This window comes from Carex rostrata, chromosome 12 (assembly GCF_964058835.1).
Source record: "Carex rostrata chromosome 12, lpCarRost1.2, whole genome shotgun sequence".
Lineage (NCBI taxonomy): Eukaryota > Viridiplantae > Streptophyta > Magnoliopsida > Poales > Cyperaceae > Carex > Carex rostrata.
In genome coordinates, this window is record NC_135929.1 from 1,895,367 (window position 1) to 2,038,219 (window position 142,853).

The window sequence follows — 142,853 nt, forward strand, 5'->3', positions numbered from 1 at the left end:
TCATGGTTCAAAGAGGAGGGTTCCACTGCCTCCACTGTGCCTCCATATCTAAACCATTCATCAACAGGCTTGATCAACGGACCGGATTAAAAAATTAATCAGTGCTCTTCCCCTTCCAATTCACCTCCAGTTTCCCTCTCTCTCTGTCTCTCTTCAAATTGTCTCCAGTTCACCTCCATTTCGCACCTCTCCGTCATCGCTCTTTCCCTTCCCCACCACATCCCGACCCACGCTCCCCCCGGCACCCCTTCGCACCTCATCCAACACCCCAAGAGCCCCTCCGCGACGAAAACTAACTTCTCTACTGGTTAGCGTCTCTCTCTCATTTGAAAATTTTATGAATTAGAGATGATGCAATTTGAGACCCGCTGATTTGAAAATGTTCTTTGTATTTTATAACTTTCTTGATTGTTTTTGTTGAATATGCTAAAAATTACCTAAATTTCCAAGTTGTTACCAGTTGGTACTAGTTCATACCAGTGACAGTAACTACATTTCATGACTTAATATTGATTTTAACACTTGGAACTTAGAAAATTTGGACTTAGTTATCATATGAAATGTTGGATGTTTTTGCCATACATAATACAAATATGTCAGTATTGATTTGTACCTTTATTAATGTTTAAGGACCCAGTCAAATTTATCCTTGAACAGAATTATAAATTAACATGATAATTCAAGAAAAACCAGGGAAAGAGAAAAAAAGAGCAATAGAAAAACAATGATTTGAAGCAGGGCAACAAATTAGGTTGGCTTTGTGAAAATTGTTTATAAGCATATTGATTTGTACCTTTGGACCCAGATTTAATTTCTTTGTTCTTCTGATAACTATTTCATTTGTTCCAGATGAGGGATAAGTGTTGTGCTGGCTTTCATGAAAGACAGAGAAATGTTAGCCCAGTTTGTCGCACTGGACTCCAACCAGATGGCATGTGCGTGTGTCGTGCCTTTTCAAGTGTTGAAGCAAGTATTTCAAGGATCGTCATGGTAACTGATGCTCTATTTGAGGTTTGTGCCTCATTTATTTATTTTTGTCAAATTTCTGTTTTTGTGCCTGAAATAAGCCTTAATACCTAAAAAATTGCCAACAAAGAGTATTTTAAAAAGAAAAGGAAAGAAAAAAAATTGATATGATACAGCTTGAAATGTTGCATCTTCGTTCTCTGACTAGCATCCAATTATTCAAATAATATGAATTGGAAAACCTATACAAGAAGAGGGATCGAAGCTTTTGTCACTTTTCATTTAAACAAAACTAAACATTGGGATCATTTATTAAATTTTTTAATTTTGTGTATAGAAACGATCATGGCACGTGGACCTTTTTCTGATGGACATTAATAAACCAGGAAAAACAACACGTTATAGTTAACAAAAGTTTCAAACTCTTGAATAATGTTTATATTGGAGAACACATCCAATGGTTGGGCTATATAACTCAGGAAAAAGGAAGGAAAAATTATGAATTTGAGATGCAAAAGTTACTTCAAGACTTGGCACGATGAGCTGTTGGCATTTGATTCCTCGTCATAGTTCAAACATAGTATGTTTTAAATTTCCAATGGAACATATTCTCACTCCACAAGGAAAAATAACGACTGAGTGAAAAGGAAAATATTTTTTCTGAAGTTAACATGGCAGCAAGTTGTGCTTATGCTAGAACCTAGAATGCTCAGATTAATTTTCCATCTAAAATTTTCACTAACACACTGTAAAGAGAAAGCAGAAAAAGCAAATGAGAATTGCTAACCTGTAGCTCACTTGAATGTTCTTGGAGAATCTTAGCAGCACCTAGCAACATGGCAACATGGGAATCATGTCCACAAGCATGCATCTTTCCTGGAACTTTGCTTTTGTGTGCCCATTCCACACCCTCCTGTTTATCCAAATTCCAGAATTCAGAGAAGCCTTTCTAAAGAATTATTTATTGGAAAAGGTAAGCTTTACAGGAAATTGACATTTACTACTCCATATATGTGTGTGAGATTTATATATTGATCAAGCATATGTGATTGGTGGATGCACACTAAGAAAAATTTAAACAATCCCTATGTTCACTACAAAAAGTATTCAAATTGTACTTCTCCTTTGACACCTCACAAATATAACAAACGAATAAATCCATACTTGCAATTGTGACACCCCCCCAACTTATATAAGCTTCTTAGGATGACATGTCAGCACAATTCTACCTTCCATAACGAGTCACGAGTAATGATATCCAAGTGAACCAATAACCTAGTACGAATAGTGCTAGTGCAAGCATATGATTAACTTTACACCGAATTACCATGTGTCAATAGCAATTACTACTAAAATATACATACAATAGCCTCTTGTTGAACCACCTAACAACAATTATCATAATCCTTGGCAATTAAAATCAGAATGATTTAATTACTCAAACAACCATTGAAATATCAGTACAATTAATTCCATCATCATTTGATGACATAATTCCAAGCTGCTTATGCCTACAAAATAGCAAATCTTGTCCTAGATGTACCAAATATAGCTTTTCTCAGCTATGTCAAGAGCAAAGAAGCCAAAATATATTTCAAATTAATTACGAAATGAAGTTGATCTTTTGGAGTTAGATACAGTACAAGGTACATCAATGAACGAAGTTGATATTTTGGAGTTAGATACTGTACAAGGTACATCAGTGAATGTAAGGCCAAACTAGAGGGAAGAGGTTGTTGAAACTTCAAACCAAAAGATCAAAAGCCGAGTTCAAATTCTTCCCCTCTTGGAAACTAAGTTGAAAAGCTGGATCACTTTGAGAACCCGATTTACATCAATCTACCATAATAAAAAAATAAATTTGATGCAAAAATGATTAACGAAAAGGAGGCTAGACCTGAATTGGGAGAGCGTCCATATCAGCTCTCAAACCGACAAAAGGAGGCTTCCCAGTTCCAATAAATCCAACAATTCCAGTAACAGCGTAAGGATGCTTGTACACGATTCCCATAGAATCGAGCTCATTTCTGATAAGCTCGCTAGTTGCGAATTCTTCGTATCCAAGCTCCGGATTCTCGTGCAGACGTCTCCTTATGCCAACCATCCAATCCATGAACTCCGGCTCCTTCGCTCGCTCGAGAAGCATACTCGAACAATTTGTAGAATCGAAGAGAACCGAAACGACAAACAGAAGAAGCAAGAGATGCTTGGAGAAATCCATGGCGGATACCTTTTTTCTCCTCTCGGTTCTACAAATGGAGAGAGATGAAAGTGAAGCAGGTGTCGCGACTGGCGAGATTTATAGCAATGCTAATCGCATTTTTCTTCTCCGGTTCAAAATAATTTGGAGGCTTTATTTATTTTTTTATCAGTATCCAACGGTGAGGATTACTGATCGGGTACATAATTTTCTAAAGATTGTCGCGAATTTATAATAACTGGAGTAGGAGACTGAGTAATAAGAAGGAGAGAGAGGGTCGGCTGATGAAAAACGAAAAGCTGCGATAGCACGTGATGTGCACCCGAGATGGTACGTTGGATTGAATCACGTTTTAAAGGAGCAGTGTGACAATCATTCGTTGGGCTTCTCGATATTTATCAAGAGAAAGCGGATGAGACTGCTCTTCTTCTACTTCCATAAAAGTAAATAATAATTACTGTAATGGATGCAACATGGCTACTATGTCCTAAGTTTCACTCAAAAAAAAAAATTCTATAAAAGTAGGTTTTTATTTTTTCTTCATTGTAATTATTTAAATATTTTTATCGGTTTATATTTGAGAACAATGTTGTAAATAATGGCATGCGCTCGTCGAACAGACAGGGTAACATCAATGTCAAGTGATTAATCGAAAATAATCAACTGATTAGTCAGAAAAATTTATAATAGTTTAATCATTGTCAACGACTAATCGGCTGATTAAATGGCCTAAACAACTGTTTCTTACAACACTATTTGAGAGTGCAGATTTGATCAGTTTATACCGAATTTTTTTCACAGCTACAATGTAAAATTGCTAATATAAATCGAGTGTTCACAACTTCACATTGAGGACATATTATATTGTTCAATTCAATGATTTTTTTTTTGTCAATCAACACTGAAAATCAAAGTTTTGACAAAAAAAAATTAAATATGTCATCTTATGTGAAGTTGCGGACACCCAATTTATATCCGTAATTTCACGTTGTTACCATGTCAAAAATAAAATTCTAATCAAATCATAATTATTTGATTTAATATTTTTTTAGTTGTATATTTAATAATTTCGGTATTTTAAAAATCATACAACTCATATTGAATGGTCCATATCTAATTTGATAAGATCAGTTACTTTATTCCAAATTCTTACAATCAATGAATTAGAATTCATAATTTGAAGAAAATTACTAACTTGGAATGTTAGATTGTTTTTAGTTGAGAATCAATATTAGGTTTAGTAAAAAAAAGACAATATTTTTCGAATTTTTTTTTGCGAGTATTAAATAATTAAATAACTTATCGTCAACCTTTGCATAAAAAAATATGAGTGAGTCTATGGTACTATGCATATTACGATTTGGCCCGTAATATGGCTCAATATTCAATTTTTCAAAATCCTAACGGTCGATCCGAACCGTTCATCTTGTTCTCCATATTAATATGTGTTTGGAGACCAAATTTTACATTATTTGAAATTTGTTTACTATTTTTTTAAATTTATTGAAAATCACTGTTTTTGGATGGTCCAGAATTTTCAGATCAAGTGATTTTCTAAATATCTAAAAAAATAGTAAAAAAATTTCAAAAAATGTAAAATTTGGTTTACAAACACATATTAAATATGGAGAACAAGATGAACAGTTTGAATCGATCATTAAGATTTTGAAAACTCAAATATTGAGCCGTAGTACGGACCAACCCGTGATATGCATAGTACCATAGACTCACTCAAAAAAGATTGTCTTAGTTTTTTTGTCTTTGACTTTGCTATATCTTTCATTTATTATATATAGCGATGCAACTACTTTTTGAAACTAGTAGACATAACAAATGAATACAAAAATACAATTCACTAACAAATTCATCCTTGAAAGTGACTCATGAGTCATCATGGAAGAAAAGAAGGATAGAATTAGTTGGCCACTAAAAAAATAACAAATTAAAAATTAATATCATAGAAAGGGACTTCCGATCTCGATCAACATGAAATTCGATAATTGGAATTAATTGAATTTTTTTATAATATATTATTTGATTTTTTTTTTAATTTTTATTCAAATTTAAAAAATAAAATTATGGAGGCATTTTTGATTATTTAGACACAACATTTATTAGATTTGAGTTAATTTAAAATTTAATTGGTGATTCATTGCAATCATAAAGTCATTACAACTACCCTTGAAAATCTTCAAATGTATGGCTTTCGTCTCAGATAATCAATATAAAATATTAATTTTATAATAGCAAGTGAACATTTAATTTAAATAAAGCTATCACCTTAAATATATAATCGAGTTATATATATATATTTTGAAATGATAATATCAATTATGTTAGCTATCGAGGCCTATCAATTATTGCGCACTAAAAAAATGCGCATTTATTTATCGGTACTAGTGTACTAGTTTGACATGTCTCTTTCATGCCAATTGACGCTAATCCTCCAATTAAATACGCCTTTTCAAATAAGCTTTTAAGTTTTAACCTAATTAGTCCTTTTCAATAAGCGCTTATTAATTAAATGCAAAGCTCATGTATTGGTAGGAAACAAAATAATTGGGTTCAACCTAGGGGTGTAAACGGATAGGATAATATCCGATTTCGTCCGAATCCGAATCCGAAAAAGTATTTAAATTATCCGATCTGTATCTGTATCTGTATCCGAAAAATTATAACGGATACGGATACCGTAAGATCACTATCCGATCCGTATCCGACCGTTTACACTCCTAGTTCAACCTAATGTTTTTTTTTTCTTTTCCCATTATTAATTAATCTTAGTTCTTTTGTCTTCTCTCTTTAAGGACTAACGAAATTAACTTATTATTAATTGTAATTTAATTTATAATATTTTTTGTTATATAAAAATAAATTTAGAATATTTGATCAATAAAAATAATCCTTAGTATAACAAAATTGTAAAAAAAATACATATTTATATTTATTTCAAGCAAATTAAAAATCGTTAATTATTAATTTTCCGGTTTTTGATATTGAGACTGGAATTTTTTTTTTCGGTTTGAGTAGTTTCCAAAATACCATTCCGAGTTGGTTATTTTTTGAAATTTAATTTATATTTTGAATATAAATAAAAAAATCGGCGTTTTGACAGACCAAAATGATTTTATATCAATTTTATTTTTCAAAATCCGCACGGGCCGGGCCTCATAGTTGGGGCGGGCCTCACAAATAAATTTAGTATTTATTGTTTGATTAGATTTTCATCAAACAACAAATCACAAGTGCAAATGGATATTGTTAAATAAAGAATTCTCAGAACTTGTAAAGTGAATGCAAATGAACTATTTAAGTTTCAGTAAATTTATTTTTTAATTAACAAAATCAAATAAAAATGAGAACCTCTTTCTCAAGATTTCATTATATATTTGTTTTATTTTTTTCCTGTTTTGATCAGAATAATTAATGACTTATATGTATTAATTAGAATAATTTTTTTGTATTAGCTTAATTATTTTGATACATATTTTTTAGAGTTCCATATTTGCAAAGATGAATAAAGAAGTAATTTTATAAAATTAAAACAAAAGATATCAAAGTTACCTCAAATTTTCAACTAGTAAGGATGGCAAATATTCACTTATTCATTATTTCTCATATTACAATACAAAATTTAAAAAATCTCTATTTATAAGTCACAAACTATAAATGAAAAACCAATAGTAATAAAGAAATGAATACCAATAATAATGAAGAAATGAAAGAAAATTCATATTTATATTATTCATATAACAATATTAGTATTTTATCCGAACCTATTTTTTTTTTTGTTAACTTTCTAATCTATTATTACGATGAGGAGAGAGGAGAAAAGAATATTAATCTAAACCGGTGTTAGACTGATTAATTGATCAATTAGTCGTTGATGGTGATCAAAACTTATAATTTTTTCGACTGATTATTTTCAATTATAACTAATTATTTTCGATTAATCGTTTGACGGTACCCAATCAATCTGACGACCGCATACTATTATTTACAACACTGATCTAAACAGTTGACGGTGATTTATCTCGGTGCATTTAACACAAAATTATAGGTTTGTTGAGTCATACTTTGAGTTACTTTTAAGAAACCACTGAAAAGTAGGCCCCGCATAATTTAATTGAATTATGACAATTTGTTAAATTTTGGTACTCATAACTCGCTCATTTTCAACTCGCTTAAATTCGCTCATTAACAACTCACTCATTTACTTAATGAGCCGAGCATTAGCATACCCTAACTCGTTCATTAGTGACTTCCACTTTTCTCCATTTTACAATTCGGGAATTTTTGTTCTTTCGGAGGACCAGATTTATAAATAAAACATTACAGGGACGCACACGAAGTTTCTTAAAAATATTTGTCAAATTTTCGTAGAAACATGTTCGTGGTTTTAATTTGTCAATTTTGTTCATCCTCTTCTTCCTTCTCCGACAAATTCACAATCTCGCTCTCGTCCTTTCTAGAAGCCTTCGTCCATCTCCCTACTTTTCCTCCGATCGTACAACGAACCGTAAGAATACCTTCTCGCTTTTTAATGTCTCAAGTTTTCTCTAATTTTTGTTTCATAGTTATTTTATCCGGTGAGGTCTTGATACCTCGATGAAATTTGTACAATTAATCTGATTCTATTTTTTTTCGATCTAGTTTCCCTCCGATATTAAGATCTAAGTAAATTCAATATAAGCGAGGAAGATGAGCGAGGTATTTGAAAGGTACGAGCGCCAGTACTGCGAGATCTCCGCCTCTCTGTCGCGCAAATGCACAACTGCTGCCGCTCTTCAAGGAGGTAAGGGGAATTGTGTGTAGCTTGAATCTCCATTAATGATTTTTTTTCGATACGAATTCATATTTGATTTTTTTTTTTTTTGATAAAGAATTCATATTTGAATTTTGCACCTATTGAAATGATGTTTGCTTGATTGAGCAGAGCAAAAGAAGCAAAAGGTCAATGAAATTAAATCAGGACTTGACGATGCTGAATCATTGGTAATAACCTCTTTAACGAGTTTCTATTTCAAGTTATTTGGAATTATGTTGACTCACAATCATTCTGAATTCGACCCTAGGTTTTGATCATAACTAAAATTTCGTCAAACCTGAAGGATTGTTTGCTGAACTTTTTATTCTCCTCGGTTGCTCATCTTTTATTTTTTGAGCAAGTCAAGTTCCTTTATTTGTAAAATATGCAAATGTACCCTTTTTTTGTTATCCTCATCTCTCTCGTTCCCATTTCTCGGTTAACATCTGATGGAAAAGTGAGAGGGGGTAGAGAAATTAAGGTGCTTGCTGGAAAGCTGACAAGGAGAATAGAAAGAGTTAGAGGTAAAGGGAGTGGGAAGGGGAGCGGGGGGGGGGGGGGGGGGGGGGGGGGGGGGGGGGAGAAAGAGTCACAGAGTAATGGAGAGAAATGAAGAGAAGTTAATTTCTTGCTTCTTTGAAGAAAATAGAAGTTCAGTAAGAGGGAGTATTAATCATAGTTGAGTTACCAAATTATGACCTGTGTAAAATTTTAGAGCATAATTGTATTTAGGACTCCAGGAAAAGAAAGAGCGAAAAAAGAAAAGAGCTCCCTAGGCAGCCACCTCTCCTCTCCTCTTCCAACACACCTCTACTTTCAATCCACTCCTCTGTCACTTCTTCTAGGCTTCTCTTCTGACAAAGTGCCTCCTCTCTCTCTCGCCTCTACCTTGAGAGGAGAGGAGAATGAGAGAGAGGGGAGGAACCGGAGCCGAGAGTGCGGTATCGTCGGAGGTCGGAGCGTTGAGTCGTAGCCATCTCGATTGGAGCACGGGTGAGTAGAACCGGTCGTCGTAGCGCACCGGTGGTCGAAAAAGCGGATCCGGTCGTAGAGAGCGATAGGGAAATGTAATAGGGTAATTACGAGTGTATATAAGTGAGATTAGAGTTATTTAGAGTAGTTTGGAGGATTTTGTGAGAATAAAGAGTGGATATAGGTTTAGAGTCATTTGACTAGTTGTAAGTTCGTTTTTTTTTAATCAATGGAATTGTTAGTTGGCACTTAAAGCCACTGACCATAAAAAAAAGAAAAAATTTAGAGCACACCCAGGAAACTGAATCTGATTTAACTTTATTTGGTTACTTTGATTAAGATCACTCATGTTGCAGATCATACCTCCTGAGAGCTACTATACTAATTTCAAATTATCTTTGCTTGCATTTGACTGGACATGAAAATATGTTAAACATTTGAAAAGATTAAGATTTGTTTTGTAAAATACAGATCAGGAAAATGGACCTGGAGGCAAGAAGCCTTCAACCAAGTGTTAGAGCTGGCCTATTGGCAAAGCTTAGAGAGTACAAATCTGACCTGAACAATTTGAAAAGCGAGCTTAAACGCATCTCTACTGTTGTCCCCAAGCCAGGTGCAAGAGAGGATTTGTTGGAATCTGGAATGTCAGATACTTTGGCGGTACATTAATAAACCTCTCTTCAGAATGCCATTTTTTATATTTTTCATTTCACATTCTTTAACTTTCTATTATTAATTGAAAAAAAAAAAACAATTAAGAAAATCTGTTACCTGTTTTTTCATTGGTATGCTGCTGGTACTTGAAGATAAGATAATATGTTTGGGAAATATGAATTTCATTATTTTATTGGACCTTGCATGTATCCACTTTTGCTTACTCAAACCTACACTAAGCAAGCAATGTTTTAACTAGTTAACCACTGAACCTAATACCCACACAAATTTAATTAGCCTCCGGCCACAGTCGCAGTTTTTACGGTAGTTCCATCCCTCCAAACTGACCCATACTCCTGTCCTCAAGCCACCACTCAAAACCCTAGTCCTAATTGGCCTTAGCCACCATCATCCGCTTTTACGGCAATGGCACTGCACCTACTGTTACCTGCCCTTGCTCCTACCCTCCTAGCATCCCTCCATAGCACATCTTACATTATGCTCTTGAATTCACCATACCTCACCCATCACGTCCTACTACCACGCCCTCCCCCCAAAATCCTACTAAATAGTTGCATGAAACCACAACCTTAGCCTCAAGCTGATGCTCTCCTCATGCAATTACTTGGCAACACAGCTTCTGGTGTTAGCCTAAACCCTAATACCAGCCTCACATGTTTCAAACCCAATACACAGCTCGTGAGCACCACCTCGAATCAAGGGTCCTCCCATTTATGACATTGCAGATCTAGGGTTTGTCTCTTCTTTGATTCTCTCATCGGGCTCTTTTATCACCCCCTGCCAGAAGCGAACAAGTGTCCTCTCCATTACTGTAAAAGATTCCCTTCACTTTACGGTTTGAGATTAACTCCCAACCGCTTTGGGATTCGGGCTAGCGCAGGGGGACAGTATTATTGGGCTTTGTGATTCGTGTCAAGTTAAAAAGAACGGTCCAGATCCAGTAATTTTAAAAGATTCCCTATTACGGTACCAGGGAGGATCTGAATTCGCCAGAAGCACTGCAGTAGTTTCTCAAATTTGACAGTTCTGGCATGCCATTGACAATTATGACTTATGAGTGAACCCATCTACTGGAAACTGCTTCCGTCTTTCAGTTTAATTAGGATTTCTTGGGACATTTATTGTGTGCTTGTATTTTCCATCTCAATTCTTTTTTTTTTTCTTCGTTTCTAATTTACTTCTGCTTTTTTCTTTTCTCGTAGCTCTTTTTTTCTAATGAAAATTATAGTAGGCATATTGCCTGCTACTTCAAAAAAAGAAGAAAAAAAAATCATTAATATGGAAAGCCCAACTTTTGCATTTAATCCTTCAGTAGCGGCACCAACCATCATGATGAGGACAACTTTACCGGCAAAAACTGTTTCCATTATGTATGGATATTATTTTCTATAGATTAAATGTATTTTCTGTGATGAAAAAAAATGTAGGCATCACAAGATCAGAGATCGAGGCTTTTAATGACAACTGAGAGGTTGGGGCAGTCAACTGATAGAATAAGGGAGAGTAGAAGAACAATGCTTGAGACCGAGGATCTTGGAGTGTCTATTCTTCAAGACCTCCACCAACAGAGGCAATCTCTCCTCCATGCGCACAGCAATGTATGCCTTCTTACTCTTTCATCTCTCTCTCTCTCTCTCTCTGTTTAACTGCTACTTTAATTTTTATTCTTTCCTCAATTCTATAAAAAATTTGGTCATGCGCAAAGATTGAACAATGACTGATCAGTGGTTACTGGATAATATTTGTAGCTTCATGGGGTTGATGATAACGTAGGAAAAAGCAAGAGGATACTTGCTGCCATGTCAAAGAGAATGGACAAAAACAAATGGATTATTGGTGGTATCATCGTTGCTCTCATTATAGCCATCCTAATCATTCTTTATTTCAAGTTCTTTCATTGAGGAAAAACTTGTGGTTTGCTTTGATTGTAAGACCTATAAAGTGCTTTTTACGATTTTCTTTGTGTTTATCTGAGTTGGAAGAGTGCTGTGTATATTGGTTTTCCTTTTTAACTGGATTATTTCATTACTTGTTTTCTACATGTAAACCTCGAGGGGGTCATTTAAGACAAACTCCCTAAAAAAAACATTGTGTATTTGAGCTGTTTAAATAACCATCTCTTACATATATTTGGTATTTCATTTATTTGAGGGGACCTTTTCATATTTATAATCAACTCCTGCCATGACTACTTCCTCAAAACAAAATTATTTATCGTAACATCTATATTATTGAGCACATAAATTTAGAAAAGAATACCGAGTGAATCTGACAATATTGAGCACATAAATTTAGAAAATTGGATATAGCATACTCTTGCTGTCTCGCACTGGAGTCTGGACACAATACCAAAACTGTATTCACTATTCTGAAGCAAACTTGAACCCAAAGTGGCCATAAACACGCACAATTTGTAGGTGACACGTTGATTGCCCCCCTGCACAGGTTCTATCTCATCCTTTATAACTTTTAAGCTTTGATTTTATTTCCAGACAAAGCACCACAAATGGCTCCATATCTGCTACAAAAATTCTGGCAACATGTCGATCATTCAAGAACTCACCGCGTATCACAAATTGGATGATCTGGAGAAAATAGGATTGCACTAAAAAGTTCAATAATGTAGGAAACACGCTATTAAAGCTAATCATCATCATACATTACAAATTTAGGTGAGACAAGTGCAAAGGCAAAATATAGAGAACCCAATAGATACCTTCACTTAATTACAAGAGAGGTGAGAGACAATTCCAAAACATAGAAAGTGACCATGTGATTAAGAAAATATAATTGCTGATGCAAAATCTCATTAAAAGCAAACAGTCAGAGACAATTCCAAAACATTGCATCAATACAGTGTTTTCTTCATCATTCATCATACAGGCATTTCAACAAAGAAAGTGAGGAACTGGTAGTAGTGGTTCAATCACAGGAAAATAGAAAGTATGCATGAAATGCTTGGTCAGGTATAGTTTGTTCCTTCCCTTTTGTTGAATTGTGGGAAGCCTTCCTTCACCTATAAACTGCCCGGGCACCATCTCCCGACTTCTTCACCTATAAATAACAAGTAAACAATAATATAAAAATTAATAATTTGTATCTCCTTGTAGAGCTGTAGTTGTATCTTTGTTTAACATTGCATGTACACTAACATGAATGAATTACTTAAAATAAATGAAAAAAATAGATTGGTAAGTTCAATTAAGGAACCCCAAAAACACATTTGTGGAGGAAAAGAGAACGATAGCAGAAACAAAGTATACAAACAATGTTTGATTTATGTAAGATACCAGTCACGAGTCGGCCTTAACCAATAATGCCACAATTTCTGTATCACAGTCATTTGCAAAATATTAATTGATTGGTACTTGAAGGAATACAGAAATCATTCGACCGATTTCCACCCTAGTAATACCATTTTGTACATACTGGGTACTGAGCGGGACAGATACAGTTAATTAAAAGTCGTACCACTTTGAAGACAGACTTGAGATTGGAAACGCCAACAGGGCACTCCGACTTCTCGTCATAATCACAAAACTCCCCTTCTGACAAATCCATCTCAAATGTCGTCTCACCGTTCTTCTGAGAAAACATAAACAAATAATTGCAATCATATGCAAAGAGTAAAACAAAACAAATTTGAACTGAAAGACTAGGGAAATATACAGATTCAGCCATCCAGCCATCAGCGAAGGAGAACTCAACAGGTTCAAAACCTCGGCAGTCGAAGATCATGAGGCGTGTGTAAAGATCACTCTGCCCCTGAATTTCCGTCAATGGTTTTCCCTGCCCAGGTATCATCTGTATTGTTCCATCTCTGCTGCACAACTTGCACTAACAGAATATAAAACAAAAATCAAATTAATTTGTTCATATTAAACAAAGATAATAATCTGCCAAGTGAACATTTATAAAACTAAGAGACAAGGATCAGCCTACAGACTAGATCAATTTACTAGCATAAATGTTACATGAATAGGTATTGGATAAAAGAAAAATGAAAAAAAAAATCTCATTAATCTCAGTAACCTGAATGAAATTATTAAACTAAAACGGTGTAACTCACTTAAAAATTAGTCAATTTTACCTCGAAAGAACCTAAAAAACTAAGAAGGATACACTAGTTCTTAAATTTATAGCCCAAATCGTGGTCATGAACATATGAGGCTTCAGCACAAAAATTATTAACGAAAACAACCCCCTTTTTGCCACTAAACACAAAGGTAAAGTAAAAACTGTAACAGGATTTTCTCCAAATAAAGTTCAATAAACCTTCTGAACCAAATTTGCAGTTCCTCTTCCATGTGGGAGAGGCACTTCTTCGGACAACGCCAACCAAGTCGGTTTCTGGCTAATCTCACCACAATTCTCGCATTTGAGCTGTTCCACGATCAGACAGAGAAAATCGGGGTGAGTAGGAAAAAGACACGAGAAAATTGAATCGATTAAAAATAAAAAAATCGCACCATCAGATACCTTGAAGTAGTAAGTAAAATTGGGATCGTCGCAACCGCCACGTGGCTGGAGATTTGTTAGTCCGTCAAGCTCCGCCGAAAATTCAAGGGCGTAGTACACCATTGCTGGTTCTCGGTTTTTTTTCTGTTCTTTTTTCTTTGTCAAATGACCCGCAATAATGCACGAGCTTTGGTTCAACCGTCCAAGAAGAGAATCCGTATGCTCCCAGGTACCTGAATGAGTACAATTAGTTTAGATTAACTCCCAGCCGAGCGATTGAAATTCGGTACCTATTTAGATATAGTGGTCTCTTTCAAGATCCGTGCCAAGTTAAAACGGATGATTTAGATCTAATTGTAAGCACTCAGGTATTACACTGAACTGAATTGGGACAAGTCCGTAAAGGGTCAAAAAGAGAAACCAGATTAACCAGATTGATTAAACAGGCTTGCCGATTGCCGATTGCCGATTGCCGATTCTCGATTCTTTTCATCCATAACCTGAAAGTAAACGAAATTAAACCTATATCGAGCAGTAGTGTTCTAATATATTGTTTTTAATTTTAAAGTCTTATTAAATCATCTATTTTTCCATTTTTAAACGAAATTAAACCTATATCGAGCAGTAGTGTTCTAATATATTGCCGATTGCCGATTAAACAGTCTCTATTTTTTTTTTACTTTCTCCATTTTTCCATCTTCTCTCTTCAAAATCATCTCTCTCCTCTGTTACGCATGGCCGCCTGCTACAAGTTGGTTAAGGCAGTGATGAATTCTAATTTCCTTCTTTCCGTTCGAACAACTATGCGGATTTTGGCAACAATTTTGGTGATTTACCAAATTAGGTGTTGTTTTCCATCACTCGGTAAGATGATTGTCAACCATTTTTCCCTTTCTTTCTTTTTTCAGATTTTTTGTGGGAAAATTGGCAAATTATTTGCATTTCAGTTAGTTGATGATGATCGATCAGGAAAAATTGGTCCTGAGAAACCAAGATCTTCACTTTGTGTATCAATGTAAGTGTGCTCCTAAATTTTACAATGCTTATTGCAATCCAAACTCTATTAATCAGATATCATTGGCCAATTAAGTCGTCTGGAATCGGGTCTATCAGACAATTTGAACAGAAAAATAGACCAGCCAGTGCATTGTGCACTAAAAGAGAATTCATTAAAGCAGCTTTAGTAACATTTAACAAACTCTAAAAGCATCAAATCTCAAGTATAATAAAGATGTCTAATCATTATAAAAAAAATTGTCTTGACTGGATACATGAGAACCAGATCCATATCAACAGCTTCCAAAAGATGAAATAAATCAATTGCAGATGTCATCACACTGTAAAAGTACAGATGGATTTATCACACTGTAAAAGCATGAAATCTTAAGTAAACCAAAGTTGTCTACTCATTGTAGAAAAAAAAAAGGTACTTAATTTAACTGGATTTGCAATTTGTTACTGTTGGTTTTAGATGAAATCCGTAAATTTCACTCTTCCTATGATATATATATCATTGTTGGTGGGTTCAAACTAAAAGTTCCTCAGGTCACCCTCTTGCTAGACTTATGTTTCATATATATATATATTTTTTTTATGTTCTCTGCATCACACATATTATTATTGAAAATTAGCAACAGCCTTATTAAAATTTAAAATGTTATTGTTAAACTACATTTTCTTTGAAAAATGTGCATATACAAATTAATGGATAGTAAAAGAGACTAATTGAGCAGAAAAAAGTGATAGGAAAGCAAATTAATTTGGTTGTCCTTACATTTATTTTAAATACTAAGTAATTGTTTTATTCATTTATTAATTTATTAATTTATTATGTGTGGTTGAAGGGATTATGTTTTGTTCACTATTCTCAAAGGGAGTCAACATTAGATGTTAAAAAGCAAGAGAATGAATTTGAGGTAATCAATTATTATTTTTTAAGTTTCATTTCTTTTATAATCAGTACAGCCAACAATGAAATTATAAATGAAGAAGACAATACACTATTTGTTGAATATAGTCTCGTAAACACCAAGTAATCCTTGCTTATATGTTTTCTACACTAGGTTTTTTTTTTCTTTATTTGCATGTTTGTGTGTGTGTTTCTTTGTAACAAAAATAAGTGTGCGTAACACTCTCTTTGCACTTGAAACTGTCATGTTTTATTATATTTCAAATGCGAGAAAAAAAATAGTACTTCATCTGTCATTGAACCAAAATGACCTCTATTTTTGGAAGGAGTCTTTTATTTTATTTTTCTTTCTATATTCATTGCACAACAGTAACAACACACAATTAAAGGTAAATGCTCTTAGAATTGAATATTGATTGCCAAATTTAAGGAAAATATTGAAGCTTAATTGAAGTGTTCATCTAAACTAAAAAGTCAATTTGATATTTTTTTTTATGTTAACAACTTGACATGTGTTGTATTAAACTCTTGCCAGACAATCAGTTGATCCATCAGGTATAGTCTTACACGTGTTTTTCATTAGTATTCATTTTTCATTTGCATTCATTTGATTAACCTGTGTGGATTTGTAAAGGCATTTAGATATGTGGTGTCCGTGGAGGTAGCATCAATGGCTCTTTTCCTTAACTTCTTTTCAGCCTCAAAAGGAGTCTCAATCGAAGCTTTGGATTTGTGCATTTTTCATCTCATGAGGTGAAGGTGTCTTATTTATTTAAATTTTCAACATGCTTTCCAAAGCTTAATTATCAAAATACATTCTTCAAGCCATGGTAATTACAAATAAGTCCTGTTTAATAAGGTGAATATTGGAATAAGGCCACTTAGTATATGTTTGTCTGCAAAATTAGAAAATAATATGCATACCTTTTCCATTTAGTTCAAAGGACTTGGCCCTCTGTCATTCTTTCTTCGAAGGCAATAAGGGAAGAAACAAATATTATTCTGGCAGAAAAGTACATTATTCATAGTTAACAGAGTATGTAGGTCATGGATAGTGTTAGTTTATGTAAATAAATAAAATATTGTATTGTATGTACTATGTTTTATTTTTGCTTACCATCTGCATTGTTTTTCTTATACTTCATTGTATATTAGGTACTATGTTTTTCTTCCCTATACTTTTATCTCCATTATCATCGTCGTTCAATTAATTAAAATAAAAAGTATCATTGCCGAAGCAAAGTGAGGCATTCAACTAGTTAAACTATATGCTAAATTAATTTAAAAATTTATAATTTTTACATGTAAACACATAAGTGAAGTTGATCAATTTTAACAATTTGAATTTACCATTTGAAATAAAAAAAATACGTTTTGAAGTTAAACTCACTAAGATACTTAAAAACACCCTAGTTCTACTCAACCTATATCATCAAAATTCAAAAAAATATCACGACCCTTGAATAACTTTGAAATTCAACGGACAATGGGTAAAATTGTTTCTTAGTTCTACCAGTTTCTTTATTTTTTTCGGTTGAAAACCCTTAAGCAATTGCATTGATATAAAAAGTTACAAATTAGCTGTTACATAAGATTAGACAACTAGTGTTTATGAAAATATATAGCTAAAAAAAACTAAAAATGCACAGGGAAAGGCAAAGAGGTCCACAGTAGGTTGTTCCACCTCTTAAATAACACGCACGTCTGCACCGCCTCATCGGTCATGAGTAGCCCTAAGATAATGAGAAGTAAATTGTCCGACAAATTACTTACGTAAGTGCAAGTGATGACCAGAACTAAAGACTAATAAAAATGATGAATTGTAACAAATGTTTTTCTGTTCAATTACATTTCCTAATCATCCATTACACACACACACGCATATAACATATAACATATAACATATAACATATAACATATAAGAAATGCTTTAATTAAGTACATGCATCTATATGATGTACATATGATTCATCGGGTATTTATTAAAAACATGAAGTAACATAAAAGTTTTAAGTTCAAATTCAGAAGTGGAGATCAAGGTGGAGAAGGTGGATAAAGCACAAGAGCAGCAAGCAAGCACAAGAGGCTCAAGAGGTACAAGAGGAGCAAGCACAAGAGCTGGAGAAGGCACAAGAGGTAGAGAAGGCAGATAGAATAGGCACAAGAGGAGCAAGCTTACGAGCAGTACATAAATTAAGTAGTAACATCTCTTTCACTCATATATATATGCTACTAACAAAATCGAACATTGCACCACCTGAGGGCAATGATTATTCTCCTCCTGATGATGATCAATTAATCTGCCTGTTTAGCTAGGAAAATAAATCATGTTTTGGATTTTGTTATCAGTGATGGTGATTAATATGTGTTTGTTTAGGAACAACAACTCTGTTTTGGATTTTTTTTTATCAGTGATATCTAGCTAGGGAGTTCTTAATTTTGTAACTACTCTTGTATGAGTTGAATACAACTTGCATGTATTAATTATATATATGATACAATTAATTATTTCTGTTTATATTAATTTTCTATTCATATTAGCTTGTATGATTTTATATTATTTCTTGGTATCTACTATTGTGTGTTTTTTTAATATAAAAGGATGGATATATAATATATATATGTACGAGGGCTAGACCCTAATAAAAGCACAATTAAAAAATATATCCACATAAATTACCAATGGCTCAAAATTAGTTAGTAACAGATGACATAGCTAAAATAATAAAGAGACCTGCCAAATGCCAACGCAGTAAAACAAATGGTGTTAAGTGACATCTGCCGTAGGAGATAACATTAAACCCTAAACAGCGTCAAATATCAAACATCGTATGTAGGATCGCCATCGGTTCATTACCAAAGTAGATTTGATGGTGCTTCTACATTAAACAACTTATTTAATGTCCGGAAAACTATTACTCCCATCGGTTCCTAACTTTTGCAACCGATGGCGTTGGAGTTGAATGCCATCGGTTTCAGCTGATGACATATGTGTGTTCATTTCCTATCGAGGCGATAAGCAACGGTTTGGAATCCGATGACAGAACACAATTTCAACCGATATAGAAGTGTTTTTCTCTAGTAGTGTTAGAATTGTCATGAATGTGCTGGAATTCTCTAGAAGTCATATTATGGTCTTCTAGGTTGTCTTGAAAGATGAAAAACGTGCGTAGAAAATAGAGAGAGTTTATGAGAGAATTAAATGTCATTTAGTAATATTAGAGTGCTTAGAAAGTTCCTATGAGTTTATATAATGTGTAAGGAGTCTTTTGAATGTAAGAGAGTAATAGAATATTGATAATAAAATTAAATTTTCTGCTATAGAGTGTTATATCTTCCACTACTAAATATATTAAGTATTGTCTCTATATTAAATCGATCCTATCAAAATTAACTTGGTCACGGTACTGTACGATACGAGACCAAAATCACAGTGTGTTAATCACGGCACGACATGTTTTTTCCACTCTATCCAACGGGCCTCATATTTTTTCGAAATCACCAAAAACTATGGTATTTGTTTTATGCTAGGAACAAAAAATTCAGCAATTCTCGTATATCATTTCATTTATTCATTATTTTTTTTTGAATAGAACTAGGGTGTTTCTAAGTTCACCAATTTTTTTGTGAATTCAACTCTAAAATTTATCATATTAACTTTAGATGATGAATCCGATCCGTTAAGACCATCTATCTTATGACTTATGAGTGATACGTCTACATGCAAAAATTTTAAACTTCCGAATTAATTTAGTATAAAGTCAAACGATCAAAATTAGAAGGTTTATCAATTTCAATACATTCATGCTTTTGTTATACTAGTTACACCACTAATTGCTCGAAAACTGAAAATAAATGCGATTAAAAGTAAATAGATGAGTTTAGAGAAATTTGACACGTGTGATGATAGCGGAGTTCGGCAAAACAAAGGCCTACGTCTCCGGGGCGTCACAACCTCTTCTAGGTGCGCCTTTCTATACCCAACGAGAAATGTTTACAACTTGTGAATTGATGAGCCCTTACAACCAAGGGAAGTCACACGACCAACTAGAGATGAGAGCCGGCGAGCCCTTACAACCAAGGAAAGTCACACGGACAACTCAAGAAGAGAACGAAGTTTCTAAATCAATGTTCGCAAGAGAAACACTCAAAAGCTCACTCTAACCTAATATAACTCAAGATTAGTGAAGTGGATTTGAGATTGTTTAAGGGATATTGAAGTTTTAAGCTCTCACAATAATGGAGGAACTCAAGCTCACAGAGATCTGGCTTTTTGAAATTTGGGGCGGCTGAGTTCAAGTGGGGAAGAGACCTCACAACTCTATTTATAGAGACAGCTTCAGAAAGAGCAATTTGACTGAAAATGTTACAGACGTTTGTTAAAACGTTACAACGTTTTAGTTCAAAATACGATTTAGGGTTTTTAATTTTCTGTGAGCTCAGTAAAACGTTACCAACAATTGTAAAACGTTATGTAACGTTTTGCACTGTAAAAACTTGATCAAAATCAGGAATTTCTAAAGTTTGAAAATTAATTAAAACGTTACAGCGATAACTTTTTAAAACGTTACCACCTTTTTAAAACGTTACAACAATGTTTTCGATTTCTTTGACTTTGATCGAGTTGTTTCATAGCATTTTCTTAAGGTATAATAGTTATAAAGTTTTACAAACATTACCAACGTTTTTATCCTGTTGAAACAACATCAGAAACACTTTACCAACTTTAAAATATTACAAATTAAATTCTTAATAAATATCTTCATGATTTCTTCAGTTCAAGCATTCTACATTACAATTTCAATTCGGCTTGAACCTATATAATTCTAAAATAGAAGAAATCGTAAAATTCAATAATTGTATGTTTTGCAAATTAGTCAAATAGACGAAAAAGATTATTGTTAGAACAACAGTTTTGAATGTTTTATTTACCCCATGACTATATACAAAATTAATTCGAAAATTTTAAAATTTTGTATGTAAAAGTATCACTCGTAAGATAGATAGGTTTCAACAGTTCAATTTCGTCATTTAATGCTAATTCAATTAGTATTAGAGTTGAGTACACAAAAAAACTTGTGTACTTAGGAACACCCTACGTATACTCAATTTTTTTCAGCTTTGTGTTTTTGTTCCAACTTAAAGGAGTTGTTCGGCAAGGCTTCCTTAAGCCTCCTCAAGACTAAATGAGTCTCCTTTAGCTTCCTGAGTCGCTTAATTATGCCGAACACCGGTTCCTTAGTACGGATTAAGATTACCTCCTTTAGCCTCCTTTTGCCCGGATCTTAATTCTCTGCCCGGGTCTTAAGGCACCTCTACCCATTCCTTTAGCCACCTTAGCTATCACTCATGAATTAAGACAACCGGACATCGGTTCCTTAAGCTTCCTTAAGACTTAATCCTAACTAGGATTAAGAGGTGTTGCCGAACAGTTTGCAACCACTTTTTTTTGGAGAAATGCTACTTCGCTTGTCATCTGATGCCTTCCGGTCAAAATTAAAGTGCACATGCAATTGTAAATAGAATATACAATCTTGATGGTAATTAGTTTTAATTTTCCAAATGCAATTGTTTATTTTCCCCTGCTCCTAATGAACCAATGATGAATATTTTTATGGATATCATTTTTCCGTGTTCCTTTTAATTAGTTGCTGATTAATTGATAATTTTTTCTTACTTATCCTAATTGGAACATACTTCTTATGAATTTTTTAATAATTACAATATTGTTTCAAAGTATAGCTTTCACAAATCCAAGTTAATCTCCATCATAAACAAATTCGGAAAGTTTTTTTTTTTTTGGTAAATATTCGGAAAGTTAACTCATAGGAAGCATAGTCACAAGATTCGCAAATAATTTTTTTTTTGTGATGTCAAATCGAACGTCGAATTATTCGGTTGACCGAACTTTAACCGAATTAAATCCGAATAATTTACAAATTTTACAAATTTTATTAAATTTTTTATTCGAATAATTCTGAATCATTTCTGAATTATATCCTAATTATTCCCGAATCACCAATTTTTAATCAAATTGTACCGAATCTGAATAATTCACTTATTCACTATTACACAGAGACACGTGCATTGCACGAAATTGTGCACCGCAGGGGTTACAAAGTTCAAAATGCATCATCTTTGGCTTATAAATACTCGAGAAGACATCATTCATTCACTCTCTCAGCATTTAATTTAATTTTAAGGTTTCTCTGTCCTTTCTCTGAGCTCTTTCCTTCTCCGTTGCTCCTCTTCAGTTATTCAAACTCACCTCCCTCAAAACTGTAGCTAACTCTCCACCGGAAAAGCGAGATGGTGTATTATGGACTTGAGATCACGGCAAATCTCATCGGCCTTGACAGCCTCCAGCCACGTGGCGGAGTGGACGACCCTAACCACCCGTATTTCATCAAGGTACGTCTAGATCTCATATCACGCTTTTCTGTTTTTGATCTGTTTTAGGGGCTTTTTCTTCTAATTCATGATCCTTGATTTCTTTCGTATGAACAGCTCCAGTGTGAAAACTGTGGGGAAATCGGCCCGAGGTTTTCTTGCGTGATGCTCTCTCGAGAGATACCTCCCCCCAATAGAAAAGGAAAAGTGAATATGATTCAGAAGGTATGTTACTCTATTTCATACAGATTTATGCATTGCTTCAGTATTTCTAAGTTCATTTATGTATTTAATGGAAATATAAGTATTGTTTTTGCATATATGTCACTGGATCCGATTTCTCTTTGTTAGTTAAACTTGTTTCTCATCCGATCAAGTATAAAAACGGGGAATTGATTAACGGATGAGTTTATCTTTATTTTTTTTAGTCTTTTGGATAAAGGTAGCTGTTTCTTTTGTACTTATTGAATTTTCTTTACAAACAGAGCAGCTTTTTCTTTTATTATTTCTTGAATTTTCTTGACATAACAAAGCCAAAAACCTGACCATTGCATATCTGGGTTCAAAATGTTAAATCACATAAAAGGAAAAAGTAAAATAAGGGTTAAATTTAACAGGTGAAGCCTACTATAAACGTGCACTAAATGTACTTTTATCTTCTCTGATTAAGTAATACTGTGATAGTTAGTCTTCTTTTTCTGGCCAATTTGGGTAAATTTTCTTTAAAAGCCACTTGTATGTTGTATGAATACCTAATCTGTTTCTGAGACTGTGTGATAATTTTCTTGAAGATATGTGCATAACTTTTCAATCAACTTTGTGCTAGGCAAAAAGTAATGGTTGAGAGCTCTACATATCTTGTTAACTTCTTAGATTACTTGAGAGCATTTTTGGTCCATCTGCAAGCATTTCTTTGTAGAATAATTAGTTCTGAATTTATTCTTTATACTGAATTTTGTGATAGTCTACTTACAAGTAATGTTAATTTTGATAGCTTTTTATTGGTATGTTATTGTAGAATTTGCCGGCCAAATTTTTAAATTTATGTTGTATTGGTTCAAATTCAGAGCTTATTGAGTGTGTTGTCAATCAACCCAATATGGCACTAACCAATGAATAGTCTAATCTTTTAAGTCATAATTCTTTGTTTTCTTAGTGCCAGCTGTGTGATAGAGTTGGGACGGTCAAGATGATTTCTGGCCATGGAAAGCCATTGACCCGTGCTTTGGGAGAAAGTAGTAGATATGCTCAAATTATGGTATTTGAATGTCATGGATTAGCACCTGTTGAGTTCTCATTCGGTGATAGATGGAAAGCTCAATCAGTTAGTATTTCTATTTTCATATGTTATACCAATTTATTGTTGGTTTATTTAGTTCTGTTTGGTGGATGTTGCTTGGAATCTAGTTTATTAATGAATTGGCTTTGGATTTTTGAATGAAACATATTGTTGTCTGGAATCTGAGAAAAAGACAATTCTATAGGTTGTACTGGTGCAAATTAACCAGAATGTCTACCAAATTGGTTTTGTCCTTTACCTCCTCATATCCTAAATTCCTTGTTTTCTTTATATTCAGTGTGGGAATAATTGGACTATGTTCTTAGATTCTTATCAGTGCAGTATTCTTGAATTTTTATTCCATTCTAGTCTGTCATAAGTTTTATGCTTACATTTATTTGTATATTGTTTTAGAGCAAGGCTTTATGGGAAATAGATTTGTCAGAAGGGGAATTTCATAGTGATGATGAGAGAGTTCATTTGACTGGTCTCAAGGCTAAATTCGAAGTGGTATGCTTTCGTTAACTTTCTTTCAGACCAAGTACTGGTACAGTATACTACGTACTGTCATTGAAATTGATGTTGTTAGTATGTCAACGATTATTGTTTCAGTCAGTAATGGTGGCTGATATTTCATCAAGAAAATTATCAACATAGAATTGCTTAAAGTTTCTTTTCCTCCTTTTTTGGCTTGTGTTTCTGTGGCTTCCTTCAATGAAGTTTACAGCATCTCTGTCTTCTCTTGTAGTCTTCTTCATATTTCAAATTAAGTTGCCAAAATGTTATATTTCTTACAGGAATTCTCTTTGTCATGAAAGTGTAGACAATAATGATTTAAATATGTATTGTACGTAGGTGAAATGCTTATGCAGGTGCCACTAAACCTACTATTCCTATGTCCATCCTTGGTGAATAACGAGGGCTCCATACAATACATCAGTGCACATGAAAATACTAGCATGGCGTTTACCTCTTTCCTTATAACGTCTCTTATTTTCTGTTTAGCATATCTCACTATTATTATAAAACTTCTGGCTTAATCTTTTTTGTCAATATTCTGTTTTGATTAATAAATATAGTGACAATATACACTCCAGTTGTATTCTGCAATTTTACAATTCCGTGAGATATGTACTGGTACTCTATGCATCTTAGGTTAGACAGTTAAAAGTTCTTTCTTATCTCCTTGTGCTCTCTGTTTTTGCAGATTTATTCTTGGACAATGCATTTCTTTTCTTCTTCTTCTTTTTCTTTTTTTAGAAGCTTGACAGTAGCTGTCAAGATTAAATTATAAAAAAACACTTACAAACATTCATTATATCAGAAAAATAAATCTACTCGTAATCTGTTATCAATCTAGCAGCATAATATAAAAGTTTACTCCCTATGTTCTAGCAATATTTACTCCACATTGCCGATCAAATAGTTTAAACCATAGTCATGCATCTTAGATCAAATAGTTTTAAGATCTTGCTCTCCTCGTGCTCCTTTGTCGGTTCGGATTAAATTGATAGCTTTCAATTCATGTTTACTTGATGCATTTATCAAGTAAATACGATAGTTCTTTTTCTTGATTCAAATGGACTTGATAGCTTTCAATTCATGTTTGCTTGAGAGTCTTGCTCTAAAACAAATCTATTTTCCATAAACTCTTGCTCTAAAACAACATACAAATAAATGTAAGCATAAAAATTATGTAGACTAGGATGGCATAAAAATGCAAGAATACTGCACTGATAAGTGATAAGAGTCTGACAACCCAGTCCAATTATTTGCCCCACTGAATTTAAAAAAAAAAAAAGAAATTTAGGATATGAGGAGGTAAAAGACAACCAATTTGATAGGCATTCTGGTTAATTTGCACCAGTACAACCCATAGAATTGTCTTTTCACAGATTCCAGACAACAATGCTTAATTCAAAAATCCAGAGCCAACTCATTAATAAACTAGATTCCAAGCAAACAACAACTAAACAGAACTGAATAAACCAACAATAAATTGGTATAATATATGAAAATTGTAATACTAACTGATTGAGCTTTCCATCTATCATTAAATGAGAACTCAACACGTGCTAATCCATGGCATTCAAATACCATAATTTGAGCACATCAAACTTTCTTTTAAAGCACGGGTCAATGGCTTTCCCTAGCCGGAACTCTGTCACACCAGTCGCAACTTTCTTTTAATTTGCACCAGTCGCAACTCTATCACACAGCTTGCACTAAGAAAACATAGTAACAACAAAACAAAGAACTATAACTTAAAAGATTAGACTTTTCATTGGTTAGTGCCCATATCAGGGCAACTGACAACACACTCATAAGCTCTAAATCTGAACAACATAAATTTAAAAAATTTGGCTGGCAAATTCTACAATTGTATAAGCTACCAATTTCTGCTAAATGAGCCGGGCCGGCTCATGGGCTTTGAGCTGGGCTCTTGAATGGGTCAAATTGAGCTGAGCTCAATTCGAGCTAGGCCCGAACTCGGCTCGAACTCGAAATAAATCTCCGTTTCTCTTACCGAGTCGATCTGATCCGAGCCGAGCCGAGCTATGAGCTGAACCTTTCCTTCCTTCACTTCTCCCTGTCGCACCTGAGCTCGCTTTCTCGCTCTCCAATTTCGTCGCTCTCTCGCTCTTCAGTCTCCATCTGCTCTCTCGCTCTGTCGCTCTCCAGTTTCAATCTCCTCTCTTCTCTCAGGTGCTCTCTCTCTCTCTCTCTCTCTCTCTCTCTCTGAGCTGTTTAAATTGGATAGAAAACCATGATACTGATACTTATTTTATTTTGTGGGTTTTGTTAAATTACGATTAGGTTTTATTTTGTGGGTTTTTCTTAATTGAACTGGTACCATGATACTGGTACTTTAATTGTTGAAGTGATACTGGTACTTTTAAGTTTTAAGTCATATAAATTTACACAGTAAAGAAGTCGCTGGCACCTGAATGTCTTGCTGAACTGGCATTGATTGATCCTAAACGTCTTGCTGAAGGCGCTGGCACCATGATACTGGTACTTTTAATTTACTTTATTTATTAAGGTTTTGTAGATTATCGTAGCTATGGCTTTGACTTCTTTTTATGAAGGATTGAATTATGATGTAATTGCTTTTCTTATCTGGTCTTTCTATCTAATTCAGGGTTTCTTATGTTCTGGGGGCTCATTTCATAAACTTTTCACATGAACTGGTACCATGATACTGGTACTATAGACCTTGCTGAGTTGCTGTGCCTAACTTAGAGCTTATGACTATGTTGTTAACTTCCATGTATTATGAAAGAGAATTAGGGCATCAGCTGCTACTGTTTCATCGTCTGTTGATATTTATACCGACACCAAGCAGATTTTCTGGATAAACCTAGGTATGACGTGAAAACTTAAAGAGTTTATGAATCATATAGTTTTAATTGCTAAATTAAATTGGCTGTATTTTTAGGATTCTTGCAAATCTCCATTCTTATATTATGCACGTAGTTGTCCTGATCCGCTAACAGTTGAGATTGAAAGATGAATTTTCGAATTGAATATCAACCCTCCAATCACTTAATATGTCTTCTTTTGATTATGTACATCTATTTTATGTGTAGAAGTTTACATTTAATTAAAAACATGCTTGCCACACAGACTGTTACATGGTTTATCACATTAAAATAGAATAAATCCTTAGCAATTTGTTTCCTTATTTCTCCTTACACAGCTATCTTATATTATTCCAATTAAATTATTTCCTTATTGGGGGAGCATACCATCCTTGCTTCCTTAAATCCGCCATAAATTATATTATGTGAGAGAGATAACATGTTCAGAGAAATTAAGTATTCTTTGTTCAAATATTTAGTTTATTTAGATAAAAATTGGAATCGAGTCTCTCAATTGAAGATATTTAATTTGATTCGCTAATTGAGTTTCGAACATATAAACAAACTTTCACACGAAGCGCTATTATAAATGTAAATTATAAATTATGCATGAAGATGTGAATATGGTCATAATGAGGAAGTTAATAATTGAAATTTTTCATAATTTATATCATATGAACTAAAAAATATGGAAAGTGTCAGGGGTTAATATGCAAAAAATCTCAGTTAACAACTTCACATTCTCTTTATGTTGTATTAAATTGCAATGTATTATGTATATACAATATTTATCATCATGATCCTATTATTTAATGCAAAGTGAATACAGTTGTGAAATTTAATCACCAAAAATATCATGTGGAGAATCCGAAAGATGTTTAAAGGAGGAATAAAATAAATTATATATAAAATTTAAAAAGGCTACTGAATCAGAATCATGGGGAATGGTAGTGAACCTTTTATGGGTGGTTTGGTAGAGATTTTGTTTGATCTTTTTTCTTTTGAGGAAAAAAATGTCTAGAAATTAAGTCATAGACTCATATGGTCATCACCAGAGAGATGCAGAAATAGCAAACAATTATTTATTAATACATAAGAATCGTATAGTAATTAATTTAATTTTACTTATCTCCATTCTTATATTATGTATGTAGTTGTCCTGATCCGTCAACAGCTGAGATTGAAAGATTAATTTTTGAATTGAATATTAGCCGTCTAATCACATAATCTGCATTCTTTTGATTGAAGACATCTATTTTATAGTTTCGATAATGAAAATTGAAACAATCATATATTTTTCAGATTTTGTTTAGGACTACTATATCTTTGTGAATAGATGAATAAAAGATTTTGTGCTAGTATGAATAATTATATCTTTCCGATCTGCAGAGAAAATGAAGAATATCTAGAACTTTCGTTTAGAAAAATGATATATAGAGAAATTTTCATTGTTAAAATAATTTCCATCAAGAATATATATATAGAGAAAATCTTTATTTGAATTATTTAATCATATATTTTTTTTAATTTTGTCCAGATCATTTCTCCTCTAAATCATTTAATGACTTATCTTGCTTGTGGAGAAAATTAGATATTAAATTGCAATGATACTTCAAGATTTTTTTTTCATGTTATATTTGATTTTTTTTTTTAATTTGTTGTTGTTTTTATTGTTATTTATTATTTGTATTTTTTTATTTGTGTCTTTTATTTTCATTTAAATTTTTAAATTTTTTTTATGAATGTCAAATAAAAAGGTCTCTTCATATTCTATTCAATTTTATAATGTCCCGTTGCAACGCACGGGCACGATACTAGTAGACTGTTAGCTGCTCGGTCAAAAGAAAGAAATATAAAGTACACAAGTGAATTGGAGGGGAAGGTGCTAACCCTTCAGACCGAGGCTACTACTCTCTGCGCTCAACTTACCCTTTTACAGGTGCCCCCCCATTGCTCTATTTATTTCTGATGCATTCTGGCATTTCAGAATTCTGAATGACTCGTTTAAATTTCATGCTTTGTAGCTAAAATTGTTTTATAGGTCTCATTTATATCATGGTTTGATGTTCTAATTAAACGATGTCATGATTTAATACCAACACTTTCAGTATTGGATCTATTTACATAAAAGTTCTATATGATTGATAACAGGTACAGATAGTATATAATAGCTATAACTGATATATATATATATATATATATATATATAGGAATATGCTAGCATGCTATGCATAGCATAGAGCCCCTCCATGCAACGCTTTGGATTTCGACTTTTCAAAATCCTAACGGTCGATCCGAACCGTTCATCTTGTTCTCCATATTAATATGTGTTTGGGAACCAAATTTTACATTTTTTGGAATTTCTTTACTATTTCTTTAGATTTATTGAAAATCGCTGTTTTCAGCAAATCTGGACCATAAAAAAACAGCGATTTTCAATAAATCTAAAGAAATAGTAAAGAAATTCCAAAAAATGTAAAATTTGGTCCCCAAACACATATTAATATGGAGAACAAGATGAACGGTTCGGATCGACCGTTAAGATTTTGAAAAGTCAAAATCCAATGCGTTGCATGGAGGGACTCTATGCTATGCATAGCATGCTAGCATATTCCATATATATATTATTCTCTCCCTATATAGAGAGAGAGAGAGAGAGATCCTGTCAACCGTTCAAAACAGTAGAGTGCCCATCCCCCTCCCTTCTGGTGGCTTCCCTACTACCACCATCCCAATTACCGTAAAAACTGAGAAATCAATGCTCTCTAAACCTATGCACCTTCTTATTCAGCTTCCAATGCTTTTTTACACCTTCTGTTGTTCTTCTATCCACCTCTGAGGCTCTGATGCAGTTGAAATAAAGGTTGCTGGGTTAAAGAGGCTCTGTAGGTTTATTCTTAGTTTTAGCATAAATTGGTACTGGTACCTACTTTCATGCCCATGTAATTGATAGTATATTGAAAAAAAGTGAATTTTAATAGGCACTCACAATCACACATCTAATTCGATGTAGGTCTTGGCTCTACTAGGTGTGATACCAATTTTGTTTCTTGAAGAGGATTTGGCAAGTCATCATGAACTGGTAGCTTCCCGTTCATATTCCAGAGCTGGAATTGAGTTTTTTTCAATGTTTTTCTCTTCAGTTTGGGGCTATGTTTGATACTATCAGAATCCTTCTGAAAAGTTTGCACTATGCTTGAGTTGAATTAGATGTCAGAAATGGTCCAAGGAACTTTTGCTCTTCACTGTTTTCAAGTTTTTTTATGTTTTTGTTTATTTTCTTTACTGTTACATTTATGTGATTTAAATTGTTTGCTTCTTGGGATTTGAGTTTAGGGGCACATATTAGGAAATTTGAGCATGTTGATTCTCATGGATTTTAATTAACATTTGATTTGTAATGTGAAGATTGCTGAATTATGGAGAAGTTATTAGTTAATTTTTATTGTGCTGTGAAAAGTTAAAGTCACGCAGCCTTCAGCCCTTCAATCAAGCAGCTATTTTTATTGTTTATCGCTACATATAAGCCAGGAGCCGAGTTTTTATTGTTTATCGCTACATATAAATTAAATGAAAATCAGTGACTTATTCATAACTCACGGGCCACGGGCCGAGTTTTGGATCGAGCTGAGTTCGGGCCGAGCCGAGTCCAGGACCGAGTCAAGTTTTTAAAATTAAATTTTCAAAGAATATAGAGGGTGGTTACAATGCCTTGTGTTTTTTATGTCCTATACATCATGTTACACATCATGTTACACATTTTGTATTTTCGTTTTTAAAGTTTAGACAATTGATCTGAATTGTTCAACATAATCTCTTATATTAAATTGTGCTTGGAGAACAAATTTTATATATTTTTAGATAGGTATAAAATTACTGGATTTGGGTGGTCCGAGTAGATTTATAATATTGTATAAATTAAGTTTGAAAGGTCCGAGTAGATTTTATGTTTTCCATGGGCGATCGTTTAGCAATTTATATGTAGGAAACCAATTTTATCCCTTGTTATAAAAAAAAAACACCCGAACAGATTTATAAGAAAAAACACCCGAACAGGTTCTAAATAAGACTATATTCAGCTCTGAAATCCCACAGGTTTCTATCACCACCATGCATCTCAACACACTCAAATTTTTGCAAACTTCAGCACACATAATCACATCCAAAACAAAGTAATTACTAATTTCAAATTAAGATGGTCGAAGAGAAACAAAACAAGTATTTTTCACTGAAAGCCTCCGATTAAGATACCTCAAGTACCACCAGTGCAGCACTGGTTTCATACACACGCAAAAACATATTCAGTTTGAAACATTTAGCACCAAGGCTGACAAAGCAGAATTACCGGCAAAAACAAGGAATTTTTTGGTGGACAATGTAGTGTAACATATATACAACTGCAACCCTAATAGATGTGTGTCAAGTAGAAAGGTTTATAATTCTCCTTAGCATCTCAAATGCTCTCACCTGTAAGTTACTGATGGACGGCACCAATTTGAACATAACTTGTTCACCTATCATATATATCAAGGAATTAGAAGAAATTACTGCCGAGAATATTAAACAATAAAATGCAATTTAACATGAAGGAACATTTAGTTCTGTGAACACACTTCAAAAGAAATTCAATTTACCAATGGCAGGAAAAGGCAGCAAATCAATTCTGAAAATGTCATGCAATTCACCGAATCCACTATGATTTGTGTTGTAATTAAGAAAATGTACCAACATATAATAACCAACCAGGGATATTTTGAGCTAGTTCATCCTATGCTCAGAAGATAACTAAATCCATTTAACCAGCATAAAATGGGACCAAACAATAATAATGAGTGAAAAGTGTACCACTCTGAAGAAGGACCTAAGGTTGGAGACAGAAACAGCACAGTTACCATCCTCATCGTAATCAGCAAACTCCCCTCTAGACAAATCTATCTCAAATGTTGTCTTACTTCTTGTCTGAGAGCAAGAGCACATAAAATAAGTGCCAGGTTCAGTAAATGCCCAAATGATATTTGAAATACAAGAATAAGTTCAGCTCTAAGAAATGATTCGAAAGAACAGTATTCATTCTGGCTGATAGGTCATTTTGTCATTTAATTCCAACAATGTTTGAGAACTTAAAAATAGCATGAATGACGTGCGCACATTAATGCGGAGAGAACATTTCATTCTCAGAAATAATATAGTGATAAGACAAAATGGATCTACTCACTGAATAAAGGATATTAGAAGATTGTATATATAAAACAAAGTTCTCCTTAAATAGATCAATTAACCAAAAACTACAAACAGTTGTTTCATTGTTTGTTATTAATTTGTGGTAAATGCAGAGCTAAAATGTAAAGGGTAAAAATATGCATGTAATGAATGCCATAAGATTCAAGAGTATTCCCTACTTGTTAGGAACGGATCAAGTATATATAAATCCAATTCATACAAGCAGGTCATTAAGCATCATATACGATTAAATGAAAGAGAAAATATTTCAAGTAAAAGAAGTACAGATTCAGCTTTCCATTGACCACCGAAGGAGAACTCAACAGGTGACAACCCATGGCAGTCAAATATCACAAGTTGTACATGCTGATGGTTTTGCCCATGAAATTCAGTCAATGGTTTGCCCTGGCCAGAGATTATCTCAACTGTTCCTTCTCTGTCACACAGCTTGCACTAAAACAAAATATAATTCACAAATTGGAAACAGAGATCCATATCAGGCTATCAGCTCAAGGACAAGGGACAATTTTTTACATAATTACATATAATTTACAAATATCAGAAGACCAACCTCATTTAGTATTAGTAATTTAGTATGAATCCTAAAAGAACGTAAAAGTAAATTATGACAAAATAGACAGCATGACTGCATTAGTTCATAGTCTTAAAGAAGGACATTATATAACCTTAATTTAGAAGCAAATACAACTAAAAATGTAATTAGTCTACGAAAAATCTAGTAATAAAAGTTTTCTATCTGCCTAAAGAACCCCTCTCTATGCCATTATTCTAGAACTCTACACACATAAAAGTAATTCTTTATTTTTAACAGAAAAAAAAAGTGCTTTAGTTAATAAATTCAACGGCTTTAGAGATTTATCAGTGGATGAACTCGGTGTGAGCCATTTTATGTGTTTTTCATATATTGTAATTACATATAGAATAGGAACTTTGTAATTAAACTTTTTTATCAATACAATTGTTGGCATTCCACCAACCTTCAAAAAAAAAAAATAACAGAAAAAAAGTATTGCTATAAATTGAACATGGAAAAATGGGTAGGAATTCATTGAATGAATTAACTTGATAAGTTGATAGTTGAAAAAAGGGACATATATACATCCCATTTCCTCCCGAAATTTTTAAATATACCATTATACAAAAAAAAAAAAACCAAACCACCACTTTCTCTCAAAATTTCGAATTTTGACATGGCCGCATTCCCAAAATGCGACCACCTTTTTTTTTTTTTTTTTTTTTTGCTTTTTTCTCTTCTTTGTGCAGTTCAATTTGAATGGAAAAAAAAAACAGGGTGGCCGCATCCCCTAGATGCGGCCCAAAAGGAGGTGGCCACACCTGGGGGATGCGGCCATGTCAAAAATCGAAATTTTCAGAAGTTGTGGTTGTTTGGTTTATTTTTTTTGAAAGTATGGTATATTTAAAAATTTCGGCATTTCCTCTATTGATTGGTTATGTGTTAGTACTCATTTAATTTTGAGTGTCATTTCATATCTCATTGAAAACTGTCCAATGTGAACTGTTGTAAATGTTAAAACCGTTTGATTAATGATAAAAGTCGTTGCATCAAATTTCATCGTTTTATTTGCATGACATATGAATAATAGAGATTACATTCTAAATGTTGGATTTAATAGTGGCAAGTTATATTTGACGATTCTCAAGATTATTAAATTAATTCATTTTTGTTTTTGTTTTTTTAGTGTTATAAATTAATTCATTGTTATCCTACCCTTAAAATGTTAGTCAATCTGACTTGACAGACCTAAAAAGAAAGAGAGTGAATCAAAGCAACAATTCCTACTAACTGCTAAGGATAAAATAAAGCTAATTTGGATCCAGTACTAAGACACAGAATGTCCTGTTTCTAGTGTACGAGGAAATAGATATAAAATTGGAAAGAAAATAGATGCATACATAGAAAAAAAAGAGTCTAATATACCTTCTGAATCATTTGCACGGTCCCTCTTCCATTTGGAAGAGGCACCTGTTCTGACAGGCTTACGCAAGAAGGTTTCTTGCTTATTTCCCCGCAGTTCTCACACTTAAGCTGTTTCACAATAAAAATGTAGAATCAGAACTAAAAAGACTTGATGGATACATACAAGATTAAAAAGAAAGAATCAAAGCAGAAAAACCAGATCTACGCATACCTTGAATAAGTACGGATGATCGGGGTCGTCGAAACCATTGCGTGGCTGGAGGTTGGTGAGTCCCTCGAGCTCCGCCGTGATGAAAAGCGCAACATACACCATTTCTTTATAATTCGATTAAGGTTTAGCGTTTTAAGAAGCCGAGAGAGATGGAGTAGAACGCGAAATGCAAAATGCGAAATGAGAGGGCTTTGGAGATCGAGGAGGAAAATAAAGGAACCAGTCCGGTGTGAGGGAGAGAGCGAAGTGCTTTTGGGTGTTTGCATACAAAAAGAAGTTTTTTTTGCTTTCTGTTTCTCATGCGGTGTAGAATTCCGTGTAGCAAATCTCTGTCAAACGGTTACGGGTAAGATTGAGTGAGATTTTGGAGAATGCTGACCGTCAGATCTCATTTGACACGTCATGGAGCGAACAAGAACTGTACGATCGGAATCCAACGAACAATCTATTCTTATATCTAAAACCGCCATTCAAAATAGCCCCATCTCGTCCCAATCTTCCTTTTTTATTTGCCTGAGAGAAAACCCGTAGGCAATCTCCTCCTCGACGTTTGCGTCTCAATTTGTTTCGATTCTTTCTTCTACAACTCCAATCTCTCCTTGATCTGATTATTCTATTTAGCGCGGTACGCTCTCTCTCTCTCTCTCTCTCACTGTAGGGTTTTGATTTTAGATCCGGTCATCTAATTTGGTGCCTAATGTCCCTTGTATTCGAGTAATTACTTTTATTCGATATCGTATGCATATTTCAATTTAGTTTCAGTCATTGTTGTGCATGTTCCTATTTCTTGTTTTCTAATTATATTGTAGTTTATTTTGCATATTTTCGCCAGATCTGTCACTAGTTTATAGATCGAGGAGATTTCTGGATTATTGTTGATTAGAATTAGGCATACTCTAGCTGTTTACTGCTATTGCAATCTTTTTCTTTTGTGTTTTCAAATCTATTTTTCCTTTTCAGACAAAAAAGAATTAATCGAAGGGAAAGATGGTAGCCAATGGAGAAGCGCCAGCTAGGGGGAGTGCAGCAGCCACAGCAGGCATGCGCAGGCGCAGGACAACTGGCGGTGGGTCCGGCACGTCAGCCAGTGGTGCGAGCACCATGCTCCAGTTTTACGCAGACGAGACCGCTGGGCGCAAGATGTCGCCTAACACGGTCCTCATTATGAGCATCGGCTTTATTGCCATTGTTGCTGTTCTTCATGTGTTCGGCAAGCTTTACCGCTAGACTAGTGCTGTTTATTTGATTTTTGGAGGGTAAGAAGTAAACTAATAATATATTTCAAGTTTTGTTGAATGCTTTCTTGACCAGAGTTCTAGTTTTGAGCAAGGGTTGGGAATTGGGATAGATTGAAATTGATATTGACAAGGAGTTTGTTACCTATGATTTTGCTTAACTTTGAGAATATATTTTTCTCAGCCTAATTTGGTAAATCGGAATATTTACTAGAATTCGGAACATTTTTTGGTAGATACACAACAGGGAATGTAATCAAATAAAGCATGCGGGTTTTATGTACTAGAATTTGGAATATTATAGAGATCGATTTATTCAAAAGAATCAATTTTCCACAAATGTGGTTCAATTGAATAGGATTATGTTCGTAAGATTCACAATTGTGCTTGTTACGTGAATTATTCGCAAATAAAATAGTAAAAAAAATGCAATTTCTGTTGTGAGGGTTTCTTGGGGTTTTTTTTTTTGCTTTCTTATGGTATCAAATTATTTTCGAATTATATTCAAATTGTTTCTAAATTATGAATTTTTTTATTCTGCCAAACTAAATTCAAACTATTCATTTGTCATTATGGATACACAAAATTATAAATATGTTGGAATTTCGGATATGAAGTCAATTGGTGATGTTGTTTTGAACATCTAGATCATTTTTTTTATTCTTTTGAGAAAACATCAGAGGTCAAGCTCTCACAAAAACCTCAAAAACAAAACAGCTCGCTTTCGCTGTTATACTTTTCTAACAAGATCAATAAAATTTTCCTCAAAAAATCAATAAAAATTGTACGCCCAGGTTCATCTGCCTATGAAAAGATCTGATTATTTCCTTTAAAAAAGAAACCGATCCAGTTATTCCAAATCACGTGATAATACCAAGGTTAATTTTAGGTGAAATTGGTTAAATTACATATATTTTTATATTTCCTGTTGCAGGGAAATGCATTCAAAATTTCAAGTCAAAGGTCTAGAAAAGAGTACGAGGGAGACTGGGAGACTTATGTATTGTCTTCAAACGTTAAAAATAATCATCAACATATATTTTAGAATTTTTACTATATTTAAATAAAAAAGTTTATTAACAACAACAATTAAGTCTTTAAGTCTTTAGTCTCAAACAATTGTGATGGAATACAAATGAAAATTAAACGAAGTCCCAAAACTAAAATAATAATAATAATAATAATAATAATAATAACAACAACAACAACAATAACAATAGTAAAAATATAATAATAATGTCAATAATAATTGTAATAGTACTATAATAATACTAGCTATATTATGTCTACAATATAAATCGTAAGGGCTACACTCCCAAGTCCTATGTCTTTGACCACAAAATGTTAACTTTTACGCGCTCTTGTCTGAAACTATCTCTTTGAATAAATTACATTAATTCAAGTCCCATTTTACTGTTTCCTTTTACGTCAATTTTGACTGACCTTTGCCTCTCCTTATACTTTCGATACGACTTATAATTTCAGTACGCATCCGTGCCTCGGGTAGGGGTGCAAAAAGAACGGATATTATCCATTAGATCCAAATCCGTATCTAGATTTTTGCAGATTTGAATAGTTAGATACGGATAATTTGCGGATGCAGATACGGATATAATTTATATAGATATAGATACGGATACAGATACAATTTTAATTTCAGAAATGAATACGAATTCAGATACATATAATTATCTGTGTCCGCAAATTTTGATTTGACAGATATCCGTTAACCCATTTAGAGGTTTTCCCAAAACTCCACTTTTCTCGTCAAAGATTTTTTGAGTAAAAATGAGAGTCTTGCCCACATTTATATTAAGAAAAAAAAAGGTTCCATTACATTGAACAACGTATATTAGAAAAATGAAAAGCACCTATTGATAATTTGAAATATAGAAAGTTTATTTTTTCTTTTGCTTTAGGAATGTTATGGTTTCAATTAAACTTTTTTTACAATAAAGAAAGAGGAAAATTAGATTTCATTTCCAGAACCTACGACGTGATATACTCTGATCTGCTGATATATACAATGTTTAACGTCTTACAGTTTTCCAAAAAAAAGTCTATAGCAATGCTACAATTTTCGATTTCGATTGATAAATCTTTATTTAAATTCGTATTCAACACCTCAAAAAGATTTTTACTTGATGAGTTATTTATATTTGAATTTATGAGTGTTGATATTTCGTAGGTAAAGTATATATTTGTAATGACAAAATAAATTTAACATTAGAAAAATAATTGTTGTCCAGATTATATATCTTTTATGTACCTTTTCTAATAAGAAAAATAATAGTTGAAAAAAAATAATTTAATTTGTTACAATGTATGAATTATATTTGTAACACCGTGAACTTTTAAAATTCAGATTGAATTAAAATAATAAGTGGTTAAATCGAATAATATATATATACGTATATATTAAATTAGTGACGTGGATGGTGAACAATAATTATACGATTAATTGTGTTAAGAAAGAGGAGCAATAGGTGTTATATAAATCATTTAATCAATATCGAACAAGTGGGGGGTTTATTTTGCAAAAAATACCACTTACAAGTGGGGCCCCTTGTCATTCTTTTCTTCCCCTCCTTCCTTTCCTTTCCTGCGCCCCCACCCTTTCCTTTTCTTCTTCTTTTCCTTTGTTTCCGCCAAGAGAGAAAGAACGAGAGAGAGAGAGAGAGAGTGAGAGAGAGACACCCCGGTGACCGTTTTGCCCGAAAACCGAGATTTAAGAAGAGGAGCTCAAATCTCGCACATCCATCCGTTCCATTGGTAATTTCCGTTTCTATTTCTCTCTCATTTCTCGATTCCGTGTTTTTAGGGTTTCGGTGAAAACCCGTAGAATCGTACCAAATTGATTATTCCGTGCCTTTGTTGTTTATATAGTGTAAATTGACTGATTCCGTGTTCCAAAGTGCAACCAAATTCCAATTTACGGATTTTTCCTAAAAAAATTGATTTGAGGGTTTAAATTGTAAAAATGCCGAAATTTAATAAATTGACCTATGTATAGATCCTAACGAGCACGGCTAGCGGGATTGACGAGCTTACCGAGTCGCGAGATCGCGGACCCTCTACGTGCCCTACGTAACCAGGTGCGGGGGTTCACGGGATCTGTTTTGGGGTTTATTCGTAGAACTAAATAACGGTGCATATTATTATATTATGTTGATTGCTTGATTTAAATAAACTGTGCATAGCATGTTGAATCTCTGATTGAAAGCATTTGTTGCCGCATTGCATTAATTGTGATATTAGTGAAATTGAATTGTATAACTGTTATGATTCTCATGTTGGTACGGTTTATCGATTGTGATCTGTCGTTTTGAATAAGTGAGTGGAACCACAGTATGACTTGGATTGATTGTGTGAAGTGAACAGTGTATCATAGTGGAAAGTCTAGCTAGCTACTAGACTTTCATCCAGGACCCTTATGCGCATCTGGAGAATGGCCCTAGTGAACCCAGTACCGGTTGGGTAAGGGAAGTGCAGTGTAATTTTAGGTAGAACTGTGGTTCAGTGATTCAGGGAAAGTGTCAGTGATTTCTTTTTGAGAAAAGTGATATTCTGTTGCATATTCGCGGAATATGCCCGTGTTTATTTTAAGTGATGAATTGATGAGATTGTATGACTTGAAACCAGAAAATAGAACTGTTAAGCCGGAGGTGATCGATAGTTGATATCTGTACCTCATAACCAGACTTATATATATTATATCTGTGAAACCAAATCTTTCTGGAAAATTCGTTGATTGATGTTGATGAGATGTGAATTGAAATCCGTTTGAATCTATTCCCGGTACATGTGCATTTATTATTACTGGTAAATGAATAAATAGATGCCCTATTGCTAGTGTATTTAGTTCTGGTGATGGATTTCGCACAAATCCAGTAGCCCTTTAAATTCCGCACTGAGAAAACGGATGACAGGTTTTCTCACCCCCTCCCCTCGGGGAATTTTTCCCTTTGAATTGATATGTGCAGGTAAACGCGAGTGAAGTGGGACTCGGGCTCGACACGTGAGTTTAGGCCGGGCTAATAGGTTATGCCAAACCCTTTTATGTCCATTTTGAATGTGTAGTTGAACCCGTAGTCGGTTATTTTGATGTATAGGTTATTATCGAACCGTATTATGTTATAAAACCCTAACGGTATGTTTTAAATAGTTGTTATGATTTAAATGTTGAAATTGCATTTAATGTCATTAAAAGGGTCCAGTGAATGGGGAGTAATTGTTTAAGTATACGGGGATTTGATCGGGTTTGAAAACGGGGTGAAATTCCACGAAAATGGGCAAAGGAATGAAAAACAGTACTCTTATTGCGGGCCGCAATAACCCTATTGCGGGCCGCAATGAGAGCAGACAGAGGGAAGTTCGCAGGCTGACTTCCAACCAGGTCATTGAGGGCCGCAATAACTTTATTGCGGGCCGCAATAACTTTATTGCGGGCCACAATGAATGGAGTCAGAGGCAGTTTGCAGAGGCTGGAAATTTTGGGAAGGGTTGCGGGCCGCAACAGCCCTATTGCGGGCCGCAATGGGTTCCCAAAAATACTGTTTTGGGTATAACTTAGCCAAATTAAATCGGTTTTGAACCAAACTTGTTTTAAATCAAATCATATGATAATTTGACTAATCTGGGCCGTCGGTTAAAGGATTTTTATGCCATTTGACTTCTTTGAAATCAAATTTTCCGGGCTCTATTGAGCGGTGCTTCGTAACCTCAGACAACGCTCGCAGGGGGCTGCCGCCCCCCTGCCACCCCCCGCATACTAATAGAATCAGGCCCACCCACATAAACATATATCAATATATATATATATATATCTGTATGAACAAAACCGCATTTTAAAACGAAACTGCGCGACCCCCTGTCCCGGGGTGTGACAATATTCGTGTCCGTATTTGTATCCATTTATATTCGATCCATATTCATATCCGTTTAATATCCAATCCGTATCCATATTTAAAAAATAAAAATGAATACACATATGATTTTACCACTATCCAATTCGTATCCAATCCGTTTGCATCTCTAACCTCGGAAGGTCACCATTGAAAAAATATATTTTTTTTTAAATATGGGTTGGAATCATCCAACACATTTCAAACCTCTATGTATTAATATACATAATTTACTCACTTTGTGGGTTTCAAACCGATAAACTCTTACATATGAGCTATGTGCCTTTGTTACTAGACCGAAAATAAATTCTTTCATCATGAAAAATGTTTAAACCATGTCAAATGGTATTATACAAACTTCTCTTCGATCAGTACATGCTATCCAAGAAGAGAAAAGGTTCTTGTCCACAGAAGACTGTCCACGGTTTGTCCACAGCACATCACCTTATCCATTTTAACTTGTTTTAACGGACTCCGGTCCGGACTGTAACTTTATCTGATTTTCATTTACGCCATTTATGGTAATCCCAATCCCCTCTCACGCTCTCCCTCTCCTTCAGTAGAGATGTCCTCCCTCCTCTCATGCGCTCTCCCTCTCCTTTCACCTGCTCCGCCACCCCGCGACGTGCCCTTCAAATCCTCTCTCTGTCCTCTTCTTTCCGTGACTCTCCAATCCTGCTCCTCACTCACAAATTCCAAACAATCGCTACCACATCAAGTTCTTCCACCAGATCTAGATCCGATGACTATGATGAGATGAGACGAGATCACGATCAGCTCCAAGTCCATTGTTTGATCAGGCAACCGTGTCATCGTTGTGCCATTGTTTGATCAAGCAACCGTGTCATCGCTGAACCGATGGATCAACTGATTTTTGTGTGGTGAACAGATTTTTGTTGAACAGATGATGGATGTATGTATAGATTTAGAAATTTTACAGTATACATGGTATTATTTTATGACTTATATTTTGAAATTTTACAGTATACATGATTCTTTACAGGTTGTAGTTTAAGCTGAAATGTAGCATTTTTTACATTTTTATCTTACAGTATACATGGTATTATTTTATGATTTAGATTTAGAAATTTTACAGTATACAAAATTCAATTGAAAATTTTACTGTATACAAGATTCAATTTTACAGTATACAAGATTCAATTTTACAGTATACAAGATTCGAAAATTTTACTGTATACAAGATTCAATTTTACAGTATACAAGATTCAACCCAGTGCAGACACTAATAACTAACTCTAACTGCCAATAACCACTAATAACTAACTCTAACTGCCAATAACTTCCTATAACTGCAATTTCCGAAAGTACAGTTTGAAAGTATATTTCTTTTCTCATTGCAATCTTTTTCTAACTATCATGGGACCACTTCAAATAGTTGCTGGATGTTTTATGATTAACTGATATATTTTATGTGATATATTGTATAATTATACAGCATGTAGAAGTAATTTTACAGTATTCGCGCAAGTCAAAGCTGTGGACAAATGGTGGACAAAAGGCTGTAGACAATTAGACGCTTCCTAAACTTTTATATTTTTATGCTAATATTTGAATCTGAGATCTATATTTATCGGTTTTCTCCCTCATCTTAAATTATTGTATTGCCGTATTCGTATCATATTCGATATGATATCCATATCCATATCTATGCACATAGATAGTCATAGACAAACAATAAACACATGTCCATTTCATTGAAAAGATAATTATTCCATCTGATTTCCAAAAAAAGAAAAAGAAAAAAAAAACTCCAACAAGGAGAGTAATTATCTATGAACACTCTTAATTGTACAACGAAATATGTTATCGGTAAAACTTTATTAGTTTTTTACATCATCTAAGCCCACTGGTTATTATAACAACCGGAATTTTTAATTAAAATAAATGGCAGGATTAATAAGATTAAAATAAATCAAACAATTTCTGATAAATAAAATCACAATCATAATGGGATCCAATCCGTGTTGATCCTAGTCCTAAGTTTTATTAACACTGAATGAATATTTAATCCAATTATCATATCTTAATAATAAGGTAAAATACCATCAAACTCTAGTTAATCCAATTCAAAGATGAATTTCCTCATTTGGTAAGGTAAAATAAAAGAAAATAAAAGAAACAGCATAAATAAACTGATTATGTAAAATCGTTTGGAGAAGAAAAATATACATATTGGTTTCGGGAAAATTAATTTCATATCCACTGTGATGATGGCAAAATATTTATATCGATCTCAATTATCCATCATATATATCCTCACACAAATCTTACATAAAAAAGAAGAAGAAGAAAATGATCATAATTTCTTCATTTTCAGCATGTGGCATCACGCTATTTTTTTTGTATCACGTTACATAATTAAGTAACGACATATTTATCTCGTCATATCACATATTTAAAAAACTAACTATATCATCTATTCATATTTAATATGCAACAGAGTTCAACATTTTCTTTAGAAATTAGATCACTCCGCACTTAATTGAATAATTGATTTGATCATGCCAATTGGACCGAGTAAATGGTTTCGATACTTCTATTTTTTGAGATAAAAAAAAAACCTCATCATTATTTTCTGACAAAAGGATTTTTAAAGTTCAAAACAAATTGAACGATGTTTTCTGTGTGAGAGCAATTTTCTTAAATATTTTGAAGGTTGTACTCTATAGGAGTACAACTAGGGTGTTCTTAAGCTCACCAAAGTGTTTGGTGAGCTTGACTCCAAAACTCGTCAAATCGGTTTCAAATGACGAATCCGAATCGTTGGAACCCGTCTATTTTACGTGTAATGCATCTACATGTGAAATTTTTTAACTTTCGAATTAGTTTAGTATAAAGTCAATTGGTCAAAATTAGAAGGTTAATAAATTAATTTTAGTGCATTCATTTTTTGAACATGTTTTGACCGCTTGACTTTATACTAAACTAATTCGAAAGTTTAAAAATTTCACATGTAGACGCATCTCACGTAGAATAGGCGGGTTCCAACGGTTCGGATTCGTCATTTGAAACCGATTTGACGGATTTTGGAGTCAAGCTCACCAAACACTTTGGTGAGCTTAAGAACACCCTAGTTCTACTCTACTCTATAGATTATGTTTGCTGTCAGGAACGATGGTAATAGAATGTTACTACAGTTTCTGTCAGACAATTTTTGTTTTGTATAGAAAATAATAAAAAAATAAGAGAGAAATATTCAAAGTGTATTTGTAAATTTTTATTGATAAAAAGATCGGTACTGATTTCACTGATTAAAAAAACTCAATGTTAGAATTAGTACTAATTTTACTAATCATTCATCCTTCTAATATATTTAAAATTTAAGATAATTTATATATTTCATAAAAAAAATAGCAGTGAAAATAAAAGTAATAATAAAGGATGCTGATAATTATCCCCGCACTCCCATTCCCGCATTTACCCCCCTCCCCCCCCCCCCCCCCCCCCCCCCCCCATTAACTTCCATAACTACCATGGGGGACCATAAAAACTTCAGCACTGGTTTTTTCTTTTTTTACTAAAGTATTAATACTTATGTATATAAGTATTTATCTCTAAGAACGAAAGTATTTAAACCAATAAGGTAAAATTTTTTTATATAAATAATTGTCTCTCCAAACAAATCTCAAACCACATGGAGGACCATTCACATTTTTAGAGGTGAGTTTTTTTTTTATCTCATTTCAATCTCGTCCACATTTCTGACGATATATGAGGAATTTTGCAAATCTAAAATCACGGACGTTTTCTACATAATTTTCTTTTTCAAATGAGATCCATGATGACATACTTTTGGGCACGTCATTACACATGCATTTATACCTCATTGTGCAAGTATTTATACTTATACTTGCAAATATTTTTTACATATGACAGTGACTGACATATAAAATAATTAATATCAAGTATTACAAGTATTTATACTTATACACTAGAGTGTTTATATCTATGTAAAAAATACTTGAATAAGCACCCTTTATACATTTATCATGATGAATATTTTTTTATATAGATAAATAATTAGTGGGAACCATAGTACAACTTCTAATTTTAAAAGTGTTTAAATAATTAGTGGGGACCATAATATAGCATTTCTAAATTGTAGTTGTGGAGATGGAGGAGGGATAGGAGTGTGGGGATGAATATAATTATTCAATAATAAAACAACTAAGATAGAATCGGTGAAATTAGTATCGATGCTATTTAGATCGGTAAATCTTCTACTGATACTTTTATCTATGAAAATTTAATTAGATCGGTAAATCTTCTACGGATACTCTTTCTGTTTTTCTCTTTTTTTTTACTATTTTCTATAAAACAAAAAATTATCGTTCCTGATTGATAACTAGATAAAAATGGCAAATGGTAAATGGTAAATGGAGAATGATGGATTCATGATTTTTATTAGATGAGGAAAAAAATAATGAATGGAATTTAAATAGTTAAATTGAGTTTAAATCTATTAACTAATTGATAACTAGATAAAAAAATATATATATAATATTATGATCTCTAATTATTACCAATCTGAATTCAAAGAATTTATTCTAATTTTAATCTTAAATTATTGGGACCGACTAAAATCATTGTTGGCCACTGCAGGACCATCTCTGTTGAATATAAAACTGAATCACAGAAGCGCATATGAACCAACAACGTGAGAGTGTCACCGATTTGGTTCTCCCAAAATAGCAAGGCTCTTTAGAGAGCCTCATTTGTTCTGCATTCTATAAAGTTCTCTCACACTCTTATCTAATGGGATCATGAGAGATGAATTCAAAATAGCCTTGTATTATAGGGACCAAATCATAATATGCATCCCAGGACACCCTTAGCTGTCTAATTTGTTAATTATTCAATTCAACCCATTATAAAATTGAATATTACCTCTTAAGTGCTACACATTAAAGATTAACACCCTATATAACACATTAATGTTCAATAAATATAAACCGCATATGATCATTTTTAATTAAGTATAAAATTAATAGTATACAATACATAATTATTTTACATATTAGTCCAACCTTGAATTATCCAGTAATGAGAAATAATCCGGATCCTCTATATTACTTCACCGATTGAGGTTTAATCCGGACTGTTCGATTAGAGTCCGGCTCAAGCCATTGATATATAAATACATTTAAGATTCGTGCTAATATATAACGAACGGACAGGATTTAAATTTTAAAAATAATTTGGTGAGGTAACCTGGGTGATATGAATTCCGGAAGAGTATCCTCTCCAATGCGTAAAAGATTTCCTTCACTTTACGGTTTGAGATTTACTGTCATACGCTTTGAGATTCGAGCTAGCACAGGAGCAGTGTTATTTGTGGTTTGAGATTCGTGCAAAGTTAAAAGGACGTTCCGGATCCACTAATTCTAAAGGATTCCTTATTACGGTACCGAGGAGGAGGAAGTAAATTCATGAATTCCACTCATATAGCAGAGCATCATCACACCACCTTTCAATCAATCTGTCGCTCTCACCTCAGTTTCTTGCATTTCAAGTCGAAACTCAAGACTCAAAATGAAACCAAAAGATGGCAAAAAGTATCGGAAAAAGGAGAAACCTGCGCCACGCTGGAGCAACGCGCCGAAGGAGAAGTCTCCAACTGAGGTAACGATTGAGAAAGACAACCCCAATGTGGATCTTAACGAGTGGTATTCAGTCTTGATTCTTCACGTGGGAAGCCACCTCATCGAGGTCACCTCCACTTCAGATGAGTCTCGCGCTGCCACGTGGATCACTGAGAAGCTCCAGGAGCAACGCCGCCTTCGCCGAAGTGGCGGGCCCCAAGTGGTGAGCCTCTGCGCTTTCAAGGGTGTTTCCTATAGTAAGAGGAGCTGGAGCATCAACATCAAGGGTCCCACAGGCCACCCCAACCATCCATCAAACCCATACCTTGCGATCAGTATCTGCCTTGGTGGGTCCCACGTTCTCTTGTACCGCCATCACGGCTACGATGGCAACAGCTTTTCAATTAAGCCACTGGAGCATCTTGTGGATGACAAGAAGGTGGTAGTGGTCGGAATGCCGATCAAAGATATCGCCAAGAAATTACAAGATCAGTGCGGGTTGCGGGTATGTGTTTGATTCTGTCATATTAATTTGCTTAATTCTTTATGAAAACTTTCATTGCCTGCTGTTGTAAAGATCAAGATTATTCTTTGAATTCTGATCCAAAATACTTGGATTGGCGTATTAGCGTTAGTATATAATATAACTCACCTAAATAAACAGTTCTGCTTCAATTGAGCACCAATTGGTACTTCTAAGCTAGTCATTCATCCAGACTGTGGTTTATTAAATTATGCCTGTAACTATTTCAATTCATCGTTATAGTTTGTTCTATGTTTAAGACACGCACCTATATATATTCATGCAATTCAATTATATAATGCACTTTTGTGTGTTATGTCAACATATTCTCAATTTAACTGTAACCATTTCTGATGATTCATGATTAACTCTGTATCAGTTCAGCTGACACAAGTAACAATGAAGTAATCTATGTAAAATTACAGATTAGATGTCCAGTGGATCTAAGATTGCTGATAGCTGGTGCCTATGGGAAAGATTCCCTGAGAGATGATCTGGTACTGGAGGAGATGGCCAGGATACCACTGGAGGGTATTCGACTGGAGAAGAAGCCAGCCAGGGTAGTCGAGGCCGACTGGAGCTCTGACAATTATAATATTCATGAGGAACAGGAATTGGAGCTGATCAAGTATGCGGCTAGAGATGCATTTATCTCCTATGAGATTGCTGCCATGTGCATCCAAAAGACTGGGTTGCCCTCTGAGGCTCGCTCCTGCTGACGACTTTAGCTTGTTTTCGTTATTAGACATTAGTATGTGAATCATAGTGCAAAAGGTTTAGGATCTAATTCTCTGCATAGAGTTATGTTCTTGTAGTTTTGGGGTGAAATTTGGATTAGTGAACTTGAGTTTTTAGGTTTGGATTTAGTTCGGTACAGTTTGCCAAGGAAAGCTCTAATTCATAAGGCGTGAAATAAAGATGCATTATGTATCATGCTGCTAGTTGGGTGTTTTCTTGTTAAATCCTTTTTTGTAAGAAGATTCAGTTTTATGATCTTGTTACCCCAAGCTTTATGATACTTTTTCCTTGTTACGACAACTTTCAACTTTCAATTCATGGTAGATTGTCACATGCTGATACAAGAATAGTTCTTCCTTGTTGAAGTAAATGCAAGGAAGATAGTTCTTTCTTGTTTCTTTTAGTAATAAGGCCCGCAGGCAGATACTTGCAACAGAAAACCCAAATGATAATTCTTTCTTGTAATAAATCAACAATGCAGAATTAAAGCCTGCGATTCAGTACTACGTTCTAAAAGGGTATTTATCGATTGCTCTGTTTGAAAGCCTTTTTTACATCTTTTGGAATGGATTCTAGCTGGACCAACAGATGTGAGCTAGTGAATTCTCAGTCTTATGATACCTTGTTTGAAGTTTTTCTATTTTTTAAAAGTGCATAATATTTACACATAATAATACATACTGAGATGAAAGTGTATGTAGGAGCTAATTCTATCAGAAACAATCAATATAAGAAAATACACATTTGTCCAAACTTTTCAATTGTTTAAAAGAAAAATATCCAATTAGGGCCCCGTTCAACCCAAATAAACCTTAATAAATTATCAATTTTGGAATTAGGTTCCAATTTGACCCAGTTAAGCCTGAATTAGGCACAATCTAAACATGATACTGGTGGCATTAAGTTTCACATTACTATAGGCTTCATATGCGATCGTCAAGGCTGTGGTTGAAAGGGAGCGCTGTGATCAGCGATCCTTGTTCGCCTTGCCTAGTCTCACAATTCCTCGCTGGGGCACTGGATGGATCAATGGAGAGTGCGAGTGCAAAAGCAGGGGAGCGAGGAGAGCGCGAGTGATAGAGTTAAGAAAAAACGCAGAATAAGTAAAAGAGCAACCATAGGTGGATTAATTTACGCCAGCGTAAACATTTCTTTACTCCATCTTATTCCATCGGATGTTATTCTTGTTTGGCAGCTTAACTGCGGAATAAAGGACTTATTCCGCCAGTTCAGAAGCACAGTTAAGGAGCAACCCAAACAAGGCCACTAGCATTAGCTCATTCTCTGTTTTTCCCGGTGTCTGAAATGGCACTTCATTTTTCTACGTACACTCACTTCACTTGCTTGCATTTTTGCATCCCAAGCCCCAATATGCAACCAAAGATTCAGAAATTAAAGATTTCAAAAGGATTCACGCTAAACCACCTTGGAGAAGAAGGCGTCACTTGCTTCATGAAATGCTGTTTCTCCCTATTTGTAGTGTCTTTCATGAAATATAATTAACCTCTCGCAATTTATTGCTATTATACACACACACACATAGAGGTTGGCTAATATCAAAACTTTTGTTCAAGAGTGGTACAACCAATTGGTTTTTCAATTTTCAAAGTTCAAGCAGTCAATCAAAACAGTTAGATGTAGATTTTACATTTTTTGAAATTCTTTTACTTATTATTAAGCCAGTTTTTAAATCACTGATTTTAATAAACAGTGAAAAATTTCTGAATCATTGAAAACAATGATTTTATAAATGATTTAATAAATAGTAAAAAAATTCAAAAAATATTAAATTTGGTCTCCAATAGAGGTGTTCATTGGATCCGGTTTAATCGGTTTTGAACCAAACCTAACCGAATTAGTTCAGATTAAACAGTTCGGTTTTTTCGGTTTAAAGGATCGGTTCGGTTGATTTTTCAATAAGTTTGGTTCGGTTCGGTTTTAAAAATCCCAAGAACCGAACCGAACTTTTTTTTTCTTATTAGCGTAACTTGATTCATGTGATCATGTTCCTGTGTAAGTTTGTAACTTAGAGAGGGGTTCGGCGCACCAAGCCACCAAATAAACTTAGCGACTCGTATGTTGTATCTCCATAACCTAATCTAGACATAGCCGACAACAGTACACAACCCGTCCTCTCTCTCTCTGGCGAAGTCGCGCTGGTGCATGCGGCTGCTGGTCAAGCATATGAGTTTATCTGTGAGAATTTATCTGTTGAGTTTACCTTCATTTGGGACAAAATTTAAAGTTTATTTTACAAGCATATGAAGCTATGACAATACTTTGTTGTACATGGTAGTTTATGTTGGTTACTGTTTAATTTTTTATCTGATGCTTTTGTTATGATATACAAAGGATCGATGATGGAACAGTCGAGAGAAGGCAAGTAGATAGTTTTTTCTATGCCACAACAGATGCTGATGATGTCATGTAGCTAGTTTTAGAATTGTTTTTTTTTTTAGCTCTTTTGGCAATTTGGCATTGTAATATTATTTGGAGACTATTTTAAAATAATAATTGGTATACATTATACTTGTATTCTATGTTTGTACACCATAAACATGTAAAATGTGTTGCACCGAAATAAAGTTTTGTAATTGTCACTTTGTCAGTGTATGCAATTGAACATTTTTATGATTATAAAACATTGAAAAAAAGTTCGGTTTGAACCGAACAAACCAAACTAAAAGTTTGGATCGGTTCGGTTCGGTTGATCCACTAAAACGGTTCGGTTAAGTTCTATTTTTAAAACCGAAATAAAAGTTTGGATTGCATGGAACCGAACCGATGAACACCCCTAGTCTCCAAGTACATTTTATTATAGATTGAATGTTGAACGGTTTGAATCGACTGTTTAAACTTTGAAAATGTAAAACCCAAAGCATTTGTTCCACGGTCTAGGAACAAACATTTTGATATTAGCCAATCTCTTCCCAATTTCCCACTGAAAATATGTCTCATTGCTACACCAATTTCTGGATTTTGATCGTGTCATTGGAGTTTTTAGATAGCAGTATCCATCATAATTTTTCAAATCTCATTCGAGTTAATTCAGATATCTCAATTTTATAGAAACTTTGTGATTTTCCTCGTTATGAAAAAGACAATGTGTTAGATAACAGAACCAATTCAAAGGTCAGAACACCAAATTTCTGGCCTGCCCTCTGGTTAAATTAATCAGACTCTGGTTATTGAAATAATATTTTAGTAAATTAGATGTATTATAAAGAAAATAAGATAATTTATAAATATAAATTAAGAAAATCGAGAATCAATTTAACGACTGGAACATTATTTTATGTTTAGGCTTGTGGGATATTTCAAATTAGATCTCTTGATCTATCTTTATTCCTAAAAAACAATGAATTGAAAAAGTTTTACTGTTTATCCTCCTTTTTGTAAATAATAGAAAGCAATACTCAGAATCAGTGTTTTAAAATGCGGTTTTGCTCATGCATGCGGAAGGCTACTGTATACCGCATATGCGGTATGTGGACGCATATGTGGATTTTCATGCAGATTTATATATGCGGATTTTAAAATAAAAATTCACTTATATATATATATATATATAGAGAGAGAGAGAGATGGGCTATGGTGCATTGCAATGCATAGGCCATAGTGTGCATTGGACCATAAATCACCGATTCAAAGTCCAAATGACCGATCCAAACCGTTCATCTTGTTCTCCATATTAATATGTGCTTGGAGACCAAATTTTATATTTTTTGGAAGTTTTTTACTATTTATTAAGCCACTTTGAAAATCGCTGATCCAACGGTGACTTCTGATTTTACTGTTCCAAACAGTCACCGTTGGATCAGCGATTTTCAAAGTGGCTTAATAAATAGTAAAAAACTTCCAAAAAATATAAAATTTGGTCTCCAAGCACATATTAATATGGAGAACAAGATGAACGGTTTGGATCGGTCATTTGGACTTTGAATCGGTGATTTATGGTCCAATGCACACCATGGCCTATGCATTGCAATGCACCATAGCCCATCTCTCTCTCTCTCTCTCTCTCTCTCTCTCTCTCTATATATATATATATATATATATATATATATATATATATATATATAGAGGTAGGCTAATAAACAATCGATTGTTCCTAGCCTCCTGTGCAACCAAGTCGTTTTTGAATTTCTAAAATCCAAATGATCGATCCAAACCGTTAGATGTGATCTCCATATTAAAAGGTGCTAGGAGACCAAATTTTACATATTTTGGATTTTTTTTACTATTTATTAAGCCACTTTGAAAATCGCTGATCCAACGGTAGCTTCTGATTTTACTATTTGGTTAAGCCACCGTTGGATCAGCGATTTTCAAAGTGGCTTAATAAATAGTAAAAAAATTCCAAAAAATGTAAAATTTGGTCTCCTAGCACATTTTAATATGGAGATCACATCTAACGGTTTGGATCGATCATTTGGACTTTAAAAATCGAAAAATGACTTGGTTGCACGGGAGGCTAGGAACAATCAATTGTTTATTAGCCTACCTATATATATATATAGAGAGAGAGAGATGGGCTACGGTGAGTTGCAAAGTAAAACACATTTCTACTTCACGCCGTATTTTTATTTTGAAAGTCCAAACGACCGATCCGAACCGTTAGATGTTTAATCCATATTAAAATGTGCTTGGAGACCAAATTTTATATTTTTTGGAATTTGTTTACTATTTATTAAGCATTTTTGAAAATTGCTGTTTTGCTATGAACAGTGAAAAACAGTAAAATTTTCTGGACCATCAGATCAGCGACTTTCAAAATTTCTTAATAAATAGTAAACAAATTCCAAAAAATGTAAAATTTGGTCTCCAAGTACATTTCAATATGGAGAAGAAGATGAACGGTTCGGATCGACGTTTTGAGCTTTAAAATCGCAAAATATGAGCGTGAAGTAAAATAGTCGTTTTACTTCGCAACTCACCGTAGCCCATCTCATATATACATATATATGAGGAGGGTTCAAATGCACCCAAATTTTTGTGCACCTAAATTCACCCTATCTTTCAAATCGTTTTTCTCTGTTTTCAAAGTCCGAATAGTCAATCCGAACCGTTAGATGCGATCTATATATTAAGATGTGCTTGGAGACCAAATTTTACATTTTTTGGAATTTTTTTACTATTTATTAAGCCACTTTGAAAATCACTGATTTTACATTTTCTGGACCATTGGATCAGCGATTTTCAAAGTGGCTTAATAAATAGTAAAAAAATTCCAAAAAATATAAAATTTGGTCTCCAAGCACATCTTAATATATAGATCGCATCTAACGGTTCGGATTGACTATTCGGACTTTGAAAACAGAGAAAAACGATTTGAAAGATAGAGTAAATTTAGGTGCACAAAAATTTGGGTGCATTTGAACCCTCCTCATATATATGTTTAAAATCTTAAAGCATGTGGTTTCGTCTACACTTCGCTGACAGTTGTACTGTCTCCATTTGGTGTTCTTTATTCCTGTCAAACATAAATGGTCAGGAACATTGCCATACAAAGACGTTAGTTCAGAATTTGATGTTGCCTAGGATACGAAGAAAGAAAATTGGATATTTTTTTGTTTCAAAGTTCTAAAAAACAGCTAAAACATGTTATAAGATAAATAAATAAATAAAACTATTTTGAAATTATCAGCTTAACGCATGCTTAAAACTTTGTGCTATATTTATATTTAGAATAAAAGAGCGTTCTATAGAGCTTTTGATGAGCTTATAAACTCGTCTTCATTCCGCAATAGTTGGTGTATCGGTGTAAATCATATAAATCCAAAAGAAACCCAACCTCAAAAGGTTTCAGAACATAAATCAGGACAAATTACAAGCTTTATATCTTTGTTTATATAATAACCTTACTAGCAACATTTCTATAATAATCCTTATTACTTCCAAGTTCAAATTTACAGAGCGAAGCAACAATAAACTCCTAGAATTACCTTCTCTAGAGAGAAGCCTTAATGTTCTCAGATAACCATCTAACCTCTCCTCAATCTTTACCTCAGTCAAAACAGGTTCAGGATAAACTTTCATCAAATTCGTTAACCCACAAAAGATTACATACCAGTGAAACTATATACTATATTTACATTTGGACAGACCAAAAGACATTACATTAAAAAAGCTAAATTAATCCTCAAAAAGAAAACAAAAAACAAAAATAGGTACTACTGCACCTAACATTAACTCCTCAGCTAGTCCCATTGCTATATATAAATTACTGAAGCTGCCTTACCTCAATCAAACTCATGTGTCAATTCTGTTTCCTCTCTTTCTGTATCGACTGAAAGATCCTTGCAGCCGACTGTGTGGCCAGCTGCGGGTTGTGTGGGACCACCTTGATGACACGTGTTGTAGCACCACCACTTGGCGACGGTTTTGGCAAGAAGGCATCTGTTGAGGCAGACCTCATTTGAAAGAGGGGTAAAGCATCCCCTCTATCAAAAGGACTACTTGCTGTACTCCCTTGTAAGTCACTATCTTTAGATGCACGGACCCACATGCAACCCGAAAATGCATCACTTTTCAACTCAGCCATGTTGCATGAGCTGCGTGATTGTTGCTCAACATATACCGGCCCATTGTTCTTTGATGCAACTATGTGGCTCACCTGCTCGACAGCTGAGGTTGACATGACTGGAGTAGGGATCATACCCGGGTTTTGGTTCATGACTTGCATGCCAAACGGTGGGAAGTAATTTGGAAGGCCAACCGCAGCCATGTTCTGAGGTGGGTGAGATGGTACTGGAACTGGCATGGGCATCGGTACACCATAACCTGAATTAAAGAAATCGCCAGTTGCAGTGGGAATAGGTACTGGAGTTGCACAACCAGGAAAAAAGGGTGAAATGAAGCTACCAGCTGGAGGGTAGTGCCCGGCGTAGGGCCCCGAGTAGGGTTTGTATACCAGTCCTTCTGAGGGGGACATTACTGGAACAAGCCATTGGTTGGGAGCGGGTGGAAGGCAACTGGAGTTGCTTGGTTTGTTTTCAGGAGGAGCCATAGGAAACGCCACAGGATTGACAGCAGCAGTGGATCGGACCTGATTGTGGTCGGGTGCCTCCTCATGAGAAGGGACAGGCTCTTGGTTGCTGGTGTTGTTTTCTAGAGCAACAACTACAGTCTCCGAAGAATACTCAGGTATGTTCTTGATCATCTGTGACTCATCTGTGTATTTGCTTCCCTGTGACCGTGCAATCAAGTTTGATCCAATGGCCGGAACAGGTTTAATGGGTGCAGGTAGCTTCTTCCCGAGTAGTGAATCACTCTGTAGAAGGACATGGGGTGATGCTGCGATCAACTGCTGAACCTGATTTAAATTAAAAGGGTTAATATAGTGGTACAGATTTAAAACTATTTCTTACTTTCTTTGATAAAATGATGAAAAAACTCACTTTAATCAATCTGTGCAGCTCAAATAATTGCACTGCAAAAACCCGCTGCTGGCTGTACATATTTATTACAAATATCAGTTGCATATACCAAGAATTGAATACGACAAATATTAATGACAATTGACAAAGAAGACTTCAAGGATCATGAGGCCCGACTAAATGGGGCATATCATATAACTGAAATATACCAGATAACTGACCAAAGAAAACCATATTGGCTCTCAGTTCTTTTTTTTCTTTTCCCTTTTTTTTTTCATGAAATGGGGCTCAATTGAGATTTTGGAAAAATGAAGAATTGACCATTGGAGAAGTAGCCAACCACAGATATACAAATAAAAAAAGATCATATGACCATTGAAAGGACGAGAGTCAAGGAGAAGTAAATTGACTTAGCAAGGCCACTTACTTGACAATAAGGCGCCTGGCTTTCCAAAAAGTTTTGTGACCAATAGCACTGACCACATCATCTGGGGAGATACTTATCCCCAGCATCGTCTCCTCCATAAATCCGTCATGCAATGCCTCCAGTTCCTCTCTGTCTCTCCGCTCCTTTCCCTCCCCCTTCTCTCTCTCTGAATTCAAACAACCCTCACCTTTCTCCAAAATCTTAGTATTTATATTACTATTCTCAGAAGAAAACTTAGGCAAGGTCATGAACTTTTTTGCAGACTTGTCCCCAGATTCCTGACCCAGTAATACCTTTTCTGTGGTTTGTTTTTGCTTGAAAATAGTAGGCACCATAAAATCATCATCTTCTACTGGTTTTTTGCTACATGAATCCCTTCTAGAAGCTTCATTTGCCCGGGTGGAGCTTGAATCGGGGGCAATGCTATGTTTACTTGAGGAAAGCACTTCTCTTCTGACAAGTTTTATTGGTCTTCTCTCTGCATCCGTTCCAGCTGGGGATGGGTGTGGTGCATCAGTTGACTGAAGGTTGACTTTGTCAGAGGAATGAGCAGCTGTGTGCATAGAGGAAAGCACTTCTCTTCTGACAAGTTTTATTGGTCTTCTCTCTGCATCCGTTCCAGCTGGGGATGGGTGTGGTGCATCAGTTGACTGAAGGTTGACTTTGTCAGAGGAATGAGCAGCTGTGTGCATAGAGGAAAGCACTTCTCTTCTGACAAGTTTTATTGGTCTTCTCTCTGCATCCGTTCCAGCTGGGGATGGGTGTGGTGCATCAGTTGACTGAAGGTTGACTTTGTCAGAGGAATGAGCAGCTGTGTGCATAGGAACATTGAAGGAAGAGAAAAAGGGCCTTTCTTTATTACCACCTCCCTGCTTTACCAATAACCAAGATTAAACATTCCTATAAAAAGATTGCTGACTACTACAAAAGACATGGAAAACAGAAACAAAACAAAAATTCTGACATGGTGCTAATATCAAAGAAAAGGCATATTAGGTATAGCTCCATAAAACTAAACATGTGGAACCACCCTTCCTGGAAGAAAAATTTGGAATCGTTCAGTTTTTCATGATTGTCAGCAAACAACAAAGGTGAGATGCTTCATATTCTTCTATTAACAAGATGCACAGCCATGCCAGCGATGCTAACTTCAGAATATTTCTAATTATTTTTATGTTTTAGCATGTTTCCATATTTAAGAAAAAGTTGACATCTGAATAAATACAATTAACGTTAGAAATGAAAGAGGCTCCAGTTCATACGAATTGGAAGGGACCAGGAGATAACCTAATTAGAAGATTAAACACAAAAATTTCAACATTGCAACCATTTCCTTCCTATTCTATTCCAGTTCTTGTCATTCTTACCCACCTCAAATACTTAATTCTTACAAATAATTGATACATAGCTACTAAGCAAAATAGTAAAAGCTGCCGTGGAACGCTTACTTTTCTTTGACTAGCTATTTACATAAAATTTGCAAAATACTTACCATCATTGAATCTGTGGTTTTGTTTTTCTATTTACCCCACAAAGGATCCAATTATGGCATATCTCAAATCTAACCACCACGAAGCTATGTTAGAGCCGTCAGCAAAACACTCAAAAATAAAACAAATACCGTCCATGCACCTGTCTCCCAAAAAGGAAAATCTTCCGTTAATCTTGAGAGAAAGCATGCATTTTTGGGAGAACTAAATAAGCAAACCAAACCAGGGTGAGATGAAGACTTCAGCATCAATCAAAACTTGAAAATTCTACCACGGTAGCCTAATAAGCGTGTAAAATCAAATTCAGCACTCAAAAAAATAATACAATTTTCTCCACAGCACGCACCTGGCTCGAAGAATTGGAAGGGTCTAAATTGCCTCCTTTCTGCTGAGGCCGAGTTGAAGACGAAGTGCTTGAATTAAACCTCTGAGAGGGCACACTGAGCTGTTCATATAGCGCCATTTTGTTGCGAGGTGGGGCCCGCGGGCCCCCTTTATTGGCATCATTGACATGTAGTCTTGGAAACATTGGCCCCATGGCCTTACTCTCTTCCTCTTTACCTCTCATCCCGCACCGCCTATTTCAGAACTCCCTCGGCACAAAACGATATCGTAGTATTCAAAATTCCAGCGGTTTGGTATGGGGATTCGACCACTAAGGCCCAAAGCGATGAAACCCTAGTTGGTTACACCGAATATGAACAAATCGATAATAAATACTGAACGTAAAACACCAAACTCGGTAGATATTTGACCTGTGCCAATTTGCAACACTCGATTTTTAGTCAAAAGCAGGAGGTGATGAGATAAAATTCAGAGACAAGAAAAGGTGTAGGAAAAAGGTAAAAACCTATGGAAGTCTGATTGATCCGTTCTCTGAATTGTGATGGAATCGATAGAGAAAAAAGAAGCAAATATCTGAAGAATCAGTACAGAGAAAGAGCCAGTGAGAAGGCGGAGAAAGATAGATTCGGTGAGGAGAGAACCAACAGAGAGCCCCGCTTTCTCTCTCTCTCTTCCCCTCTCTCTTGAGGCTCCAGATCCTAATCCACAGGGAACAGCGATTTCAAACATTTCCTTGAACCCGGAGTCAAATATTTAATGTATATCTGTGAAGAGTTTAGAGAAGGATGTTCTCCTGCGGAAGAACAGGATTTGGTTGCTTCCAAGTTCTAGCTTTGGTCAGTGAAATGAACCATGTTTATTTGATCTGTTCTTGAGAAGAAAAAAAAGGCAAAAAGTGCTGTTGTGGGTCCATTGCATTTGGATCCTCTTTGAGAAATTATTGTTGATACGGGTAGTCTATCATTTAATTCACACACCAAATTACAAAGAAATAACTAAACTTGAATTATGCTATTATATTCATTTAACTTCATGCTTCTATTAAATCTAAAATATTTCTCATTTTAATGAGTATTCAAAAAATTATTATTATATATAAACGAAAATTTCACTATAACATTAATTTATAAACATAAATATCTAAGGTGCAGAATTTATCAAATAAACTTAAACATTGACTTAAAAGCTAATGGATTATGCTTCAAGATGAATTATATATTACATAAATTAATGAAAATTAATGTAACTTAAACATTGACTTAAAAGAAACTTTAATCATAACATTTTATCTCATAAAATAAAATAGTTATACAAATAGTCTCTAAAGTATTACTCGTTTATCATTTTAATCTTTAAAATTTCAAATATATCATTTTCATTATTCTAAGTATCATTTATTATTATTCTGAATTTTTTTTAGTTTCTAGAGTAATATGCCGTCCCTTCAAATATTTTTTTAATTTAGAGAAAATTGGTTATTTGTCACTTCAAAACCATCAAATTGTAAAAATGTCATCCCGAAATTTGAAATTGTAAAAATGTCACTCCACTCTTCATTAATTTGTAATTTTGTCACTCCAAATAATTAATAACTAAAATACCCTCCTTTCTTCTCCTGCCTCCTCTTCTTCTCATGTTTCGAACTGGAGCCTCCAGTTGAGGCAATTTCGGAATTGCCAGCCCCATCCCCGACCTTCTCTATAATTCCAATGAACTAGCAATTTCTGTATAAGCTTAACTTCTCATTGCCAATGTTTCATTTAATTCTTGTATTGTTTTTCCACAGACAAAATTGCATGGTAGAATCTGAGTTGCATGTCTATGAATTTTTTACATGATTTTAGAGAGAAGTATGAATTTACCAAAAATATGGTTTATATTTCTTAATGAGAATTGATGAATTGTTGGACTTTCTGAAAAGTTATAAATCTCTTTAAATTAAATTAGATTATGGGATTTGGTGTAAATTTAGTATGGGATTTGGTGGCAGGACAAAATATTTATAAATTAGTAAAAAATTTAGAATGGATTGTAAAAGAAGGGTTCTTCGTTGATATATGCATTTATTGCAGTTTGATCAAGGCTTTTTGTTGGAAGGGTTCTTGTCGGAACACTGAGATTTATACACTCTGTTATATTCTTAACATACTTCTCAAATCAGATGATTGTAGGAGCTATACTGACTACTGAGTACCAAGGTATGTTGACTGGTATAGTGGCATAGTTCTAGTACCGATATTAGTGTACTGGTACTAGTCATCAACTACTTAACTGTGTAGTACTTAGTGTTGGAATCTTTGTGTTATTATAACTAGAAGATTTTTTTTTTGTACAGGTCTATTGCACTTTAGGTCTCTCATAAATCTTGCCGAACACTCAAGAGATGTCATAAGACAATGATTGTGATGTTAGTGTTGGAACCTTTATGTTAGTTTGTCGAGCATCCCTCCTAACACTTAACAAGATTGGTTTCAATGTAATTGTTTTGTTGTTGATAATTTTTATCCTTGTTGTTTACTTGTGAGTTATTATGACATTCAAAGATAGGACCAAATTTTGTTTGATAATTTTGTGCTATCATGAACATAATTATTTGCTTCGGATTACTAACACCTCTCATTGATATATGGTACTCCAATGTTATCAGTATCAGCGATATGGTGAAAAAGAGCAGCATATTTTTTTTTCTGAATTGTTGTTAATCTAATATTAATTTTATTAAAAAGCAAGCATCACACTACTGTTTATTTCTCAAAAATATTTAAATTGTACTCAAGGAAAACATAAAAGCACCATCAAAGAAAAAAAAATGTAATGTATGAACATATAACTTGTAACCTATATGAACATAAAAGTAATAATTTTACAATTTAAGTCATAGTACTGAAGCAAAACTGAAACAAGTCCAGAACATTTTCTGAAGTATGAAGAAAATAGTAGTTCAACATTTCTTTAAAAAAATAGCAATCTGAGAGACTCAGAAAATAATTTCAAAGCCTTTCAAGGCATTCGTCTTCAATTTTATAGTGATAACAACGAATTACATCAATTACATACCAAGCACTACAAGTGAGTCATTATCGAAACACGGCATAAAATAAATAAATTATTTTTGCAGATTGAGAGTAACAAATTGCTTCGCATTGTAACTCATACAAAAAACCCTGAAAATAGAGAAAAGAAGAAAAATGTCAAAATCAGAAAGAAAAAAAATGTCAAAACAAGCAAATAGGTTTTCAACTGGAATGTTAATAAATATCCAGAAGTCAAAAACATCATCCGGCTACTTTGAGTATTCATAATTCCTAAAAACTAGTAATAATTCCAATAAAACTCAATTTTATTATTTTCTCTTGGTAGCAGTACTCCAAGTTTTCAACTGAACTCAAACTATGTCCGAATTCCGATTAAGGCTTGACCCTGTTAGTTGGCTGCAAGTGCCATTAGCTCCTCAATAAGCCTTGATTTTTTCTAAAATTTTGCAGACTGAAAATAACACCAGAAATTTGAGTTTAGAAGGCAAACCTTACTGATTGCTTACTCAATTCAATTTTCCCGTTCACATAATTCTTTGTGCTCCTTTGTATTCCTTTGTATTTTCAATTTTGTATAATAATTTTTGCATGAATAATAGAACTTGGAAGTTCAAGGGCAACTCAGATTGTTGAAAACTTTGATAGAAGAGAAATGTTTGTAAAGTTAGTCATTCAAATTATGAAACTAAGTAGCGACAATATAGTCTGTATAAGATTTGAAGAAAAGTGGTATTTAAATTAATTAGGAGAGAGCTTAAACCAGTAAAGTCGGAAAAAAAGTGGAACCAGTAACAAAGTGGCTGAGAGAGGAGTTCGTCACTGGTCAGTCGCCTTTGCCTCTGTCGCTAGAGAAGAGATCAGGGAGATGGTGCCGCCACCGCTCTCTCTCTCTCTCTCTCTTTAGGTTTTCGCGTGAGGAAGAGAAGGTCGGGGATGGGGCTGGGAGTTCCGAAATTGCCTCAACTGGAGGCTCTAGTTCGTAACATTTTACTTAGGAGAAGAAGAAGAGGCAGGAGAAGAAGAGGAGGAGACGAAGGGAGGGTATTTTAGTAATTAATTATTAGAAGTGACAAAATTACAAATTAATTAAATTTGAAGTGACATTTTTACAATTTCAAATTTCGGGATGATATTTTTACAATTTGAAGGTTTTAGAGTGGCAAATAACCAATGTTTCCTTTAATTTAAATAATTATAGACTATAAAAATTAATTATATATATAAATTATATTAAGTGGCTTCGTTTAAATTACTAATCAATAGATTTTACAAGCAATAGAAGAAGAACCTCTTACCCCGATTATTAAATGCAGGCCAGGATTATAGGATAAACCACGTCGGTCTTAGGGTTGCTTTTATAAAACCAGTGTACGGTGGGGATTGTGTTGCGTGGCCTTATCTGACGGAAAGATCTTGCCACGCCACTTCGCCTTGTTGATAGCTGGATTCGGCGAGATTTTATTTGCAACTTTTGCTGTCGTGGCAATATTTGGTACAGGGAAAGGACGATTGCGACAGCCGTGGGAATTCTATCAATTCGAGAAAATGGAGACGTCCTTTCAATGTTTAAATTGAGAGATATGACTCTGTGATGACTGATGAGTGATGAATATTCCAGACTAGCACCTCGTTATCACCTTTCTGGAAGAAATGGAGACATCTCTGACGACTTGTCGACTCATTAATAGGCTTTATTTATTTCTTTTTTCTTTGAGGGAATTTAATTGGTTTCTTATGGCTCTGAGAGCGAGTGCGTATCCTCTGAGATATCTCAACTTTTGCGTGACCGACGTGTCCGGTGTCTATTCGGAGGTGATGTAGGGGTCAGTATTATGTGTGCTTTGAGATTCTTGTATAACGTATTTAAACGGTTAAGATTTTTCATAAAGTCACGCAAAGTTTGAGATATCTCAGAGGATACGAATTTTCTGAGAGCTACGTTACGTAGATCCTAGCGATTTGGGACTAACGGATATCGGATCGATTTTGGGTGCACTTTTGGATGATTCGTTTTCACAAAAATTTATAAGAACCATGTTGTCATTTGATTTCGGTCTAAAGGATTTTTTTTTTTTTATGATCCGAATTGTCAGTTTTGATACGGGGTGTTTTTACAAATCTTCATGTAAATTAAATTAGTTTTTTTTTGCATGAAAGTACCTTCTACTAAAATAGCAATTCGGTACATAAAAAAAATGACTTTGGACTAAAATGGTAGTTCAGTTTTTATGATTTTTGTAAAAATAAAACTAATCAAGTTGGTTTGGTGATTTGTTTTTTAATTATGGTTTCTAAAAGGATTCACACTTTTGTTTGATTCACTTTATGATCCGTAAATGTGTAATTTGTATGAATATTGAAGTAGCGTGCACATATTATGAAGCGAATTGGACAAAAGCATTGTCCATCGAATCCAAAATTAGTGTGATTTCCATTGGACCCAAATCACTAGGGTCGATCCATATCGTCTGCTCCGATTAATATTTGTATGAATTCTAATCGGACGGTTTAGATTTAAAATATAAATATTTGTTATATGAATTCATAGGTAGTATTTCGAATTTTGCTTAAAAATTAATTACTGAAGAATTATTAAAATTAAATGACATAATTGGCATAAGGGATTTTATATTTACTAGAATTATGGTTACAAATTTACAGGTAACTTTTTTAAATATTAAAAGATCTATAAAATGAACAATAGTATGATAAATTGTGTGAGAATTTTTATTGAAAAAATATAAAAGAGCTATATTATTTTAAGGAAGCGTCTAATTGTCCACAGCTTTTTGTTCACCATTTGTCCACAGCTTTGACTTGCGCGAATACTGTAAAATTACTTCTACATGCTGTATAATTATACAATATATCACATAAAATATATCAGTTAATCACAAACATCTAGCAACTATTTGAAGTGATCCCATGATAGTTAGAAAAAAGTTTGCAACTTGCACAACAGGACAAAATAAATGTACTTTCAAACTGTACTTTCAGAAATTACAGTTATAGGAAGTTATTGGCAGTTAGAGTCAGTTATTAGCAGTTATTGGCAGTTAGAGTTAATTATTTCCGTCCGCACTGGATTGAATCTTGTATACTGTAAAATTGAGTTAATTATTACCGTCCGCACTGGGTTGAATCTTGTATACTGTAAAATTGAATCTTGTATACTGTAAAATTGAATTTTGTATACTGTAAAATTGAATCTTGTATACTGTAAAATTGAATCTTGTATACAGTAAAATTTTCAATTGAATCTTATATACTGTAAAATTGAATCTTCTACACAGTAAAATTTACAATTGAATCTTGTATACTGTAAAATTGAATCAGCAGAACTGTAAAATTAAATCTTGTATACAATAGAACTTTCAATTGAATCTTGTATATTGTAAAAATTAAATTTTGTATGCAGTAAAATTTTCAATTGAATCTTGCATACTGTAAAATATATACTGTAAAATTGAATCTCGTATACTGCAAAATTTTCAAATAATACTGTAAATTTTCAATTGAATCTTGTATATTGTAAAAAGACAGTTAGATGAGAGTGGATAAGATTGTGGACAAATGGTGGACAAAACATAATGGACAGAAACATTTTCTCTTATTTTAAAGCTTATTTGCAGCTTAGGTACATCACGAAAGAAAAATATGAAAATACATGAAGCGTTCAATAAAAATAAAAATAAAACAAGATTGAAAATATGAGTATGTAGAAGCGGAAGCAGAATTTGAAAACTAAATCGTTTTTAGGGTAAAAAATGGCTGGTATCTTTTGCATCTCATCGTATCTTACATTATTTATCTCTATTTTTAAAATCCAACAATTACTTAATAGAATATTAAAATGTGCTTGGAAATTAACTTTTATAATTTTTGAAATTTTTATTATTTTTTTAAGTAGATACACAATAATTTTGTATATATCTAAAAAAGAGTAAACAATTTCTAAAAGATATAAAATTTGATCAACAAGCATATTAAAATATGAAATAATTTTAAGCAGTTCGAATCAATTGTTCGGACTTTAAACATAGAGATAAAAAATGCAATGCACTGTTAGAGATGGAAGATACAAAGTATTTGAACTATTCTCATCATTTTTAAGTGTAAGAATAACAAAAGGAAAATCTAATTCAAAAGTTTTTATTTTGGCAACCAATTTTAATTCTGCCGAGAATAATATAACAATTTGGCATAAAAAAATTAATTTATTGGGTAAACGATTAAAGGTAGATCTTACTGATTATGACTAATACGACGGTCTTACAATTTAGACTCCGTCAAATATTACACATGAGCGGTTATTACAAATGTAGCCCGAAATTTTTATTTGTAGCACAAAAAAAAAAAAATTGTAGATTTGAGGGATTTTCACATTTATTCGAGCTGCACAGCCAATATGTTGCTCCCCATAAATAGGCCGCAGATTGGTTGTGCAGCCCGGGTAAATATGCAAATCCTCAAATCTATAGTGTTTTGTTTTATTTTATTATGTTTTATTTTTAAAAAAATCGACAAATGTAGCCGTGCCTTCAAACTAGAGGTGTCGATGGATATGATACGGATATGATAGAATCATTTTTATATCCATTATCCTTAAGAATTGACTATATTTATCTCCATTCTTATATTATGCACGTAGATGTCTTGATCCGTCAATGACTATGATTGAAAGATGAAATTTCGGATTTAATATCAGTCCTCTAATCAAATAATATGTCTTATTTTGATTAAATGTATCTTTTTTGCGTGTAAAAATGGAGGTCAAGCCTCCAAGTTCCATTAATCAGACACAAGTAGTGTCAATTTTACAAGGTGAAAGTTTGAAATGACAATTGTAAGAAAATACTAAAAACTAACTCTTGCTTCTTTTTTATTCTAAGTAGGCTTCATGAATTTTAACAGTTGATTTGACCCATGAAGTTATTATTTTTTTTTTTGAAAACTTGGTAGTAGCTGCCAAGGTTCGTAAGGAGGAATCAAACTCTTGACTTTTGGATATAACAACTCTAGAATATTTTTCTAGTCAATTGTGCTACCTCTCTTTTCTCTCCATGAAGTTATTGTTGGGTTGCATTTCCTCGAGACACATTATTGTTTTTGTTTCTGGGGTAACTTTTTGTTTCCTATAATTATAATTTTTTGTGAATCCACATTTTAGAGGAATGCTGATCGTAATGTGAAGTTTCAAATGGGACGCTGTCTAGTTCTCTGATTTGAGTGTTGAGTTTTCAAACTCAAACTCAATTATCTAAAATCAGTCTGGGATTGTGACAGTCTAAGGAGTTGGAATGAAGAGAAAAAAAACTAGGTGGAAGAGAGAGAGAACTGGGCAGCAGGGAGAAGTACCAGGAAAGGGACATAAAGGGGGAGATGGCCTGAAGGGGAGGAAGATAGGAAGCGTGTCATCTGCAGAGTTTTTCCGTGCGGAACTGTGCGAAGCTTTTAGTCTGGTCCGTTCGTTTCAAATCGGACGGATCAGATCAGATCTTGTCCGAATTTAACAAAAATTCAAAATTTGCAGAACTTTTAATCCGGTCCGTCCGATCTGAAATGAACAGACCAGATTAAAAGCTCCGCAGGGAAAAACTCCGCAGAGGATATCATTTGGAGGAAGATAAAGAGTGGAGGAAAAAGAGGGAGAATTATTGATGGACAGTATTGAAGAAGGGGCAAAATAGTACATTTAACTTGTGTTTAATATTAAATTATATTTTTAAGTTATAATATTCAGACATGGGTATATTTATAAATTTGTGAAGTTAAGATGGGGAAATAACTAATATTTCAATTTAGATGGAAAAATATTTAATTGAACAAGTTATGATGGGTATATATCTAAATTTCTCTAAATTCAAATATCAATTTGTCTTGTTGAGTTGCTTAACGAGTCATGAGTCAACTCGATTGAGCACGTGTTAAGTTTTCAACTCGTATTGCTTTTTTAGTTCAAGTTAACTCACTCATTAATTTAATAACCTGAGCACTGGCATATTTCAACTCGCTCGAACATAGTTTATTAACAGTCCTAACTACATTTTTATTATACTAATTTTTTTATAAAAAATTAATGTGAAGATCAAGTCTACATGTTCCATTAATACGAACACTAAATATATCAAAGGTTATATGATAAGACTGAAAGAAAAAAATTAAACAAAAGAAGAAAATAGAACAAAGTGTCAACAAAACTATTATATTGAACATTACCGACATTTTTATTTTTATCCAATTTTTAAAATATTTTAATAAAAATAACCAGGGTTTTGAAATTTTTTTAAAAATACCCAAAGTGCAGAAAAATTCTGCACTTTCGAATTTTTATTTGGGAGTGCAGATTATATTTCATTCCAATATTGAATAGCTTACTAAGTAACATATTTGGGCTGCAAATGCTCATAACGCAGCAAATGCAGTAGAAAATGAGCGAGTTATGGCAGAGGCAAGTGGATCGCAAGGGTCGCGGCGAAGCATAGCAAGAAGCCGTACAACTGACCATGAAAGTGCAAATACGATGTTTAGGGAGGCAATGAGAGAAGTACTGGCAGGAGGAGAGGCGATTGGGATGCAAGGGCCTTTAGGTACTACCCAGCGAAGGAGCACATCTCAAGTTGGAAGGAGGAGCACATCTGGCGCAAGACCATCTGGTACAGCACACCATCAGGAAAATGCAGTGCAACTAGCTAGAAGGAGCACATCTGGCGTAGGACCATCTGGTACAGCACACCAGTAAGAAGAAGCAGTGCAACCAGCTAGAAGGAGCACATCATCATGGGGATCTGGTCGGTTTATGGGAATGCATTTTAACTTGAGTCGTAGAAAGTCGTAGAAATTAACTTGCGAGTTGCGATCTATTTCAAAGTGTTGAGAACTTATTTAATTAGATCAACTTTATTTTGTGAACAATTTTCATTTTGAGGTTTGTATGAACTTTATTTGTATGTGTCGACAGCTCACAATTTCATTATGAGCCCAACTTTATTTTTTACCGTCTCGTAGTGATTTATTATGTTGCAAATTGTTAGTATTTTATTATGTTGCATTTTTTTTAATTATTATTTTTTAAATAAATTCTAAACGAGGAGGATGGACAGTAACAATCGAGGAAAAAGCGAGCAAAAAAAATAGCATGGGCATTTGCAAAAAGTTTAGAAAGGACTGTCCGAAATGTGTGCAGATAGATGAATTTTTTAACCGGAATGACATTTTAATGATGATTTTGTAGAAAACCCCTACGGCTATGGATTGAGAAAAAAAAATTGATGTAGAGACGCCTACGGCTAAGACTAAGACTAAGATTAAGATTAGCACATCGTCTGTTGTTACTGACCCGAATTCGTCAACCTCGGACGATGACTTTGTTCCATGTACGTTCAAGGCTCATTGTAAGAAATAGTATATTGTTTAGTTCGTTTGGAATTTAGTTTAATTTATATTTGGAGATTATGTTGTTCAGTTTGTTTGAAATTTAAATTAGTTTGAGTTGTTAAGTTAGAGGTTTGTATGAACTTTATTTGTACATCTGGTAAACATAGCAAAACATCTCAAAAAATTATAAAAATTGACCGACGTGCAGTCTTGACATCATAGAACAAGGCTGTGAAGTTTCATATAAAATCTCAAACAAGATAGTGAGATACCGGCTCTCAAAAATTGCCTGAACTGCTGAAGGAGTGCTTCTGAGCCCAAGTTTTCACCTCTGGTAAACATAGCAAAATATCTCCAAAAATCGTGAAAATTGACCGACATGCAGTCTTGACATCATAGAACAAGACTGTAAAATTTCATACAACAGATCGTGAGATATTATCTCTCAAAAATTGCCCGAACTGCTGAATGATTTTATTCTGAACCCAACTTTGCACCTCTGGTTAACATAGCAAAACAACTTCAAAAATCATGAAAGTTGACCGACATGTTGTCTTGACATCGTAGAACAAGACCGTGAAGTTTCATTAGAAAATCTCAAAACAGATCGTGAGATATCATCTCTCAAAAATTGCCCGAACTGCTGAAGGAGTGCTTCTGTTCCTGGCAAAAACAGGGGCCGAAACCAATGTGCAGAAAAGCCTATGGTTCGGCCAGAGAGAAAACAGACTGTTCCTGGCCAAAACAGGGGCCGAAACCAATGTGCAGAAAAGCCTATGGTTCGACCAAAGCCAAAACAGGCTGTTCCTGGCCAAAACAGAGGGAGAAATAATTTATTTTTGTTATTTTTAAACCATATTAATTGCAATGCAAAAAAAGGAGGTTGATTTAAAAACGCCTATTTATAATGCAAAAAAAAAAACGCCGGGCCACAGAAAAATTCCGCAGTTTGAGTATTTTTAAATTTTTCTCAAAATCCTGATTATTTTTATTAAAATATTTTAAAAATAGAGTAAAAATAAAAATGTCGTTGAACATTATAAGATATTTTTACTGTTCTACACTTTAGTTAATAAAAAAAGTAAAGTTAAAATATTTACATAAATAAGTCGAAGCAGCAGAGTCTTACAGACATACCTTCTAGAATCTTTATTTTTGTGCGCGCAGTGCACTCTTTTAAAAAGAAGAAAAAAAAAAAAGAAAAATTGGAAGATTATTCCATGACAAAAAAAAATGGAAATAAAGCCAGACGATTCTGTGGCCCCGCACGGCTGAGAGGTGCCCAATTCCCAAACCACATGACCCCTAAAATAGGCATGTAATGCTGTTTAAAGGATAAAGGAACGAAATTTTTTTTTCAAAAAAAAGATGACATGTACCCAAATACCCAATTATTAGGAGCTTCGTAAAATCATGCCTAGATCCGAATATCATCAATCTGGTTTCTTCATAAGTCAATTGCTTTTATCAATCCGATTGAAGGCATGATCGAAGTTGATCCGAACCTGAGAATAATATTAGGCTCTGTTCGACCGCATTCCTGTTCCCGTGGTAAAAAAAAATTCAGTTCACGAAAACAGTACTTTTCAGTTCAATTCTTGTGCCTATGCATATTCTCAATTGGAGGCCGAACATGGCCTTAATATGGTTTGCAACTAAATAAAATAGTAATTTCAAATTTCATTTAGATGATATTATCTGAGGTGGTTAATTAAAAAAAATGAAAAACAATATAAGTGATTTTCTGTTTGAATGGAAATAAATAAAATGTTGAAGTTTTGATAAAGAAAAATTCAATGATAAAAACTTAACTATATGCATTCAAATTTTGAAGGATTATCTTGTTCCGTAAAGAATCTCAATAACAATTGTGTGTGACATTTTCATCCCAAATTAGTCTAAAAGTAAAATGCCTCTATGTCATCTTCTAACATTATTATTTTCGAAAACCTTGATAGAGGTTGTGAAGTCTTAAGCGAAAATTAAACTCTTAAATCTTTGGATAACTAATAGTTTTAGAACTTTTTAGTCAATTATGCTACAGCAAAGTCACTCTACAATGAAATGATTAAACAGGTGATATGTTACATACATGATCTACATTGCTCGCATATTTAATTCCTCAATTTATATCATTCCTTGTCGTGTAATTAATTATGCATGGAAAATCATTTTTTTTTTCTTTTGAAAAGGGAGGCAAATAGCTACGAGCTCCAATATTAGATGAACGGAAATTTATTTAATTTATACCGAACTTTTTCGTTCAGCCCAATAATGAAAATTGTAAAAGAAAGCCCAACTCATTTGTGTCGCCATTCCAGCCCGTGTGCACCACCTCATCTTCTCTCGTCTCTCTCGATTTTCAGTCTTTGAGAGAGAGAAAACCTAACCCTAGAACATTAACCAAACGAGACGAGAAAGAGACGAGACGACCGTGGCTTCCCTTTGGTAGCCGTTGCGGAGCATCTAGACCAGATAAGATAACTTGCCCGTTGACTTTACAGCTCCCCCGGTCCGATCCGATTTGATCGGGAGAGAGAGAGAGACACGACCCATTGAAATAGAATCAACCTGTTTGTCTCTAGGTAACCTTCGCCGTTCTTCTTGATTTGTGCCTTGATATGGTTATGATGCCATGAGGCCATGCTATGGAATTTGTTTTAAATTAGTGCCAGTTAGTGGCTTATGCTTTGAACGCTTGATTATACGGGTAGGAAAAGCGAATGGTATCTTGAAAATTGGTTTCGTTCAGTATGTCCACGATTTATGTGGAATTGAATGTTTAGTGGATCAATTGTTGTTATGATTGGATACGGACTCGGTTTTGACAGGTCAATTGCTTTCTACTCTTCAGTTCAGTCAGTGGTATTATCCTATTCATGTTAGATGTGTATTTCAAGTTAGTATTGGCTTGGTTGTGTATTTCATGTTAGTATTGGCCTGGTTGTGTTATTTATAGTTGGGAATGTAATCCTTTAATTCGAGTAGTTGTCAGTTTTGACCTTATGTTGCCCTGCTCCATCTTTATTGAAATATGGTTCTATGTGTGTTGATGTTGATGTACTATCTCTCTATTGAGCACAGAAGTAATAATTGTAATAAATCCTTTCTACCTTTGGAAAAATAGGAAGAAGAAGAAGGTAATTTAGCAACTGTGGCAGAGGTGGTGTGCTATAAAGTACTATACCATAATACCAGTAGGTCAATACAGAATGATCAGTGAAATTTTACACATTCTGGTTTGGCAGCATAGAATATTTTGTGCTTTATCTTTCTTCCATAAAAAATGCTTTGAACTATTTTGGCTTGTAGGATTCTATGGATTCTCCCAGAAGTGATGCATCAACAGATAAGGTTGAGACGGGGCCTTTGTTTCGTAAACCTTCAAGCGATACAGCTAATAGAACATATCGTCGACCCACTCATGTATCTCAGTCAGATTCATCCTCTTCAGATGGTAAGCTTCTAACCAGTAGCTGTTTTTATTATCTGGTTTTATCTATTTATTTTTTCATATTCTCCTGTAATAGTCACAAGATCTCTTATGTTTGGTCCTTTTGTGTACAAGCAGATAACAATGAGCATGAAAGAAGCCACAATGCTACTTCTCAGAAGGACAGTGCCAAGGTGGGATCAAATGACCAGATGAGAAATGATGAAGAAAGGGAGGTAGAGAGGAGACGGTCGTATAGCCGTAGTGACAAGTATCATGACAGATATGCTGATAAATATTCTTACCGTGAATCTAGAAGACGGGAAGATAAAGATCATAGGAGAAGGGATGTTAGGTATGGTGAGGAGAGTGGTAGGAACTATGCAAGGTCTTCTCGCTCTGAGAAGTCGGACAATTCGGATAATAAAGACAGGATCAAGGATAGAGAAAAGGAGCATGAAAGATACACTAGCAGAAGGAAAGATGTGGATTCAGGCAGAGACCATTACTCTAGAGAGAGAGATAACAGGGAATTCTTTGATGACAAACGGGGCTTGCATAGGAGCCCCGAAAGGTATGATAAGAATGAAAAAATGAAGGAGAAGAACAGGTACAGGGAAACTGATGAGGGAGAAATAGAGGGGGTCGACAGAAGGAAACAATATCGAAGGGAAAATGAAAATCGCAAGTGGTCTGAGCCAGCAAGTTCATTTGGCCGTGACGAGAAACGGAGGGAGACAAAGTTCTCTAAACCTGGTTAGTTCATTCTCATCTCAAACATTGTGTGCGTGTTACACAAAGGGATTTTGAACGGGTCTAACCAAGGTTTTTAAATTCTGAAGGATATGTTCTCACTACAAGTTATTATGTTAAGTTGATAGTTATCACGGTGTTAGTCTTGACATTAGAATATGATTTCACCTTCATTTTCTTGCTTTTCTATGTTTTGTTGCTCCTATTTGGCTTATGTACTTGGTTGTACAAAAAATTGTCTGATGTAAACCTTTAGTGAGCATACTACAAACAATAATTTGCAATTTATTTTATTGTACAGCTGAGACTAATGTGGAGGAAAAGGCGGGAAGTTCAAAGCAGGTGACAGAGGCATCTAAAGACAGACATGATCATGCATTACCAGCCTCTACAGTAGAAATGCAAGCTGGAGTTGGTACTGATCTCAATGCAGCAAAATTTGCAGCAATGAAAGCTGCTGAATTTGGTAGGTTCTTTGTGTAAATTAACATATCACCACTTTATGATGCATCTTTGTTGATTATATAAATCTATTTGATTGTAAACTGCAGTGAATAAAAACATTGGAGGTGGTGCTGTTGGTGGACCACTAACCACTGAGCAAAAGAAGAAGCTTCTTTGGGGAAACAAGAAGAACGAATCTGCTGGACCAGAGGTAAATTTAACTCTTTCTTGTTGTCTGTTGTGCAAGACATACAATCTAAGTGATTTTCTGCTGCTTTGTTCTTTTGCCTTGTATTCATTTCAGACGGTAAAAAATTGGAATAATCTGTTTACGGACCGTGAACGCCAGGAGAAATTCAACAAACTCATGGTTAGTTCCTTGTCCCTCCCTTACTCTTATTTTTTTACTATCTGGTAATTTAGTTAAGTGGAAAATGTTATTTAGATGACCAGATAGATTTGATGTACATTTCCTCTAAATATTATTTGGAGTTGTACCGGTTACTAACACGTTTTTAGAATCTGAGGATGCCTTGGTACATATGGCCTGATGTAGGGTGTGAAGAGCAATGTGGCTCCAGAGAAGGAAGGAAATCAGCAAGGAAAGAGCAGAGAGGAGTTGGATATGGACTTGGAGAAGCAATACACTGCTGGCCTTCGCCGCAGAGATGGCCGAACTGTTGGGCTTGGGCTGTAGTACTTTTCTTCATGTACCTACCACAAACTTCTCTAGTTGTTGGATCTAATTATTTGTTGTTTTATATTTTGGATTCGAGTAGTATCTGTCTTGAGAGAGGTTTGTTGGATTGGCTTGAAATTACCTTTTGTGCGCTTGTAATAGTTCTAAGCAAAACCTTGCATCTTAATATCAAAGGAAATGGTTTTATGACTAATATATATCCTCTAAAACCTGAAGCACTTTTTTAATTTGAGCAACTTCAATATATGTCACTGAAACAGATGAAATGATGTGTCATCGTAATTGGTAACATGGAGCTTTGTTAATTTGAAAAAAAAAACTCTTACAAGGAAAATAATTTAGAATGCATGTTTGTCGGAACTTCCATTTGACTGAACCAGCAGTGTTTCTTGTATTTCCTTTTTTGTGTCAGATTAGCCATTCAGATGATTCCGAACCATAATTTTCGTTATCAATTTAAAAATATTCAGGTCATTTTTTTTAAATGATTAGTTTCGTCATATTACACTCTGATCAGAATAAGAGGTTTCTCGCTCAAATGAGAAATGGATACGGAAGTCTTGCTCGTCGCCTGAATGGATCGGAAGTCTCAAAGATTGATGATTTGATTTGGTGGGATTTGAGAGGGGATATCCCTCCAGCTAAATCATGGGAAAGTTGAAGGTATTTGGCGACAAAAAATTTCGCTGAGGTAAAATTACGCATCAGTCTTCGTCATTGTTTCTTTTGCATTGCTGCCTTATCGTCATCATGAGAGTAGCTGCGGGTCTTGGCTGAGGAAGTTGTGGCTGAAGGGAAAGAAGAAGAGGCAGAGGAAGAGTTGAAGTGCAAGACTACTCGAATAGCTGGGGGTTTATGAGAGTAGTTGCAGGTCTTGGCTGAGGAAGTTGTGGCTGAAGGGAAAGAAGAAGAGGCAGAGGAAGAGTTGAAGTGCAAGACTACTCGAATAGCTGGGGGTTTATGAGAGTAGTTGCAGGTCTCGGCTGAGGTAAGTTGTGGCTGAAGGGAAAGAAGAAGAGGCAGAGGAAGAGTTGAAGCGCAGGCCTTCCCGAGTAGCTGGGGGTTTCAGCTTCGCTTTTGTCTTTGCTTAGAGTTTCAGTTTCACCCAGTCTTCTGAGGGCCTTTGCTTGGTTCCAGTTTCTTCCTCAAGTTCTAAAAAGTTAGTCCCTTTACCCATCATTTTCCGCTGCTGGGAGCGCCTCTTGGGAAGAAAGGAATGGGAAGAAATGGGCCCAAAACTCACTAATTCCCATAAAAAAAATAACCATCCGAACATGGCCTTGATAAAAAGAAAACTCAAATTATATCATGATTAATTGTTCAGTTAAGTTAGAGAGGTCCGGAGTCGAATGGCGATCTGCAAAATCAGTGATATAGCTATGGTCTTAACAAGGCAATTCTTCCAAGGATGGCGTTCAGACTATTTTTATTTTTTTATTTTATTTTTTTGACGGAATTCATGAACTATAGTCCGAAATGGACACCATAGTTTATGGCGTTTTGCCTACGAAATGAGATATTTCCATTTTATTCCGACTTCTTTAAATTTATTTTTATACTTCCGGTTAGTAAAAAAATCGGGTAAATGAGTATCATTCTCTGATAATAGAAGGTTGTCACTTCTTCAAAAGGGTAATAAAAAGGTGCGACAAATCTAATGCACTTAATTGTGTATTTACAGGATTGAATTATGAATATAAGGTTTGAGCAGCTGGGCTTAGGTTACTTATATCCCTTCTGTGCCCAGTTCAGTCCCTTAAAATCATATACTCATCTAGTTTTACCTTCATTTAAAAATAAACTTAGCTGAACCACCTTGACCATTAAAATTGTCTTAAAGAAGCAGCTGAAAACTTATATTTAACTTCATCAAATGAGAGCTAACATACAACTAGAATCATATTAAAGCATATAGTATCTTTTTCAATATAGTAGCAAACTCTTAACCTAAAAAAGGAAAGAAAAAGAAACTAGCAACAGTGTGCTTTCTACTAAAATAATTAATTATATGTATATGTGGATGCTTAAACTTCCAGTATTTTGCCTTGAATAAGAGCTTTGGCTCTTCTAACCTCATCTGGTCGACCAATTATGAAAACCTATCAAGAAATTCAACAAATTTAATATAAAACACCCATAGTTCTGAAATTCCGCTAAAAATGTGTTACACATTGTATTCCTAAATTCAAGTATCATTCATTTTCTCTTACATTAATGAAAAGTTCATGTATCATTCATTTTCTGTTCCGGTAATGAAAATTTGATCATTACATTTTGGTACAGAAGAGAATTAACTAACAGCATTTAAATTTTAGGAAACCTTGGGTTGTTTGTATAAATGTTAAATAAGAGGAGGAGAGAGCAAATTTACCTTCTTTGCGATACCCTCAGCGAAAATTTTTGCTCTAGAAATGAAAAAATAATAATAATCAGACCATAAAAATATCGTGATAGTTGCATAATGTTAGATAGAATATTTGATTAGTATATCAATGCATACTTGGAAGATTGCCTGACAGACCGTACAAAGGAACCTTTCTTGCCTATTACAGGTCCCATTCTGTGAGATGGTATGTTTAGCATTGATAGGATCTCCCTTTCAGGTATCTGTTCAGCGCCTATTTCATATGTGAAAGGCATTTATTTATGTTAATCAGTATAATAATAACTGGAGAGAAAAATATACAATATCAACTTGCATCTGAAAACCTGGAATCAGGCTAAGAGGTGGCCAATCTGCATTAGTGTCGTCTAAACAATAACAGCGGCAATAAAGTGCACCACGAACGAATACACGCGATAGAGATTGGTTCGACAACTTGTGTACCATTTTTTGATAGATAGACAGTAGAAATCTGACATCATCAGTGGCGGATTTTATCATAATCTCTGACAATGGCCTACGGATCCAGAACGAAGGGTCCTAATATAGCATAAAATTAATCATAATTAGCATATGAAATAAAGAGTTAATTAAAGACCATCTTCCGAAGAAGATGTCAAATCAATTTCATAAAATAAATTGAATAACAAAAATAAATTATGTAAGTAAAAAACTAACCTGTCTTAGGAGATCGCGAACTTGTTCCTTCTCATGGTATGACACTCCTATAATAAATACATTAGTACTATTTTATGAGATAATTATTCTGTCAAAGATTGATTTTTTTTATCAAAGGAAAAGCAATAATAATATAATAAAAACATAGTCTATAGACTTACCACAATAGCGAGGATCAGCAAGAACAGCAACAAAAGACGTAGTCGTCTTCTACTCGTTTTATCCGACCTTCTTGTTCCTCAATTATACTATATGCAACCTGTGTTGTCATACATACATACAAAAAGAAGTAAGAGAGAATTTAGAAGGAACTACAATTAGGAATAAATATTCTCTCTGTCCTAAGTTTTCGAGCTTAATTACCTGAGTATCCATAACATTGTTTAGCTTGATGCCAAACTGAAAATACAAAGCCTGCAAATTCCCATGAGATATATATGATTGTTACAACATATATAAATTAAATTATATATATAGAGAGAGAGAGAGAGAGAACAAATATCACTAGAATTAAGTGTACAATTACTTGCCTCGCTATCTTTCTTACAATCATGAATTACTTTGGTAACATAGTTTGACTCAAGTGCTGGTTTGCATGCTTCCATGACTGCTGCACCACCGCCAATTGCATCAACTATGTCTATTGCATCAGAAAGTGCAAGCTGAAAGCACAAAACAATATACAAAATACAAAAAAATATTTAAATATTGAATTGACCTTTTCATTTCTCCCTTAAAAATAATCCCTACCAGTATTCTCATGTAGATTACCTGCATGATGCAAAGAGTGCCATAACGGGACAGGTTAACGCCTTCACAGTCAAGGCCAATAACAAGTTGGTTCTCTGGTGAAGGTTTTAGAAATTCAACCGGGAGTTGAGATTGTTGTGTAACTATGTAAATCGGCACTGCTGTGAAGTTGTTACCACCTAATAGAAGAATAAAATAGAATTCATAAGTTCTGATAGGTTCATGCCTTCTATAGACCGGATACCAGAATTAATTATTTTGAGATAATTTATGATAGCAATTCATCATATTCTTCAGTTTGCTTTTTATCAAGGCAATTTTAATCCAGAAATCCGGTTTACACTACACTAACATGCCAATTTAGCTTTATTTTGATAAAAAATAGCATTTGTAAAATTAAAGAGCTCTATTAGTCTCTGCTTCCACCAAAATTTCACTGATACAGCTGATCAGAGATACAATATATAATAATTTAGAGAGTACATAAATACATAACTATATAGAAAATTCTTCCTTCAACGTTGATTTATATTACCTTTAAAATCAATACAAACAAGAATACAATAAAGGAACTGCCAAATTAAGGAAATAAAACTAGAGAAGGTGATCTCATTATTAACCTGAGGTAATGGATGAACGAGGCTGAGACTGGTTTAGGAAAGATGTGTGTGGATTGGAATTAGATGCATCCATCCTTCAATCAATCCAAATCTAATAGGGACTGCAGGTGGCAGGAAGAAGAAACGAAGATGCTCAAGTGCTAAGTTTCATTTACAATTGCTTGTATTTATATATTACTGCTAGTTGCAAGATGGAATGCATTGTAATTAATAATCAATTAATGAATTAGCAATCCGAAGCACTCAGTCCGCACACTTCCCCTGTGAGATCATATCGTGACTTTTGATTATCTATTGCTGATTCTAAAATTTTTAATATTATGTAATAATTGTGAAAAAAATGTAAAAAAAAAAGATGTACCAGTAAACTTTGTAAACCATAAAGTAGAAGAAATTAGTGTTATTTAAATAAAAAAAAATCTGTTGCGTTAGTTACTACTTTGATCGGTTAAATTCTAAATTCATAGTTACAAATATCCGCCGAATTTTTCATGCAAAAATTATCCTAATTAGCATAATAGCGCATTAAATCTCTGCAAGTGTTGGCCAGTACTAAAGAATAATAAAATAATAATTGTGAAGATAAAACTGTCTAAAAATATTCCCTCGGAAAGATGCCGACGGAACACGACCATGTAATAGATGTGAAATTAAGTACATGCAATCAGGAAAATAGATGGAGATACGAATTTAATATTTAACAGATTTTATGATTTTCTTTATAATTTTGTACTTCTTTGCGGTCTGGTTTCTCAAAATATGAATAAAATCTAAAAATAGATGGAAAATCTGAAAGTATGAATAAAAATTGAAAGTTCTTTCACTTTCTTTTTGTTCTGCCATTAGCATTAGTTTTTTCTGATTCTCGTAATTTTTATTTTTAAAATCTAAAAAAGAAACAAGCAGCTTTATGGTTAGTTCATATTGATGAAAAATGGTATAAAGAACAAAGTTATGTAGACTTATTTCGTTGGTTCATGAAAAATTGTATATACATAAATTTTTATTTACATTTGCAAATTTAGAATAAGAATTACAAATTTATAGATGTCAAAATATGACAAAAATATATTATTATTATTATTATTATTATCTTTTAAATTACAAATGTTGTTGTTGTTTATTTAATCAGATTCATATAAAATACGGTGCTCGAACTCTTTTTGAAATTTGCAGATTCTGGAATAAAATTGAATTCGTCATCTACTTGGAAAAAAATGATTGTATGATATTACTTCATTTTGGATGTTAGAAAATATTATTACTTTATGTTAATCAATACCTAAAGATATATTTTTTATTTTTAGAAATTAAAAAAAATCAAATTATCGAAAATACAATAGATAATTGAAATTTTTTGTCGATAAATGGATGGAACCGAATAATGTTGGTTCCATTGAGGACTGGCCACCGTGATTTTTCATTTTATGGAATCTCAATGGTTTAGTCCTAATACTCTTCAAAATTTCTGTATCGTTACAACTTCCAGAAATTACTAGAATCAGATTATTGATTTGTTCTAAGTAGATATTAAATGAAATCAAACTATTAATTTGATCGAAAAAAAAACAATCCATTTCTTCTTGATTTTCTTCATCCAACCGGTCAAATTTTTTCATGTGTGAATATCAACTATAAATAGCTGGATGAGAAAAAAGAGGTTCGCTTTTCAAATTAATTCTTAAAAAAAAAATTAGAGAAAAAAGAGAATTAAATATTGTGTGAAATATCTACGAACTCCGTTAGCTCTAGAAAACTCCGTAGGCGACTCAAAATACGATTTTAAGAGTCGCTAACAACAACCTCAGTTCCTTAGCCCCGTCCTGTCCCGCTTTCCTCTCCTACCCCGTCTTATTACATCTGAACAGATGCTTCCGTTTAATAGATTTGGTCACTAGTCCTCGCTCCGTCTCACTCTATCTGAGTAAGTGCTTTTATCAAACAGATTTTACCACCTCTCTTTGATCCACCCGTCTCCATTCGAGCAGTTGCTTCTGTCTGATAGATCTGGCTACCGCTTTTCGCTCCATCTCATCGATTTTCCGGGTTCATATGGAGGTGTGTGAATTCGCCCCACCTCTGCCATAGTCTATATAATAGCTACATATAAATAAGATACGAATTTATGTTTGATGACAACGACGATGATGATGCTGATGATGCACTGTTGCTATCTCCATGCTCCTCTCTCCCTTCTTCCTTCTTCTGATCTTCTTCCTTGGTGTTTCTACAGACTCCATCTGAGTAAGAATGCTCCGTTGGATACTCCTGACTCGCCTTGATTCACTACTACAAAAAAACATTTTTGCCATTGCTTTTTTACCATCGGATGTGCTTCCGCACAGATGGTATACGTCATGAGTGACAGCACTGTAATTACGTTGAACCTTTTACCATCTGTTATGAAAAAAAAATCGATGGCGTTGATACATCCCCTCCTGACCTTCTCCATTGCCATTGGTTAGTTTTGTTCAACAGTTGATAAAAAATAACACTACACTATCGGTTGAAATAACCAACCGATGGTGTTGATGAATCTATCTTTGCCAACAGTTGGTTCATTAAGTAGATGGTATTGGCTAGATCAACACCAACTGTTTATTGTATTGAACATACAACATTGATATGAAAAATATTTGTGAAAAATTAGGTTTTGACGCAATTATTGACGAGACAACGTTGATACAAAAAATATCGAATTTTACCAAGTGTCTCGCTCTCTCCCTCCTCACACTGCCCGAAATCATTTCCTCTCAGCCGCCTTCTCTAAAGGTGTGCTCTAATTGAAGGTACGCGAAGGGAAGGGAGGAGGAAAATACTGTGCGGAGGAGAAGAGATCGCCATACTGTATCTGACCGACGGTCCTCTCCTACTTCAGAAGGAGAGAATTGAAGAGGTAGCGGAGGGTAGGCGGTACTGTGCGGAGGAGAAGAGAGAAGATTGCCATGCTTTGTTTTGGCCAGATCTGTACCCCCGATTTAGGTATAAAAATACTGTTCGGAGGGTTGGCTACCTCCGTCGCCCCTTCCTTCCCTTCCCTTTAGTGAGGCGTTATCCTCTGCGTTCTGGAGCACAGCCTAAAGAGAAGCGGCTAGGGTTAAATAAGTGAACTTGGGAGAAAGAGATGAATCGGTTCTTTGTCTGAGAAGAGGAAATGGATTTGGGCTGCCTACTCAAGGAGAGTGGAACTAGAGAAAAGAGAGGTGGTTCTTTGTCTAAGAGAGTAGAGTAAAAGAGAGGGGAAAGAGAGAGATTCGATGGTGCCATCAGGAAGAGAGATTTAAGATTCTAATTGTGCAAGCCAAAACTCATCAAACCCTTCATCGCCATGAGACCAGTTCACGAGAAGGAGGCGACGCTAGTGTTTGAAAAGCTGTTCAAATTTTTCGGATCGAAACTCAAGCACATCATTGAGCGATCCACTGTGGAGGGGCCCAGTCCGAGCCGATAACACATGAATTGTGTCTACCACGCTGTCGAGTCTCAAGTTGAAAGTTGGGTAAACTTTAACAAAGAACTAACTCCAAATCCAACAAGATGGTAATTTGTTTGTTATTGCGTGTTTTTTTTTTGTTCTGATTTTGATATGGAGTTAATTTATTAACCTTCTAATTTTGACCAATTGACTTTATACTAAATTAATTCGAATGTTTAAAATTTTCACATGTAGACGCATCACTCGTAAAGTAGACAGGTTTCAACGGTTCGGGTTCGTCATTTGAAACCGATTTGATGGGTTTTAGAATTAAGCTCACCAAACACTTTGGTGAGCTTAAGAACACCCTAGTTCTACTCAGGTATTTGCAACACTATTTCAACAGTTAAAATTTTTGTTTACCTATGCATCCAATTCAGCACCAAAGTGAACAGATATCAGCGAGGCCTTCTTTACCATCTTCAGGATATATTTGATGTCACAAAGATAAGATTGCTAAATGCAAGGCAATGGAGCTTAGTAATATAATAACTAAGGTTGCTAAATGAATTAGAAACTTCTTTAATTAAACAGGGTCTGAAATTGCTAACCTTGACATCGGACATCACTTTTCTTTTGCTATTGGCATTGTCACTGAGAAGGTACATATTTCAATTCCAAATTAGCTAAACCAGTTAGGGAAATCTATAGAATTTGTTAAATACAGTTAGAAAAATCTATAGAATTTGTCAAATTAGCTAAACCAGTTAGGCTATATTCAGGGAAATACAAATATCTCAATGGAAATCAAAATTAGTTTCATTTACCTACTCCGAAGAGATGAAACTAAGAAATTAGCAAACATACTAGACTCAATTTATTTTTCATTGACACACCCATTATCTTGAGATTCTGTGCAACCAATAACTCTCTTACTTTAGGTATTGTTGCTAGTATATCTTGGACCTCCTACAATAAGACAATACAAAACATTCAAATTTCGAGTAATATCAAAAACTACATATAACTGAGCTAGTTAGCATAGTGACTTACCAGAATAGAGAACTATAAATTATGGTTAGTAAAATTTACTTCACATAGTGTATGAATGAAAAAAATAAAGAGAAAGCAAGAAAAAATTCCTTTAGATGAAAAATGAAACAGTACACAAAATGCAAATATGCTATACTCTAGGTAAAACTAACAATAATTGATTATGTTAGGGCCGAGAATGGCCATCAAGATGTTGGCTTGATTTTCGAGAAGAGAAGAGAAGGGGGGAGAACTTGACTTCATCATCGACCTATTCGAGCTCTAAGCACAAGAACCTAATTTGCAACTATTGCAGGAAGAAAGGACACATCAAGGCCGACTGTTTCAAGCTCAAGAATAAACAGAAGGTGGACCAAGGTGATAGTTCTTCAGGCTAAAATCGGTCACTAACCAATTGGTATCAGAGCCAGGTTCGTTGCCGGCAGTTGTTCGGTGATTCCAGGGCAATTCCGCTGCTGCTGTTGAGGGTTTTCAGATTCGCATCTGTGCATCGCGTGAGAAAATCAGGCGTACAAATTTTCTTGTGCGCACCTGTGCTTCGCTTCAAGGCGCATCAAACCTATGATCCGCGACTCTACACCAGGCTTCTCCTTTGGCGCTCCCTTCCTGCACCACGCAAAGACCAAGGCTTGTCTCCGTTTCTGATTTTTCTCTTGAGCCGCGCATATACCGCCGTGAGTTGATATCTGTAAGCCAAAACTTCTCCTAATTATTTGTCCTGAAACCAAAGTTTTATATTAAGTTTGACGTTGACTCTCTTTGTCAAATTCAGCAACTTCAATTTTTGTTGAATTGAAATTTGTCAAACTTGGATTTTATTTTGGGAGGTTTCGGTGATTGAAGAAATTTTGATAATTCGGAGATTTGTTCATTTAGGGTTGAAAATTTGAATCGAGATGTCGACCAAATTTGATATTGAGAAATTCGATGACACAAGTAGTTTTGTGCTTTGGCAAGTTCGGATGAAGGCGATATTGTCCAATTTAGGCGTAAAGGCCACAATTTCGGGTAGGCCTAAGGAGTTGGAAAGAGAGGCTAAAAATAAAGATTGAGAGATTATGAATGACAAACCTCTCTCGACTATCCAATTGTGTTTGAGTGATTCAACTCTTCAAAAAATCCTTTCAGAGACTACAATAGCTGATGCATGAAAGAAGTTAGAGGGGATCTATATGCGAAAATCGGTCACTAACCGGTTGCGTTTGAAGCAAAGGTTCCATTCTTTCAAGATGGCAGAAGGTACATCCGTTAATGTCCATATTTCAGAATATACCGCACTTCTCAATGACATGGAGAGAATTGGTATCAAGGTGGACGATGAGGATAAAGCTATGGTTCTATTGTGTTCGCTGACTAAGTCTTATCAAGGGTTTAAGGAAACCATGCTTTATAGCAAGGAATCAATCGCCTTTGAGGATGTGAAAAACAATTTGTTGGTCAAGTCCAACATCGATAGTGATTTGTTAAGGGCCGAGAATGGCCATCAAGATGTTGGCTTGATTGTCGAGAAGAGAAGAGAAATGGGGGAGAACTTGACTTCATCATCGACCTATTCGAGCTCTAAGCACAAGAACCTAATTTGCAACTATTGCAGGAAGAAATGACACATCAAGGCCGACTTTTTGAAGCTCAAGAATAAACAGAAGACGGACCAAGGTGATAGTTCTTCAGGCTATGCTAATTTAGTTGAAATTCAAGTTGATGATGTGCTTTAGGGGTTTATTTTGGGGTTTTGTTTCAGGATGAGATTTCAAGTCAAAGGGAGGATTGTTATGTATGCCTCTCATCTCATCATATATTTTCATTAGGCTTGATTTAGCATGATGTTAGGAATAGTAGGCCATGTTTGGCAGGCTATATTAAGGAGGAAGAATTAGTATTTTAGTATAGGGTATTTTAGGATATGTCATTTATAGTATCTCTTTTTAGAGATTTATGTTGCTATAAATTATGTCATTTGTACTCTATGTAAGAAAGAAGTTCAAGGAATACAATTAAGCTTCCTCATAATATTGTTTCTCTTATTTCTTGCCTCTCCTTCATCGAAACCCTAACAGATTCCTTACCTATAGCTTCACAAATTGTCAATATATGGCATGTTCAAAAAATTTCAATTTCAGATTGATCCATAACTGTAGATGGCAGTAACAGTCATCTAATATTGTTAAAAGACTTTGATTTAAGAACAATTAAGCAATGAAACACCCGACTGTGCAATTAATCATCAATTCAATCCAAATTCTTACTAAATACTAGAATGATTTAAAATAATGCCACTAAGTTTAAAAACTAATGCAAAAATCTTATAAAAAATATACCTCAGCTGTTAACTCAATTAAACCCTAGATCAGCCTAATTGCCCCCATATCATCTAAAATTATTTTTTAAAGTATTTCCAAAGTATTAACTCCATATCAAATTCAGAACAAAAAAAAACACGCAATAACAAACAAATTACCATCTTGTTGGATTTGGAGTTAGTTCTTTGTTAAAGTTTACCCAACTTTCAACTTGAGACTCGACAGCGTGGTAGACACAATTCATGTGTTATCGACTGGGACTGGGCCCCTCCACAGTGGATCGCTCAATGATGTGCTTGAGTTTCGATCCGAAAAATTTGAACAACTTTTCAAACACTAGCGTCGCCTCCTTCTCGTGAACTGGTCTCATGGCGATGAAGGGTTTGATGAGTTTTGGCTTGCACAGTTAGAATCTTAAATCTCTCTTCCTGATGGCACCATCGAATCTCTCTCTTTCCCCTCTCTTTTACTCTACTCTCTTAGACAAAGAACCACCTCTCTTTTCTCTAGTTCCACTCTCCTTGAGTAGGCAGCCCAAATCCATTTCCTCTTCTCAGACAAAGAACCGATTCATCTCTTTCTCCCAAGTTCACTTATTTAACCCTAGCCGCTTCTCTTTAGGCTGTGCTCCAGAACGCAGAGGATAACGCCTCACTAAAGGGAAGGGAAGGAAGGGGCGACGGAGGTAGCCAACCCTCCGAACAGTATTTTTATCCCTAAATCGGGGGTACAAATCTGGCCAAAAAAAAGCATGGCAATCTTCTCTCTTCTCCTCCGCACAGTACCGCCTACCCTCCGCTACCTCTTCAATTCTCTCCTTCTGAAGTAGGAGAGGACCGTCGGTCAGATACAGTATGGCGATCTCTTCTCCTCCGCACAGTATTTTCCTCCTCCCTTCCCTTCGCGTACCTTCAATTAGAGCACACCTTTAGAGAAGGCGGCTGAGAGGAAATGATTTCGGGCAGTGTGAGGAGGGAGAGAGCGAGACACTTGGTAAAATTCGATATTTTTCGTATCAACGTTGTCTCGTCAATAATTGCGTCAAAACCTAATTTTTCACAAATATTTTTCATATCAATGTTGTATGTTCAATACAATAAACAGTTGGTGTTGATCTAGCCAATACCATCTACTTAATGAACCAACGGTTGGCAAAGATAGATTCATCAACACCATCGGTTGGTTATTTCAACCGATAGTGTAGTGTTATTTTTTATCAACTGTTGAACAAAACTAACCAATGGCAATGGAGAAGGTCAGGAGGGGATGTATCAACGCCATCGATTTTTTTTTCATAACAGATGGTAAAAGGTTCAACGTAATTACAGTGCTGTCACTCATGACGTATACCATCTGTGCTGAAGCACATCCGATGGTAAAAAAGCAATGGCAAAAATGTTTTTTTGTAGTAGTGAATCAAGGCGAGTCAGGAGTATCCAACGGAGCATTCTTACTCAGATGGAGTCTGTAGAAACACAAAGGAAGAAGATCAGAAGAAGGAAGAAGAAGGGAGAGAGGAGCATGGAGATAGCAATAGTGCATCATCAGCATCATCATCGTCGTTGTCATCAAACATAAACTCGTATCTTATTTATATGTAGCTATTATATAGACTATGGCAGAGGTGGGGCGAATTCACACACCTCCATATGAACCCGGAGAATCGATGAGATGGAGCGAAAAGCGGTAGCCAGATCTATCAGACAGAAGTAACTGCTCGAATGGAGACGGGTGGATCAAAGAGAGGTGGTAAAATCTGTTTGATAAAAACACTTACTCAGATAGAGTGAGACGGAGCGAGGACTAGTGACCAAATCTATTAAACGGAAGCATCTGTTCAGATGTAATAAGACGGGGTAGGAGAGGAAAGCGGGATAGGACGGGGCTAAGGAACTGAGGTTGTTGTTAGCGACTCTTAAAATCGTCTTTTGAGTCGCCTACGGAGTTTTCTAGAGCTAACGGAGTTCGTAGATATTTCACACAATATTTAATTCTCTTTTTTCTCTAATTTTTTTTTAAGAATTAATTTGAAAAGCGAACCTCTTTTTTCTCATCCAGCTATTTATAGTTGATATTCACACATGAAAAAATTTGACCGGTTGGATGAAGAAAATCAAGAAGAAATGGATTGTTTTTTTTTCGATCAAATAGATGAGATCAAATTAATAGTTTGATTTCATTTAATATCTACTTAGAACAAATCAATAATCCGATTCTAGTAATTTCTGGAAGTTGTAACGATACAGAAATTTTGAAGAGTATTAGGACCAAACCATTGAGATTCCATAAAATGAAAAATCACGGTGGCCAGTCCTCAATGGAACCAATGGTTCCATCCATTTATCGAAATTTTTTATCAATTATCTATTGTATTTTCGATAATTTGATTTTTTAAATTTCTAAAAATAAAAAAATATATCTTTAGGTTTTGATTAACATAAAGTAATAATATTTTCTAACATCCAAAATGAAGTAATATCATACAATTATTTTTTTCCAAGTAGATGACGAATTCAATTTTATTCCAGAATCTGCAAATTTCAAAAAGAGTTCGAGCACCGTATTTTATATGAATCTGATTAAATAAACAACAACAACAACATTTGTAATTTAAAAAATAATAATAATAATAATAATAATAATAATAATATATTTTTGTTTGACATCTATAAATTTGTAATTCTTATTCTAAATTTGCAAATGTAAATAAAAATTTATGTATATACAATTTTTCATGAACCAACGAAATAAGTCTACATAACTTTGTTCTTTATACCATTTTTCATCAATATGAACTAACCATAAAGCTGCTTGTTTCTTTTTTAGATTTTAAAAATAAAAATTACGAGAATCAGAAAAAACTAATGCTAATGGCAGAACAAAAAGAAAGTGAAAGAACTTTCAATTTTTATTCATACTTTCAGATTTTCCATCTATTTTTAGATTTTATTCATATTTTGAGAAACCAGACCGCAAAGAAGTACAAAATTATAAAGAAAATCATAAAATCTGTTAAATATTAAATTCGTATCTCCATCTATTTTCCTGATTGCATGTACTTAATTTCACATCTATTACATGGTCGTGTTCCGTCGGCATCTTTCCGAGGGAATATTTTTAGACAGTTTTATCTTCACAATTATTATTTTATTATTCTTTAGTACTGGCCAACACTTGCAGAGATTTAATGCGCTATTATGCTAATTAGGATAATTTTTGCATGAAAAATTCGGCGGATATTTGTAACTATGAATTTAGAATTTAACCGATCAAAGTAGTAACTAACGCAACAGATTTTTTTTTATTTAAATAACACTAATTTCTTCTACTTTATGGTTTACAAAGTTTACTGGTACATCTTTTTTTTTTACATTTTTTTCACAATTATTACATAATATTAAAAATTTTAGAATCAGCAATAGATAATCAAAAGTCACGATATGATCTCACAGGGGAAGTGTGCGGACTGAGTGCTTCGGATTGCTAATTCATTAATTGATTATTAATTACAATGCATTCCATCTTGCAACTAGCAGTAATATATAAATACAAGCAATTGTAAATGAAACTTAGCACTTGAGCATCTTCGTTTCTTCTTCCTGCCACCTGCAGTCCCTATTAGATTTGGATTGATTGAAGGATGGATGCATCTAATTCCAATCCACACACATCTTTCCTAAACCAGTCTCAGCCTCGTTCATCCATTACCTCAGGTTAATAATGAGATCACCTTCTCTAGTTTTATTTCCTTAATTTGGCAGTTCCTTTATTGTATTCTTGTTTGTATTGATTTTAAAGGTAATATAAATCAACGTTGAAGGAAGAATTTTCTATATAGTTATGTATTTATGCTCTCTAAATTATTAATTGTATCTCTGATCAGCTGTATCAGTGAAATTTTGCTGGAAGCAGAGACTAATAGAGCTCTTTAATTTTACAAATTCTATTTTTTATCAAGATAAAGCTAAATTGGCATGTTAGTGTAGTGTAAACCGGATTTCTGGATTAAAATTGCCTTGATAAAAAGCAAACTGAAGAATATGATGAATTGCTATCATAAATTATCTCAAAATAATTAATTCTGGTATCCGGTCTATAGAAGGCATGAACCTATCAGAACTTATGAATTCTATTTTATTCATCTATTAGGTGGTAACAACTTCACAGCAGTGCCGATTTACATAGTTACACAACAATCTCAACTCCCGGTTGAATTTCTAAAACCTTCACCAGAGAACCAACTTGTTATTGGCCTTGACTGTGAAGGCGTTAACCTGTCCCGTTATGGCACTCTTTGCATCATGCAGGTAATCTACATGAGAATACTGGTAGGGATTATTTTTAAGGGAGAAATGAAAAGGTCAATTCAATATTTAAATATTTTTTGTATTTTGTATATTGTTTTGTGCTTTCAGCTTGCATTTTCTGATGCAATATACATAGTTGATGCAATTGGCGGTGGTGCAGCAGTCATGGAAGCATGCAAACCAGCACTTGAGTCAAACTATGTTACCAAAGTAATTCATGATTGTAAGAAAGATAGCGAGGCAAGTAATTGTACACTTAATTCTAGTGATATTTGTTCTCTCTCTCTCTCTCTCTATATATATATATATAATTTAATTTATATATGTTGTAACAATCATATATATCTCATGGGAATTTGCAGGCTTTGTATTTTCAGTTTGGCATCAAGCTAAACAATGTTATGGATACTCAGGTAATTAAGCTCGAAAACTTAGGACAGAGAGAATATTTATTCCTAATTGTAGTTCCTTCTAAATTCTCTCTTACTTCTTTTTGTATGTATGTATGACAACACAGGTTGCATATAGTATAATTGAGGAACAAGAAGGTCGGATAAAACGAGTAGAAGACGACTACATGTCTTTTGTTGCTGTTCTTGCTGATCCTCGCTATTGCGGTAAGTCTATAGACTATGTTTTTATTATATTATTATTGCTTTTCCTTTGATAAAAAAAATCAATCTTTGACAGAATAATTATCTCATAAAATAGTACTAATGTATTTATTATAGGAGTGTCATACCATGAGAAGGAACAAGTTCGCGATCTCCTAAGACAGGTTAGTTTTTTACTTACATAATTTATTTTTGTTATTCAATTTATTTTATGAAATTGATTTGACATCTTCTTCGGAAGATGGTCTTTAACTCTTTATTTCATACGCTAATTATGATTAATTTTATGCTATATTAGGACCCTTCGTTCTGGATCCGTAGGCCATTGTCAGAGATTATGATAAAATCCGCCACTGATGATGTCAGATTTCTACTGTCTATCTATCAAAAAATGGTACACAAGTTGTCGAACCAATCTCTATCGCGTGTATTCGTTCGTGGTGCACTTTATTGCCGCTGTTATTGTTTAGACGACACTAATGCAGATTGGCCACCTCTTAGCCTGATTCCAGGTTTTCAGATGCAAGTTGATATTGTGTATTTTTCTCTCTTCAGTTATTATTATACTGATTAACATAAATAAATGCCTTTCACATATGAAATAGGCGCTGAACAGATACCTGAAAGGGAGATCCTATCAATGCTAAACATACCATCTCACAGAATGGGACCTGTAATAGGCAAGAAAGGTTCCTTTGTACGGTCTGTCAGACAATCTTCCAAGTATGCATTGATATACTAATCAAATATTCTATCTAACATGATGCAACTATCACGATATTTTTATGGTCTGATTATTATTATTTTTTTCATTTCTAGAGCAAAAATTTTCGCTGAGGGTACCGCAAAGAAGGTAAATTTGCTCTCTCCTCCTCTTATTTAACATTTATACAAACAACCCAAGGTTTCCTAAAATTTAAATGCTGTTAGTTAATTCTCTTCTGTACCAAAATGTAATGATCAAATTTTCATTACCGGAACAGAAAATGAATGATACATGAACTTTTCATTAATGTAAGAGAAAATGAATGATACTTGAATTTAGGAATACAATGTGTAACACATTTTTAGCGGAATTTCAGAACTATGGGTGTTTTATATTAAATTTGTTGAATTTCTTGATAGGTTTTCATAATTGGTCGACCAGATGAGGTTAGAAGAGCCAAAGCTCTTATTCAAGGCAAAATACTGGAAGTTTAAGCATCCACATATACATATTATTTTAGTAGAAAGCACACTGATGCTAGTTTCTGTTTTTTTTTTTTTTTTTTTTTTTTTTTTTTTAATTAAGGTTAAGAGTTTGCTACTATATTGAAAAAGATACTATATGCTTTAATATGATTCTAGTTGTATGTTAGCTCTGATTTAATGAAGTTAAATATAAGTTTTCAGCTGCTTCTTTAAGACAATTTTAATGGTCAGGGTGGTTCAGCTAAGTTTATTTTTAAATGAAGGTAAAACTAGATGAGTATATGATTTTAAGGGACTGAACTGGGCACAGAAGGGATATAAGTAACCTAAGCCCAGCTGCTCAAACCTTATATTCATAATTCAATCCTGTAAATACACAATTAAGTGCATTAGATTTGTCGCACCTTTTTATTACCCTTTTGAAGAAGTGACAACCTTCTATTATATACTCGTTTACCCGATTTTTTTATTAACCGGAAGTATAAAAATAAATTTAAAGAAGTTGGAATAAAATGGAAATATCTCATTTCGTAGGCAAAACGCCATAAACTATGGTGTCCATTTCGGACTATAGTTCATGAATTCCGTCAAAAAAATAAAATAAAAATAGTCTGAACGCCAAGAATTGCCTTGTTAAGACCATAGCTATATCACGGATTTTGCAGATCGCCATTCGACTCCGGACCTCTCTAACTTAACTGAACAATTAATCATGATATAATTTGAGTTTTCTTTTTATTAAGGCCATGTTCGGATGGTTATTTTTTTTTATGGGAATTAGTGAGTTTTGGGGCTAAATGGGATGATACTTTGAGTAAAGCTAGCGTGTGACATGCTCACCAAGAAAGTTTGGTGAGCATAACTCCAAAAGTATATCGAATCGACGTCAAATGTCAAATCCAAACCGTTGAAATCCATGTACTTCATGAGTGATGCATATATATGCAAAATTTTGAAAGTTTCGAGTTTATTTGCTACACGGTCAAGTGGTCAAAGAAATGAACATTTTATTATAAGTTATTTTATATATTCAATTTTTATTATTTCTTTGACCACTTGACCGTGTAGCAAATAAACTCGAAACTTTCAAAATTTTGCATGTATATGCATCACTCATGAAGTATATGGATTTCAACGGTTTGGATTTGGCATTTGACGTCGATCCGATATACTTTTGGAGTTATGCTCACCAAACTTTCTTGGTGAGCATGTCACACGCTAGCTTTACTCTGATACTTTATACTCCCAAAGGCTGTTCTGAGGGGGCCCATTTATTCCCATTCCTTTCTTCCCAAGAGGCACTCCCAGCAGCGTACAATGATGGGTAAAGGGACTTTTAGAACTTGAGGAAGAAACTGGAACCAAGCAAAGGCCCCTCGGAAGACTGGGTGAAACTGAAACTCAAGCAAAGACAAAAGCGAAGCTGAAACCCCCCAGCTACTCGGGCAGGCCTGCGCTTCAACTCTTCCTCTGCCTCTTCTTCTTTCCCTTCAGCCACAACTTACCTCAGCCGAGACCTGCAGCTACTCTCATAAACCCCCAGCTATTCGAGTAGCCGCGAGGTAGACGGATTTCAAAAGTTCGAATTCATCATTTGAAACCGATTTGATGAGTTTTGAAATTAAGCTCATCAAACACTTTGGTGAGCTAAAGAACACCCTATTTCTACTCCAAATACCTTGTAAAATTTTAAACATAAAAAATCTCATTTGTGCGCATGAAATGTTCAAAAAAAAAATCTGCTTATCTTTTTTCATAAAATAAGAGAAATATCTAATGTTGCGAATCATCTTTACTTTGTTTAAGGGAATAAATCCAAGGATTGAAGTTGATGGTGGTGTTGGACTTACGAATGCATAGAAGGTTAGTTCAACAGATTGATAATTTTTGTATTTGATGTTCATACTATAACATTTTTCAGGCCTATTTTTTCCTGTTGATATTGTTCACAACTTCGCAACTACATCAGAGGCCAATTTTTGCATGGAATTATATAACAATAGTGCTATATGAGCAAATATGAGCAATAAGAGCGGCCATTTTTATTAATATCCCTAAAAAAAATTGAAATTTTAAAAATGCCCCTGCTCACAATTTTTTTTTTAAAATGCCCTGACCGCCTGGGCCCAGGGCGGCCCAAAATACCCAGTGAGGCGCCCCACACCCTGGCGGCCCATACCACAAGTGAGGCGCCACCCCTTGGGGCGCCTCATGTGTATTTTTTTTTTTTTTTTTTTAGAGAAATCTTAGTATTTTGATTTGAATAATTTTGTGAAAAAAAGTTTAGGGTTTATGTATATGTGTATGTGTATGTCAAAAAATAAAATATTATGTATATGTGTATGTGTATGTGTATGTGTATGCAAAAAAATAAAATATTTGATATATTTACGAAGTGATGTCGTAAATTTTTATAACTTTGATTTTTTTTATTTTTATTTTTTTGGTGAACTATATGTATAATATACACATATACATATACATACACATATACACATATACATATATAATTCTAAAAATAGTTTAACATAGTTCAACAAAAAAAAGTTCAACAGTACAATAAAAAACACAATTAAAGTTCATAACATAGTTCAAACCAAATAAATCAATTCGCATAAGCAAAATACTACAACGGCATACAATTTGGGTCTAAGCCTTACGAGCAACTATTTTAGAACTGCACTTATTTCTAGCATATTCAAAAATAATGCAGCCCATGTTCAACCTAAATACCAGGAATTTAAAATTCATAAAATCCAGATACATTACTAAATAATGCAGTACCTTCGAGTCCATAGAATAAGGTAACATAAAATTCATACAGCAACAACCAGTTCAAATAGCAATTATACAAACCGTTACAGTTAAAACATAAAATACTACAACAACATACAATTGGGGTCTAAGCCTTACGAGATGAGGAGCTTGCTCCCTTTTTTTCCTCAGCCCGACGGACGCACGCATGACACTCCCACGTAGTGAGACGAGCGTCATTCAGCAGATCTGCATGCGGGTCCATGCAATTGGGATGAACAGCTTTGCCACATTTATAACATAAGAACATATCCACCATATCTCCCTTCAGCTCACATAAGCAACACTGTCCCCATCCAAGTGGAGGGACCCTGTCCACCCAGCCTTCCATCAGCATTTTTCTAATTGATGGATCAAGGCTAAGAAATTCTTCATTATTTTTGGGTGAAAACAATCTTTCCAAATTCCTCATCGCGTAGGCTTCAGTCGTCCAAAAATTATTAATGAGTGCTTTTTTTGTTTCGCGTTCGGTTTCAGTTTTTCCTCTATTTTTTCCAACTTTATGTGCCATTATAACTAGGGTTTCAAGTGATAGCAATTGATTAGGAAGGCTAATTATGTGCGTAATTAAATACTAACTGTACAGTAATCAACGACTAATTAGAAAATAATTAGAAAAAATTTAAAAAATAATTGAAATAAATATTTTAAAAATAATTAAAAGAAATATTTAAAAAATAATTACAAAAAATATTTAAAAAATAATTAAAAAAATATTTAAATTACCTGCAGCTGTAGTCGCCCAGAAAATCGCCCGAGTATAATTAGACTGATGTTGGAGTGAGAAGAGAGAGAGAAAAAACGAATAAATAGGCATCCCTAGTGGACCGCCCGTGGCCCAGGCGGTCAGGACCCTAGCAAACCGCCCCTGTCACAGGCGGTCTGCTGGGAGTGTGGGTCGTAAATAATAAAGAAATTGTAATTACTTGAATATAATTTCTTAGTTTGAATGTAATTACTTGAAGTGTACTGTTAAGCTTTTAATTATATTGTTGAACTTTAATTGTATTGTTGAACTTTAATTGTATTATTAAACTGTGTTATAATAAAGAAATGTAAAGTGCAAACAACATAATACCAACATGAACATAAAATAAAAAAACGCAATGTCAACATAATGCGCGCCAATATAATACAGCAGTCCCATAGTCAAAATACTACAGTCAGAAATATATCACAATAAACAAAAACTCTACAATCATCATCTTCGTCTCTTTCCGGATAGAGACAACCTAGGAGCCGTTATGCCCTTGCCATGCCTGTGCGGCTGCACGCGCCTCTGCGGACTCACATCTCGTAACGCCTCCTCTCCCAAATCGTCCTCATCGTCTCCCATATCCTCATCCTTGTCCCCCGTATACATGTGCTGCGTACCTGTCCTGGCTGCCCATGGATCAAATCCAGCAGCTGACTCTGCATTGGCGGGCTGTGTACGCAGCTCCCATGGATCTTGCTCCCAGCTTGGAGGATACGTGGAAGGAGGCGGTGCGCCAAATAATGCAGAGACAAAGCCATCTGCAGTCTGAGATGAACTCCCAACAGCCTCAAAGTCATGCTTCATCTCCACTCCATATCGTGGTCTGTGGGAGTCATACGCCTCTGCATCTGTATTTGCCGGGTCTAGCTCATTTATGCTAAATATGGGATCGGCATTCCAACGAGGTGCTCCATCCTAGATTAAAATAATGTTAGTTTTGCTACATACAAAGAACTCTGCAACAAATAATGGTATAATTGGCAACTGACCGTGCCAAGCTCTATTCCAACTCCGTATTTATTTTTATAAGCATCCCATCCTTGGGTATTCAACACCCAGTCGTGGAACGCCCAACCTGAGTCATCAACTGCATAATTGGAAGTTAACTGAGTTAGAACGAACAATTCAACGAGGCTGGGTCAGGGCCTCCCCAATCGGGATGCGGCAATGGTATGACTGGCCGATTTATGGGCAGATGTGACCATGACCAATACTGAAGCAGAAGAAGTGGTCCAAAAAGCTGTATATTCTTGACCTGAAAATTTAACTTAAAATAAAAACTGGGTGCTTCTTATCCAACCTTCAATAACAACGTATATTGATACAGACTTACCAGACAAGCATGACAGAGGCCTCTGTATAAGTGGGCGAGGACAGCTCCACCCCAGTTCCATCTCGATTCTTTCTCCAGGTCCCTCAGCAGGGAGAGATACATCATCGGAACCGCGTCACCGCTGGAATCCTCGAACATGACAGCACCGCACAAATCCAGCACATATGCTCTAGTATACCTGCAATATAAAATAATCAATATAAATAATTGAGACTATTGAGCAACTACTAAGTTAATTTAAAGAGTGTAATAGTACCTCCTGACCGCCTCAATGTCATCAGTATCAAGATCTATCTGATTCTGGAAGAAGTGAGACCGGAGTGCCTTTAGAGAAATGCAGTACCCGGAATAACGAAACTCCTCCTCCTCCCCCTTCTTCTTCTTATATTTCTTCTGCAGAGTCTTCGGATCGCACCCTAACAACTCTGGTATTATCCTCTGCAGCTCTGGATGGTCTGAGATGCCACCTATGGGGTCGCCATCGATACGTAAACCCCATAAGGCACTCACATCACCAAGGGTGACTGTCATCTCCCCGACCGGGAGATGAAATGTATAAGTCTCAGATCGCCATCTCTCCGCTAGACCATGCATAAGAGACACATCGATCTTACTCTGCGGCATGGTGGCAAGCTGGTACAACCCGAGGTTCAAGATGTATCTCTGCATTTCTCTATGTGGAACGAATGGAATCTCAGACCTGCAGTGCCTCACCGTAAGCATGACATCATCCTGTATTTATTATCAATTTGTCATACTCAAATCGTGCCATTTTTTTAGTAACTCAACAGAATGTCATTTTTTTAAAGTATAAAAATCACGTACCTCAAGAGATGCCAATGAGACGCGGTGCTTAACATGATGGGTCCATAGAAGAGGACTAAATGTGTCAGGATCATGCACACCATCTGGAAAATCGGCCTTAGACGACGGATCCGCTCCAGTCGGATCCTCAAAACCCCTGCCAGTCGTATCATCATACGACGACGGGCCCTCTCCAGTCGGATCCACCGAGGACGTGCCAGCTCCACTCGGATCTACCGAGGACGTGCCAGCTCCACTCGGATCCACAACATCTGCACCCTCTGCAGGCTCAGCTCGTACTCCCCACCGTCTAACTCTAGGCATACTACATTTGCCAAAAAATATTAATCAAAACATACAATTTATATAAATTTTTTTTAATAAGAATTGAATGTATATAATCCCAAAATAATTGCATGTATATGATTTTCAATAAATCTAAAAAAAGTAAACCCATAATTGTAAGTAAATTGCATGTATATGCATTTTTTTTGTTTACAAAAATTAATTTTGTTGAAAATAAATAAACTTTACAAAAAAAAAAGCATATACAATTCTGGATTTACTTTTTGGGTGTATATGCAATTTGTTTACAAAATTAATTTTGCATGTACATGCATTTTTTTTGTAAACAAATAAACTTTACAAAAAAATAATTTAATTTTTAAACAAAAAAATTGCATATACATGCAATTTACATACAATTCTGGGTTTACTTTTTGTAGATTTATTGAAAATCATATACATGCAAACATACAATTTATATAATTTTTTTTAATAAGAATTGCATGTTTTTAAACAAATATTGATATACTTCAAAATAATTAGTTTTACTTCAAATCTTTTGTATTCATATATACATGTTTTTCATGAACTATCACAAAAATAATTTTCAAAAAATAAATATGCATATTTTTAAATCATAAACCCAACAACTAAATTCTTAAACAGTTCAACCATTTGAACCATAAATTCTAACCCTAAATTGAACCGTAAACCCTAAATTTTTAAGTAATTCACAATTCACAAACATAAACCCTAAATTTTAAAAAAATTCACAATTCACAACTATAAACCCTAAATTGAACCATATGACATTCAAGCAATTTTACCATAAATCATAATACTAAATTCAAGCAATTGAACCAATTCAACTAATTCAAGCATCCAATTCAAGCAATCAAGCAATTCAACCATCTAATTCAAGCATCTAATCGAACCAATTCGACCAATTCAAGCATCCAATAGAACCAATTTGAGCATCCAATCGAACCAATTTGACCAACCGAACCAATTCGAGCATCCAATCAAACCAATTCATGTCATTGCCACAATTCAAGCATCCAATCGAACCAATTCGACCAATTCAATCAATTCAACTAATTACTCACATTTAACCCTAAATATCGAATCGAATCAAACCGAATCACATTACACAATTCAATCACATTTAATCTAAAACCTAAACTCTAATCGAATAAAAAACAAATAAAACTTACTTGTTCAACCGAGGGAGAAGCGAATCGAGGCCGGACGTCGTGCGAGGTAGAGGTGCGTGGTGCGGAGCTAGGGCGGCAGTTAGGGTGGCCGGTGGGGCTCGGGTGGGGGCAGGGGGGGCTAGGGTTTTTTTTTGGGGGTTTCTGGGCGGGTGAAACGCAGAAGGAAGACAGTGAGGGATGGGGCGCGGGGGGGGGGGGGGGGTTAATGTTGGGTAGTGGGGCGCCAGGGCGTGGGGCGCCTCACAGGGGGCATGGGGCGCCAGGGTGTGGGGCGCCTCACAGGGTATATGGGCTGCCAGGGTGTGGGGCGCCTCACTGGGTATTTTGGGCCGCCCTGGGCCCAGGTGGTCAGGGCATTTTTAAAAAAAAATTGTGAGCAGGGGCATTTTTAAAATTTCAATTTTTTTAGGGATATTAATACAAATGGCCGCAATAAGAGCATTAGGTGCTATATTTGCAACTACCTATTTTTCTATTTTTTCTATTTCATATCCTTGGATCTTGTTTTGGCATATGTCATTAGGAAGTACCAGCAGGCGACTGAAGCATACCTGGTAAGGTTCGAGGATACAAATCTCTGTGTGATTCATGCCAAGAGGGTTGCTCTCTAAGAGCCTAGGAGGATCAAAGGTAAGAGAGCTTGATCGTGTAGTTTGTTTGTCTAAGTAGATAGATATGTCTGATAGTGGCCTAGATTTGTGCAAGATCTGTTCTTGGATTGGATTTTTGCATATGGTAGTGGGTTGGATATAGGTTAGTGACACAAATAGTTGAATAAATAATGCATGTTTTTGTTTCTTTCCTGTGATAGTTTATATTTATTTGGCTAATAATGAAATGGATCTAGTCTTTTCTTTTTTAATTATTTTAAATGAAATGGTGTTTTGAATATATTTTAATTTCCAATCAGCATTCCGCAAAAATTTAAAGAAAACAAAAAAAATATAAACACCAATGGTTGAATCAAAATACAGATGGTGAAAAGGTACTCAAAACCATGAGAAATCATGAGAAAAGTACCAACATTATCGGTTGAAAATTGTTCAACCAATGGAAAAAGTATCAATACCAAAACTTTTGTGAAAATATTTCAATTAATGTGAAAAATTACTTTGTTGTTATAAAATAAAGATAAACAAGCATAAACAAAAATAAATGGAAGTGTCTAATTGTCCACCATTTGTCCACAGCTTTGACTTGCGCGAATACTGTAATAGAGTGCTCCAAACTCCTTCAATTAAAGTGTTGTATTAGGGTTGTAAATGCCCTATTATCTTGCCATATGGAGACACTACTAGACTACTCGAAACAACTTCAATTGAAGTGTTGTATTAGGGTTGTAAATGCCCTATTATCTTGCCAGATAGAGAAACTACTAGAGTGCTCTAAACACATTCAATTGGAGTGTTGAATAAGGGTTGTAAATGCCCTATTATCCTACTACCTGGAGATACTACAAGAGTGTTCCAAACAACTTCAATTGCAGTGTTGTATTATGGTAATAAATGCATTATTATCTTACAATATAGAGACACTACTAGAGTCCTCCAGACACATTCAATTGGAGTGTTGTTTTAAGCTTGTAAATGCCCTATTATGTTGCCATATAGAGACACTACTAGAGTGCTCCAAAAACCTTCAATTGGAGTGTTGTATTAGGGTTATAAATTCCCCATTATCTTGCTATCTGGACACACTACTGGAGAGCTCCAAACACCTTCACTTGGAGTGTTGTATTAGGGTTGTAAATGGCCTATTATCTTGCTATATAGAGACACTACTAGAGTGCTCCAAACGCCTTCAAGTGGAGTGTTGTACTAGGGATGTAAATGTCCTATTATCTTGCCATATGGAGAGACTATTAGAGTGTTCCAAACAACATCAATTGGAGTGTTGTATTAGGGTTGTAAATGCCCTATTATCTTTCCATATGGAGACACTACAAGACTGCTCGAAAAACATCAATTGGAGTGTTGTATTAGGGTGGTAAATGACCTCTTATCGTGCCATTTAGATATACTACTATAGTGCTCCAAACACCTTCAATTGGATTGTTGTATTAGGGTTGTAATTGCCCTATTATCTTGTTATCAAGAAACAGTGAAACACTAATAGAGTGCTCCAAACACCTTCAATTGGAGTGTTGTATTAGGTATATAAATGCCCTATTATCTTGCTATATGGACACACTACTGGAGAGCTCCAAACACCTTCACTAGGAGTGTTGTATTAGGATTGTAAATGGCCTATTATCTTGCTATAGAGAGACACTACTAGAGTGTTCCAAACGCCGTCAAGTGGAGTGTTGTACTAGGGTTGTAAATGCCCTATTATCTTGCCATATGGAGAGACTACTAGAGTGTTCCAAACAACATCAATTGGAGTGTTGTATTAGGTTTGTAAATGCCCTATTATCTTGCTATCTGGAGATAATAATAGGGTGCTCGAAACACCTTCAATTAGAGTGTTGCATTAAGGTTGTAAATGCCCTATTATCTTGCCATATGGAGACACTACAAGACTGCTCGAAAAACATCAATTGGAGTGTTGTATTAGGGTTGTAAATGCCCTCTTATCGTGCCATATAGATACACTACTAGAGTGCTCCAAACACCTTCAATTTGATTGTTGTATTAGGGTTGTAAATGCCCTATTATGTTGCTATCAAGAAACACTAATAGAGTGCTCCAAACACCTTCCATTGGAGTGTTGTATTAGGTTATAAATGCCCTATTATCTTGCTATATGGACACACTACTGGAGAGCTCCAAACACCTTCACTAGGAGTGTTGTATTAGGGTTGTAAATGGCCTATTATCTTGCTATATAGAGACACTACTAGAGTGTTCCAAACGCCGTCAAGTGGAGTGTTGTACTAGGGTTGTAAATGCCCTATTATCTTGCCATATGGAGAGACTATTAGAGTGTTCCAAACAACATCAATTGGAGTGTTGTATTAGGGTTGTAAATGCCCTATTATCTTTCCATATGGAGACACTACAAGACTGCTCGAAAAACATCAATTGGAGTGTTGTATTAGGGTGGTAAATGACCTCTTATCGTGCCATTTAGATACACTACTATAGTGCTCCAAACACCTTCAATTGGATTGTTGTATTAGGGTTGTAATTGCCCTATTATCTTGTTATCAAGAAACAGTGAAACACTCATAGAGTGCTCCAAACACCTTAAATTGGAGCGTTGTATTAGGTTATAAATGCCCTATTATCTTGCTATATGGACACACTACTGGAGAGCTCCAAACACCTTCTCTAGGAGTGTTGTATTAGGGTTGTAAATGGCCTATTATCTTGCTATAGAGAGACACTACTAGAGTGTTCCAAACGCCGTCAAGTGGAGTGTTGTACTAGGGTTGTAAATGCCCTATTATCTTGCCATATGGAGAGACTACTAGAGTGTTCCAAACAACATCAATTGGAGTGTTGTATTAGGTTTGTAAATGCCCTATTATCTTGCTATCTGGAGATAATAATAGGGTGCTCCAAACACCTTGAATTAGAGTGTTGCATTAAGATTGTAAATGCCCTATTATCTTGCCATATGGAGACACTACAAGACTGCTCGAAAAACATCAATTGGAGTGTTGTATTAGGGTTGTAAATGCCCTCTTATCGTGCCATATAGATACACTACTAGAGTGCTCCAAACACCTTCAATTTGATTGTTGTATTAGGGTTGTAAATGCCCTATTATGTTGCTATCAAGAAACACTAATAGAGTGCTCCAAATACCTTCAATTGGAGTGTTGTATTAGGTTATAAATGCCCTATTATCTTGCTATATGGACACACTACTGTGGAGCTCCAAACACCTTCACTAGGAGTGTTGTATTAGGGTTGTAAATGGCCTATTATCTTGCTATAGAGAGACACTACTAGAGTGTTCCAAACGCCGTCAAGTGGAGCGTTGTACTAGGGTTGTAAATGCCCTATTATCTTTCCATATGGAGAGACTACTAGAGTTTTCCAAACAACATCAATTGGAGTGTTGTATTAGGGTTGTAAATGCCCTATTATCTTGCTATCTGGAGATAATAATAGGGTGCTCGAAACACCTTCAATTAGAGTGTTGCATTAAGGTTGTAAATGCCCTATTATCTTGCCATATGGAGACACTACAAGACTGCTCGAAAAACATCAATTGGAGTGTTGTATTAGGGTTGTAAATGCCCTCTTATCGTGCAATATAGATACACTACTAGAGTGCTCCAAACACCTTCAATTTGATTGTTGTATTAGGGTTGTAAATGCCCTATTATGTTGCTATCAAGAAACACTAATAGAGTGCACCAAACACCTTCCATTGGAGTGTTGTATTAGGTTATAAATGCCCTATTATCTTGCTATATGGACACACTACTGGAGAGCTCCAAACACCTTCACTAGGAGTGTTGTATTAGGGTTGTAAATGGCCTATTATCTTGCTATATAGAGACACTACTAGAGTGTTCCAAACGCCGTCAAGTGGAGTGTTGTACTAGGGTTGTAAATGCCCTATTATCTTGCCATATGGAGAGACTACTAGAGTTTTCCAAACAACATCAATTGGAGTGTTGTATTAGGGTTGTAAATGCCCTATTATCTTGCTATCTGGAGATAATAATAGGGTGCTCTAAACACCTTCAATTAGAGTGTTGCATTAAGGTCGTAAATGCCCTATTATCTTGCCATATGGAGACACTACAAGACTGCTCGAAAAACATCAATTGGAGTGTTGTATTAGGGTTGTAAATGCCCTCTTATCGTGCCATATAGATACACTACTAGAGTGCTCCAAACACCTTCAATTTGATTGTTGTATTAGGGTTGTAAATGCCCTATTATGTTGCTATCAAGAAACACTAATAGAGTGCTCCAAACACCTTCAATTGGAGTGTTGTATTAGGTTATAAATGCCCTATTATCTTGCTATATGGACACACTACTGGAGAGCTCCAAACACCTTCTCTAGGAGTGTTGTATTAGGGTTGTAAATGGCCTATTATCTTGCTATATAGAGACACTACTAGAGTGTTCCAAACGCCGTCAAGTGGAGTGTTGTACTAGGGTTGTAAATGCCCTATTATCTTGCCATATGGAGAGACTACTAGAGTGTTCCAAACAACATCAATTGGAGTGTTGTATTAGGTTTGTAAATGCCCTATTATCTTGCTATCTGGAGATAATAATAGGGTGCTCCAAACACCTTCAATTAGAGTGTTGCATTAAGGTTGTAAATGCCCTATTATCTTGCCATATGGAGACACTACAAGACTGCTCGAAAAACATCAATTGGAGTGATGTATTAGGCTTGTAAATGCCCTCTTATCGTGCCATTTAGATACACTACTAGAGTGCTCCAAACACCTTCAATTGGATTGTTTTATTAGGGTTATAAATGCCCTATTATCTTGTTATCAAGAAACACTAATAGAGTGCTCCAAACACCTTCAATTGGAGTGTTGTATTAGGTTTATAAATGCCCCATTATCTTCCGGTATAGAGAAACTCGAGAGTGCTCCAAACATCTTCTATTGTAGTGCTGTATTAGGATGGTAAATGCCCTATTATCTTTTCATATGGAGACACTACTAGACTGCTCGAAACAACTTCAATTGGAGTGCTGTATTTGGGTTGTAAATGCCCTCTTATCTTGCCATATAGAGAGACTACTAGAGTGCTTCAAACAACTTCAATTGGATAGATGTATTAGGGTTGTAAATACCCTATTATCTTGCCATCCGGAGACAATGATAGAGTGCTCCAAACACCATCAATTGGAGAGTTGTATTATGTTTGTAAATGCCCTATTATCTTGCTATTTGGACACACTACTAGAGTGCTCCAAACACCTTCAATTGGAGTGTTGTATTATGGTTATAAATGGCCCATGATCCTGCAATATGGAGACACTACTAGAGTGCTCCATAGAACTTTAATTGGTGTGTTGTATTAGGGCTGTAAATGCCCAATTATCTTGCCATATGGAGACACTTGTAGAGTGAACCAAACACCTTCAATTGGAGGTTTGTATTAGGGTACTAAATGCATTATTGTCTTGCCATATAGAGACACTACTAGAGTGCTCCAAACACCTTCAATTGGAGTGTTGCATTATGGTTGTAAATGCCCTATTATCTACATATCTGGACACACTACTGGAGAGCTCCAAACACCTTCACTTGGAGTGTTCTATTAGGGTTGTAAATGCCCTATTATCTTGCCATAAAGAGACACTACTAGAGTGCTTCAAACACCTTCAAGTGGAGTGGAGTGTATTAGGGTTGTAAATGCCCTATTATCTTGAAATATAGAGACACTACTAGCGTGCTCCAAACGCCTTCAATTGGAGTGTTGTATTAGGGTTGTAAATGCTCTATTATCTTGCCATATGGAGACACTACTAGACTGCTCCAAACACCATCAATTGGAGTGTTGTAACTGCCCTATTATCTTGCCAGATAGAGAAACTACTAGAGTGCTCGAAAGACCTTCAATTGGAGTGTTGTATTATGCTTGTAAATGCCCTATAATGTTGTCATATAGGACACTACTAGAGTGCTCCAAACACGTTCAATTGGAGTGTTCTATTAAAGCTGTAAATGCCCTATTATCTTTCCATATGGAGAGACTACAAGAGTGCTCCAAACGCGTTCAATTGGAGTGTTGTATTAGGGTTGTAAATGCCCGATTATTATTGCCATACGGAGACAATAATAGAGTGCTCCAAACTCCTTCAAGTGGAGTGTTGTACTAGGGTTATAAATGCCCTATTATCTTGCCATTTGGAGAGACTACTAGTGTGCTCTAAACAATTTCAATTGGAGTGTTGTATTATGGTTGTAAATGCTCTATTAGGTTGCTATATAGAGACACTATTAGAGTGTTCCAAACACCTTTATTTGGAGTATTGTATTAGGGTTGTAAATGCACCATTATCGTGTCATATAGAGACACTACTTACAGTGCTCCAAAAACCTTCAATTTGAGTATTGTATTAGGGTTATAAATGCCCATTATCCTGCTATCTGGAGATACTACTAGAGTGTTCCAAACAACTTAAATTTGAGTGTTGTATTAGGGCTGTAAATGCCCTATTATCTTACAATATAGAGACACTACTAGAGTGCTCCAAACACATTCAATTCAAGTGTTGAATTAAGCTTGTAAATGCCATATTATCTTGCCATATAGATTCACTACTAAAGTGCTCCAACCGCCTTCAATTGGAGTGTTATATTAGGGTTGTAAATGTCATATTATCTTGCCACCTGGAGACAATAATAGAGTGCTTCAAACACCTTCAATTTGAGTATTGTATTAGTGTTGTAAACGCCCTATTATCTTACAATATAGAGACACTGCTAGAGTGCTCCAAACGCCTTCAATTAGAGTGTTGTGTTAAGCTTGTAAATACCCTATTATCTTGCCGTATAGAGAAACTATTATAGTGCTCCAAACACCTTCAATTCGAGTGTTGAATTAAGCTTATAAATGCTCTATTATCTTGCTATTTGGATACACTACTAGAGTGCTCCAACCGCATTCAATTGGAGTGTTGTATTAGGGTTGTGAACGCCCTCTTATCTTGCCACCTGGAGACAATAATAGAGTGCTTCAAACACCTTCAATTTGAGTATTGTATTAGTGTTGTAAACGCCCTACTATCTTACAATATAGAGACACTACTAGAGTGCTCCAAAACGCCTTCAATTGGAGTGTTGTGTTAAGCTTGTAAATGCCCTATTATCTTGCCATATAGAGAAACTATTATAGTGCTCCAAACACCATCAATTGGAGAGTTGTATTATGTTTGTAAATGCCCTATTATCTTGCTATGTGGATACACTACTAGAGTGCTCCAAACATCTTCAATTGGAGTGTTGTATTACGGTTGTAAATGCCCTATTGTCTTACTATCTGGACACACTACTAGAGCGCTCCAAACACCTTCAATTGGAGTGCTGTGTTAGGGTTGTAAATGCCCTATTATCTTGACATATAGAGACACTACTAGCGGGCTCCAAACGCCTTTATTTGGAGTGTTGAATTAGGGTTGTAAACGCCCTCTTATCTTGCCATCTGGAGACAATAATTGAGTGCTCCAAACACCTTCAATTAGAGTGTTGTATTTGGATTGTAAATACCCTATTATCTTGCCATATGGAGACACTACTACACTGCTCGAAACAACTTCAATTGGAGTGTTGTATTAGGGTTGTAAATGCCCTATTATCTTGCCATATGGAGAAACTACTAGAGTGCTCCAAACACCATCAATTGGAGAGTTGTATTATGTTTGTAAATGCCCTATTATCTTGCTATTTGAATACACAACTAGAGTGCTCCAAACACCTTCAATTGGAGTGTTGTATTACGGTTGTAAATGCCCTATTATCTTACTATCTGGACACACTACTGGAGCGCTCCAAACACCTTCAATTGGAGTTTTATGTCAGGGTTGTAAATGCCCTATTATCTTGACATATAGAGACACTAGTAGCGTGCTCCAAACACCTTCAATTGGAGTGTTGTACTAGGGTTGTAAATGCCCTATTATCTTGCCATATGGAGAGATTACTAGTGTGCTATAAACAACTTCAATTGGAGTGTTGTATTAGGGTTGTAAATGCCCTATTATCTTGCCATATGGAGAAACTACTAGAGTGCTCCAAACACAATCAATTGGAGAGTTGTATTAAGATTGTAGATGGCCTATTATCTTGCCATATGGAGACACTACTAGATTGCTCAAAAAAACATCAATTAGAGTGTTGTATTAGGGTTGTAAATGCCCTCTTATCTTGCCATATAGAGACACTACTGGCGTTCTCCAAACACCTTCACTTGGAGTGTTGTATTAGGGTTGTAAATGCCATATTATCTTGCCTTATAGAAACACTACTAGAGTGCTCCAAACGCCTTTAAGTGTAGAGTTGTACTAGGGTTGTAAATGCCCTATTATCTTGCCATCTGCAGACACTACTAGAGTGATCCAAACAACATCAATTGGAGTGTTGTATTAATGTTGTAAATGCCCCAATATCTTGCTATCTGGATACTTCTAGAGTGAACCAAACCTTCAATTAGAGTTTTGTATTAGTGTACTAAATGCACTATTATCTTGCCATATAGACACTACTAGAGTGCTCCAAACACCTTCAATTGTAGTGTTGTATTATGACTGTAAATGCCCTATTTCTATCTATCTGGACACATTACTGGAGAGCTCCAAATACCTTCACTTGGAGTGTTGTATTAGGGTTGTAAATGCCTTATTATCTTGCCATATGGAGAGACTACTAGTGTCCTCTAAACAACTTCGATTGGAGTGTTGTATTAGGGTTGTAAATTCTCCATTATGTTGTCATATAGAGACACTACTAGAGTGTTCCAAACACCTTTATTTGGAGTGTTGTATTAGGGTTGTAAATGCACTATTATCGTGTCATATAGAGATACTTAGAGTGCTAGAAAAACCTTCAATTTGAGTATTGTATTAGGGTTATAAATTCCCATTATCCTGCTATCTGGAGATACTACTAGAGTGTTCAAAACAACTTCAATTTGAGTGTTGTATTAGGGCTGTAAATACCCTATTATCTTACAATATAGAGACACTACTAGAGTGCTCCAAACACATTCAATTCGAGTGTTGAATTAAGCTTGTAAATGCCCTATTATCTTGTCATATAGAGACACTACTAGAGTGCTCCAACTGCCTTCAATTGGAGTGTTATATTAGGGTTGTAAATGTCATATTATCTTGCCATCTGGAGACAATAATAGAGTTCTTCAAACACCTTCAATTTGAGTGTTGTAAACGCCCTATTATCTTACGAGAAGGGTTCAAATGCACCCAAATTTTTGTGCATCCAAATGCACCCTATCCTTTTTCTCTGTTTTCAAAGTCCGAATAGTCAATCCGAACCGTTAGATGCGATCTATATATTAAGATGTGCTTGGAGACCAAATTTTACATTTTTTGAAATTTTTTTACTATTTATTAAGCCACTTTGAAAATCGCTGATCCAATGGTCCCGAAAATGTAAAATCTGCGATTATCAAAGTGGCTTAATAAATAGTGAAAAAATTCCAAAAAATGTAAAATTTGGTCTCCAAGCACATCTTAATATATAGATCGCATCTAACGGTTCGGATTGACTATTCATATTTTGAAAACGGAGAAAAAGAATTTGAAAGATAGGGTGCATTTTGGGTGCATTTGAACCCTCCTCTTATCTTACAATATAGAGACACTACTAGAGTGCTCCAAACGCCTTCAATTGGAGTGTTGTATTAAGCTTGTAAATGCCCTATTAGATTGCCATATAGAGACATTACTAGAGTGCTTCAAAAACCTTTAATTGGAGTGTTGTATTAAGGTTGTAAATACCCTATTATCTTGCTATCTGGACACACTACTAGAGCGCTCCAAACACCTTCATTTAGAGTGTTGTTTTAGGGTTGTAAATGCCCTATTATCTTGCCATATAGAGATACTACTAGCATGCTCCGAACGCTTTCAATTGGAGTGTTGTATTAGGGTTGTAAATGCCCTATTATCTTGCCATCTGGAAACAATAATAGACTGGTCCAAACACCTTAAATTAGAGTATTGTATTAGGGTTGTAAATACCCTATTATCTTGCCATATGGAGACACTACTAGACTGCTCGAAACAACTTCAATTGGAGTGTTGTATTAGAGTTGTAAATGCCCTATTATCTTGCCATTTAAAGAAACTACTAGAGTACTCCAAACACCATCAATTGGAGAGTTGTATTATGTTTGTAAATGCCCTATTATCTTGCTATTTGGACACACTACTAGAGTGCTCCAAACAACTTCAATTGGAGTGTTGTATTATGGTTGTAAACGCCCTATTATCTTGCCATATAGAGACACTACAAGAGTGCTCCAAATGCGTTCAATTGCAGTGTTGTATTAGGGTTGTAAATGCCCTATTATCTTGCCATCTGGAGACAATAATAGAGTGAACCAAACACCTTCAATTAGAGTGTTGTATTAGGGTTGTAAATGCCCTATTATCTTGCCATAAGGAGACACTACTAGACTGCTCGAAATAACTTCAATTGGAGTGTTGTATTAGGCTTGTAAATGGCCTATTATCTTGCTATCAAGAAATACTAATAGAGTGCTCCAAACACCTTCAATTGGAGTGTTGTATTATGGTTATAAATGCCCCATTATCTTGCCGTATAGAGACAATAATAGGGTGCTCCAAATGCCTTCAATTGGAGTGTTGTATTAGGTTTGTAAATGTCCTATTATCTTGCCATATAGAGACACTACTGGAGTGCTCCAAACACCTTCAATTTGAGTGTTGTATTAGGGTTGTAAATGCCCTATTATCTTTCCATATGGAGAGACTACTAGAGTGCTCCAAACACCATCAATTGGAGAGTTGTATTATGTTTGTAAATGCTCTATTATCTTGCTATTTGGACACACTACTAGACTGCTCCAAACAACTACAATTGAAGTGTTGTATTAGTGTTGTAAATGCCCTATTATCTTACAATATAGAGACACTAGTAGAGTGCTCCAAACAGCTTGAAATGGAGTGTTGTATTAAGCTTGTAAATGCCCTATTATCTTGCCATGTAGAGACACTACTAGACTTGCCATATAGAGACACTACTGGAGTACTCCAAACACCTTCAATTTGAGTGTTGTGTTAGGGTTGTAAATGCCCTATTATCTTTCCATATGGAGAGACTACTAGAGTGCTCCAAACACCATCAATTGGAGAGTTGTATTATGTTTGTAAATGCACTATTATCTTGTTATTTGGACACACTACTAGAGTGTTCCAAACAACTACAATTGGAGTGTTGTATTAAGCTTGTAAATGCCCTATTATCTTGCCATGTAGAGACACTACTAGACTTGCCATATAGAGACACTACTGGAGTACTCCAAACACCTTCAATTTGAGTGTTGTGTTAGGGTTGTAAATGCCCTATTATCTTTCCATATGGCTACTAGAGTGCTCCAAACACCATCAATTGGAGAGTTGTATTATGTTTGTAAATGCACTATTATCTTGCTATTTGGACACACTACTAGAGTGTTCCAAACAACTACAATTGGAGTGTTGTATTAGTGTTGTAAATGCCATATTATCTTACAATATATAGATACTAGTAGAGTGCTCCAAACAGCTTAAATTGGAGTGTTGTATTAAGCTTGTAAATGCCCTATTATCTTGCCATGTAGAGACACTACTAGAGTGCTCCTAAAATCTTCAATTAGAGTGTTCTATTAGGTTTGTAAATGCCCCAATATGTTGCTATCTAGATACCAATCCTGTAAAATTCCTAATTCAAAGCTGTAACTTATGTAAAAAATCTTATAAAAAAGGTCATCAAATTTTCAAACATCTAACTTTCATAACATATTGCAAAATGCACAATTTCACAAAACTAACAATACAATATAAAAACATTTTAATATGCACCAATATTGTAAAATTCATCATTCAATGCTGTAACTTGAATAACAAATCTTACGAAAAACGTACTTCACATTTTCAAACATCCAGAAACTTTCATAACAGTTCGATACCCTATATAATAATTTAATTCATATGAGAGTTCTTTGTTCCCTATAAGAGATCAATTTACACAATTCAAACTACAAATTTTATATACAGGCCCCGAACAAAGCTAAAAGCAGCAAGCAATACATAACACAAGTACTGCGACAGTTCAATTCGTCTTTCACAATTTGAGAAATTCCCCAAAATATGATTCAAGCTATGTTAACAACCATAAGCAATTAACACACAAATCTCAGAAATTCATAGTTCAAGGGGCTCAGCCCACCATCAAGAGTAGCTCAACACAGAGCAAAGTAACAAAAAAGGTCAAGACGGTTTACCGAGAATGTGCAGAGAGAGAGAAAGGTTGTCGTTGGAGAAGTTAGCGCCAAGAGAGGAGAGAAGCAGGACAGAAGGGAGTCTCTGAGAGAAGGGAGATCGCGTGTGAGAGACTGAGAGATTTAGGTTTAGAGAGACTGAGAGACGGGAGATGGCGTGTGAGAGAGAGGGGCTCGGGTTTTTGGGGGCGATACTCCACTGGACGGGTCTAGTAACGTTCAGTTACTGGATAACAAAATTTGATTGTTCCAGCGAAACTTGTTAGATCAGATCAATCCGATATGCACAAATCTTCAATCAGATCAGACGGTTTAAAACTTGATTGCTCCATGGCTCAGGAACAATCGATTTGATATTAGCCTATCTCTCTCTCTCTCTCTCTCTATATATATATATATATATATATATATATATATATACTTGATCTAAAAAATTTTGCACCATTCAGATATTTGATTTTCTACCCAGCTAAAAAAATAGTAAACAATTTCCAAAAAATGTAAAATTTGGTATCCAAACACATATTAATATGGAGAACAAGATGAACGGTTTGGATCGACAGTTAGAATTTTGAAAACTGGAATATTGAGCCGTAGCACCGTAGCCCTATATGCTATCCATAGCACCCAAGTCTTACTCTATATATATATATATATATTAGGAGGAGGGATCCACTTACAACAACTTGAAAGTTACAACATCTTACAACATCGTTTTTTTTTATTTTCAAAGTCCAAATCGTCGATCCAAACCGTTAGATATTCAATCTATATTAAAACGTGGTTGCAGACCAAATTTTACATTTTTTGGAATTTTTTTGCTATTTATTAAGATGGGTACAAAATCGCTGTTTTTTAATGGTGCGGAATTTTAATAAATACAGCGATTTTGTACCCATCTTAATAAATAGCAAAAAAATTCCAAAAAATGTAAAATTTGGTCTGCAACCACGTTTTAATATAGATTGAATATCTAACGGTTTGGATCGACGATTTGGACTTTGAAAATGAAAAAAAACGATGTTGTAAGATGTTGTAACTTTCAAGTTGTTGTAAGTGGATCCCTCCTCATATATTAGAACTAGGGTGTTTTTAAGCTCACCAAAGTGTTTGGTGAGCTCAACTCCAAACCCATCAAATCTATTTCAAATGATAAATCTGAACCATTGAAACCTGCTTACCTCACGAGTGATGAGTCTACATGTGAAAATTTTAAACATTCGAATTAATTTAGTATAAAGTCAAGCAGTAAAAAAATGTTCAAAAAATGAATGAACTAAAATTAATATATTTACCTTCTAATTTTGACCGATTGACTTTATACTAAACTAATTCAAATGTTTAAAAATTTCACATGTAGACGCATCACACGTAAGATAGACGGGTTCCAATGGTTCAGATTCGTCATTTGAAATTGATTTAATGGATTTTGGAGTTAAGCTCACTATATATAGAGTAGAACTAGGGTGTTCTTAAGCTCACCAAAGTGTTTGGTGAGCTTAACTCCAAAACCCATCAAATCGATTTCAAATGACGAATATGAACCATTGGAACCCGCCTATCTTACGTGTGATGCATCTACATGTGAAATTTTTAAACATTCGAATTAGTTTAGTATAAAGTCAATCGGTCAAAATTAGAAGGTTAATAAATTAATTTTAGTGCATTCATTTTTTGAATGTTTTTTGACCGCTTGACTTTATACTAAACTAATTTGAATGTTCAAAAATTTCACATGTAGACGCTTCACACGTAAGATAGGCGGGTTCCAACGGTTCGGATTCGTCATTTAAAATCGATTTGATGGATTTTGAAGTTAAGTTCACCAAACACTTTGGTGAGCTTAAGAACACCCTAGTTCTACTCATATATATATATATATATATACTACGCTACTTCGTGAATTAATGGGGGTGTTTTTTTTTGCTATCATGTCTATCTTTCTCTTTCTAATTATTTCTCCACTTTCGGTGGAAAGATGTGTATTTTCTTTATTATAAGGTCCACATGTAGGAGTTTGTCCATAAATTATTATTATTATTATTATTATTATTATTATTATTATTATTATTATTATTATTATTATTATTATTATTATTATTATTATTATTATTATTATTATTATTATTATTATTATTATGTGTTGCTATATGCACTTCAGGGAATGAAGCATAATTAATTGGACTAAATTCATGATCATTAGCAACTCGTTATTTTATTCAACCACAGGGATACAAGAAATCTACTCAAAGTATTCGTAGAAATCTTCTTCAAGAATATTAAATTATTGAAAAAAATATAAGAACATCATTTAAATTTGTGCTTCATGTAAATTTCCTTGAAATTTTCTTCAAAAATTTTTGTTAAATTTTCTTGAACAAATAATATTTCTTGAAATCTGCTTTAGAAAGATTATTATTGAAAAATAAAATTAACATGAACATCATATAAATTTTTGATATCATATAAAATCTCTTGAAATCTTCTTCAAGAAGAACTTAAATATCTTTTGAAATCTTCTTCAAGAAAACCTTAATATATTTTAAAATTTTCTTCAAGAAGATTAAATTATTGAGAAAAAATAACAAAATGAACATCATACAAAATTTGTACATCATATAATTATTCTTTAGAAAGATTTCTTAAAATCTTCTTCTGAAAGATTAAAAAGTTACACTTCATATAAAATTATATGAACCACACTAAAAATCTTAAAATAAATGTACATAAATTGATAACTTATTCTATTTAATAATTACTTAGTTAAATATTATTTATTTAAATGGAATTGAAATAAAATATATCAAAGTTACCTCGAATCTTCAACTAGTAGAGCTCATGTTGATAACGTGTTATAAAATAAAGATAAACAAGCATAAACAAGAATAAACAAGATAGCGATGACATAAAAGATGACAATCTCTTGATTTATATATCTCTCATATGTGTGTACAATACAATATTACAAAGCCTCTATTTATAGGTTACAAATTATAAATGAAAAACCATCTAAATAAATGGAGAAATGAATTACAATAGTAGTGGCCATCAATTCCAATAAATATAGTGCATGGAGTAGTGAAAAAATAAATTGAGAATTAATATTGGGAGTTACAAAATGAATGGACCATCCATTATTATATTCATAACATTTGTAATGTACTATATTTTACTCTCTATTTTTTTTTAACAATGCGCTGATGCACTAGACTTATCTAATGAGGACGATATTAATTAATGATAAATTTGATATGCAAAATCTAAAAAATATTTGTGTTGATCAGCCTCCCTGAATTTTGAATTTTAGTGGTGATCTATTGGTACCCTTGTTATTAAAACCGGACTAGATCGGACGGTTAAATCAAAATAAACTGGAGCCGGACCTCTTTCCGATTTAGTTTGTATAGAAGAACATTTGTGCTATTGAACCAATATAAAACCAGTTTATTTTCTTGATTTTTTTAAAAAATCGACAGCCAGTTCTTTAAAAAACCTGGATTTTACATGGGTTTAGTTTTGTTTAGTTTTTTTACTTTTTTTTGCTTTAAATCATAGAAGCTTAGTGAATTACTATTAACTACTAGCTAGTCTTTGAGATACGTACCGTGTACAATATGAACTTGTTGAGTCACAACTTCAATCTATTTTATATTAAAACATTTACATATAAGACCTCAAGATTTAAGATATTCTAAAAGAACTAAATATGTATAGTATAAAAAAGTTAAAACTATACGTATTTTGTGTATTTTTTTTTTCAAAATAACATTTGTTATTATTGTTATTTTTTTGTTGAAGCATTCTTTTTTTTTATAAAAACATTTAATTGCAATTATAATATAACTTCTAGATAATTATTAGATAAAAAAGTTCGGTTGTTATATTCTTGGAAAACATTCAGTTATTTAATAAATGAGGAGGGTTCAAATGCCTCCATGTTTTTGTGCCTCCATCATGCCTCCATCTCTCTCTATCATTTTCAAAGTTCAAACAGTCGATCCGAACCGCTCAACCTAACCTCCATACTAAAATATGTTTGGAGACCAAATTTTATATTTTTAGGAATTTTTTTACTATTTTTTTAGATAGGTACAAAATCAGTAAATCTGAACCATCCAAAAACAGTATTTTTGTATCTATCTAAAAAAATAGTAAAAAAATTCCTAAAAATATAAAATTTGGTCTCCAAACATATTTTAGTATGGAAGTTAGGTTGAGCGGTTCGGATCGACTGTTTGAACTTTGAAAATGATGAAGAGAGATGGAGGCATGATGGAGGCACAAAAACATGGAGGCATTTGAACCCTCCTCTTAATAAATTTAGTATTTTCAGTTTAGTTAGACGATAAATATGAAATATATTTATAAATTTCATCTCATATTATATTATTGAACATATATGTAGGTGAAAATTTAACAAAAAATATATTATTATGTTATAATAATTTTTATGTCTCATTTGTATGTGAGTATTTAAATAAACCAGCAATTGAACTGGTTGAACCATCAGTCCGACTAGTAAACCGGTCAACCCGAAGCTTTACCAGTTTGATGTCCGGTTCGATTATGATAACATTGATCGGTATTGACTTTGTCCCCCATGAAAAATTTTGTTGCCCCTCTCTGGATGTTTGATTTGTAATTCGGATTAAATTTAGTGTTAAAATCGAAACAAATTTATTGAATTATGATTGGTAATTAGAATTATAAGTTAAAAGCATTTGAAAATATAAGTCAAAGCATTTTTTTTATTGAGTACCCAATTAGTTAAATCCGATAAGCTATTTAAATCTGATTTGATATTTTTTTGCCTCTCTGATAAAAATCCTAGATCTACCCTTGACGTTGATCATTCAACTCTCATAATAGCAGTGTCCCAAATAAATAAATAAAACAAGAAACAAATAGTGCCCCAATTAAATAATTTATCTGTACAAATTTGATACAACTTTAATAAAGTTTTTACCAAAATTAAGAAATTCTAAATATGAATACATTGGGTATGGAGACAATTTTTTTTAGTTCTGCACTCAATTCCATTATCTGCGATCCGATTTGGAAGTTAACTTTTGATCGGCCATGAACAGTATCCGATTATGATCGAACAGCTCAGAAGCAATCATACTATGCCGATCGACACAAAACTCTAACTAAATGTGCATGTTTGTCTATATATAGAGCTTCAATATCCGCAATATAATTGGTGTCTCATTCCCTAGTATATCTCTCTACGCTGCAAATTTTACCTACTTCTCTCCTTTCCCTGTAGAAATATGGCTATCACCTTGATTCGACGGTCAGAACGAATCAGAAAGAGGAACGAGGCTGAAGCTTGCAGTTCTATGCTCCGTCAAAAGGAGAAGAAAGGTTCGTCTTTCTCTTCTCTTTTTTCAATGTGGACCTTATTATATTGCCTGTGTCTCTGTGTTAGGAAAGATTTCATAAATTATGATACTGCGCAGGGCGCACTACATAATTACGGTAAAAGGTCTGGCAAGCTCAAGTTTATGTGGTTTTGGTACGTGGAAAGATATATATTTTTTTAATGTCATAGAAGTAATCATATAAATGCTATGTGCGATTCTTTCAGGCATTTGAGAAGCCGCAACACTAACCACATAAAATCTCCTCTGATCTTCCTTCTTTAATGTTAATATGAATTGATTATTATTAATTATATTGAATTTTGATTGTCTTTTTAGATATAACTTAGTAGACATATTTTTTCAGTTATATGGAGATGTGAAACATTGAATTGTTAGAAAATAAAAAATTGAACTTTTGAATTGAATAAGTCAATTTTAATTTATTGAATTGAAGTTACATAAATTGCCGAATGAAATTTCAATTCAAAAACGTTTTTGGATTTCAGAGTAAATTTTTTGGGTCGTAAAAAGGCATATTTTATGGGTCCCTCATGGAACCGTATAAATAATACGGTTCTTTCTATGGGATAAAAAAAAAGTACATCATTGTGTTTGTTTAGAATATATTTAGTACCTTTTCTAAAAGTAAAATTTTGGGATTTTTTAGGTCGGATGATATAAATTCTGCTATTTCTGTTTATGGAGATAGAAAAAAAAAATGTGTTAAAAGATAAAAATAAATCACTCATTTTATTAATAAAAAGTAATTAAGGAATATGTTTTTCAAAAGATTCACTATTCTTGCAAAATCTATCTACCATCCGTTTTTACTTTTTAGAGAGAAATAAATCTGTTATATATGTTCTTGGTTGCTTTATATATCTACAATCGCATGATAATGTGTGGGCATTTTGCATTTCATCCAGAGAAAGACATCCTTTTTATGCCTGTAGGATGCAATAATTTAATGTCATTCGATTTGAGCACAGGAAAAAAAACGGAGCTGGTTAACCTGGATGAGAAAATAGCAACGGGTCCTTGGGTTTACATTCCTTGTTACTTGATATGATTCAATCTCAACAGATCCATGCATGTCTCTGCATTTGCAAATAACATATTTTAACTTTTAAGATACTGCAACTCTTCTCAAAATGGTGTAATTTAATTCTTCTGTCATCTGGATGCATATTCAAAATCTTATGTGCTAATTTCGAGAATTGATTATAATTAGCTGCCAAATTTTGCTATTTAATTGATGTCCTCGTTCTGCTTCTGCTTTATGGTTCTTACCTATCAATCAGAGGCAGAGGTATATAGTGTAAGTGGAGTTCAGTTGACTTCCATTCATTTTTAAAAATTGTGTTTATTAGTAAATTTCTATATATTTTAGCATAAAATGCTATGTAACTGTCAAATTGACACCCATTCAACATATATTTTAATGATTTTTAAATCTTTAAATTTTTGTTAATTTGTATTTGTATTTAAAAGTTTATATATCTTAATTATCCGATTATTATTCGTTTTATATCCGTATTCGAATTCGTATCCATGGACTATCCGTTCCGTATCCGTATCTGTTTAAGACAGATTTAGTTTTGAATTTTGATATCCATTTACTATCCGTATCCATATTCGTATCCGCTCATTAAAAAACGAATGTGGATATAATATCAGCATTATTCGCTCCGTATCCGCTCCGTTTTCACCCCTAATACCACAGTAGCCGGCCTCTCTAATCATTAGAAAAGTTGCATTGCTTGAGGATTGTACATCGTGGATTTGCATGGCCTAAGATGGACGATCAATTGTGAGCCTGTAATGTGTAAGGGTCTACTTATATTGATTTGGGCCGATTTTTTGGCAAAGGCTTCTATGGACAAAAGGACCTATTTGTAAAATGAACATGTTTTTATTTTCAAAGTTCAAACAGTCGATCTGAACCGTTCATCTTGTTCTCCATATTAATATGTGCTTGGAGACCAAATTTTACATTTTTCTGAATTTTTTTACTATTTATTAAGATGGTACAAAATTCAATGGTCTGAATTTGATATTTTTTGTACCCATCTTAATAAATAGTAAAAAAATTCAGAAAAATGTAAAATTTGGTCTCCAAGCACATATTAATATGGAGAACAAGATGAACGGTTCGGATCGACTGTTTGAACTTTGAAAATAAAAATATGTTCATTTTACAAATAGGTCTTTATGTCCATAGAAGCATCACTCTTATTTTTTACTTTATTATTATTATTATTTTTTTTATTAAAGTGCGCCAATATCTTTTTAGATGTTATTTTTGAGAATTAAACATGTGTAATCTTGAAAGAGAGGCGAAAATTCGTGCCACTGCACCAAGTTCACAGTTCTATTTTTATTGTTGATATTATGATTTGTTATTTATTTGGTTATTATTATTATTATATTAGTAAAAAGTACTATAATTATTATTGTTTATTGTTTATTTTATTTTAGTGTTATACTTTTATTCGGAGTATTTTCTATTTGATAAAAAAAGACAATTTGTATAAAAATCTTATTATTATAAAACCTCAAAAAATCTTATTATTATAAAACCTCAAAAAATCTTATTGTTATAAATTTTGAACATAAATAAATATCTTTTTTTATTAAACACTAAATTTAATACCTTAAGTCAAGCAAAGAATTCCTACTAAGGAACACAAAACAATCAGTTGTATTATTGTAATTATTTTGTTACACCTTAGACACATCAAAGTGTTTTCCTCTTAAATGATACGAGAAACATGTAAAAGTAGTAGCTGTTCAATCAGAACAAACGAGGAAAATAATGTAATCAGACGGTTGAGAACATGAGAACATATATCATGACATGACTAAGAAATCTAAAAATTCAACCATTTTTATATTTATAACTTGTAATTTTTATATTTTTGGTTAAAGATATGAGTCCCCTTTTGGCATAAAAAGTAGTGAAATATTTCTCTCCTTGCAAGGAAAGAGCTTTTCAACGTTATAGATCCGGCCCAACTTTTCATAACAAAATCAAACAATTAATCGCCATTAGAATTTCATGGCAACCTTATGGAATTGGTATCCTTACATTTCTGTTCTCTTTTTGTTGTTTGGCATAATAATGGATAAAATTTTCAAATTAAGTTCAGAATATTTTTAACATACATTCAGTTAATATTTTAAAACATAGAGTAGAACTAGGGTGTTCTTAAGTTCACCAAAATGTTTGTTGGGCTTAATTCCAAAACTCATTAAATCGGTTTTAAATGACGAATCCGAACCGTTGGAACCCGCCTATCTTACGTGTGATGCATCTACATGTGAATTTTTTAAACATTCGAATTAATTTAGTATAAAGTCAATTGGTCAAAATTAGAAGGTTAATAAATTAATTTTAGTGCATTCATTTTTTGAACGTTTTTTGACCGCTTGATTTTATACTAATTTAATTCGAATATTTAAAATTTACACATGTAGGCTCATTACTAGTAAGGTAGGCGGGTTCCAAAGGTTCAGATTCGTCATTTGAAACCGATTTGATGGGTTTTGGAGTTAAGCTCACCAAACACTTTGGTGAGCTTAAGAACACCCTAGTTCTACTCTAAAACATATTATTCAGACTAAAATGTCTGAATTTGTAATGTGTTCATCATCATCATAAATATATTTAATCGTATATCAAATTTGAGTTGATTTGAAAATTTAATTGATCATTTATAAAGATTATATAAATCCGTCAAAAACTTTTAACTTGTTTGATAAAATTCAAAATAACTCTAAAATTAACCAAATTTTGACATGCTCTATTTTAATTATGATAATCACAAGTTCACAACTGATATCTAAAATTTAATTTTTTTTTTCTGCCTGAATATATAATATTTTATTGCTTTCTTAAAAGAAAGAAAAAGTAATAAGCCATTTCTATTGGATCTATTACCAAAGATATTGAGCTTTGATTTCTTCTTGAAAAAGCTTTCCTTCAAAGAGACCTGCCAAACTTAATCCCTAGATAAAAAGAAAAAGAAAATTTTCTTTCATTTTTTCCCCAGAGAAATGTTAACTTTTTCTGCAAATCTCATAGTTGGGTGTGTAGCCAAACATGTTTTTGCTTAAATAGGTAAATATACCATCTACATAAACCGACAATTCTCTCTCATAAATCATAATTTATTCACTTTATGCTTTTCTACACTTTTCTTTCCTTATCTTATCTTTCTCAGCTTCCATCTCTTTCCTTTTGAGTCAATGAGTTAATGTCCGTTAAATTCTTGTCATACAAAAAAGTTGGTCGCATTTTTTTTTACTTTGGTGCAAGTGTTCGTTTTGAAACAGAGAATACTGATATTCTGGTACCGAGCATGTGCGTACCAATAGAGTGGGTTGTGTTATCAAGGGGCACGCTTTGGCAATAACCAAGGTGATGACTGAGCTTCGTCACACGTGCCTCAACCCCAAGGGAATGTCTCTCTTTATGCATTGGTACTTGGTCTCAATCAATATATAATTTCTCTCTTTTATTCTATATCAAACAAAATGTTCTATATAATCGTTGAATTATTATGAGTTATTAAAACATATATAGTTTTTTTGCTGGAAATTATAAATTACTCGAATGTTAATAAATTGACGCTTATATATATTAGTTACAATCAAAGGTCAGAATTTGAATCATGTATATATATTGCTTTCCTTCTGGCCGTATTTGTGCGTGATGGATATTTTCTTATCGTAATTTATATTTCAATAAGGTTTTATGATGTAATAAAATTTATGTTGCAATAAATATAGAGATTTCATACACATTTGCATGGGTGTAATGTTCAATGTTGGCGGGCTAGAGATTTCTGAGTTTAAATTTGCGCATGCACTCATTTTATTTTTATAGTAATGTTAAAATATTTTGTCTCATTATGCTCCAACATAGTTATCTTTATTTTCAAATTTTAAACAATCAATCCGAATAGCTCAATATAATATTCATATTAAAAATGTGTTTGGATACAAAATTTTACATTTTTTGAAACTTTTTTGCTATGTTTTAAGATAGCAAAAAAATCATTGTTTTTAAAAGATTCGGGACTATTCAAAAATAGTGATTTTGTACCTCTTTAAACAATTAGTAAAAAAATTTTAAAAATTCTAAAATTTGTTATCCAAGCACGTTTTAGTATGAAGATCATGTTGAACAGTTCGGATCAATTATTTAGACTTTTAAAATAAAGATAATGATGTTGGAGCATGATAGGGAACAAAACCAATAAAACATTTTAACCCTTCTCTTGTAAAATAACCAAGGACACATACGGGTCATATGGCTTAATTCAGATTATATGATTAACCAAGAAGCAAGTATCTGCTATTTTTTTCAAAAAAAGATAGTTTCACCAGTTTAATTCAGATCATATGATTTAAAACAAACAGATCGAATCGGTTTGATCTAGCTAGAATTTAAGAAGGTTATATAATATCAATCTTGTCCGGTCATCTTCAATTGCAGTGTGATTTAAAATATAGAGAAAGCTGGGGATACTGAGTTGTAACGTATATATAGAGGAATGAGGGTCGATCCAATGTCCGATCAGAGCCGTTCAAGCTCCCACGAATCTTGATGTGGTTCGACTAGCATTTTTCTTATAAGCCATAAATTTCAAAAAGAAAAAAAGAGCACCCAGACTCCCAGAGTGTGTTAGGCTCTTAATTTTAGGTGCTTGATTCCTTATAAAAACCCTCAAAAGCAAATATATAAGTGAAAAGTAAATGCTATTGAAGCTTTCTCGGGCAGTGGCTTTAATTGCATTGCAAAGTTGGTTCATTGAGAGAGGTAAAAAGTACCTTTACAATGGTTTAAAAGCTAAAATGATGGAAGAGAAGGTACTTGTAATAGCAGACCAGGTTTGCTTTCATGAACATATATAAAAGGGAATCTATACTTCACATGGCACATGCATTTGGTGTAACAGTCTGTGTTGCAAAGTCATTCCACTATGAAATTCAATGGACTTGTTAACTAAAAATATGCTTGCTACATTAGAGAGACGTTACATAGAAACCAACTCAAAATAAGAGAGGAGAGATGTTTTTACATACACAGATAGAAATGGCACTTTACAAATGCATCTAAAAGACTAACCTTACACGGTTCTTTCCAACTTTTTGCTTAGGAAAGCATGTCTAAACTCTAAATGGCTAAAAGGGATCCAAGAAAAAGTCATCAAACGAAGCACTCTAAATTACAAGTTAATCATTCAGTAATAATGAATTTGGGTCTCTTTTAGGGTTTTGTCTGAGGAAAGGGAAGCGTGGTGATCAATTGGATTGGATATGGCATTAAACAAATCTAGACCCCTAACAAGAGACTGTAGGAACTTGACATAGTTTGCGGCCTCATCAAGCATCGAAGCGGTGTCTAACTTGCTCCCGCCGGGTACTAGTCTTTGTAAAACCCTAAGTCTCTCACTTATCTTCTCTCTCCTATGCCTCGCAGCGACCGTTTGCGGGTCACTCGATACTCTTACATTCTTCCTTTTTAGTTTCTCAGCTGGCTCTTCCAACTCTAAATTAATTGGACGCATTGCCGCTTGCATGTAAACCATCTCTTTAACCTCTGCCATTGCCTCTTCATCCAGTTCCCAGCCACAGCTGCTTTTATGGCCGAAGCTGATACTGGCCGGCTCAATCGAACTGTGCTGAAGTTTTGGTTTTTTTGGTCGAGACATGTTCTCAAAAACAATCTCAAATCTCTTTGGTCTATGAGAAGAATTAGGAGCGACAAAGGTTTGTTTGGGGCATTGAGGACTGTTCATGCGTCTTTTGTGAATGTTAGGGTTTCCGCTGCAATGAAGGAATTCATGTTTTTGCTTCAGGCTTGGATTAATCATGTTAGGTTGGTATGATTGAGATAATAGGGATTGAGGAGAAATGATATTTCCATTATTTCTCATTACTAGATTTGACTCTTGGTGTTTCGCCAGATGCTTGGAATCAATACTGTCTGCATCTGTTTTATTTGTCGAGTCGGAAGTAACTTCATCAATTTTCAAGTCTCTGCTACTCGATTCGAGTTCATGGGGATCCAGAATTGCATGAGACAGAGATTCTTCAAACCCAAATTCTTCATCAATATTTGGGTAGCAAGCACTTTTGACAAGCACCCCCGAAAGATTGCTCTGGAGACAAGGTGGTAAGGGAATAAGATCACTAATAACAGCATTTGCATTATCCCAGTTGAAGCCATCCATTTCTTCGATAACCTACAAGCGAAGAACAAGAAATACAGAAAGTGAAGTATGGCAAACTGATCAATTAATTTGATGGTTGCAGATTCATACGTAAATAGAAAATAATAAATAAAAAAAGTACTGACAAAAAAGAAGCAGCAGCAAGAACTGAGAAACAAAACGAAAAAATTTGAACCAGTATATACCTTTCAAGAAAATCCAATGGCTAGTGATAGGAGGAAAATAAGGAGGTTTGGATAGAAACCAACAATAAATATTTTAGAACTGATTGTGTTGCGAAACTACGAAGGATTGAGAAGGCAAGAGATTTGTGCTCTCTATCCGTAAGGCATTTGTGTTAGGATAAACAAGGAATTTGTGCTCTCTATCCGTAAGGCTGCTCTCATTTGAAAGTGTGCTCTTTATAAAGAAAAGAGAGAAGCTAATAATGGTACTACTAGTCATTTCTGCGGCCTACTTGTGCATTATTTTTTGAATAATCATGATCAGGTTTTGAAATAAAATAATAAGTTTGGAATATGATTTAGCTAGCTTTTCACGCTGTCTCATGGTCCACCAATCTGACAATTTTTTTTGTTTCAGACCAAACCGGACAAATTTCATATTGAGCACTGATATTATATTAATTATCTAGCTAGGTTAAACAAAATGCAGTGATGAGAAGAAACTAGATTTCTTTAACCTGATAAGCTAACAATGTATTATTTTCAGAAAAGAAAATAAATTAATTAATTAAAAACATTTAGCAAATCATATAAGCTAATTTCAGAATATAGAGCTGCTAATATTCTTTTTTAATGGAAGTTTATAGATGGAGTAAGGCTATGATGCTATGGGTTGCATAGAGGGCTACGGTGTTACGGCTCAATATTCGAGTTTTCAAAATTCGAATGGTCGATCCGAACCGTTCATTTTGTTCTCCATATTAATATGTGTTTGAAGACCAAATTTTACATTTTTTGGAAATTTTTTACTATTTTATTAGATAGGTAGAAAATCAAATATCTGAATGGTGCATAATTTTTTAGATCAAGTGATTTTTTATCTATCTAAAAAATAATAAAAAAATTTCAAAAAATGTAAAATTTAGTATCTAAACACATATTAATATAAAAAAAAACAAGATGAACGGTTCAGATCAACCGTTAAGATTTTGAAAACTCAAATATTAAACCGTAGCACCATAACCCCTGTGAAACCCATGGCACCGTAGTCTTGCTCATGTGTGCATCAGCGCATTTCGAATTGAATATTATCAATCAGCACACATTTCATTGGGCAAAGTGCTACGGATATTTTATATTTTATTCGTCCAATTTATAATAATAACGTAACAAGAAATCTGTGTATTATATTGCTTGAAAACAAGTCGTTGGCAAATGACGTCATGTTCAATAAGGGAAAAGAAGCAAGAATCCAAAAGAAACCATTGAGAAGGAATTAATGTGTAACTAAATCAGGCAAGTTGTGTATGTACGCATGCTCATCAGTCATAAGTGCCGATTTTATCTTGTTTGTACCTGTTTGACTGGCGTTAGCACACGGTTGCAGTTCTCTGACTTCAAGGTCATCTTTAATTTGGTGTCGAAGCAATTGAGACTTATTCTAAAAAAAAAAATAGAGACTTCAAAATCAGCTTGGCTGAACCTGCTTCACCATTATTCTGCAACCGGGTTGAACCAGAGTCAGATTATCCAAACAGACAGTCGATCCACATCAAGATTAGCACAGACAGTTTTAAAATTTATGTGGATCAAGTACATACGAACCTTGATACAAATCAAATAGCTACGACCAGAGATCAGACCGAATTTGGTCCGATACTCATCGGACTCCCGGATTCTTGGCTGTAATGTGGATGAAGTGCATACGAACCTTGATGCAAATCAAATAGCTACAACCAGAGATTGGACCGAATTTGGTCCGATACTCATCAGACTACGCCATCACTCCCGGATTTGGCTGTAGACCCAAAAAGGGACGACTGGTTGGATTGAGAATTCAGAATTTTCATCGGAATTTTTTTTGTTATTTGTAAGTACAACTAAAGAAATTGATTGTTACAAACTATAACAAAAAGGCTTTGGGTTATGGTTTAGATAGAACGATAGTGCAATTTAATTCAGCCCTGATCCTTACAAGGTCCGAGTTCGGACTTCCGACTGATGAAATGGGTCAAACGCAATCAAAGCCGGTCAAAGTTGGTCATGGCTTGCTTTAAAATTGTTTGACTATGTTGAGTCAACCTGATTTAAGCGACATATGGCACAAGCTCCTAGTAAGGAAGTTGGTTAAAGTCGGCTCAACTCTCAAGCCTGAGCCAACTCGGCCAAGCTTCCAAAAAAATCTCAAGCAGAAAAATATTACTTATTGTTTAGTTGCGTTACACTATTCTACCATGCACACATAATAGTCGCCTTACATGAGATTGAGCATTTATTATATTTGGATTATACTACAAACAAAGCAAACTCAGAGCTGGAAGGTAAGCTAGCCCGGCAGTACCCCAGTGCTTTGTATTAGTTGAAGTATTATGCTTATATATCCATCATTTGGCCTCGAAGAAGAGCTTCAGCCATTCTAACCTCCCTAACAGGGCCAATTATGAAAACCTGTCAACAAATCAAATATTAATTTCACCAATTAGAAGAATACCCCAATACAACCCAGCACAACTTGAACCATCTAAGCTCCCTACTTTGGGTTATATTTTACTTGGGCTGAGACAACACACTTTGCCAAAATACACTGAAAAGTAGACCCAAATAGCTTCCCATTGAATGCCTGACTAATTTCCTTAGGGGTTCCTTGGAATTCAAAATTGGTCACAATACACTGTGATTTGTACCATTTTGGCCCGCAACCATGAACTATCAGCATCAAACTAAAACACATATATCCTACCAGCTCTGGAATGTTCAAGAACAAAAACAAGAACTAGGTACGTTCTGCCTTCATTAACCGTTTAATTCCTGGTTGAGAAATAGGTTGTACATTAAAGTTGAGAGTTATCTTGTTTCCTGGCTTAAAAAAGGTGACACAAGTGCTGCATCTTTTAACAAAATAGAAAGTTGTGTGTGTGTGTGGGGGGGGTGTTATTTGTGTAATGTACTATGAGCAAAAAGGTTAGAGATTGAAGGGGCAAAAACAGAAAAATATACCCTGTCAGGGGGTCCCTTAGCACCACCCATGTGGATTTCCGCACTACAAGTAAACAGGAGAAAAGAGTCACATTTCGTAAGTATTATCTAGATGAAGCACATCTGAAATATATCTTAAATGGATTCTCTGCCTGAGAAGCTTACTTGCAAGACTGCTTGACAGACATAATAGATGCACCTCTTCTGCCGATGACACGTCCCATTTTGCCAGGTGGCACATATAAAACTGACAGTATCTCCTCCTGAGGTACACTATCTTCACCAGCAAGGCCATCTGTGCAAGCGTTTTTTAGTTATAAATAATTTATGGGAAGTGTAGTTAATTAACATCTTAACAAGTTAGTATTTAATGGTGATACAAATGTGTTCAGAACCTGGAATTGGGGGCAGAGGGGGCCAATCTGCAAAATTGTTGTTACTTAGACAGAAACAACGGCAATAGAGCACACCACGAAGTAATACACGCCAGAGAGATAGGTTGGTTAGTTTATCCATCATTTTTGAATAGATGTACAGAAGAAATCTGACATCATCAGTGGCAGATTGTATCATCATATCAGACAATGGCCTCTTGGCCCAGAATGAAGGGTCCTAATTTACCATTTTCAGAAAAATAGAAGGTTATACTTGTTTACTTTATGAAATCATCTCAGTAGTCAGATAAATAACTTACAAATAAAAATAAATAAAAACTAAAATGTTAAAAATCAGCCACATGTCTGGAAAAAGAGCTAACTTTCTGATTACTGTTAACAATCAATCAAACCGGTTAAAATAATAACTAAAGGAAAAGCAAACCTGTCTTAGAAGGACACGAACTTCTTCCTTCTCTGGGTATGACATTCCTACAATACAGAACTTCTATTTTAGCAGAAAATTATCTTGCTGAACTAAATAATTGTAACAAGGAAAAATATTAAATATTAAATTAAATAAACACTCAGCTGATAACTAACCACAATAGCGAGGATCAGCAAGAAGGCCAACGAAAGATATATAGTCATCAGTCACCCGTTTTTTCCCTTCTTGTTCCTCTATTATGCTATATGCAATCTGTCTTATCATAGAAAAAGAGAGAAAAAAAAATGTAGTCAATATAATTGGCAACAAGTTAAATCTAGATCCTAGTCTATCGAGTGTACCTGAGTATCCATAACGTTGTTTAGCTTGATGCCAAACTGAAAATATAAAGCCTGCATAATGCATAAGATATGTACTGTTAAGAACTTATATTGAAGTCCTGTAAGCATAGATTTAACTCTTTAACTGACTAAATGGTAGAAGTTCAGTGTATAACTTGCCTCACTGTCTCTTTTGCAATCATGAATGACTTTCATGACGTAGTTTGATTCCAGTGCTGGTTTGCATGCTTCCATGACTGTTATGCCTCCTTCAATCACATCAACCAAGTATATGGCATCCGTAAATGCAAGCTGCAAGTAAGAAAAGGTAATAATAATAATAATAATAACAGGAGCAGTAGTGGTGGTGAAAGACATTCATGTGCATGAAACTAATCTGTTATTTTCTTCAATTCCAATAATGCCCCTTCCAGGATTGTTATTCACCTGCATTATGCAAAGTCTGCCATTACGGCATAGATCAACACCTTCACAGTCAAATCCTACTACAAGCTGCTTCTCAGGTGAAGGTTCTAGAAACTCAATAGGAAGCTGAGATGGTTCTGTAACGATATGAATAGGTACTAATGTGAAATTGGCCTTGTTCTCAGAGGAGGAGACACCTGATAGAATCAAAGAGCCTATATAAGTTGTAAGCGAATGTATGATGATTCTTATCCTTACAGAATTTTATTTGCATAAAGCAGAATCAGGATTAAGCTTACTATTTAAAACAATTTATCGAGCTATTCAAATTTGGTCAAGCTAACTCAATTCAGGTCCTAATTCTCCCCGTCATGCTTTAGCAATTAAATTCTAGCACAAAAAAAAAAAAAAAAACAAGAAGAAGATTACAAGTATCTCTGTAGTAAAAGCTCTATTGGCACTGTATTTTCCTTCATTTTAAAATGATTTCAACTGAATAACTGGTCGTCGCTTAAATAAAACAATTCAGTGGTCTCAATTACATAATAAAAGGACAAATGTACAAGTACGAGAAACAAAATTCATTCAAGCAAACACAATGAAAGAGGCTATCGCATAAACCTGAGGTGGTGGATGGGAGAGGGATCTGAGCTTGTCGAAGCTGAGGTGGAGGCGGATCGGTTTCGATCGACTCCATCGTGAGATCAAAATCCAATACTGATCGGTCTAGGCGCGAGAATGTAAGAGGAAAAAATTGGCGAAGGGTTAAGTTTCATATATATATATATATTTGTTTACAGTACAATCAGTTGGAACTAATTATATCTGCTTTACTGCACAAGAGCGAAGAAGAGCAATTCGGCTGCACGAGTAAATCAAATCACTGGTAAATTAGATTTTCCCTTTTCTCTTCTTATTTTAATATTTCAGATAAACGGGTAAATTTTGCAGGGAAGTCGTTCCGCTCTTTAGTTCGTGTTAATTTCTCAATACGACAAGAGGAAAGATACCGGTGGTCCACGGGATGGATATACTACGGGTCCATGCGAGCTGGAAGCTAGAGGATTGAGGGGTGCATTAAAGTTGTTGGGCTTTTATGGACCAGTATGTAATTATAGGAGATGATTCTCATCCCCATATTGTAGCCCAAAGGTTCTATATTTTTTTTTCTTTTTTCGTTCAAAGCCCGTAAATAAGCCCAATATTCCTTTGAAATATTTGTGAATTGAAAGAAATTATTGCAAAAGGTTAGAGGTGGAATGGAGAGTTTATGTGTTAACTATAAATGGGGCTCAGAAAGATGATTTCCATAAAGCATTAGAGAAGTACTTTCTAAAATATAATTATGAATTTAAAATGTTAATTTTGAAATAGGACCCCAATATAAACTCCAAAAGGTTGTTAAGGCACAAGTGTCGAGATGTGAGGATCAGTCTCAACCCACGGCAATTTAAAATGATTTTGAATTTTAATTTCTTATGACCTCCTTAAAAATATAAAAGAAAAACGTTCTAGAAATTTTGTCAACAAGCTAGCTGATTACCATACAACTTCTTGAGAAAAAGTCCCCAAAATGATCCACTGAAAACGACTTGAAAGATTAATATAAGCATATTTATATATGGGGGTATATCATGGGAACCCCTCATCTTTAGTTTTGTGACAAATAGCTCCCCAATTAGCACAACTCTTAGTCTCATTTAGCACAATTAAATTTTTGAATAAAAAATTACTATTAATTCATTATCAATTTTCATTATCAGTTCTATTGAGTAATCAGAATTATTTGTTTCGTAATGTTAATTTTCTTTTCCATGTATACATAAAACAATAGTCATACCAATATTAGTTGCTTATGAAATAGATATTTCATACAAAAAGAAAAATTATAAATAAAAAAAAAATTTAATATGAATATTACACAACTTCTAAAATATATAGCTGACCTCTAAAGAAAAAGTCATAAAATATTTTATATAATAGCACCATAAACATTTAAAGATAATCTGGCCAAAATCGAGTATGTAGATCTAAATTGGCTAGTAATTGTCACAGATTACAAATTTTTAGAATGATTGACAAAATTTTAAAAATGATATTTATTTGTCACAAATTAAAAGTAAAAGGCTCTCCCAAGTCCCAACGTTAACGCACAAGTATCATTATATTATGAATTTCAAACTTCCCAATTGTCAGGGGGAACGCTATCCTTTGCGGAGTTTTTTCGTGCGGAGTTGTGCGGAGCTTTTAATTTCGTCTGTTTGTTTTGAATCGGACAGACTGGATTAAGGATTCATCAAATTTTGAGTTTTTTTAAAATTCAGACAAGATCTGATCTGATCCGTCCAATTTGAAACGAACGGACCAGATTAAAAGCTCTGCACAGCTCCGCACGGAAAAACTCCGCAGATGATACTTTCCCATTGTCAGGGTCAGGGAAAGCATATACTAGCCTCTCCTTTTTTTTTCATATTATTATCCTTTCCAACAAGAAGAAACTTCTCCATCATTTTGTAATTGAAAAAAGCAGCTCACAGATTATTTCTAGAAAATAACAAATTCCCTTGTTAAAGATGTTGACAAGTGTCTCAATCTGTCTCATCAAAATTCCATGTTAGAAATAAATTGGAAAAACAGCTCATTGAAAATGGATGTTTACGCAAAACAGCAAAAGTCACTAAATCTATAATTCGCCATTTCAAGTTTTTAGAAAGCAAAATTTAGACCAATGAATTGTAATTAGCAGAACATTTATTTATATTTGCTGGGCTTAAATAAATTCATGTAAAAGAAACGCGGAGGAAGAGAGGAAGAAGGCCATTATTTTCACCTTAAGAGAAAATGGTAAACATAAACAACCCAAAAAGGCAAATATTTCAAACCAAATCCTCTTTTACCAATATAATTCTCTTTGTTATTACATATATATACAGATATTGGTTAACCACTAATACACATTTAACCTTTTCTTATTAAGCAAAAAAAAAAATTAAGTGAAAAATAACTTAAATCAGTCTATACAGATACAAGAGATCATCAAGGGATTGTAATCAAGCTCCAACCACCTCACTGAAGAATTCACCATACATGTCCCTGTATCAACGGTAGCTTTTTCAATTAGAATCAATAAAGAAAATAGTTATCCTAATTAGGGGGCCTTTAATATTAGTGCAGATTTAGTCTGTACGAATCTTAAAATAAATCGGATGGTCAAGATTCATTAACTAAAAAGATTCTCTTTTGAGTTAATGCAGAGGAAACGAATTCAACTAATTAATAGTTACAAAATTAAAAACTAAAATGACAAGGAAAAACAGTAGCTGATGTGTACAAACAATTTATTTTGTAATAATAAAATTAAAGGCCCCAGGTAATTTATTGTTTTAAAGGGTTATAGTCAATATATCCTACTAATTTTCTAATTAACTCTAAATCTCTCCGAAGAGTTGAACCTGAATCTCTCTGAAGAGAAACGAAATATTTGAGTATATATACCTTCATTTGATTTGTCACCACCAGCCATGCGAAACCTGGAAGTACTTCTCCTTGATCCACTTAAAGCTGTCCTTGACAGACCCCTTGACCTTGCCATGATAACCGACAGCCTTGTAGCTCGCCACCCGCCTCTTTCTTTGGAAATCGGGGTCGGTAAACACCTTCAGAGAATTCCCCCTCTTCAACTGTGGCTCCTTCCCTTTTGCGATGGCCGGTTCGTTTTGGTTTGGCTGCCATGCACACGAGAGAGACGAGCAGCGGTTGTACGCCTCCGTTTGTGTCCGGTTGCCAGCGTGCGACATGGACCGGCGCTCCATAGAGGCGTACAACTTTGACTAAGGAGAGGGGGAGAAGATCGATGGTGGTTTCTCCTGTGTGGAGTTCTCTTTTGTAGCTTTGTTAGGAGAAAAAAGAGAGTATTGGGATAAAAGGTTGACTCTGGTTTTGAATTGACCAATAGTGCTTGATTAATTTGCAAGTAGACCCGCCAAAAGTAAACATTTTGATTATCTCAATTAAACAAAAAAAAAACAATTTTTCATTTTATGAAAGAACCAAATTAGAAGGACACGCCCCCACTCAAATCTATAAATTGATATTGTGAATAAATTAAATTTTTTTATCAATATATTGCTAGCGACAAGATTTTTTTTAAAAAAAATCTATAAAATGACGCTAAAAAAGATCATCTTCTGTGATTTTTTATCAATATATTACATTAGGTACTATGTTAGAGGCGATTTTTCATAAAATTTGCATTTCAAATTTTCACAGTTTTTCTCGTAATTAGTTTAATTGACGCTAAAAAAGATCATCTTCGTCTTTGAAAGATGCATTTTGAACCTTCAAAAAAAGAAAGATGAATTTTGAGGTACAAATTACTTTCTAGATATCACAATGTAAACATTTCCATGAGATTTTTTTGTTAATATAATGTTTTAGATGTACGTTCTAGAAACTGTTCAAATTTTAGTTCTTCTATATATAACCAATATTAGAATTGACAAAAGGGACATTTATAATATAATATAATTCAACCTTCATAAAAAAATTTAATATAATTCAACCTTTCCTGTACGTTGGATAAATGAAAACATTCTTTCTTCTTCCCTTTTTTTTATTTGGAAATAGAAAAAAAAATGAAAATAGCTTGGAAAAATTGGTTGGAATTATTATTATATATTGTAAAGAACAAGTGACTCTATCTCAAAATTATATATTTTGAATAGATAACTTTTTTTTTCCAGCTGAGGTCTAACTTTCATTTTTTTTTTAATGCCAGTAAGTTTTTAAGATGAATATATTTGAAATATTAATTGTAGGTTGTAGCCTCAATAATCACTGAGCAAAATTCAAAATAAATGGAATTTCGTAATGATTTGTCAATTGTTTGTATCTTGCTTTTTATATATATATATATATATATATTCTAGATAGAGAAGATGTCGACCTTAATTGTTGCTTCTGAGCCAATGTACTAATTAGCTAATATTTTTTTTCTTGAAAAAAAAATGCTTGGCTAATATTTCTTATGGCTTATGAAAAAAAAAATGATTTTTCATAAATACTTCAAAACATCAAGCGTTAAATTTTACGTTGCAACAATATTAAAATATTAGGATTTAATTTTGTTACAATATACATAAAAATAAATTAGCATATATTTTTAATTGAATCTTTATATTTTATTCAAGTTTCTAATTTAGTTCTCTTCCTAATTTCTTACTCGCACAACCCTTTTTTGCATCATTATCTCAAATCTAATTTTAAATGAAAAGTATTGAAGTTCAATCTTCATTTTTGTTACAATAAAATGATCAATTAAAATATTATTAGTTTGAAGTTTATTTTATTTTCCACAAAATATGATGTCAAAGATAAATAATAAAGTTAATTGTTGAAAATAAGTATAATGCTTCAATTTTAAGTTCATAATTCGGTACCAATTAAGAAGATTCGCATCTCTACAGATATTCAATTTTAAGTTCATAATTTGGTATTCGCATCTCTACAGATATCTCAAATTTTGAGTTGATCTAGAATGAATTCAGACTGTTTAAATTGTTCGGTACGAATCTCAAAGCAATGATGATATACAAACACCAAATTAGATATGGCTCGACTTCAGAACTAAAATCTTCAATTAAGATGCTGACACGTGCCCCCCACCTCATTATAGAGAGAGAAAAAAAAGGAAAATTTGTCGTTCAATTTTTTTCGGAAACGAATCTCAAAGCAACTTTTTTCAAAACTTTTCTGTGCATGCATCTCAAAACAATTTAATGACTGGATTTGAAAAAACAGAGATAGCAGAAACACTGTTCATGCACAAAAATAATAACAGATTTTCATCATATGATCGGATGATTTATCAAGGGTTTGTAAATTCACTTTTAGTTTATAACTATTAAGAATTTATATTGATGACAACTAATGTTATGATTTAAGATGAGGGAGAAAACCGATAAATATAGATCTCAGGTTGAAATATTAGCATAAAAATATAAAAGTTTATACAATTTGGTTAAATAAGAAAATATTGCGAAACTTACGAAACTGACACAGTTTAATTGAGCCCTTATTTTTAGATTAAATTTTGTTACAAAAAACTACATACATAAAAGTAAATTATAATCTACTTTAATTGAGCCCTTATATTTCATTTTTTTTATTTTATTTCTCCTCCTGAATTTTGTTGCTCGCATAACCTCTTTATTGCATCATTATCTCAAATCTAATTTCTAAATGAGAAGTATGGAAGTTTATTAAATTATGATTGAAAAAAAAAAGTATGGAAGTTTAACCTTCATCTTCTTACAATAAAATAATTAATTAAAATTTTGTAAGTTTGAAATTTATTTTTCACAAAATATGATGTCAAAGATAGACAATCAAGCTATATATGAATAGAATTTGTCCCAATATTACAGCCCAGTATATATAGCCATTAATAATTAGGTCTAGGGGAACAATGGAGAGAAACAATTCTAGCTCAAGCATGATCCAAATCTAATATTTAATAGGATTATTTTCGAGTATAACTAGGGTGTTCTTAAGTTTATAAAGTTTTTTTGTGAGTTCAAATCTAAAACCTATCAGTTTGACTTTAAATGGCGAATTCAAACTTTTGAAATCCATCTATCTTACGAGTGATGAATCTACGTACACAAAATTTAAACTTTCGAATTAATTTAGCATAAAGTCAAGCGGTTAAAATTAGAAGGTTTATAAATTAATTTGAATACATTCATTTTTTGAACATTTTTTACCACTTGACTCTATATAAATTTAATTTGAAATTTTAAAAAAAAATTACATGCAGACGCATCACTCGTAAAGTAGATGTGTTTCAATGGTTCGGATTTGTTGTTTAAAATCAATTCGATATATTTTAGAGTTGAGTTTATAAAAATACTTGGTGAAGTTAAGAACACCCTTGTTCTACTCATTATTTTCTGGTTTGTTTCTTCTAGATCAGTCCAGCATTTTCCTTGTCATGTCAAAATCATGTCTGTTCATAAAATTAGTGTGATGAGTAGCTTAACTCTACCGTATTTCATGCTCCTCTGTAATTGTAACTTTCATGCAGTTCGTGTTTAGCTTTTCATTTCTATTTAAGCTCAATCATTATACCAAATTCTCAAATCAATATCCAAGATATGCATCGATTCAAAAAATAAATAGAATGAAATGAAACCTCTGCAGTGGATTTACATCACAGGTTGGCACTTAGCAAATAACATAAGGTAAACAATGAAATGAAACCTGTTTAGGTTGAAAGATTTTGCAAACCAAATAGGCTAACCAAACAGCCATAACACGTAGTTCTTGAGTGCCGAGTGTGTAAGTGAAGCCTAAAGACTGTTGTGGTTGGTTATCACAATAAGATTAGTTAATGAAAATGATGTTATTTGATTATTGCAGAGTGGTCATGAGCGGGAGACTGCGATTTCTCTTATGAAAAAGTTTATCGACAAAAAAGATCTAAAAATAATGTCCATTATAGCTGTTGATACGCTTAAGAACTTTATATACGTTGAAGCCCATAAAGAGCACTACGTGCGACAGGTTTGTTCATATCATAGTCCATTATTTACTGCTAATTTCTTAATATTATTTTTGTTTCTTATCGGCTTGCTTTTTTTTCCAGTCAATTCAAGGAATGAGGAACATATACTCCTCTGCAAAAATAACCATGATCCCTACTGCTGAGATGCCCCAGGTATTATCTATGATGAAACCGAAGAAGTCTGGCGAAGGGTCATCAAGTGCAGTAAGCAAGCATAATTTCAAAATTGGTCAACCTCTTGTTGTCACAAGAGGGGACTTAAAAAATGTGCAGGGGTCAGTTCTAAAAGTGGAAGACGAGACTATACATGTTAAACCAAAACACTGTCCTGAAGCTCCTGTAAGAATATATAATTTTAATTATATTCGGGTTATATTTTAAGAACATCTTTTAAAATCCATTGGTTTTACTATTTTTTTAAAATAAATTATGTATTATATTTCAGGAATCTCTCGCTTTCAATTACACACTACTTGGCAAGCTTTTCCACATTGGTGACCGTGTGAAAATAGTAGCTGGGGTTGAAGAAGGTCAACTGGGAATGGTTCTAAAGGTGGATGGTGCAGTTTTAACTGTATTATCCGATGAAATGAGAGAAGTAATTAATTGAATTTTAATTTTCATATAACTTCTAGTTCTTATGAAACCAAATTAACATTATTTCCTCTGTTTTTTTTTTTTTTTTTTTTTTGCAGATATCGGTGTCGGCAAAGGACTGCGAAAGTTTATAATTTCTAGTTGTTCTTATTCTGCATGATCCGTACTTTAGTATATGCAAGTTTTCAGTCATATCAAAATTTGATTGTAGAATGTTCTAATTTCATTTTTGTTGAATGGATTAATGATGTAAAAAAGTCTTGCTGTTAAATCTTAATCGCATATCGTTGATTGTCTTTACGAATTTGGTCAACAACACGGCACATTAAAATAGCATTATTGTACATTATTAATTGGCAAATCAAAATATATCATTTGAGGTGGAACTCCATGTGCAAAAAATAAAAAATAAAAAATAAAATAATAATAATAATAATAATAATAATAATAATAATAATAATAATAATAATAATAATAATAATAATAATATTGGTCGAGGAAAAAAGCATCACAATTGGTTAATGATATTAGGCAGTCCTATAACAAGTAGTACAACACATTAAAATTTGTAAAACATAACATACTCTACGATTTGAATAATAGATATTTTCAGTCAAAACTAATATAATTTAAAATTGTTTCATTCACAATTGATTGATAAGAAAATTATTGGTTCAACATTTACAAACTTATTACACAATTCTCAAATTTCCCACATTTTATTTAGATAAAATGGGAAATACAATTAACTACCGATTTTAATTTAGAAAGAAAAAGTTAATTTCACATTTTGACAGATTTTAGTATCGATTGTTATGATCATAAAAAAAGGTTGGACATCGCCAAAATAAGATGGTGTTGACGTGGGACTGTCCCTTCGAATCAAAATATCCATTATCATTATTAATTTCAGACATGGCATACAGCTATTTATCATCATATCCACACGAACCATTGGATTTTATTTTTTTAAATTCAAAAAGATTTCATTAAATAAATAAAAAAAAACAAATTGAAAATTCAAATTTCTCTTTTTTTTTCAAATCCAAAAAATTTCTCTTTTTTTATTACAGTAGGTCCTCATTTCGGCATTGGATAAAAAACAAGGTATTGACCTCCTAAGGTAAACGGCATCTGGACTCAAAATGAAGTCATTACTGTTCGATAGGTGTTGAACCCCGAAGAGAGAAACTCCAATCGGCCCGTCCTCTGAGGTTAACACTCTAAAACGAACCCAAAAACCCCTTGCCATGCACCGGCGTTCTATGCTCCAACAAAATTAGCAATCTTCTACAAAATGACATATTTACTAGTATTGTGTTTGTATGTTGTGACATAGACATATTATAAGAGAAAAAAAAAAATAGAGATTGATTTTCTATAATGGTTGATGAAGCTTGAATGTGGTGTCAAGGATTGAGTTTAGACAGTGATACGAAATTACATGATCGGTATTTTGTTTAATTTCTTTCTAGACTCAATTTTTGGTACCAAATCTCAGTTTCATTAACCATGTATAGAATTTGACAGATTTCAAAATACCTCTCGTTTTTATACAACCAACTTCTAGGTCTTGTCCCGTCGAAATTCAAGAATTTTTGTTTTTGAATTAGGTACATGTCTTAAATTTGATTCGAAACATTTGTTATGCTTGATCGTATGGTTGCATACGGTTTGATTGTATGGCACTGGGTAGGGATGAAAAAATATATTTTGATCTTGGTTTAGATTTATCGAGTTTAAGACTTTTTAAACTCAATAAATCTGTGCCAATATCAAAATATATTTTTGGTTTATCACAAGATCATGAATTGGAATTTGATAGCGGTGTGTGGATGGTAGATATTTGAGGAGAAAGTCAGGAACCAGATTCGTTTTCATGTAAGATGTTTCACCTTTGTTTTAAAATTGTTAAAAAAATACAATTTTATTTAGAAAGAATAATAGCAGTTTTATAACTGAAATATTCTTCTTCTTTTTTTCATTTTTTGTTCTTGGCTAGGCTGGTTTAGACTGTTCATTATGTGAGCCTAGATTGCATAGTAAAAGGGGTGTAGGTTAATATTCAATGACAAATAATTTAGAACAAATTTGATTTGGAATCAGATGCTTATAACTATTATTTATTTGCGAGAGTATTTCTTGATACATTTGCAAGTATCAGAAGAAGTTGCGCATAGCTCTAATAATTTTTGAAATTATATCCAGGTCGAACGCAACCATATTACATGGCATGTTACTCCTAATTAAGCAACAAAAAAAAAAATCAGACAAGATTATGCATGTGTTTTGAGGTAAAAAAAAAAAAAATTGTTAATATTTCTTCCTTTTTTTATCATTGTAGGATAAATAAAAAAATAATCTTGTTTAGTAATTAACTTGTTATCAGTTATCAGTATGGTCTATTTTATCACTGTGATAATGTCAGCTGGAATCAGCACGAAGCTCATATAGTTATCATATGATTGATATGATTGCTATTTCATGTACGGCCCATTTAGGGCCCGTCTAAGGTAGCTGTGAGCCTATCTCGGCCCAAATGAGAAAACACAATTTCGGCTCGGCCACATAAGAAAGGAAATGGCCAGCAACTAAATAATTTTAAAACAACTCCAGACCAGCCCATTAAGGCCCGTATAATGGAAAAATATCCCCCCTTTGTCAAATATCAAATTCGCTAAAACTTAAATCCCAAAAAAATTAAATATACTCTGGTCTAAAAACAGATAAATCAAAAAATCACCGAAGGCTAAAAATTCAAAATTTAACACGTTCGCAAGACCTCTACATTAAATGGCGGATACATTTTTGATGTCCCCATTTGAAATGGCAGACAGCCGAAAACCTCAAAAATTCGGATATCAATGCTGAAATCAATATCTTTGTTTATTAATTTACGAAAATAGATAGAAAAACTTATAATTTGAATATGTTAGAAGCAACATCAAACAAAATAAATAAAGTATCTTATAATTTAGATATACTAAAGCACTATGTAATATTTTTTCTGGTAGGATTTTTCTCGGCTGTAAAAAAAACAAAAAAATAATTTCTTGAGGTGTTACTACAAAAAAAATACTTTGAAAAAATAGATAGAGTATCTTAGAATTTGAATGTACTAGAAGGATCACGACAATTTATTTATTTACCCAGAAGTGACATTTGAACCAGGATCAATAACTCAGAAATAAAACATTTTTTTTTCTAGTAACATGTCAAGAAATAGTTTAATTTTTTTTATGGTCAAGAAAAATTCTGCCTGAAAGATATTTCATAGAGCTTCTAGTATATCTAAATTATAAGATACTTTATCTATTTTGTTTGATTTTTTTTCTAACATATTCAAATTATAAGTTGTTGTTTTTTTTGAAAATTAGTAAACAAACCTATTAAAATTCAACGTTAAATTCCGAATTTTTGGAATTTGTATGTCCATCACTTGATGTTGCAGACGTGCTAAATATCAAATTATCAGAGTTTAATGATCTTTTGGTATAATTATTTTTTTATAGAGGTATATTTAAAAAATTTGGACTTAAATCACTATGTTCATTTTCAACTTGTGTACAGCATAAATTGACTTTTCAAAGTCATTTTTTTTGGGAACTTTTGAAGCTCAATTGCGCATGTTTTCCCACAAGCTATTCCTATAATACATTTTTTTTATTCTGTACAGATACATTTTCTTTTTCTACAAATTAAAATACTGTTGCGCAATGGTATCATGCATCATTTCAAAGAGTAATTTCCTCGCATTTGATTGAAAAATAATACTGAGCATATTTAACGAGTATAAAAAAAAAATAGAAATTTGATTAATGCAATTCCTAATTTCCTATGATATCGCCTGCCCATATTATTATAATTTTGGCGTCAGGATAATTCGTTAGGTGTGACAAAAATTTTGGATGAGTTGTAATTTTATAATTAGTTTAGAGTTGGGCTACGGTGCTTCGCGAAGTAAAGATAATGTTTTACTTCACGTCTATATCTTCAATTTCAAAGTTTAAAATGTTAATCCGAACCGTTCAAGTTGATCTTCATATTAAATTGTGCTTGGAGACCAAATTTTACATTTTTTAGAAATTTTTTACTATTTCTTTATAATTTTTGAAAATCATTGTTTTTTATGGTCCAGAATTTTCTGAAAAACAGCGATTTTCAAAAATTCTAAAGAAATAGTAAAAAATTTCCAAAAAATGTAAAATTTGGTCTCCATGCACAATTTAATATGGAGATCAACTTGAACGGTTCGGATTGACGTTTTGAACTTTGAAATTGAAGATATAGACGTGAAGTAAAATATTCGCTTTACTTTGCGAAGTACCGTAGCCCAATTCATTAGTTTATATATTAAGAATATTTTTATAATTTTTTTTTCTGAGAATAACATAGATAAAGGTATATTTTGAAAAAAAAAAGAATCATAGGTAAATTATATAATTTTTTGAAGCATAAGTGTATTATTAAAATTTTTAATAAAAACATAAAAAAATAAATATATTTTATAAGTTATTTTTTCGGGGAATCTTTTTTCTAAGGTTCCGAAGGATGCTAACAGTATTTTTTTTTCTTCTTTGTATATCATCCGTAATAATAAGTTTTGGCTCAGGTCAATAGCACTAATTTTTTAGTGAACCAATTGTTTATAAAATTTTTCCCATGAGATGAAAGCACAAATATCGCCTATATAAGAGAGGAAAGAAACACGTTACGTATGCGGCTAAGTTAGATTCTCTCATTCTCACATTCTTTTTTTTTTTTCCTTCTCTGTTTTGTTTTTGAAACTCTTAACATTGGCTGTCTAAGTTTTTTTTTTTTTTTTTTTTTCCTTCTCAAGGGACATGTTTCACGAATTTAATTAATAAATATAAACATATTTTATATTCATATAAACTATCCAGTCAGACAACCTGGCAGATAGTTGCGAGTAGGGTTGTAAATGAGCTGAGTTTGAGCGAGTTACCCCCAACTCGAACTCAGCTCGTTTAATAAACGAGCGAGCCAACTCGAGTTGGGATAGTAATAACGAGCTGTAGAGACAACTCGAACTCAGCTCGTTATCAACTCGAGTTGATTCGCAACTCGTTTACAATGAATAGTTGCTTTCACCTTTTTTTCATAAAAAATTAAAAACTAGTTTCTTTGCGCAAGCCTTTGATTGCTATCTTTGCTCTGCAAATTTTGTAACATTTAGCATGAAAATTTTGTAACAGTTAGCGTGAGAGAGAGAGAGAGATTAGATTTCAATCCCTGGTAGCCTCTGTTAGCGTGAGAGAGAGTAGATTTCAATCCCTGTTAGCGTGAGAGAGAGAGAGATTAGATTTCAAAAAGAGAGAGAGAGATTAAATGTCTAGGGTTTAGTGTTTGGCGGGATTTTGATTTGGGTCATTGGGTGCGTGACTGCGTGACAGCGCGAGGGTCTGAGAGATTTGATATTTTGGTTTTAGATCTGGATTGGGATTTACTGTGGCAGATGCTATGTAACTCGAGTTATAAATAAGCGAGTTAGACTCAACTCGAACTCAGCTCATTTATTAAACGAGTCAGCCAACTCGAGTTGGAACTGACTCAAATTGTAAATAAGCGAGTTAAAGCGAGCCATTAATGAACCAGTTACGAGCGAGTTGCGAGTTCGAGCAATTTTGCCCAGCCCTAGTTGCGAGCTAGCAATTTGGTAGTTGAATTTTATTTGGCGGGTAATGTGTTACATGGCTGTATTTGCTATGCAACTTATGTTAGAAACTTGAATTAATTTTTTTTTTGTTGTGAGATTTTGGTAGAAGTTCGGTTGGTATAGTTTATTTGGTGTTGAAGTCAATTAAGATGAAAACAAATATATTGATTTTTTTAAAAGTTGGATTAATAATGCATGTTATGGTTGGTAGGGTGTCGATGTTACCATACGTGCAGGATAGAAGCAATTTCATATTCATATTTATTAAGAATTGACCTCATTCATTCAGAATTGATTTATTCTACTTTACTCTACTCTTATCTATTAAAATTATCAGGTAACAAAACGGTAACGGATGAATAATAAATACTATTAATATAATAATTAGTTTTATTATATTTTACAAATAGATTATTAAAACTTATTTATTCACATATATTATATGTAATCACATTACTAATAAAAAAATATGCAATCAATAAAAGTAAGTGAATTCAAAAACATTAATATATTTTTGGACAAATTCAATTATTTAACTAAATAACAAGACATGCAAGTTAAAGTAATGTTAATATTTTTCTTATAACAAAATAGATGCCCTAAATAATAAAAGTACATACTAATTAATTATTGCTCAAATATTATTATATAAAATACCACACAAATAAATTTCATCATCACTGATCATAGCTCTAACATTATCACACAATAAAATTTTATATAATTATTAACGGGTACGAAATAGTCTGTAATTGTACCCTTACTCGTTTAGTTAATAAATTTTTTTTTTACTCATCCACTTTATCGAATACAGTACGAATCGGGTAAACATTTAAAAGGGTGTCATTGACACCCCTAATGGTTGGCCACCAAATAATTTAGATTCAATTAATTTTTCTAACAACTTATTAGTTCATAGACGTCAGCATCGATTTTCTATGCAATTGGGTCGCTGATGAACTTCCCATAGTCTGCGATTTAGTTTTGGTAGGTGTGTATTTGGTGTCGTATTGAAAAAGTAACATGACAAGATATTGAAAGACATTTATATATGTACATATTATTTACAAAATGAAAACATAAAGAAGACAAAAAAAAAATGAAGACATTTATATATGTACATATTATTGAAAGACATTTATATATGTACATATTATTTACTATTTCATGATATCATGTATTATATTAATTATATGAAATAGTGCAATAACATGGTAGATGGAAGAGTATTGGTAGATCGAGAAGAATAGTAGCATGAGTAATAATTGCAAAAAATAATGGAAAAAAAAATGCAATTTTTATAGTGTTTATTGTGTTTGACAACGGAAACTAAAAGAATATTTAGTGGGACATTTCTTCTCTCCGTAAATGTGTGGCAGATAGCCAGTTACTAACAGTTATTTTAAATTAAAATAAATGAATTTTCATTTGTGAGGAATTGAAAAGGTAAGAATTGTATCAAAGTCGAGGGTTCGATTAGACTAA

The 142,853-nt window shown here is 34.0% G+C and overlaps 14 protein-coding genes and 2 long non-coding RNA genes across 22 annotated transcripts in view; 7 read left to right on the top strand and 9 right to left on the bottom strand.

Moving 5' to 3' along the window:
* LOC144563487 (IAA-amino acid hydrolase ILR1-like 1) overlaps positions 1-3,270 on the bottom strand; it is a 6,228-nt gene extending 2,958 nt beyond the window's left edge. Inside the window, exons 1-2 of the mRNA XM_078312971.1 lie at positions 2,864-3,270; positions 1,754-1,879 (exon numbers count right to left, since the gene is read on the bottom strand). Coding sequence (XP_078169097.1) covers positions 1,754-1,879; positions 2,864-3,187 — 450 coding nt within the window. The 5' untranslated portion in view covers positions 3,188-3,270. The remainder of the gene's footprint in view (positions 1-1,753; positions 1,880-2,863) is intronic.
* A 4,166-nt stretch (positions 3,271-7,436) lies between these two features.
* On the top strand, positions 7,437-11,730 carry LOC144562589 (vesicle transport v-SNARE 11-like). The gene is made up of 6 exons (XM_078311780.1): positions 7,437-7,685; positions 7,820-7,961; positions 8,103-8,161; positions 9,417-9,605; positions 11,048-11,218; positions 11,369-11,730. Exons 2-6 carry the CDS (start codon positions 7,868-7,870, stop codon positions 11,519-11,521), a joined length of 666 nt encoding a protein of 221 aa, XP_078167906.1. The 5' UTR covers positions 7,437-7,685; positions 7,820-7,867; the 3' UTR covers positions 11,522-11,730.
* Positions 11,731-12,398: 668 nt separating this feature from the next.
* LOC144562590 (uncharacterized) lies at positions 12,399-14,281 on the bottom strand. The gene is made up of 5 exons (XM_078311781.1): positions 14,100-14,281; positions 13,896-14,003; positions 13,290-13,457; positions 13,092-13,205; positions 12,399-12,674 (listed from the first exon to the last, which is right to left on the bottom strand). Exons 1-5 carry the CDS (start codon positions 14,199-14,201, stop codon positions 12,633-12,635), a joined length of 534 nt encoding a protein of 177 aa, XP_078167907.1. The 5' UTR covers positions 14,202-14,281; the 3' UTR covers positions 12,399-12,632.
* Positions 14,282-22,195: 7,914 nt separating this feature from the next.
* Positions 22,196-24,836, top strand: LOC144562670 (uncharacterized). The gene is made up of 5 exons (XM_078311893.1): positions 22,196-22,398; positions 22,495-22,602; positions 23,534-23,701; positions 24,071-24,166; positions 24,512-24,836. The coding sequence occupies exons 1-5, from the start codon at positions 22,297-22,299 to the stop codon at positions 24,536-24,538; spliced, it is 501 nt and encodes a 166-aa protein (XP_078168019.1). The 5' UTR covers positions 22,196-22,296; the 3' UTR covers positions 24,539-24,836.
* A 6,403-nt stretch (positions 24,837-31,239) lies between these two features.
* Positions 31,240-34,636, bottom strand: LOC144563289 (uncharacterized). Of its 2 annotated transcripts, none has more exons than XM_078312739.1 (5): positions 34,410-34,636; positions 34,199-34,306; positions 32,524-32,691; positions 31,864-31,977; positions 31,240-31,532 (listed from the first exon to the last, which is right to left on the bottom strand). In XM_078312739.1, exons 1-5 carry the CDS (start codon positions 34,509-34,511, stop codon positions 31,482-31,484), a joined length of 543 nt encoding a protein of 180 aa, XP_078168865.1. In that variant the 5' UTR covers positions 34,512-34,636; the 3' UTR covers positions 31,240-31,481. The 2 variants fall into 2 exon arrangements, with proteins under 2 accessions (XP_078168865.1, XP_078168866.1); XM_078312740.1 differs by lacking the exon at positions 31,240-31,532 and adding an exon at positions 31,654-31,786 and having other exon boundaries at positions 31,835-31,977.
* Positions 34,637-34,901: 265 nt separating this feature from the next.
* LOC144563506 (uncharacterized) lies at positions 34,902-35,298 on the top strand. Its single transcript, XR_013514369.1, has 2 exons — positions 34,902-35,034; positions 35,242-35,298. It is a non-coding gene; the product is annotated as an uncharacterized LOC144563506 (long non-coding RNA).
* Positions 35,299-35,396: 98 nt separating this feature from the next.
* LOC144563505 (protein transport protein Sec61 subunit beta-like) lies at positions 35,397-35,705 on the top strand. The gene has a single exon (XM_078312992.1). The coding sequence runs from the start codon at positions 35,397-35,399 to the stop codon at positions 35,634-35,636; it is 240 nt and encodes a 79-aa protein (XP_078169118.1). The 3' UTR covers positions 35,637-35,705.
* A 10,367-nt stretch (positions 35,706-46,072) lies between these two features.
* On the top strand, positions 46,073-47,416 carry LOC144563419 (uncharacterized). The gene is made up of 2 exons (XM_078312892.1): positions 46,073-46,656; positions 47,100-47,416. The coding sequence occupies exons 1-2, from the start codon at positions 46,102-46,104 to the stop codon at positions 47,391-47,393; spliced, it is 849 nt and encodes a 282-aa protein (XP_078169018.1). The 5' UTR covers positions 46,073-46,101; the 3' UTR covers positions 47,394-47,416.
* Positions 47,417-53,433: 6,017 nt separating this feature from the next.
* On the bottom strand, positions 53,434-57,872 carry ELF3 (hydroxyproline-rich glycoprotein family protein). 2 transcript variants are annotated; one of them, XM_078311778.1, is made up of 5 exons: positions 57,559-57,872; positions 57,055-57,463; positions 55,219-56,087; positions 54,813-54,864; positions 53,434-54,727 (listed from the first exon to the last, which is right to left on the bottom strand). In XM_078311778.1, exons 2-5 carry the CDS (start codon positions 57,274-57,276, stop codon positions 53,672-53,674), a joined length of 2,199 nt encoding a protein of 732 aa, XP_078167904.1. In that variant the 5' UTR covers positions 57,277-57,463; positions 57,559-57,872; the 3' UTR covers positions 53,434-53,671. The 2 variants fall into 2 exon arrangements, with proteins under 2 accessions (XP_078167904.1, XP_078167905.1); XM_078311779.1 differs by lacking the exons at positions 57,055-57,463; positions 57,559-57,872 and adding an exon at positions 56,711-56,850.
* Positions 57,873-69,909: 12,037 nt separating this feature from the next.
* LOC144562961 (pre-mRNA-splicing factor) lies at positions 69,910-73,055 on the top strand. Of its 3 annotated transcripts, none has more exons than XM_078312328.1 (7): positions 69,910-70,050; positions 70,778-70,922; positions 71,037-71,654; positions 71,953-72,117; positions 72,203-72,306; positions 72,400-72,465; positions 72,615-73,055. In XM_078312328.1, the coding sequence occupies exons 2-7, from the start codon at positions 70,784-70,786 to the stop codon at positions 73,020-73,022; spliced, it is 1,500 nt and encodes a 499-aa protein (XP_078168454.1). In that variant the 5' UTR covers positions 69,910-70,050; positions 70,778-70,783; the 3' UTR covers positions 73,023-73,055. The 3 variants fall into 3 exon arrangements, with proteins under 3 accessions (XP_078168454.1, XP_078168453.1, XP_078168456.1); XM_078312327.1 differs by lacking the exon at positions 69,910-70,050 and adding an exon at positions 70,147-70,330; XM_078312330.1 differs by lacking the exon at positions 69,910-70,050 and adding an exon at positions 70,151-70,330 and having other exon boundaries at positions 72,652-72,988.
* A 1,637-nt stretch (positions 73,056-74,692) lies between these two features.
* Positions 74,693-75,965, bottom strand: LOC144563268 (uncharacterized). Its single transcript, XM_078312717.1, has 5 exons — positions 75,857-75,965; positions 75,505-75,718; positions 75,296-75,413; positions 75,167-75,200; positions 74,693-74,894 (listed from the first exon to the last, which is right to left on the bottom strand). The coding sequence occupies exons 2-5, from the start codon at positions 75,677-75,679 to the stop codon at positions 74,820-74,822; spliced, it is 402 nt and encodes a 133-aa protein (XP_078168843.1). The 5' UTR covers positions 75,680-75,718; positions 75,857-75,965; the 3' UTR covers positions 74,693-74,819.
* On the bottom strand, positions 75,696-77,346 carry LOC144562651 (uncharacterized). Its single transcript, XM_078311864.1, is given in 7 exon segments — positions 75,696-75,718; positions 76,018-76,055; positions 76,057-76,115; positions 76,220-76,270; positions 76,387-76,518; positions 76,628-76,785; positions 77,227-77,346. Coding segments are annotated over 7 exon segments (534 nt in total). The 5' UTR covers positions 77,300-77,346.
* Positions 77,347-87,582: 10,236 nt separating this feature from the next.
* Positions 87,583-90,130, top strand: LOC144563180 (uncharacterized). The gene is made up of 10 exons (XM_078312590.1): positions 87,583-87,707; positions 88,144-88,301; positions 88,410-88,541; positions 88,664-88,714; positions 88,819-88,918; positions 89,033-89,079; positions 89,214-89,427; positions 89,521-89,638; positions 89,735-89,768; positions 90,041-90,130. Exons 1-10 carry the CDS (start codon positions 87,635-87,637, stop codon positions 90,113-90,115), a joined length of 1,002 nt encoding a protein of 333 aa, XP_078168716.1. The 5' UTR covers positions 87,583-87,634; the 3' UTR covers positions 90,116-90,130.
* Positions 90,131-121,829: 31,699 nt separating this feature from the next.
* LOC144562935 (uncharacterized) lies at positions 121,830-124,418 on the bottom strand. Its single transcript, XM_078312304.1, has 2 exons — positions 124,343-124,418; positions 121,830-122,834 (listed from the first exon to the last, which is right to left on the bottom strand). Exons 1-2 carry the CDS (start codon positions 124,391-124,393, stop codon positions 121,830-121,832), a joined length of 1,056 nt encoding a protein of 351 aa, XP_078168430.1. The 5' UTR covers positions 124,394-124,418.
* A 752-nt stretch (positions 124,419-125,170) lies between these two features.
* On the bottom strand, positions 125,171-128,500 carry LOC144562926 (3'-5' exonuclease domain-containing protein / K homology domain-containing protein / KH domain-containing protein). Of its 3 annotated transcripts, none has more exons than XM_078312296.1 (11): positions 128,365-128,500; positions 128,152-128,247; positions 127,552-127,727; positions 127,285-127,416; positions 127,126-127,176; positions 126,940-127,036; positions 126,782-126,828; positions 126,358-126,574; positions 126,128-126,257; positions 125,984-126,026; positions 125,171-125,434 (listed from the first exon to the last, which is right to left on the bottom strand). In XM_078312296.1, exons 2-11 carry the CDS (start codon positions 128,225-128,227, stop codon positions 125,360-125,362), a joined length of 1,044 nt encoding a protein of 347 aa, XP_078168422.1. In that variant the 5' UTR covers positions 128,228-128,247; positions 128,365-128,500; the 3' UTR covers positions 125,171-125,359. The 3 variants fall into 3 exon arrangements, with proteins under 3 accessions (XP_078168422.1, XP_078168423.1, XP_078168420.1); XM_078312297.1 differs by having other exon boundaries at positions 127,830-128,247; positions 128,365-128,488; XM_078312294.1 differs by lacking the exon at positions 128,365-128,500 and having other exon boundaries at positions 128,152-128,343.
* A 1,904-nt stretch (positions 128,501-130,404) lies between these two features.
* On the bottom strand, positions 130,405-131,393 carry LOC144563158 (uncharacterized). Its single transcript, XR_013514272.1, has 2 exons — positions 131,026-131,393; positions 130,405-130,623 (listed from the first exon to the last, which is right to left on the bottom strand). It is a non-coding gene; the product is annotated as an uncharacterized LOC144563158 (long non-coding RNA).
* Positions 131,394-142,853: the final 11,460 nt, after the last annotated feature.

Excerpts from the sequence above, each read along its gene's own strand:
- LOC144562926 (XM_078312296.1), bottom strand. The coding sequence starts at position 128,227 with ATGGAGTCGATCGAAACCGATCCGCCTCCACCTCAGCTTCGACAAGCT. Across the intron at positions 127,037-127,125 it reads ACAACGTTATGGATACTCAG|ATTGCATATAGCATAATAGA; the intron begins GTACACTCGATA and ends ATGATAAGACAG. Across the intron at positions 126,829-126,939 it reads TGCTGATCCTCGCTATTGTG|GAATGTCATACCCAGAGAAG; the intron begins GTTAGTTATCAG and ends TCTGTATTGTAG.
- LOC144562589 (XM_078311780.1), top strand. The coding sequence starts at position 7,868 with ATGAGCGAGGTATTTGAAAGGTACGAGCGCCAGTACTGCGAGATCTCC. Across the intron at positions 8,162-9,416 it reads TTGACGATGCTGAATCATTG|ATCAGGAAAATGGACCTGGA; the intron begins GTAATAACCTCT and ends TGTAAAATACAG. Across the intron at positions 9,606-11,047 it reads GAATGTCAGATACTTTGGCG|GCATCACAAGATCAGAGATC; the intron begins GTACATTAATAA and ends AAAAAAATGTAG.
- LOC144563289 (XM_078312739.1), bottom strand. The coding sequence starts at position 34,511 with ATGGTGTATGTTGCGCTTTTCATCACGGCGGAGCTCGAGGGACTCACC. Across the intron at positions 34,307-34,409 it reads ATCATCCGTACTTATTCAAG|CTTAAGTGTGAGAACTGCGG; the intron begins GTATGCGTAGAT and ends ATTGTGAAACAG. Across the intron at positions 32,692-34,198 it reads CCGTGCAAATGATTCAGAAG|TGCAAGCTGTGTGACAGAGA; the intron begins GTATATTAGACT and ends ATTTTGTTTTAG.
- LOC144563180 (XM_078312590.1), top strand. The coding sequence starts at position 87,635 with ATGGATGCATCTAATTCCAATCCACACACATCTTTCCTAAACCAGTCT. Across the intron at positions 88,919-89,032 it reads TGCTGATCCTCGCTATTGCG|GAGTGTCATACCATGAGAAG; the intron begins GTAAGTCTATAG and ends TATTTATTATAG. Across the intron at positions 89,428-89,520 it reads ACCTCTTAGCCTGATTCCAG|GCGCTGAACAGATACCTGAA; the intron begins GTTTTCAGATGC and ends CATATGAAATAG.
- LOC144562670 (XM_078311893.1), top strand. The coding sequence starts at position 22,297 with ATGGTGTATTATGGACTTGAGATCACGGCAAATCTCATCGGCCTTGAC. Across the intron at positions 22,399-22,494 it reads ACCACCCGTATTTCATCAAG|CTCCAGTGTGAAAACTGTGG; the intron begins GTACGTCTAGAT and ends TCGTATGAACAG. Across the intron at positions 22,603-23,533 it reads AAGTGAATATGATTCAGAAG|TGCCAGCTGTGTGATAGAGT; the intron begins GTATGTTACTCT and ends TTGTTTTCTTAG.
- LOC144563268 (XM_078312717.1), bottom strand. The coding sequence starts at position 75,679 with ATGATAAAATCCGCCACTGATGATGTCAGATTTCTACTGTCTATCTAT. Across the intron at positions 75,414-75,504 it reads ACCTCTTAGCCTGATTCCAG|GCGCTGAACAGATACCTGAA; the intron begins GTTTTCAGATGC and ends CATATGAAATAG. Across the intron at positions 75,201-75,295 it reads TCTGTCAGGCAATCTTCCAA|AGCAAAAATTTTCGCTGAGG; the intron begins GTATGCATTGAT and ends TTTCATTTCTAG.
- LOC144563419 (XM_078312892.1), top strand. The coding sequence starts at position 46,102 with ATGAAACCAAAAGATGGCAAAAAGTATCGGAAAAAGGAGAAACCTGCG. Across the intron at positions 46,657-47,099 it reads AAGATCAGTGCGGGTTGCGG|ATTAGATGTCCAGTGGATCT; the intron begins GTATGTGTTTGA and ends GTAAAATTACAG.
- LOC144563505 (XM_078312992.1), top strand. The coding sequence starts at position 35,397 with ATGGTAGCCAATGGAGAAGCGCCAGCTAGGGGGAGTGCAGCAGCCACA.
- LOC144562590 (XM_078311781.1), bottom strand. The coding sequence starts at position 14,201 with ATGGTGTACTACGCCCTTGAATTTTCGGCGGAGCTTGACGGACTAACA. Across the intron at positions 14,004-14,099 it reads ATTTTACTTACTACTTCAAG|CTCAAATGCGAGAATTGTGG; the intron begins GTATCTGATGGT and ends ATCGTGGAACAG. Across the intron at positions 12,675-13,091 it reads TCAAGTCTGTCTTCAAAGTG|GTGAAGAAGTCGGGAGATGG; the intron begins GTACGACTTTTA and ends TGTTATTTATAG.
- LOC144562935 (XM_078312304.1), bottom strand. The coding sequence starts at position 124,393 with ATGACCTTGAAGTCAGAGAACTGCAACCGTGTGCTAACGCCAGTCAAA. Across the intron at positions 122,835-124,342 it reads TGCTAACGCCAGTCAAACAG|GTTATCGAAGAAATGGATGG; the intron begins GTACAAACAAGA and ends CTTCGCTTGTAG.
- LOC144562961 (XM_078312327.1), top strand. The coding sequence starts at position 70,244 with ATGTTTAGTGGATCAATTGTTGTTATGATTGGATACGGACTCGGTTTT. Across the intron at positions 70,331-70,777 it reads ACTCTTCAGTTCAGTCAGTG|GATTCTATGGATTCTCCCAG; the intron begins GTATTATCCTAT and ends TTTGGCTTGTAG. Across the intron at positions 70,923-71,036 it reads AGATTCATCCTCTTCAGATG|ATAACAATGAGCATGAAAGA; the intron begins GTAAGCTTCTAA and ends GTGTACAAGCAG.
- ELF3 (XM_078311778.1), bottom strand. The coding sequence starts at position 57,276 with ATGAGAGGTAAAGAGGAAGAGAGTAAGGCCATGGGGCCAATGTTTCCA. Across the intron at positions 56,088-57,054 it reads CTTCCAATTCTTCGAGCCAG|GGAGGTGGTAATAAAGAAAG; the intron begins GTGCGTGCTGTG and ends TTGGTAAAGCAG. Across the intron at positions 54,865-55,218 it reads GCCAGGCGCCTTATTGTCAA|CCAGCAGCGGGTTTTTGCAG; the intron begins GTAAGTGGCCTT and ends AAATATGTACAG.